Source organism: Primulina huaijiensis, chromosome 15 (assembly GCF_012295235.1).
Source record: "Primulina huaijiensis isolate GDHJ02 chromosome 15, ASM1229523v2, whole genome shotgun sequence".
Lineage (NCBI taxonomy): Eukaryota > Viridiplantae > Streptophyta > Magnoliopsida > Lamiales > Gesneriaceae > Primulina > Primulina huaijiensis.
Window position 1 is genome coordinate 259857 of NC_133320.1, and position 138303 is coordinate 398159.

Genomic DNA, 138303 nt, shown 5'->3' on the forward strand with positions numbered 1-138303 from the left:
GGATAGGGGTTTCCATGATGCAGAAATCAATGGTAAATGTTTTTTTTAGTAGTTCATTTAGGGCTTAAGGAGAAATTGGGCAAGTTTTATGAATTTGGAAAAGTCTGCGTCTGGAAAAAGCTTATGAGAGAATGAAATAATCCGTTGATTCCGGATGTATTTTGGATTGCCATAATGGTTTTTGATTTTATCTCAATCTGCAGGTTGTTGTATACACAGTATTTAATCCTTTCTTCAGATTTTGTTGGTGCATAGCCTGATGGCTAGGGGAGGAAAATTTGGATTGAAGCGGGAGGCCGGGAACAACATTCCATTGAGTAGAAAAGGGTCGGATGAGTCCGATGAAGATTACACTGTGGGTGAAGATGAGGATTTTTATGAGTCAGAGGATGAAGATTGTTCTCTTGCTGAGGATGAATCAGATGAAAGTTTAGGAGAATTTATGGCGGAGGAAGAGGAGGAGGATCCAGTTACAATAAAAAAGGTCAGGAAACCTGGAGGCGGAAAGTGTTTTCAAGGGAGAAAGAAGAACAGGTTTGCAAAGGGAAGAAAGAAAAAGGTAGTTTATAGTGAAGAAGAGGATTGTGATGATGATGATGACGACGACTTTTTTTTTGTCTCTAAGCCGAAAAGAAAACATAAGCTGTCTTGTCAAGAAGAGGAAGACGATGATATCGAAGATTTGTATCAACAGGAACCGAATGATTTTGATGTCAAAATACCAAGAAAAGTTATTGAAAAAAATAATGGCGGTTACACGGAGAAGCCTAGAAAGAGAACTAAAGTTTCATATCAAGAAGAAGAGAAAGAAAGCGATTATGATGATTCGTACGAAGACGATGACGAGGAATTTACACCAGATGAGATTGATGGCTTTGACGAGGAAGAGTTACCTGTCACTAAAAAGAATAGGGTTGGCAGGCTCAGGGTTCGGGAGACTCAGATTGCCAGAGGGAAAAGGGGAAAGAGGAGTACTGAGTTCTTGAAGAAGACTAAAAGGAAGGAACCTATGATAGAAAAAAGTTCAAGGAAAAGAAGTAGATCTGATCATGGTGAGTCTCCGGTTAAGAATCCTGTGTCGCTGAAGAAGAAAAAGCTCCCTAAACCAGTTCGAGGGAGGAGGAGAAAACCGAGTTTGGATTTTGATTCAGATTTTGTGAGTTCTGGGTCAATTGATTGTGAATACACAGTCTCTGAAGAAGAGAGAGAACAAGTTAGAGAGGCTAGTGAATTCTGTGGAAGCGTGGCCACTAGCTCTAGGAGTTCAAATGCTTTGAAGATGATTAAAGAAGTAGAATTTTTGCCTCTGCAAAGAAAATGCCCAGGAAGGAAGGGCAAGGAAAAGGTGGTAGACATGAATGTTGCAGTAGGAAAGCAGGTTTGTGGGATTTGTCTATCCGAAGAGGGGAAGAGAACTGTCCGGGGAATATTAAATTGTTGCAGTCATTACTTTTGTTTTACTTGCATCATGGAGTGGTCAAAGGTAGAGTCGCGATGCCCCCTCTGTAAACAAAGGTTTGCAACTGTTTGTAGAACTGCCCGAGATGATGGTGGGCATGATTTAAGGGATTCAGTTTTTCAGGTTCCTGAGAGGGATCAGGTATCGGAATGAAACCATCTTTTTTAAGTTTAGGATATTTATAATGGTTTAGCTGCCAAAATATATACTTATTTGTCCTAGTATCGATGACCCTTTTCAGGTGTATCAACCATCGGAGGAAGAGCTTAGGGGCTACCTTGATCCATATGAGAATGTTCTTTGTACTGAATGCTTGCAAGGTGGGGATGATGCTCTTATGCTTCTTTGTGACATCTGTGATTCGCCTGCGCATTCTTATTGTGTTGGTCTTGGACGTGAAGTACCTGAAGGAAATTGGTATTGCGATGGCTGTAGACCTACAGCTCTTGCTTCCTTGAATGCTCCACATTTGAATCCTACTCCTGATCTTGGAGCATGTAACAGTTTGCCTGTTATCTCATCACCTGTTGCCACTGTCCGTGAAACTTTTGATCTCAATGAATTATACGTGCCTGAAACCCCCCAGACTCAAGTAGCCATACCTTCTCCATCCCCAAGACATTCTAATGGAGATACTCAGGCTACATCACCTGGTTCTGGATCAGTTGCATTTACCTTGTTTGAAAGACGTCGAATTCAGAGACAGATCCATCAACTTCTTAATAACAGGAGTAACATGAGTAGACAATTAGACGGAAATGGTGTTGTTTCCCCTGTGACTGTGATTAACCTTTTTGGTTCTCAAATTACCCGTGATGGGGCATTAGCACATCAACACACGGTTACTCAATCAAGAATGGTACCACAAAACGCTCATCGTCAGGGAAGGTTACCGGACAATTCCATGCCTTTGTTGTATCGTAGGGAAGGTATTTCGCCAAGAGTAAGCAGTTTGAGGGGACATGTACTTCATAATCAAGCTTCTACATCCACGAATCAAACTTTTGATGGTTCGGCACATGATGAATTTGTTGGTATCGATGAAAGAATCGGTCGGGATACGTGTCATCAGCAACTTTATCCTTTCAGTGGTACATCGAACACTGGATCTGAAGCTAGCATATCACCCTTTCAATTTAGAGAGGTTCATCTCTCCCTTAGAAAAATAATGTTTGCATTAATAATAATTTTAATGTTCTATAATTTCCACGCGTCTCATTTCCTCTCGTTCCTGTCTCGTGTTTTTTAATTACTTCGAAACTTCATGGATGCAGACTCCAGTATCTTCAAGGACATTGCAGGGACCTCTGCGAACGCCATTTTAGCTGCACGTGTTCTTGAGGACCGAAGCAGTATAACAAATGCACACACAACCCTTACCTGTTATCATGTTCATCTATTATCGACTGGTTTATCAGAAAATGGGGTGTCCCAAGTTCATATTCTTTGCAGATAGCAGAGTTGATCCCATCTCACGCGATCATCTACAAACATGTTCCGAAGCCTGATCTGCGTTTCTGGACGGCTGATACATGTTAACTAAATCATTTTTAAATTTGTTTTACTGATTCAAGTCACTCATTTGCATACACGGAACAAGAGCGAAAAAATTATTTAGAACAAAAATTGGAACTGAAAGTTGCTATTTTCAGATAGAACTGGAGCTTTTTCCTTTCATGTTCATGATAGAGATAGCGAGTGTTTTAGAAGATAGCGAGTGTTTTAGAAGTGAAGGGCTGCTGGTACCATTAGTTGTTGATAGATGAAAACGCGGATGAGGCAGCCGGTTTCCATGCTATTTTATCAATATTCCTTCGTCACTTTTAAAATTGTTGTTATTTTTATATACAAACGGTTCATATTTCTCCATTTTTTACTATCAGAGGAATGTTTATTATTCATGTAGATAAAATCCAAATGCACACGTCTTCATGAAATCGACTGTTAGAAATTTGATTAAATTATAGATAAATTGAAAACTCGTCTTTTATAAATGCAGCGAAGGAGCTGAAATTGAAGCTGCGTTGAAGACAAAATTTAATCAATGGTAGAGTTCTACTTTCAGCTAAGCCCCTTTATAGATGTTTAAAGTACAACTACTTTTTTCTTGATAGGAAACAAACTTTATTATAATAATGGATTATGTTACAGTAGAGGCGGATGTGTAATCCACAAATTCATGTGATGCAATGTATTAGTATACGAACAAATTCATGTGGTCTCTTTACAACAATTGGATCAACTTTTAGGGTAATACCTCAAGAGTAGAGTCCCCCAACAATAGGGTCGAATAAATTGAGATTTGTGCTACAGACTCCAATGTTGGAAACTACTAAAATGTATTTGGATGAAATGATTTTATTTCAAATCCAGAAAAGAATTGCAGCACCGAGAAAAAGAAGCAACATCAAGGACGAAAAAAAGTAGCATCAAGAAAAATTGACTTGGGCTTCTCTCGTCTGCCAGTTACGTCCTCCCGCGAGTGACCTATATAAAAGGTGAGTTTATGAAACACAAAATCCTGCCAAGAAGGATGGACCCGAAATTCTTGAGGACCAGAGCTATGCCCGGAAGTATAACAAGAAGATTAACGAGACCGCGAGCGGGGAATGGTTGATGTTTGATGAAATTTCCATACTCTCCAAATCTCGTCGAAATGATGAAGAGCAAATATGGTGTTTTCGGAGAAAGAGTTTTCTTTTATTTAGCCAACATGATAAATAATCCAATAATCCAACAGGAAAAAAACTAGCATTTTGTCAGTTCTCTCTACTTCAATTTGAAAACCATTTCAAATTATCAATACATATATGATGTCTCTCACATGTCTGCCACTGTCCCACGTAAATAAAGTAAGAGTGATAATATATCAACCAATCACAAATCAGGTTCATATCTCCATCTCATGAAATTAAGCTGCTGGCCAAATTTTATTTTTTTTTAAAAAAACGCCTAAGCAACATCTAGGCGGTAGATAAATCTTCATATATCGCATACTGCTTTTTAGAACACCAAGTACAACCAACTTGGGTAGATTTCACTCCCAGCAATCGGCTCAGACCGTATCGATAACCCACTAATACAATTTCAATTGGGACATAATTCACTCAACCCCGTGTAAAACTAACACAGTTTCATGCAATGCTTTGAAAGAATCTAATTTTAGTCAGTATAATGATTTGAAAGAATCGGACCTACAAAAAGCGAGTGTATAGGTGGGAATTACTCATATTTCTTGAGAATATGAGATTGGGTATATCTGGTGGTGTTTGGTTGGTCTTCCTACTATTCCAACTCAAAATAAATCTCCACCAACAGCACCGAGAATGCTGTCTCCTACTTGAATGACCCCCAGATCAGGTCAGATATCGGCACTTTAAGGTCAGAAGTCAACCTTTGTAGAACTAATGCTAACGAGCGCACATCCGATAGAGCTCTATGGGCAGACCCAACCAATGGAATGTTATAGCATTCCCTTAGGGCTTGCAATGACGTCTTTGAAGGAACCTTCAATTCTGGCAGTAAAATGACATTTGACTTCAACATTTAATATGGTTCTCTATTAATTTTATGCACAAGAGAGGCAAGTGAAAAAGAAAAAAGGAAACCTTTGGACTCCATCAATGCACGAGCCAGTGGAAGAGTGTCAGCGAACAACCAATCTTTAGGAATCTCATATGAAGATCGTCTAAACTCATTTTTCAGAAAGGAACGTCAAAAGTGCGGCCATTATGAGCTATGAACAAAATGACTCCGCCAGGAACTTGGTGGCTTTTAACACACTGGAGTATGATAGGAATAAGGTCCTTCATCCTACAAAACCAAGACAGAATAAGACATACGCCGTACATTGATTGGACAAAAGCTTTACATTTCAGCGTTTCTATGCCAGAAGCATTTTTGGATTCAATTTTCTGGATATCGTTTTCATCTGAGGAAATTAAAGTAAATATCTTGTATCATTTTTGTTCTCTCCCAAAATATATTTTCATCCATTTTTGCATTTCCGACATAATTATTAAATTTAATTCAATTTTTCATCACACCCAAAAATAACTCTCTATATAATATTCTCCCCATACATCAGAGTAAAAGATGTCTTGTTTAGAAGAAAGAACCAAACAAAACCACATTTTGTAATACAATCCTTATAAACACATTTTTAGAGAATATTTTGCCGAGAATAGCAAAAATGAAAATCAACATCTGTGGCTTTTCAGAAAATGAGTTTGAACAAAAGTGGTAGAGACTGAATCATAAGGAGAAATTTCAGATCAGGTTAGATGCGGATTAAAACAAAAATGGTAACTATCAGTAAATTATGCATCCCGATAGAGAGACTGTCAAAATTCATTCAGCAGCATAATAATCTAGATTTGTATCCTCTATAGTGCACAACATGGTGCTGTGCACTGTAGAGCAGTTGGAAACACCAATACACTAGATCCAAATTCAATCCTATCTATGCTTAATAGTCAATTTCTTGGCCATAAATCACACAAGGAAACACCAACGTTTTATGCAAGTATAGAAGTGGTCGTTTTGTAAAGTACCTGGGTACATTTGATCTCTTCACCGAGTGGGTTGATTAGAAATGCCATGAAAATGTGTATTTGTCACTTCACGCTCTGGATTGACAAGAGTCTGAAAAGTGCTGTTTTCACCCCCTCGAAGATCTTGAAATGCTATGTCAATTACCAGATCAAACTCATTACTCAACCCCGTGGTTTCAATGTTGAAACAGATAGTAGTGACTTTCTTCGCCAAGTCATTGTAGTACTGATCTGTTTCTGATTTAATATTTTCTAGTTTACAAGTACTCAACTTGGTTCTGTTACTTTCGGAAATTATCTCGTTTCTTCTTGCGTGTTAACTTCTCCTTGCATCCACTTGTTTCTGTATTTATGGTTCATCCGGTCCATCTCTGCCCTCTTTCAAGCTCATATTTATCTGTGCAAAGAACTCTTGTGCCGCTGCCATTCCCACTTAATTTACAGAAGCCTGCCCACCAAGAATTAGCTAAAGTTTGAATTTTGCATCGGGGCAGTTGCAACAGAGAGAAACACAATGCAACAGTTCTGATCCAACAGTTACAGAATTAAAATGGTAAATAAATAAAATGGATTAGCCTGCAGAGGGCGGCACAATGAACATATCACAAGTGTGACTTTCTGCTTTCCTATAAGTGCTCGAACCATTTAATCTTAATGAGATACTTATTCATATTGGAAACTGATCTAACATGAACTGCAAATTTACAACACAAATTAGAACCTTTGCAGTGGAAAAGATAGTGCTTTCTGAGGGCATCCGATTAATTGAACAAACTTCAAGATGGATGTTCAATAGAAGTCAAAAAACTTCATGTTCAGATATAAGGAATTCCAGAAAAGAGGGGCATAAAATGTCTGACAAACATATACTGCATATGATACATAAAACAGAGCATCAATTGATGTCCAATCCTATACTATAAGTCTGAATCTTGGAATGCTTTTGTCATATTTTAATTAGCTTATTCTGAATTAGCTGTAAAAAATTTAAATGATAAAACGTACTAATTAGAAAAAAATAATCAGCCAAAACAAGAAATTGCCAATTCTATCCAACTCAGGGCAGTCAAACTTCCAGCAACAACCCACAATTTCAGTTTCATCAAAATCTGAAAACATGTATCTATAGTGAAATAAATTTTATTAGCAAGCATTGGAGAAAAAATAAAATAAAAATAAATCAATAAACATGATCAATTTTTTGACAAGATCATAAATTATGGGTACAACCATATGATTGTGATGAGTAATATCATATCACAATGGATAAATGAGAAAATATAATCGAATTATCTTGTTGAGCAAAAATCAATTCATCATATTCACAAGTCCTAGTTAGTGCTGATAATAAACTGTTCTACATATTATATGAATGAATAAATAACTATGCACTACATGCAATGCCAGTGTGCTAGGGGCTGACATAATTAAGTTGATCATGCCAATTATAACAGTACGAAGAGACAATTCTCAATGGAAACCCAACCCTTCACATTTTAATACATAACCTAAGCATAACAATTGCAGGACCCGAGCTCCACCAACAACTATGCATTTGAGGCGGCAAGCGATGGGACCCATAATCGATGTTAGATTATTAGAAATATATTTTCAATGATTTGTACCGATTTTCATCCGTGAAAAGACATGAGAGCCCAAATAGTGTGAAAAAAATTATGCGTGGAACAGAGAGTGCATAATCATTTCTAACATATTATTAGAAAATTATGACAGTTGATTAGATAATATATATAAACCAACATAAACTAGCAATAGGATTTAAAGACTTGTGTCATTTTCATCGGGCACAAATTTTTTTTTAATTTATCGCTACAAATAGTTGAGTTACCTATTTCTCGGCATAAAGATGCATCATGTAAGCGGGTCATTTTCCACTTGTGTTCTTCTAGAGTGACAAAATTACCATAAAAAAGAACTCGAGAGAGGATGCTATGTTTGTGGAAAGCAGAGAAAATATAAGCATGGTTCCGTGACTTCCGTCTCTCTTTATGATATTCAACAGTTGATGAATTAACATCAGAAATTATTAATATTACAAATCACAATACCTCAAGGATAAACTGTTTCAATCTCTCTCTTCAACTGAGGAATTCAGGAAGGAAAGATCGAACCACATTATCATTTAATTATTTTTATGTTGACGGGGTATGATGAGAACAGAGTTATATTATCAAGTCACAACCGTATGCCTCAAAATTCACATAAGTAGCCTCAGCTTATGGACGTAAAGTTCATACACCAGAAATTTTATCAGAAATGCCTTTCTCATCCTCATCTGAATAACCATCGCCACTGTTGTTCTGGTCAATTTGTTTGGATAGTCCAGACTCTTGCTGGTTGGAAGAATTTCCAGCTCCTCCGGTGACTGATTGCTGATAGAGAACCCCTCCAGCAAGAGTCAAGAGCAAGCACACCAAACCAATTGGGGTAGCGTGCTTATCCCAAATCAACACATTAATGGCAACCGTCAAAAACTTGTTCACCACACCGGTAACTGTGAATGCAGTAGCTGAGATAGCCTTTCTAGCTGCAAAGCCAAAGAAACTAATAAGCAACCCAAACACACAAGACAGGGAGACAGCAAAAAAGGCAACCGGATTGAACAAATCCCCACCACTCGACCTTCCTATAGCCATAAACACATCAACATACTCTCCGGTCACAATCCAAAAGACAGGTGCCATCATCAGGGACAACAAATTATTGTAAAACACAAATCCCCACGTATTCAAACCAAGATTCGTCACCATGTGCTTGATGTAAACCATCTCAGTGGTAATGGTCACAAGATATGCTAATGCCCAAGAATAGGCCGTCAATGTGAACCCGTTATCCGTTGCTACATACCCAACCGCAGCGCCTAATATGATCACCAAGGATAAAAACGTTAACTTGGAGGGACACGGCTGTCTCCTAGACACAGTATCTGCAAATGCCACCAAAAGGGGAGTGAGAGATCTAAAGACTATGAATGTATCCACATTAGCGTGGCGAAGGAGATTCGTGTTAGTGAATATAGCCAAGTAAAACACGAATGCCGCAGGAAAGAACTTCTTAGCAGTCTCCAACACGAATGTATCGTGTGCCAAGAACCCTAATTTCCCCAATATCCAGACCCCAAGAGCAGATGTGAGGTACTGCAAAGCAGTGAGTAGTCCCGGGTAATTAAACTTGGCGACCGAAAACTTGTTGATAACAGCAAGTAAGCTAGAGCAGAGAGCATAGCCTATGACAAGACTGCTGGTAGCGTAGTATGGCTTAGATGCCTCCAATCTAATAGAAGCCATTATGGTTTCTGAATCTGATACCCGCAACACTAGAATCTGATCTGGATTTGGGTAAATTGCGACCGTAATAGAAAAATCAAAGGCCGAAACCCATAATCATCGCTCAATGAGAAATTAACCTTGAATAATAATGAGAAATCGCGATGAAAATAGAGAGTAAAGCCTCGAAAGTTTGGTGAGATCAGATAATGGAACTGTTACACTTACAACATGGTGAGAGTGAAAATGACCTGTGGATCGACACAAGGTACAGCTGACATTGATGGAGAGGCAAGAAGATTGTCAGATTCTAATGGTGGGAGGAGTTCATTGATTCAGATAAATATTTACCTCCATTACTGAATTTTACCACAATTCCAATATCTAATTTTTATATTAAATACTTCATAATTAATTCCAAAAATATGGGGATTATACCTGAATGAGACAAACTTTTCAATATATAACTAAAATTTTACACTTAGTAACATTGAATTTAGGAAAAAAATACGTTAGATACTACTTAGAATTTGGAATTTAGAACTTCAACTTATAAAGATTTGGAATCGAGGGGATTTGGGACTCAACAAGTACACAGAGATTTATGGATCCAAATATTAACAGACTTTGCACAAACACCACATAATTGATGTGATGCAGAAACCAAGCAGTAGGAAGCTTAACATTTTCCTAGGCAGTTGATTCTTCACTGTCCGTACATGGAAAAAAGACACCCTTTCTTGCATTTTAAGCAAAGGGATCGCGACATCGACACAAGCCTATAATACACACTATGTTACAGAATCTTGACTAATTTACACGGAGGATTCAAAAGCCAACCTTGTGTTCTTGTAGATGATGTTCACATTCAGTTGTAGAAGCTTTCCAGTTTTCTAGCAGCTATGTTACGCCTAACCAGTATCCACCACTTGATCACTGCCAGAACCTTGCACCACCTAGTCTTGGGAGTATGAATTCCAGGATCATAAGAGATTGTGCCTATGTTGTGATTGCCGGAAACTTGCTCCACCTGAAGGTCTACCATCCTCCGGTAGATCTTGATGAAGCAGTTGTGTTCCGACATAGTGATCTTCTGAAGCCCATGTATGACCATTTCCCATTAAGAATTCATCAGGGGAATTGTCCACCCCGAAACAGTTTCCCAAAGCTAAATTGAACGTCCCTTGGTTCTGGTCTGCCACACTTTCCAAGGAGCTATTATATTGTTCTCCCCCTTTGTAAGGTTGTGAAAATGAAATAGTTGGATGGTTGACATTCATCTGCGTTTCCAGATAATCTGTGATAAAAATGATATTTCAGTTGCTTCCAAGTTCAAGAGAGAGATATGCCAGTCATAGAAGATTAACAAAGGGGTACTTCCTAAAGCTAGTAGATGTCTTGCGACCTTAATGTCGAAAGATTAACAAAGGGAGTTTTCCAAAATGTCTAAAGATCAGAGTTTTCTTATAATCACGAATTTAAACAGTTTCCATTAATAATATGCAGTAAATCATCATGTTTGTTAACCATTAAACCAGATACTGATGGAATTTTTTCAAGCCGAAGGTATAAAAATTGAAAAATGGTTGGGACCAAAAAGTAAATGGAAATTAGCATGTACGAGTAGGGCCATAGTTCAACCGTGTTCACCTTCCATGTTAGTGTGATCCAAGCTTGGATTGTTAAATGAACTTTCTCCAGCACTTGCCAATAGAATAGAGATAGAGCCAATAATCGATGGGTCGGCTATCAAAACCCAGTCCTCCGAGTTGTCATATGCGTGCTGCTTCAGATGTTCCACCACCTCCTGGCAACACAGAAGGCAAACTAAATCTTTTTCATATATCTTTTCCACGGGACAGAATTTTAAAGTCAAATTAGCCAGTTTTGTGCTCAAGTTAAAATAAGAAGTTCCAAAAGCAAGAAACCAACCACATGATATACGTCGAGTTTATCCAAAGAATGGTAATTCTGTCCATCAAAAGTTGCTCCTACGACCTTGTGGACAGAGTTGAACACTAGACTGGTCCCTTGCACAGTACTGAACACGTATAGCTTGTTATCGACTGGACAGGTTAAAGCATGTCCAACGATTGTTGCCCACATCTTATTGGAGATGTTATGCAGCAACTACACATCAAGCGAGTAGTGTTGGCAAGCATTTACGTCTTGTCAGGACAAGAAATTTGTACATAAACTTCGTATAAGTGTATCTTACGCTACGCAAGTACAGCGGGTTTTTGAAGTACAGTCGCAAGAAATCTTTGACAGAGTGTATCTTGCACTCCTCCAATTTTTTATGGGATGGCCCATCTTTAGCGATCTTCTCCAATCGCCAAACTTCATCATCCAAGGATGGCGGGTAAAGTTTCTCATATGCTACAGAACAAATGATTATATCAGCACGTCTTTTTCTACAAGTTAATCTTATCAGAAAATGAATGAACATCCATAAGACATTTATACAAACTATATGACCATTAAAGGAGAAAGAGGTCCAGAAATGACGCTTACACTTGCCACGATGGTCTTTAACCTTGAAGGCATCACTAATTCCTTCCCTGACCCTTATTCGATCAGACCTGGCATGAAGTTTAGCACCCAATCTAAATTTCCCACTTCTTATCCAGCTTGAATTGTCTGTGAAGATAATTTCATCGATGTATCCTACACCCTCCTGCAATTGAACAATCAACTCTCCGCTTACCAACGGCTTTTTCCCTTCTCTGTTCTGCACGGTTTTGCGATCAAACTGTTGTCCCATCTGATCGTCGTAATCATCAGGATTAAATTCGCCATCCAGGACTACAAGATCCACTTTGCTTGAAGATATGGAACCTGAAGTTATTATTCTCTGGGAAGTGGGATCATATAAGACCACTTTTACAGGGCTTTTGTCATCAGATAAAATTTTACTCCCTGTGTAAATGGTTCTGTGGATATTACTCTGAAATCGCAACTGCCAAGTCCTGGATACGGAGGATGGTTCTATTTGGTCGTGAGAGGAACTGAAAGAAATAGTTCGAGGATACATTTTTAGATTGACATCAAAAAACAAGGTGCATAGAAACCTAAACTACATCTAAATCAACCTGGCAGGTCAGTTAAAAAGACGAGTACAGACATTGAAATAGACTCTGTAATCCCATGAAATCAGATACATAGCAACATTACACTTGGAGATGAAAAAGCAAGTGATTCCAAAGGTGACAACATAATTTAGTAATATACCAACCTCAGTTTTTCAAACGAACTGTCCACCGCCTCGCGCACCTATCAGGCAGAAACACAACAGATCAAGAATAGAAAGATGCATTGCTAATATGACTTGAGAAAACCAATCTACCATACATATACATATACCACTTCAATTGTGAATTTCCTTATATATCTTTGTTCATTTAAGTTGGCCAATTAAATTATTAAGTTATCTTAAGGGTTTTTTTTTTTGTAATTCACCATCCATCTTAAATGAATTTGGACATTATTATACATTTATCTTTCTTTCCTAATTTTATGCCAAAAAAATTATTTATTTACTTTTCTTTATTCATTTAAGTTAGCAAATTAAATTAATGTTTTTTTAAGGATTTTTTTGTGATTCATTGTCATTTTAGATAGATTTGGACATTAATACACGTTCTTCTTTCTTTTCTAAATTTTAAGTAAAAAAAGTATTTATTTACATTTCTTAATCAATTTTTGTGATTCATTGTCCATCTTAGATATATTTCTTAGTCAATTTTTTTGGTTCATTGTCCATCTTACATATATTTGGACATTAATACACATTTTTTTATTCCTAAATTTATGTAAAAAAAATTATTTATTTACATTTCTTAGTCAATTTTTGTAATTTATTGTCCATCTTAAATTAGGGTTGGATAGGAAACATGTTTCACGAAAGTCTCATAGAAGTTTTTGTGCCAATTTTTATTTTTAACTTAAGTAAATTAACATCTATTAATAACGTAAATAATACACGACTAATAAATTTGAAAACTCTAATAAAATGGTGTGATTTCACATATATGTTCTATCTTCGTTAAATAATATTAATAAATACATGTGTTTTTTTTTGTTCATTTTCATGAATTAATGAATTTTATAATAATTGAAGAAAAATGAAATTTTATTTTTGGAAAGAAATTTATAGTCCATTTTTTTAAAAAAAAAAACTATATCTTTAATGGAATTTAAAATAAGCGACACAATGTTAGCAGTTTAACTCACGAGAAATTCTCAGGAGTTCATTCATCCCAATACTACCCTCACTCATGCACGCTTAACCCAACAAAACTAAATGATAGTGAAAGATTTATCTTTTCGTTCAAACGTTTCAGAATCTTCAAGTCAAAAGTTATATTTGTTACCCAAGACACGTTTTTATTTCTTATAATTGTGATTTACCGTGCAAAACCCTATACTAAGCTAATGGTGAACATAATGAGGATTGCACTGACGTGTCAATTTGTCAAATCGTAAAACCCTATGCATGACAAACACAAATAATTTTTTGGTACCATAAGAAGACACTTCATTAAATTTATGTCTAATAATTACTTTTATATGCATCAAAGGGATAGAAAAAAAAGAAATAAGAATGAATTCAAATAATTTTTATGTAAAACAAATTACTTTACATCTACAATTACTTAAAATGGTTTATAAGATTTAAAAATTTTTCTTATGTTTTTTAAATATTTTTTTCTCAAAAAATATAAGTTTTTAAAAATATTATAATTATCTTCATGTTTTATGTCCTGTTAAATTTTCATCAATGAATATTTGTAGAACTTGTAGCTAATGGAATCTATATATAACACGGGTTGATTTTTTTCATTAATTAATTTTAATGTATTTTAAAATAAATCAAATGAAGATGAAGTTTACACTTTTATTCAAAATTTTATGATCATCTAATTTTTGAATAGGTGAATCATTCTTGATCTTAATATTTTGCTATAAATACGCCTGCAAATATATATGTATATGTTTCATGTCACTTAGTTAGATCTAATTTCAAATATCTAAAAAAATGTGTTTGAATTATATCATACAGAAATAAGGGCACGACATTATTTTTTTTAACTTGTTTTTTTCATTTACTATGTTTGTCATAAATCTTTTGTTCAAAATTTGATACATTTCTTAACTACATGTATGAAGAACCAATAAATTATATAATTCACAGAAATCATATATTACCCTCTTCATAGAACATAAGACCCAAAATATGTGGCTTTGATTGGTGTACTCTCATACATATTTTCATATAAACAACAAGACAAATAATAAAATATCAGAAAAATCAATTGCCGCCAACAATACTAAACAAAATGAATTTAAAAAATTCATGACACAAACAACCTCCATAAAAAAATGATAACTCAAAGTTCAAAAATAATTTATTTAGTACAATAACAAAGAAATTGAAGTATATACGAGCAACAAAAAGCATAAATCACTCTCAAATTAAATAGTAACTCATATTATTCAAAATTTTTATAGNAATTAGAAAAAAATCGTATGCCAAAAATCTACTTGAAATTATCTCTTTTAACAATTTATCCATGTTTGTCGTCCACCAGAGGACTCATAGATCCACTAATTTTTTTAGTCCACTTATTAATTTCACAATAAATAATACTACAAAAATAATATAATCAAGCACATAAAAACTCAAATGCAAATACCTTCAATCAATTTAAATAAAAAATTTTGAATAGAGAATATAATAATGTTGTAAAAATTTTGAATACTGATTTATAGACAGAAGTCTGAAAATACATTTGTCCCAATAAATAAAAAAATATTATCTCTTTATATTCTGAGATATAAGCTAAAAACGAAAAAACATTTAATCATTTTTAATATTTTCTAAGTCGCTTCAAACTAAGTAATCTAAGTTAACAAAATATCTCAAGGAAAAAAAATTTAAAAATAATCATTTTTGTGGGATATATGGTTTTGTTTTATATTTTCTTTCGGTGAACAAACAAGTCACATAAAGGAATCCAAACACAACATGATCAATACAAACGACATATAACACCAAAACATGTAATGCTATGTTAAAAAATTCATCTCATTGCAAGAACACAAAATGATCAAATGAAGCATATTATTTAGTAATATATATTTATTTAGCAGCATATATAAAAAATTGACTAAATAGCTTAAAAACAGTGTTTGGAATAACTTACATACAAACATTTCTCTCAATCATGTATCTCTATTGACACATAAAAAGTTTGAAAATATCTTTATTCCAAATGAGAGAAAGAAATTTTATATAACCTTAATATTTATTAATAATTTATTTTTATTCAATCCGACTCATCTCTCTTCATCTGCCCATTATTACCTATCATCAATATGGTAGATATTTTTCGTGAATTTGACGGAAATGTATAAATTTAGTAATTAAAATTAAATTTAAAAATAAATTAAAACAATAATTAGTTTGATTGAGTTAAATACACTATTAATGATTTTATGAATAAATACCCATGTCTGGATGAGGGGTTCCAATTTGGGTACATATTCTTGCAGCAGCCGTCCAGCAGTCACCTCCCTGAAAATACTGCACAAACCCGATAGAGGAAAAACGCATGAAACATAGATAATCATACACATCCAATCAATATCAATAAACCAGAAAAATGAACAAGTCCAAGTCCAAGTCCAAGTCCACCCACTTGGAACTTAAGCGCCGGCGTTTATTCTCGCCAGCTTCAGAACCTCCCTCACTTCCCTCCCCGAGTAGCCGTTTAATGTTCATCTAAGAGCGGAAGTCACAAGCCGACGAGGTAACTAGTTGAAATGGCTAAAAAAATTATCGCAGCAAACTATCCAAAGCCGGTAACCAAGAAACTGCGCAGTAACTTCTAAAATAGAGAAACTGGTGACAGGGAACAACACAGGAAGCTTCATTTCTTAATTTTTAAAAAAGACCATATAAGTTAGCTGTCAACTGTAAAACCTTCCAAGGACCCACGAATCTTATGTGGGGGTGTGTAAGATAGAAGATTATTTTAGGTGCCGAACCTTGTGTAAAATCCAACTTACTGTGAGCACCACGTAGAAATGACCAAGAGAGGACAAATCAACCGCATGATATTTTACCATTTAGCATGATAACAGAATAAGATGACAAAATCACGTAACGCATAGATTATGAAGAAAACGCAAGCGTGGGACAGAAAGGGACTCGGCGCGTCTTGTTTTAACAAATGGTACTTGCCATTTCCTTCTTTGAAAACATGTCAACTTAACTCGTGTACGTGAACATCAAAAGCCAATTTATATGTATATTTGGAGTTATGGGTCATACTGATCATATCTTATTCTTGTGCACCATCAAAATATTCAATAACATAACTGATATAAATATTTATAATTCTATCATATAATTTATAGATCACATTTAAAATAAAAGAAAGATTGACTAGTTTGTTGTCTATTATAACAAAACAAATATTCAATTCATTTTAGCATGAGGGTCTTGAAAAGACTTTTATGGTCATACAAGAATTGTCACACCCAAGGCCGAAGACAGTGAGTCGATCGTAGGTGTCACGAGGTTGCAACAATGAGTGGCTCCTGGCAGGTTTCTAGATGAAAAGAAGATTAATAAACTGATTACACAACGGAATGAGAGGGGTTCCAAAAGTGTTCAGGTATGAGACTGTGCAATTGAGTCGTGCTTAAAAAATTAATATGTACTACTCATATCAAGAAGGTGTATCTTTATTTCGAGAGCTCTTGACTTGGGGCAATTCTAGGACGGGTGACCCCGAGACGTTTCTTAGGGTGCGTATGTGTAAGACATAAGCACGTTGGAAAGACTTGTCTAGGCACAGTGGGGACAATCGTCGAATCTTGGGCGGTTCAATTGGTATCATCTTCTTTTCGGGAACTCATCGCTTAAGAACTCCAAAGTTAAGTGTGCTTGACTTGGGACAATTATGGAATGGGTGACCCCCCGGTAAGATTTCAAGAATGCATGTGAGTGAGGACAAAAGCACGTTAGAAAGACTAGTTTTGGTACAGTGGGGACAGTCGTCGAATTTGAGACATTATAGTTGGTATCAAAGCCGATATCTCATAATATGGTGTGTGTAACGTTTGTGGCCGAAGAAGGCAGTGAGTGATCGTCGGTGCCATGAGGTTGCACAGACAATGAGCGGCTCCTGGCAGACTTCTAGGTGAAGAGAATATGAATAAACCGATTCCACACCAAAATGAGATGGATTACAAAACTGTTCATCTATGGGAATGTGCATTTGAGGAGTGCTCGAAAAATTTGATAGTTATTCCTCGTATCAAGAAGGTACATCTTCTTTTTAGAACCTCATCAGATAAGAACCACAAAGTTGAGCGTGCTTGATTTGAGACAATTCTGACATTGAAAACTTCCAAATGGTGCGTGTGACAATTCTAGGATGGATGACCTCCTGAGAAGTTTCTTAGAGTACGTGAGTAAGGACATAAGCACGCTGGGAAAACTCGTCTTGGTATAGTTGGGACAGTCGACGATCCTAGGACGTTATTTCCGACCAAAGACATTCATGGCGACCAAATGTTATTTTGGAAAAAATAAGAACTTTTATTTTTAAAAAAAAAAACATTTCATATAAATACACATGTATTCTACCACATAACTAGCCAACGCAGAAAAATGACTGTTTTATATGTTGAAATTAATAATACAAGTTGTCCTAACTTTTATTACCTGTGATGAAGCCAACACAGAATGTCTCAGCTTTGTTATGGCTTCCCCACACTTTCTTTCAACGTCTCTTGGACATTGCCCGGAAATAAAGGTTAGTTGGAAATTCGAGTTTGGTCATGTTGACACGTCACAAAATGGAAGTTTGAATCGACCAAAAATTCAATTTTGGAGAAATTATGTATGAAATTTAATGTTTTTCCAGTCACATGGGGTAGTTAAGTTTGTCAGAAAAGATTATGGACAAATCAAATAAAAAAGAACTTGGCTAAATTTGTTCGTATGTTTGATTTTCTGTGCAAGTGCTTCGAAATTATTGGGCACTTGAGATATTCAAGGAAGTTGTCTCTCTATGAAAATGGATAGTACCTGCATCAATCACCGTCTCTGCCTCTGTCTCGTCAAACAAGTCGATGGATCTTCCCCAATTTCAGAATTTTAATGAATTAAACAATCAATTCAATTTCAGTAACCATGCATTTTGATTAGTATTAACTTAACATATTGAAATACAAATAAAAATAGATCCCATATAGAATTTCAAAAAAATTTCATGACATTATCTCACTGGGAGTGAGATAATTTTGTAGATTTATGGCTTCAGTTTTTTTTTTTTTTTTTGGGGGGGGTTTTACAACTCATGTAAAATAAAATTTTGCTCTGGTTTTTAAAATAAAAGCACATAAGAATTGGTGGTTGATGAAAATAAGATAATGTTTTATTAAAATATAAATTTGGCCATGGAATCAGAATGTAATAATATTATATACCTAGTAAACTTGACCCGGTCCGATCAAATGATACATTAACTGAGATTAATATTGTATGTAGATAGAACATATGATTTGAATGCTGTAACTGATCTTTTTCTGGATACAGGAATTGGCCCGACTTTCCCCTCGTAATCTACAGAAACGGAGAAAGATACCAACCAAAAATGTTAATATTGGCAAAAATTCATTTAACTAGTTCTTTCCTTGAATACTGATTCTAAGAAAACACCTTTTTTTTATTGACTCTTGACTGGGTAGCAAGTAGTAGTCCAAAATCAACATAATTCCTCGAGATAGTGATGATCATTCTGTCGATCATATTCACACAAAGTTGTATATTTTGGTCATCATAGCAATCCTTCCCTTGCAAATTAAAGAAAAGAAAAAATATATATCAAGAATTAGCTAAATTTCTTAATCGGAAATCAAACAATGTTTTTCCGAATGCATGCCATGATTGAGTAAGGACTGTCACTTGTGAATAATAATGATAGAATACTTACACAGCTCATCAATAGAAATGTTACACACGCTTTGTCCCCCCTTTATCGAGTGAACTCGCCCTGCAACAATATCGGATTAAAACTATAAAGAGGCTGATAACAAAAGATGTACGACGTTGAGTAGTTATAGTTTGTATTTAGGTTAAAATTGAGTTTATATGTATGATATTTTCATCAGACACATCATGTATAATTCTTGTCATTTCATATTCACCATTCTTTATGCAAAACATACACCAAAACTATGTTCAAGTTCTGGAGATTGGTGAGGCTGAAACGCAACAGAGAAATGGTGTTAAAACAATTTTTAAAAAAAAGTTATCCCAAAAAAAAAAAAATTTGCTAGTGAAAGGTGGTAGCCTGATTTCAGGCTCCGTATCAATCCTTTTGATTTAAATGTACCTCAATATTAGTGGACCATCGTCAAACTATTCTCACTCAAAATTTCAGATATCAACAATAAATTGGACAAATGAATTAAATTAAATTCCAATCAATCGCAATGCAATGCAATGCAATGCTTCTGACTACTCACTGTGGCATCAGCCACAAATACAATACTTCAAATCAAGATGAAATTAATATATTGGCATAAAAAGAAGTATGGGAGAAAAAATAGGTTATTTTCTAAAATCACTAAATTATTAATGAAGATGAATCAAAGATAAATGAATAGGACTAGTATAAATGCCCTTAAGAACAGAGAAGGAGAAGTAAAATAACACAAAAGTCATGATTTATTAAGGTCATCACCACAACCTCAGAAAATAGAATCTTAAACTTAAATGCTTTATTTGTGAATAAATTGATAGATGAATATTAAGAATGAGGGGAAAAACATAACTATCAACAATGCAGTCATCAATGTCAAAATTGAGGACACGAGAGAGACAAAAAGAGCGACTCGATCAGATGACAAAACATATACAGTATAAGATTGCCATGCATTCGAATAAGATGGGGAAACTGAATATTCATCTGGTTTTCCCAAAATGATTGTGATAGAGCTCGTTGTTGGGGAAACTGTCAAGTTGAAACCAGCATCTTATGAGTTTCACCTGTTCTTACTTCAGTAACCACGATGGAATGGGTAAAAATAACAACTAAGCCACGATGATGTAAACCAGAATATCAAAGAACTGAACTGTGTTCGCTAAAATTCCAGAGCAAATAAATGTAGAAATGTTCTGTAACATTAAATAAAAAGTTTACCTATGGAAGATGAGTGTGCGATGTTGCAAGTAATTTTTAGTAACGAGCGACCGAAACAAGCGGGAGGCTTTAATAAGAGGTTGAAGTCTGGCTTGTATAGTCTTTTCTTTTTAAGGCATATTATTTGAATAAAACTGATTCTTCCGAATAAATAAATACTAATTTTCAAGTTATTAATTATCAAAGCCGATTCTTCCGTATCTATGCATACAAATTATTAAAAAAAATACGAAATTTAAGGGTGAAGAAGTGATCAAGAATGTTCAATGATACTAAGGATGTTGATGTGATAAAATCGATGCATAGAAATGTCAAACCATAATAACTTCATCTCATAGTTATACAAGAATGAAATAATGTTAATACAATTAATGTTAAAATATTAATTTTTTATTTTATTAAATATATGAACATTTAAATACAAAATAAAATTATATTATTAAAAAAATTAAAATCATACATAATTAATACATAAAAAAGTTTACACAAATTATTAATCCATAAAAAAGTTTACACAAAATAAATAAAATTTTGAAAAAAGAAAAAAATTACAAAATATTTCCCAACTCCTCCTTTACTTTTTTTAAATTTTTTTTATTAATTATTTTAATTTTTTATTAAAATTTTGTATTAAAAAAATTTTTAAAAAAAAAGAAAAAATATGCCGCGGCACTTCGACTCTCTATGCGCGGGTCCCGCATGCAACATCGTGCGGGCAATCCTCACACGACTTCCTCACCCCTTTATTGAAATGAGCGAAAAAGAAGCCCACTACATTGCTAGAGCTTCCTCGCCCATTGCACATGGCCTAAGTACAATATGAATGAAGCTGTCTGACAATGTCGAACTGTGACTACATATAGAGAGATACAAGGATGGGAGATCTAACAATGTACAGAGACAGATAATAATAATAATAATAATAATAATAATAATAATAATGAACAATAAAAAGAAAATAATTATTTCATCTTTGAGCCTGATCGGTTGCTTGGTTGCTAGCAGCAGTTGACGAACCAACCCTACCATTTAGGACTCCATTATCAGCGGGAGGTGAAGCTCCCCACTTGCTATCTGATTCCGAGGGTTCGATCACTTTGACACACCCGTCATTCAAGCCAATGGCGAACTGGTTCGGATCCTGTGGATGTGCTGCGATAACATTAGGCTGTACGGCTTGGCTTCTGGGACAAGAAACAAAATTCAGCTGTGAATCCATGACCTTGATGCATCAAATATAGAGATATGGGACCAAAACTTAGCCACCTTTACAAGTTTCAGAGCCAAAATACTCAGAGCATTATGTAGCACAATACCGACTAGCTCATTCAGATAAATAAACACTTTACCAGTTCATGCATCTAACCTCTGGAATTAAACCTAGTTGGAAATTTTGAGCATTGGGTAGATATTATATAAGAATGATGATAGCAAGCAATGAAAAAAAAATCACAAAGCATGAGTTGTGTTCTCACCCATTTAGTACAGTCTGGGACAAATATGCAGAAGGCGCAACACGACATCTTAATCTAAGGGTATCTGCATCGAAAACTCCAATATTTCCGTTGCAAAAGGAAGCATAAACAAGCTGACTGTTGCAGGAGTATGTTGCATACGATATAAGAGAGGAAAGGGCATCTTGTGGAACCCACTGCAAAAAATTGAATTCCTAAGCCGCTTGTCAGAAGAAAATAGTAGATAGACAAATAACCCGGATGTGTGATAAACCAACCTGGCGTGTACGCTCCATCTTGGAGGCGTCGTATATTGCCAACTGAGTTTCATGGGATACTAGCAAGCGAACTTGGTCTAAATGGAATTGAACCCTAGTGTCACCGTTAGGTGCTTTACCAGCAGGAAGTTGTATTGGAACCAATTTTCTCTTCTCCCATGAGTCAATGCTCCAAATGCAAAGCTACAAATAATGCCAATGGTCGAGATGGAACTAGATTTTCTCTCGTATGAAGTGTGATAGAAAAGAAATTATATATATATTACAACAAACGGTTAAGACAGCAGCATAATGCAATTTGTCAGTCCTCTTCCACAGATTTTAGGATGATAGAAGTGAAAACTTACTTGAGCATCAGCACCAGATGACACCAATATGTTGAGGTTGGAAGAAAATGCCAAGCCAGTGATGTGCCTCTGGTGGCCTTTCAGTTTTGATTTCACCTATTGAGTTCACCATTTAATAAAATTAGTTCTAATAAATGTAGGAGATGTTTTACGAGTAAAATATACGAAACCTTTTACGTGATATCAAGAAGGATGACAAAATCTACCTCATCTATCCGAACATTATATATGTGGATTGTTGAATCTTCCATTCCAATTGCTATGATGTTGTTATCTTGTGGGTGAAAAGCCAAGAAAGTAGATGCTGGTGGTGGTGGCATAAAGGTCGTCATCACCTGTCACAGTATAAAATTCTCAACAACAATGCAGCATAGATCCACAGACCCGTATTAAGGTTAAAGAGCGAGCCAACAAAATCAGAAGATTTACCTTAAATGTCATCATGTTGAACAATGAAACTTTTCCACCAGTAGCGGACATGACATAAGAGTCATTCTTTGACAGAGCTATGCATGGAACTGCTTCCTCAAGTTTGACACCCGAGATGTCATTAGTCATAAGAAGACCACTGTTTGGCTGCCAATGCTGTGGAATGACATTGGCAGTGGCCTTGGAACAACAAAACATTTCAGATATAGATTCTGACAAAAACCAAGCAGCAGCAAAAAAATAAAGGAGCAAAGGAAACATTCACAGAAAGCTAAATTTATCAATTTATTCTGCCACCTTTCCACTTGGGTTTTGCTCATTTCGTGCCCACTTCCACAGCTTCTGGATACCATTTGATCCAAGTGCCAACAAGCCAACACCAGAATTTGTGTAAAGAAGTTTAGCAACCTAGACAGAAAAGTATAAATCATCATCAACAAGAAAAATCAAGCAACAAAAATGATTATATAAACCTAAATACCTTGTGAACACAATCGGTGCTATCTGGCATAGTTATCACACGGCAATGAACGGGGTCAACAATTTCAGTCAACTGCCAGGGCTTTATCCTATCATTAATATCATCCAAAGTTCTAGGCTTTTCAATGCTTCTAGACATGGAATCAACACCATTCTGAAAGAAGAATGTAAATTTGAAGTTCTAGCTCAAGAGGTTAAAAAATATGATGTGCAATAAATTACAGAAATGTGCTCGAGAGGAAGAAAAAACAATTTATTCTAAATAACTGGAGAAAAATACTACAATATTAATGATTGACAGAGATTCGAAAGTATATTTATCACTACTGGCAAGGAAAAAATTTGTAATAAGTCCTTAAGAACTTGATCATACAGTAACTGCTGCAACCCCTAAGACTCCCTAAAAGCATGAAAGTTTGACATACAAGGATAGGAGATGGTCTAGCCGGAGAGCTTCTTTCTGCTTTGCAATTTACAGGTGCAACAGACGAACCAGAAACCTGTCCATTAGAACCGACAAAATTGACATCTATTGAGATGGTCAGTCAGAAAAAGGAAAAAAAGAAAATAAAAGAACAAGGAAAAATGGTAACCTTGATAGCAGCTGGTTCAATGGCGGGTTTTAATGCTTCAAAAGCTGGACCTTCAACTGATCTTAAGGATCGCATGCCAGCAACACTGGCTAATATCTTGATACCGTTGTCAATGGTGGTAACTGCGAGCAGATTTCCTTCCTTGTTAAATCTCAAACGTGGAAGACTCTGCATCAGGATATATTTAACACTAAGTTTTCTGTATAAAGTTTAAAGTTATCTAATTAAAGTTTAAAGGAATTGTCGAGATAGTGTGAGATGTTTGACAATATACTTGTTATTTTCAGTCTCACATCACAAAATACCACAGACAACTCACCGGCAGACCTCCCTCTGCTTCTGTACTGGTTAGTAAGTTAACGTTGTCCATGTCCCAAAATTTTATTTGGCTATCTTCACCTACAGCCAGGAAGTGATTTTGTGTCGTATCAAATTGCACCACACCAGCTGATTTCTTTCTAAACCCAGTATATGTTCTCTTTATTGCGCCTTCACTTTCGTTCCACTCCACCAGAAAAGAGTCCCCATCTTTGCCTGTTCCACACGAGAATAACCTGAAAGGGGAAATTCAACCATTGGCGCATAGTGTCAAAATGAAAAATCATAGGAACTCTAGATTACAAAACAAAAGCAATTGAACCAAACAAAGTTAATGCTTAAAACAGCAAACAAGTAGCAACAACATATTACCTGCTACCATCTGCACTATAGAGCATAGTGGTACACCAATGCCCAGGTGCATCATAGTCAACTCTAGATCCCATGTTATCATAAAGCCAAGCTTTAATTTTCCCATCCATAGCAGTTGAGAAAATAAACTGCAGATAAGAGAGCAGAACGATTGTATAATTTGTATTTGACGTGTTATTTACAAATGCAATTTAGTAATTCAAAAAGGTGTAATAATGTAATTTTGAGGTGCTACATTATAACATGTGTAAAATCAAGAAGTCCGCCAGAATGGAAAAGTTACAGCAGATCGATTACAGGGAAAATTCTAATCAACAATTGACTTGACGATGATAAAGTATTCCATGAAAACCGACCATATAAATCCCATGCACATGATACAAATGCATTATATAATTTTTTTTTTATAGGAAACGATACTTTATTAATAATAAAATAAAATGATTACATCAGTGGACTAGAAGTTCACTGTCGTAGGGTAGCAGATAATATTTAAACTAACTTAGTGGTACACATATTCCCAATGTCTCATCAAATCGAAAATTGAAACATTCTTGAATTCTTTATGAGTTCCGATCCACATAGCAATGTTAATCTTGATATTCTCCCAACATTTTTCTGTATTTACTTCAGTATCTTCGAAAATTCTTCGGTTTCTCTCCAACCAGACCGTCAAACAGATGCAATGAACGACGACTTGCCAAAAAATTCTTCCTCTATAACCGGTCGGCTGTCCCAAATCCATGTTGAATAAATCCTTTGTTGACTTAGGTATAACCCAAACCAACCGCAGCTCTTGCAACGCTCTAGCCCATAGTGATATCGAGAATGGACAATGGATAAGCATATGATCCTGAGTCTCTAATTCATTTCTCCACAGAACACACCAATTTGGACACAAAGCAGTTCCGGGACGTATTTTTTGAATCATCTCCGAGGTCGGTAGCTTACCCAGAGTAGTTGTCCAAGAAAAAAGCTGGATCTTGTTTGGAACTGGAACTTTCCAAATAGCATGGAACAGTTGGAACGGAGGAAAAAGATTATTTGGGAAAAAAGAGTCGTAGAATGAGCTGACTGAGAAAATACCCGAAGAATCCCCACTCCACTGAATAAAATCATCTACCCCTTCAACTAACTTAACCTGATCTAAGACTCCTAATAACTCTGTCAACTGATACAAATGCATTATAACATGTGTAAAATCAAGAAGTCCGCCAGAATGGAAAAGTTACAGCAGATCGATTACAGGGAAAATTTTAATCAACAATTGACTTGACGATGATAAAGTATTCCATGAAAAGCGACCATATAAATCCCATGCACATGATACAAATGCTGGTTACAGTAGTACTATGCACCAACCAAGGAAAACAGAGTGCAGGAAAAAATTATTTTATTTTGATAAAAATATTACTTGATATAAGCATGATTTCTAATTTGATTACTAGTGTCCCATATCTTTTGTGCCCTTTTAATTCATTAAGTATAAGGAGTAACATTATATTTGATCTAAAAGATCGTTTTCATCTTGGCAACAATCTGAAAAGGGTTTTGAGGAGTTGTAAAACGTCATATTTAGCAATGCAATGGAGCCAATTCTGAATAGGAGAGACACAATCAAAAATAGAAAAAATCCAAAAAAGGAATTCTTGTTTTCACTTTCCATTCAGTAAATCCTTTAGTTTTTTGATGGAGTTTTTTATTTTAATTTTAATGATTATAAAACTCGATCTAATGGAACAACTGACATGTCTTGAAGGAACCACAATATGTTGAAGCTCATGGGTTCTCGGACGATGTATGCACCTTTGCTTGGGTAAGTGCTTCAATTATCATCATCCAAATATTTATGTTTGTCTACACTTCAAGCAGAAAGCCATCTATGTTTCTACTTAAGGCCAGTATGGGAAAATATAATTCCTACTTTTTCGGAAGACCTAATTTAGTTGGGCTCAATTAATCACAAAATCCTGTTGTGAGATATATAAATTGGGCCTTTCTGATTACGTTTTCTACCAAAAGTCCTTGGGAGCCATTGAACTGCATTAGGCACTAAAAGACGAGCAAACACAGCATCTACTTTCCAGTCAATCTTCGAGTCAACAAGCCATTTAGAAAATTGTCAACAGTCGATATCACTAGCCCCGTTGTAATGACCACTTTTTTGCCCCTCCAGTGCATCTTAGCAACAAACAACACATACAGCATGAAGCCAATCTATAGTGGAAGAATCGCTACACAACTTCAGAAACACAATGTAGTGGTCTTTACTCAGAGAGAATAACGAATGAGACATGACACTATTGATCCACAATCCATGCAAGACAAGATATAACACCATTTTCTGCTTCAGAATACCTGAATATTCTCTTTCTGGTGAGGACATATAGAATAAACCGGTGCTTCATGCCCTTCGAAGTTAAATAGTTTTCTTCCAGTTAGATCCCATACCTGTTAAGTTACAATCTTCAATTATGATGTACTGGAAGCTGAACTTAGATTTCAAAACAAAGTTGAACTCTGTAAACTTACCTTTATCAGCTTGTCATCTCCACAAGTTACAAAACAAGGTTGCTTGTTTGGATGAGCAAAAGCAATGTCATTCACTGCTCCAACGTGAGCATCAATCTGAAACATTAAAATAAAATTTCAATTATTTTATTCAATTTTTCACTACGATGACTAAAAAACACTAGTATTACATACCTCCAGATGCTGGCGTAAATCGTTTGGTCCGGCATAGGCATACAAATGAATTAAATTCTTGGAAAATGCAGCTCCTGCAACATGGAGAAGTGTGTATACATTATGAAGAAAATCATTGGCGTGTTCTTAAATAGAGTATCTCAAAGTCAATTTATACCGCAAAAGGTCCCATCTGGGCTCCAAGTAACGCGGCTCACAGAAAATGGTGCATCTTTAGCAATAGAGGCCTGTTCAAACCTCAGTGTGTAAGAAAATATTAATGGCCACAAAAAGGTGAAAAGTGTTGAGGCTAACTATCTCGTGTTATTCAAATTATTTCCAAATATGAACGTGGAAATGAAGTGGAACAACAATTATGTTGTGTTTGATTTGGCTTTAGATCCAATTCAAAAATATGAAAAACATTTATGGGATTTTGTATCAAATGATAGATGATAAGAGGAACTAGATATAGGTGTGACTATATGAACCTGGAAAGGTAATGTGCAAGACTGTATATCCCAAATCTTGAATGACTTTGAATACAATTTATCCCGAACTCCAGCTTCCCAAAGAGTTATTTCACCATTATTGCAACCCACTGTAATAAAATCATTCATATCAAACCATCAAAAACTGCCAAGGGACTAGTTACAGTTACACCCAAGTCATTTTGAAAAATGTTGTGGCTTAGACTTGAAAAAAACACATTCTCACGTGTGTATTACCTAAAAGTAAGGTATTGTGTGAAGGATGAAAGTCCATGCTTGTTACAGCAGATCCTTGATGCAGTGTAAAAGCTACAGTTCTCGGCAAATCATCGAGAGAGCCAGGTGCCTGTTGACGAACTGTAGGATATGTTACCTAGAGACGTAAAAGAATCGTCAAGATAGGCTTGATAAGGTGAATCTCATTTTCATCAAATTAACCATTTCTCAGAAATGCAAAAATTACCTCCTCGACGGACTGAGTAGACCGCAAACGCTTCATCAATTGGTCATGATCGGGGTTCTGATATTCAACCATGCCAAGCGTGACTGGAGGAGTGATTGGTCGCTTCAAAAGTGAAACTGTTTGAAAAGTCAAGAGGTATAACAAATAGCATGAAAAAGACTCACATTCACACAATCTCATCCCACCATACGGTTGTTACCCATAAATGAGCAGATGGGAAAGTAAATCGTGTAAAACCCTTCTCTTTGTCAATCACTTCTCGCCAAAAAGTAGCAACTTAGTAAATTTGATTAAGGTAAAAAATTTACCTTGATTAGGTGGTAATGGTATTGATGATGCTGAAACAACACCTGCTTGCATAGATGAAGACGCAGCTGCATTCGCCATCCAACCAGCTAAAGCATTTGCGTTGCCAGCTGCCGCTGTAGGTGGGAAGGGCTGCCGGAATAAACATGAGTAAGCATAAAAAAAATTTAAAGAGCATCCAAGCGTAGCCATAGTAAATGTTCATGTGGGAAGATAAGAAAAATGTAATAATAGATAAGCGTTGATCATGATTAATATTATTATACCCCGTGTGCTCCAAGTGACGTGTAAACGGCAGGCTTTGCAACTGCTGCTATGGGAAGATTGACGGGAGTCGGTGCAAGAGGCCCGTTCGGAGGATTGCATGTGTGGTCCGTAAATAATGTTTTGATGTCTGGATTTGGTCTTGGATTCTTACAAAGCTGGTGTTGCCAGTTCAGACTGCAAGGATGACAGAACAAAATTTCACAGTTCATGAGAATAAGGGATCAATGATTCTACGACACGTGAACAAACCAACAAAGAGATATGGAGCACAGTGGAAAGAATCAGAAGGCAGGTGGCTAGAACAATTAAACATGACGACAAGCAATATCATGTCCAATAAAGATTAGAGAACCAACAATACCTTTGATTAATAAGGGTTCTCAATCTAGATGACTTCAAACCGGGGAAAACAAGTTTTTCACGGAAAAGAGGATTTGCTTCAATCAACTTTTTAAGCTCTATCAACATTATGCTGCGGGCTGTCTTAGTGTCGCCATATTTGGAAAGCTGCTCATTCTCCCTGTCATCAAAGAACATTTATAAGCTTTGACAAAACATTCACTTCTCCCAAACTGTTGCAGAACTGAACATTGAACACATTGTCAGCACACTAAATGTAACTGCAAGTTATGGACACTTTCACAGCAAAAGAGAGCTTTATTTGGGTTGCTGAACAAGAAGACGACCAGATTGCATACTTGAGACTGCACCTTGTGGTTCATCATGGTGCGTAAGATTCTATCTGTCTTGGTGTACTACATATGACAAAGATAAATTGGATATTCAATGAAATTACTCATCACTGTGATTCCTAAATCATAAATTCACTTTTAGGCATAGATCGAAAAGAGAGTTCTGCTCCTGGATTACAATGCATAGTTTCTCCATGATAGATTTACAATCTTTTCTGCCTCACTTTTCTCCTTCCAATGACATCCTATGAACTCTTCATCCAATCAAAAAAGATCTCGACCTTTTAAATCATGAAAGTGGGAATTTGCATCTTCCATTTTCTATCCCATCCGTGCAGACTGAGGCAAAATTTGTCTAAGAGAGTGAGCACCTCTAATGTTGCATATCATTCAAAAATTTTGTTTTCTATAACATTTTTCTGACAAAATTTATCTGTTGCTACAGTCAACAAAAAACTCAAAAGGAACACAAGGACATATGCCAGTACTCCTTCAACTTTATCAGTGATATGAAAACAAAGTTCGATTTCGAAGATTTTTTGTGAAACAACTGAGGAGAAACACTATGCATTGCTTTGGGTTGATATATTGATACGCCGTGTACCTGGCAAGAGGAACACATGTTACCTGAAATTGCCAAGCGTCAAGAGCTGGGTGATTTCTTTGTATAAATCTTCATTAAATGTTGAGAACACTTTCAGGTCATTAACAAGAATCTCGACTGCCTTGGCTTTGTCCTGCCTGTTGATGACAATTAAAATTACAAAAGAAAAAACAGAGTGCTTGAGTTAAACATTCATCGTTACAAAGAATATACAGAGATCAACATGTATTTTCTGTTTTTGTGTACCGGTCAAGAGCTTCAAGATACTTCTGCTTTCTTATTTCGAAAAATATCTTCATGGAGTATCTATTGTCATCAACTTTTGTAAAACCAGACAAGTACTTCTCAACTTCTTCCCATTCACCGGCATGTACTTTCTCCTCAAAGTATTTCAAGTTAAAGAAAAATCCAGATTCTTGCTCAAGCCTGTAAAAAAAAAGTTGAGCACACAAAACTTTAAGCCAAGGCATCCTCATGCAAGTACATTAGCAAATGTTCATCACATTTATTTCAATAAGATTATTTTAGTCAAAAGTCATAAAAAATGGAACAGTTAGATTCAGTCATTCAGCATCAATCAAGAGATTTCCCATGTAGGATGCCACTGCACTGTGTACTCAAATCCGCATAAATCGGTAATAACCTCTATAACTTCAACAGGATTCATGTGTTCCACTTTTCCATCTCATACACCAGTTCCACCGAGTATCAAAATTATTCATTAATTCGCAAATTGATCTATCTCTCTCTATTTTCTTACCCTCAATTTGGATTTCCATCCGACCTCCAGCAATTCAATCCCGTACATCATTTGAACTGAACTCGACATCACCAAAAATGAAATTGACTTTGAAATGGCCAAAAGCAGAACAGTCAAGTAGCCATAAATCTGAATGACAATTTTCTGAGGCCAGATTTATAGGCAAAAAACGATCACTAATAAAATCCCTGATGACTAATCATACCATAACAGACTACTGCTCGCAAAAACATTACACAGACTAGTGATCCTATCTTCTTATTGGCTTTTGGGCAATCAAATGCCAAAGACTTATAGTTAATCCAAAATCGGAAGCCCGATTCTATATCTGACCCACAGAAAAACTCAACAAATATGGCAAAATAAGCGAGCTAAGTTAATCAAAAGGAAAAACTAGAGACAAACTCGGAAAGCACGTTAGCGTAGACACCTGTGAACAGACTCCTTAAATTTCTCCTCCTCGAGGAACTGAAGTATGAGAAAAACCAATTCTCTGCTTAGCGACGACATTTTCCAAACAAAACGGCAGATCTAATCCCGACGAAGCCAGATGTTTTGTCTAGTTCTTTCTAGGGTTTCAGGACAGAAAAGGAAGGAAAGCTGCAGAGAGAGAATAAAATGCATATATAGAGATAAAGTAGAATTTGAGATGTTTGGCAGGAGCCTATTCATTTTCATTCTCTTATCGGTGATACGTGAACGTACTTATCTAATAAGCAAGTGATTTTCTCTTTCCTCCCACTTAGATTTCAAAACATTTGTTTTAATGTTATTATTATATTATATACACACCTACGGTTTTTTGTTCATAATATCTACATAGATAATGTATGTATCAACTCAACACACAATATGTGTGTTGAGTATATAAATCATGATCACTCATTTAACCATAATGTATAAATGAATCACATAGTCGTATCTGTGTTGAATGAGGCCTGAAACGAAAAATGAAAAATGAGCCCTCTTGTTGCAGTAATAAATATTTAAATCAAATCTGTGTAATCCAATTGTCAGACCATTTCTTAGATAACTATGTATAATAATAAATACATAAATATTTAAATCAAATCTATGTATAATAATAAATACATAAATATATCAAAACCAATATATTACATCAATAACAACTCAATAAATATTTAAAATAACTACATAAATACTACTCGTTTAATTTTTTAGAGACGAAAATATTTATCAAATATGTATAATCCAATTGTCAGACCATTTCTTTCTCAATCGACAACATAGTTAGCTCATTTAGTCTTTCTTACGACATTGTTGATCGAAGATAATTATCGTAGAAACTACACTTTTAGTCTCTATAATTGTAGAAACTACAAAAGTCGCACATAAAATTTATATAAAACTCATAATTCAATTATAACTCATTAAAAAATTTAAACTCGTATCCGCCTCCCAACGCTGCTTTTTTTAGTATTTTATTTTTTGTTTTTATTATTTATTAAATTTGCAAATATATCTTATTAGTAAAATAAGAAGACAACTTTCAAAAAAATGAGAATTGAAGCTCAAGTTCAAAAATTTTAAAATTTTTATTTTGATGATTAGTTAGTCAATCAACTTTTTTATAAATAAAAAAAACTTTTATTTGTAAAATATTAATTAATTTATTTTTTAAAATAATTAAACTAATTTTTATTTTTTAAAAACTTATTTATTTAAATATGTGTTGGATTAATTTCCGAAAAAAATATATATGAGTTTCCATCCACTTTTTTATTTTATTATTATTATTATTAATAAAAAATAAAACTGGTTAGAATATGACGTAAGTAAAATGTTTGAATTTGTTTTTTTTATATTTTTAAATAAAATATTTTATTTATTTAAATATATGTTGATTTAGGTTTAAAAAACGGTATATGTTCATCGATCATCTTATTTTTTATTTTTTAAAATTAATGAATTTGAGCTCCAACTTTTATTTTTCGAAAATGGGCTAATCTAAAAGATAAATAACTTTAAAATGATGAACCGATCGACGATTTTTAAAATATAATATTTTTAAAATATTAAAAATTTTATTTTCGAAAATTTTGAAAAAAAAATTGATTTATCTTTCGAATTATTATATAATCACTAAAAATGGAACTTAGGCTCAAATTCATTACTTATAAAAAAAAATAAATAATAAGTGGATCGACACACATATACAATTTTTTTTATTTTTAAAAAAAACTAAATTAACCTATATTTAAATAAATACAAGAATTTGTTTTAAAAAATAAAAAAAGCACAACTTCAAAATTTTTGTGTAGGAAATTTCCAGAATTTACATATTTCAACTATTATGATTACTTTTTATTAATCATATTGATAATAATAATAAAATAAAAAATAAGTTGACGAATATTGTAAGGCCCGAGATTATATCATTTTAATCTGAGAGTATTTAATTTAAGAATTTTGGAATGATGAATTAGATTCCACGGTTTTTGTAATTAATTAGGATTGAAATTGAATTAAAAGATTGAGCGGGGACCGATTTGCAAATAGTGAAAAGTTGAGGGACTAAAGTGCAATTCATGATAGTTAGTGGGACACTTGGCTTGCTATGTATTGAAGTATATATATAATTGCAATCTCTTTAACAATTCAGAAGCAAGAAACCGAGAGTTCTCCAGAGCAACTTCTCTCAAGCTTCAATTTTGCTTAGAATTTGATTTTGTACCATCCGTCTATCAGAATTTCAATCCGAGCACAGTACTGTACTCCTCTCATCGACAGCTACTACAGGACGTAAGTTTTATTGAGTTCTGTTATCATTTGAAATTATGATATTGATGGAATTGAATATAATACATATATGATGTTCTTGATATACGAGACACCGTAGAATCGAAGTCAGATCAGAAAACGGATTGCTTATGGAATTATTATGATTTTGTGATTATATTGATTGGGAATTGAATAGATTTGAGTTATGGCTTGGTTACAAAATGTAATGGATATGGGTTCTGATTTGTAATTGATATCTGGTGATATTGTATTGACGAGGTTATTGAGATTGTGCTGTTATGCCGTTGATTTGAATTAATTCAGATTAATCAGATTCAGTGTTGATTTGAGAATGAAATATTGATATTATGATTCTCGATATATCGTTTCAGATTTACAGAGACAGTTTTGAGTTCAGAACTAATATTGCTTCAGACCGAGCCTACGAACGAAAAGTATAAGTCAATGTGGATTGGGAGATCGACTCAAGTAGGATCTAATTGAGTTTCCCTAAATCACATACTTATTCTGATGTTTTATTATTGTGTTTATTGATTTGATTACAATGCCTGTTCTATGGATTTATAGGGGCATGCATTAGATGAGTAATCTTGTGACAGAAGTACCTGATAGTGGCGGGATCGCCACGGGCACATTGCACGATGTCACAAGATAGGGTATTGGCGAGAGGGCCACAGTCTGTGACGGATAGGTCAGGACACTGGATGTATGGTTATATCGACGTGGATAGAATTGGAGTTTCTTCTAGTCCTGTTGGTCGATATAGGAATACCAACATCTGGAAACCGGGATCCCTAGACTAGAATTGCATCTAGTCTGAGTCGTGGAGTCACGAGCATTGTCGACAGTTTGATATGGATTATGTTTCAGATTTTGATACATATTGCTGTTATCTGTTTATGCTTTTATGTTTATCATATGATTGCATGTTTCGTTGATTTATACTGGGATTATATTCTCACCGGAATTATCCGGCTGTTGTCGTGTTTTTATGTGTGCATGACAACATGTGGGGCAGGTGCAAGGTCGAGGAGATGAGGAGAGATCGTGATTAGAGTGGAGACCACAGACTTGATGTTACTATAGATAGGGTTCGAACACTTGATAAGTAGATGAACCTTAGTTTGTATTGAATGTATGCGGTACAGGACTTGTACCTTGTAATATACTGATATGTAAATTAGATTGATTCCATTACGTTCCGCACCGCATTTTAAAAAAAAATTGTAGACCCAGATTAATTACATTGATCCAATTATCCCAATGATGATTATGAACATGATTAGCGTCCGGGTCCCCACAAATATACACATACATTTTTTCTCGAAAACTAAACCAACACATTTCAACTCTATTTCTTGAATGTATACCTCATATTTTACTAAAAAAGACATATGTCCAAATTCAATAAATAATAAAAATATTATAAAAAAAATAGTGTGCCTTGTTGGAACCTGCCTTGTGCTGCACATGGCAGCTTGGACGCTGCAACTAGCAACGGACACTGCAAAATATATATCATAAAATTCCACCATCTACCTTATTTTTTAAAATAATTTTTGTAAAGAAAACATGAACTAATCAACTACTTAGAAGGAGACGGACGCTTGCAATTTAACATTATTACCTATGTGATCAACCTAATTCATAGAATATAAATTTATGATAAAGTCACCCAACAATAAATTGAACCATTTGATCGTCTAATTAATAAAAATGTGGAACACAAATGTAGTTATTAAAATATTTGAGTAGGATTCTGAATAATGTTGAATAAATAATAATGACTAAGTATTTTGTCGTGACCGACTATACCTATTGTGAAAATATGTACGTAATTTGTCACAAAAAAAAATATTTTTTTGTGAGTCCGATCTGATAATAGATCCGTATAACAAAATGAACTCATTAAACAATCTAATATAAGTTTTTGTGAATAATAAATAATAAGTTTGGTTTTGTTGATTAAATTTGAGATAAGATGATAAATTATGATTTTAACGTTTTAATTAATTAACTAATATAAATAAAAGAAATATATGGACAAATATATAATAAAAACTATTTTGACGGACAAGTGTTTTATAACCGATAATACAAATAATAAACTATATATATGGGCGGGTCCTACGAAATTGAGGTAAATCGCGAGATTTTGATAGAACAACTAACTACCTACTTACTTCCATTGTTTTCGTCGCTCATTTTGCTCTTTGAACTTGTTTGTGTACGTAGTAGAGGATATTATATGAATCGCTTGGCTACGGATCTTCTCAAATCGGGTGATCATTTTCCCCTTAATTAATAACAACAAGCTAAAGTGTTTTGATGTAAATTATTTTAATTTAAAACACAATGAAAACCTTTATTATAATCACAAAGAATAGTACTCACCACTCATATATATATATACTAGGAATGTACACGTGCGATGCACGTGGGTGACTTATAATAATAAAAAAGATAATCACGAGAATTAGATAATGTTTAAAATCGTTCGAATAACATCATGTTTATAAGTATTTATCAATCTAAATATATCAAAACACAATACATAAAAATACATCATGACAATAAATCATATATATTCACTTATTTATATGAAATTCTTCAATCCACGACATAATGATAGCTCTCTTAAATGATAAATCAGCAAAAATATTTTTCATCCAAATATCATTCAAAATGAAAAACAATAAAAATAAAATTAACAAAATAGTGAATTTTACCAAAATCGAAACTAAAAAGTACTTAAATGGAATACACATAGACAAACGTCAAATAAAATTCTCTTAAGTTACTAAATTATAATAATAATGTTAAAATAAAACCATTAAACTTGTTATTAAGTTAAATATCACTTTTGCTTTTGCTAAATTTTAAACCATTGCAAATTTTATTTAATTTCTATGTTTTTTTTAGAATACATATTGTAGATAATTAATTTTGTATCAGAATCAATCATTTATAAATTAATATTGGTGATTAATAATTTCAGCGAAATAAAATTTTAACACAATATCACTCAAATAAATATGTATAGTAAAACACAAATATAAATAAAATAATATATAATATTCAGTTAAAAGATATTGTATGTAAAATTATAATATATAACAAATGATAATAAATTATCAATATAATTCATATTTATTATAAGGATTATATTGATTAAATTTTTTTTAAGGATTATATCATAAATTTAGTTCAAAAGTATAAAGTAATTTTCATTCTTTTTAATTTATCCTTACTTTTTCTCTTTATGAATAAAATTGAAATAAATCAAACTAATCAAATTATATTGTAAATAAAATATAATTTTTTTTTGCAAAAAAATATATAGAATCCACATGCACGCAGTGTTAATTTTTATTGGAAAAGGATCATAAGAAAAATGACATTTACCGACACGATTTTAATGAAACTTGTAGAAAAGTGTAAGCTTGAGATATTAATTAAATATCATAATTTAAGAAATTAAAATAAAATAAAGTATCATATTAAGGTATTTTTGTAATATTTATCGTTAATTCAACCAAATAATAAAATAAGGTTACTATCATTTTCAATCTCAATCCTTAAATATATTTTTCTCAAATAATTTACAACACGTTATTAATTTAGTTAAATTAACATAATATTAATCGAATTATACCTGATTACAAATTAAATGATCTCATCCGAAAGCAAACCGATATACTATCCTAACCACACTTTATCCCAACGATTTCATCATGAAAAAATTTTGAGTGGAGGTGATAGTGACAATCATTTACCCACACATACGCTCCGTTGAGTTGCAATAATAATAATAATAATAATAATATACTTTTATTAGTAATCATGACTTAGTTAATGTGGTGTGGTACAACACTAATATTTAAACAATGAGGTTAAAAGTTCTTAATATAATAAAACTAAAATAAATATAGATTAATATATAATTCGGAAGAGGAGAACTTAAAATGACTATCAAAATAAATCTTTGGAAACTAATATAATCTCATAATTTTATGAAAAATGATAAATATATTTTATAGATTAACTGAACTATAAAAAAGATGAAGGAAAAGAAACGGTAACACGAACCATCGATAAATTAAACTAATTAAATCAAAGAAACTAACGTAACATCAAATAATTAAGTAAAAAACTCATAGAAAGAGGAAAATAGATAATCACTAAAATAAAATGAGACATTAAAAATCCAATGGATTAAACAAATTAATGTAATAAAAGTAAAATAAATATAGACTATATAATTTTTGGATAAGGGAGCTCAAAATAACCATCAAAATAAATCCTTAGAGACCAAGATATAATCTTCAAATTTTGTGAAAAGTGACAAGAATTATTAAATCAAAGAAACTAACGTAACATCAAATAATTAAGTAAAAAGAGTACTCATAGAAGGGAGAAAATAGATAATCACTAAAATAAAATGAAACAGTAAAAGATCCAGATAATCATTAAAATAAAATGAAACAGTAAAAGATCCAATGCATTAAACAAATTAATGTAATAAAAGTAAAATAAATATAGACTATATAGTTTGGATTGAAGATCTCAAAATAATCATCAAAATAAATCCTTAGAGACCAAGATATAATCTTCAAATCTCGTGAAAAGTGACAAGACTTAACCAAACTTTGGGGGAAAAAAACAAGAATAAGCCATGTAGAACCGCAAGGCAGAAAAATTAAGAATGAATTCAATGTTTTCAATGAATATTAATGCTCATATATTAATAATCAGTAATTAAAAATAAAATAAGTATAGACTATATAGTTTAGATAGAGGAATTCAAAATAACCATCAAAATAAATCCTTAGTGACCAAGATATAATCTTCAAATTTTGTGAAAAGTGACAAGAATTAGTCGAACTTTGGGAAAAAAACAAGAAGTCATGTAGAACCGCAAGGCGGAAAATGTAGGAATGAATTCAATGTTTTCAATGAATATTAATGCTCTTATATTAATAATAAGTAATTAGTTATAGTTATTTAAGATAAGCAAAGAAATTACAAGTTAACCTATATAAGAATATAACTTATTAAGCTAGATAAAGAATGGCATATAGGGAAATTTACAATTGGAAGTTGTATATTTATATGTAAGTAGATAATCATCAAAATAAATCCTTAGAGACCAAGATATAATCTTCAAATCTCGTGAAAAGTAAAGAGACTTAATCAAACTTTGGGAAAAAAAACAAGAATAAGCCGTGTAGAACCGCAAGGCGGAAAAATTAAGAATGAATTCAATGTTTTCAATGAATATTAATGCTCTTATATTAATAATAAGTAATTAGTTATAGTTATTTTAGATAAGCAAAGAAATTATAAGTTAACCCATATAAGAATACAACTTATTAAGCTAGATAAAGAAGGACATATAGGGAAATTCACAATTGGAAGTGGTATATTTATATGTAAGTAGATATATATATATATATCACATATACTAAAATTAAAAGCTAGCCTCACATCTCCAACTGAAATAACTACCTTCCAACAAGACCAATCCCCTATTAACCCTCTCCACGCCAAGAATCATTGTCTTTTGAATCAACAAGGAGAGGGGTCGACTATCTCTTCAGAAACAGCCCTTCTCCCAGCGGGATTAACCATGTTTAGCTCCAACATGGATAATAATCAGAAGAAAAAAATTGCTATAGTTAGTGTATGTTCTTTGGTCCTTGTGGCCATGGTAGTTGCTCTTACCATTGGCTCCTTGGATACCGAAAATTCGACCGCCAACGTCGACGTCTCCTCATCCCAGAAAGCCATCCAGAACATCTGTCAATCAACAGATTACCAGCAAACCTGTGTCGATAACCTCAAAGCCTCCGGAAATGACACCAGTGACCCCAGAGAGCTCATCGAGATTGCTTTCACTGCCGCCATCAAGTATGTCAATGAGGCTGTCAAGAACTCTTCCGTCATCGAAGAACTTCAGACCGATCCCCGGGCAAAATCTGCTCTCCAGAACTGCCGCGAGCTTGCTGACCGTGCTGTCAGTGATCTGTGGAGGTCTTTTGATAAATTTAACAGTTTCGATGCGAGCAATTTCGATGAGATGCTCACGGACCTCAAAATTTGGCTCAGCGGCGCGATTACCCACCAAGAAACGTGCCTGGACGGGTTCGAAGAGGTTCCTGGTGATGCTGGGGACAAGATGCGGCAGGCCTTAACAACAGCCATGCAGCTGACAAGCAACAGTCTTGCCATGGTGGCCGAAGTTTCGACAGTGATCGAATCTATGGGTGTAGAAGGTTTCAACAGTCGCCGTCTTTTGTTTGAAGATCTGCCTGTGTTGGGACATGGTGATGATCTCCCGGATTGGCTTGATGTCGAGAGGCGTGAGCTTCTTACTGCCACGCCGGTTCAGATCAGGCCGGATTTTATCGTGGCCAAGGACGGGAGTGGCAAGTACCGTACCATCAACGATGCTTTGAAAGACGTCCCGGAGCGAAGCAACAGGACCATTGTGATGTACATCAAAACGGGTATCTATGAAGAGAAGGTGCAGATCAATAGTAGTATTGTAAATTTGATGATTATTGGTGATGGCCCTACGCAGACGAAGATTACAGGAAGATTGAACTTCATTGATGGGACCAATACATATCAAACGGCCACAGTAGGTACGTCTAAAATTTTCGTGAACAATTAAGGATCCCCCCTCACTTCTCTTCAAAATTTGAACAATCATCTTTTTGTTTCTTTAACGATCAAGTTGTTCATTGCAGCTGTCCAAGGAGACAATTTCATAGCCAGGGATATCGGCTTTGAAAATTCTGCAGGTGCAGAAAAGCACCAGGCCGTAGCATTGCGCGTCAGTGCAGACAAGGCCATCTTCTACAATTGTCAAATGGATGGCTATCAGGACACCCTCTATGCCCACACGTATCGCCAATTTTATCGAGACTGCGTGATCTCGGGCACCATTGATTTCATATTTGGAGACAGCGCTGCCGTTTTCCAGGGCTGCACATTGCTAATCCGTAAGCCGATGGACAATCAGCAGAACATTGTGACAGCACAGGGCCGGAAAGATTTGCGGCAGCCAACAGGTCTGGTCCTCCAGAACTGTACATTTAAAGCCGATCCAACGTATTACCCTTTCAGGAACAAGCTCAAGTCATACCTTGGCAGGCCTTGGAAAGAGTACTCGAGAACCATTATCCTGGAATCATTCTTGGATGATTGTATCCAGCCACAGGGATGGCTTCCCTGGAACGCGACATTCGCCCTGGAAACTTTGTTTTACACTGAATTTAACAATCGGGGCCCTGCTGCACCCAAGAGTGAAAGAATCAAGTGGGCTGGAGTCAAAGAATTGCCATCTGATAGGATAGAAAGGTTCACGGCGTCCAAGTTTTTGGACGGAAATAGATGGGTACCTCCCACCGGGGTGCCTTATGCTGCCGGATTCGTCTTCCCGGTTCCTAAAGAAGACCCTAACATCAATTACTCACCAGTTGTTCCGGAAGAAAACAAAGATTTGGGAAAGCCTATCGATAAATCGGCGTTCATTGCTAAGCTTAAGTCGGCTGCCGAAAAGAAACCCGATTCTGGTGAGAAATCCGATGATGACAAAAAATCTGATTCCGAGAAGAAATCCTCTGATGATTCGAAATCTGATCATGATACTCCGGCTTCCTCCTCTTCCAGTGACAGCTCGAGCTCGGGTTCAATCCCTCAACCCGACACAGCTGTTACTAGCGCGGTTGGCTCGGTCGTCTTCCAACCTGACACAGCTGTTCCGAGCTCGGTTGGCTCGGTCTATACAGCTGTTCCAGTTACAATTCCTCAGTCAGGTATAGCGGCCCCTCCAACATCGTTTTCATACGCTAATGCTGATGCTCCTGCTCTTACCCCTGCCTCACAGCCCAAGGAAAATAAGTTCTCTCTTCTGAAGCTCTTCTTTAGAGAGTGATTGTTGCATTTGTATTTTATATATATTTGTTTGTATCTCTCATTACAATATATCTTAGTCACAGTTTGTGTTTTTGTTTTCATTAATTGACAAAATTATATATTTAGAAATCACTTATTTTTTTTTTGTGTGTGTGTGGGATTGAACGAAACGTGAAGTAGTGCACGTGTTCCTTCATGTGTTACATAATATTTCAACTTTACTATTTTAAATTATGATATATATCATAATTAAATAAAATTATTATTATTATTTAATGAAAATAATGATATACATGTAAATTCACAAATTAAAGTTATATATTTGTAGTAACTAGAAGATATGCACGTGCGTTGCACGTGTGGAACGTACAAAAATGATACGAGGATAACAATTCTCACATTACTCTCACTATCTTTTATTTTCAATAATTAATTCAATCTACGATACATCAATAAAGTTCAGAATTTATTTTTGCTTGAGTTCTTGAATATTAATATAATTGAGTTGTTTTAGGTTTGATATACATATAAGTATATAATGTTGCAATATTCTGTCAAAATATAAAAATATTTATTAATATGATCCATAATCAGAACCATACTCTTACTATCACTTTAACACCTATTTTAACTTCACAACCTTAAAATTTTAAAAATAATATAGTTAGACTATAAGTATTCAAAATAATAAAACAAAAAACAAATATATATTTTTTTAGAAGAACCATAATTTATAAATTTCTCATGATATATTTTGAAGTTATAAAGTTCTTTGCATAAATTATGTTCTAAAAAAGTATCTACAAGTTTTACAAGTATTATCGATGAAAATTTGACATGACATAAAATATGAAGATAAATGTAATTTTTTTAAAAAAAAATTTATTTTTCGAGAGGAAATATTTAAAAAACATAAGAAAATTTTAAAAATCTTATAATCATTTTAAGTAACTGTACATGTAAAATTTATTTGTTTTTACATAAAAACGATTTGAATTCATTCTTATTTCTCTTTTTCTATCCATTTGATGTATATAAGAGTAATTATTATACATAAAATCAATATAAACTAATTTTGATTCTTTTGAAGTGTTTACTTATGATACCAAACAAATATTTGTGTTTGTCATACATATGATTTTACGATTTGCCACATTGACACCCACATCAGTGCAATCTTCATTATGTTCATAATTAGCTTAGTATAGAGCTTTGCATTGTAGATCACAATTATAAGAAATAAAAACCGTATCTTAGGTAACAAATATAACTTTTGGCTTGACGATCAAGAAACGTTCGAACTAAAAGATAAATTTTTCACTATCATTTAATTTTGTTGGGTTATGCGTGCATCAGTGAGGATAGTACTGAGATTAGTGAACTTTTATGAAGTTCTCGTGAGTTAAGTTGCTGATATTGTGTCCTTTATTTTAAATTACATTAAAGATGTAGTTTTTTTTTTTAAAAAATGGACTGTAAATTTCATTCCAAAAATAAAATTTTATTTTTCTTCAATTATTGTAAAATTCATGAATACCTGAAAAACAAACAAAAAAATACATGTATTTATTAATATTATTGTTCTGAATTTCATTAAATTACATTAAATATATAGTTTTTTTAAAAAAAATGGATTGTAAATTTCATTCAAAAAATAAAATTTTATTTTTCTTCAATTATTGTAACATTAATACCTGAAAAACAAACAAAAAAATTACATGTATTTATTAATACTATTGTTCCAAATTTCATTAAAGATAAGCAATTTTTTTTAAAAAAATTGATTATAAATTTCATTCAAAAAAATAAAGATAAATTTAAATTTTTTTTCCGAAAAATGGTGGCTAAATTTCTTTTTTCTTAAATTTATTTTAGAAACCATTAATAGTTGGAAGGAAACAAACAAAAAAAATATTTATTATTATTGTTCCAAATTTCAATAAAGATTGTTGGGTGAAATAATTGTTTCTGTTTGGTAGAGCGATCGAACCGTAATGCTTGAGTTGCTGTGCAGTTTAAAAGATTTGAGTTGCACCATTACCACCAGCTATAGCTTTTGGTAAAGCGGTAAGCACTCGGTCCTACAATTGGTATCAGAGCCAATGTCACGGGGTCGATTCCCATTGATTGCAAGGAGTGCAATTATTGGGAGGGAGATTGTTGGGTGCAATAATTGTCCCAGTTTGGTAGAGCGATCGAACCGTGGTGATTGATTTGATGTTCAATTTAAAAGATTTGAGTTGCACCATTACCACCAGCTATAGCTTTTGGTAAAGCGGTAAGCACTCGGTCCTACAAAGATATTTTTTTTTATTAAAAAATGGAGTGCAAATTTCATCACAAAAAATGAAAGCTAAATTTCATTTTGGCTTCAATTTATTTTAAATTCCATTAATTAATAGATGAAAAAAAAACAAACATGTATTAATGATTATAAATAAGGACATACATGTAAATTAACAATTCAAACTCATATATTTATAATAAATAAATAATTAGATTATATTAGAAAAGTGTACGTGCGTTGGACGTGAGCAACTAAATTGCTGGAAATATAAGTTCGAAATTTTGATAATATTTAAATGAATTAAAATATGGCTAATAGCATTTATTAATTGAAACAAACTAAACCACAAAATAAAAAATCATGACCATAGACAGTATATGAATCGGTGAAGTTATCTAATCCACATAACATACTTTTCAATATACTTCTTGGTTGATTTTGATAACTCAACAACTATTTGTCGGAGTTTGTTATAATATATATATAACCATTTTGGTATACTTAGCTAGTATATGATCGTCTTTAACATCTATTATGTTATTTAAAATCCTCATCTGGGATCTGACATACTCGTAGTTTACTTCCCTATCAGAACGTTATTTCGGTTTTCTACATTGTTTTTATCCAGTAATCTTATTTTCCAAATATTTATTTTATTGTTGAATGATTTTTCAGTTTTTGAAAATTATCAACTATAACTCATAAGAATAAATGTTGTTTTTAGTCGTGATTGGCTTTTACTCGTGACTAAAAGTATGTATAACCTATATATTTTTCAACAACAAAACCAATGAATGGTGCTGTAATTTCTTCAAACATCGTGATATTTGTAATATAATTGTTATATATTTAGGATCAATATTATCAACATATAGCTATAAGTTTAATAAATTTTTAACAATTATTTCTCAATTAGTGTGAGAAAAAAACTTGAAAATCTTTTCAAATGACTATATCTTATAACTGTGTCATCGTTTAATTTGACGCAATTCAGGAAAGTCATTTCGTTCGTCATTTTTTAGAGGATTTGGAACAATGATTGTGTGCATCATATCATGGGGATGGTATAGTTTCAATCTCATAAACAAAACAAATTTTATTCTATCGAGTTTACATTTTGTTTTATAATATTTTATATATTGTGGAACGACATACAAAATTAATTATTTTTATTTAAAAATCTTGAGAAGGACACGGATAACGTAATTATGATATGTATATGAGATATCATTCAAATATCTCATCTAATAATACAACTGTTTAGATTTCATGAGCATCTTATAATAGACAAAATTAATTTGATGAAATATTGTATAATTCAATTTGAATTTCACTATTCGGCTAAATGAATTTATTTGGCGAATAATTCTCTATGTTACCATCATATATTTCATGAATTAGTTTGTTAGCCACTTTAACTAAAAAAATAGACAAAAACAACCTCTTAGTCACCTCGAAATCTATCGAGATAATATTGGAAGAAATAAAGTGCAACCGGCTCAATGTCCCAATTTATTAAAAATACACAAAATTGATCTATTGTGTTCACAGAGCTTTAGAATTGTTCTCATATCATTAAAAATAGAATGAGAATTATACACAATTTTTTTTCATGTATTTCTTTTTCTGAATGAAGAATTTTTTCTTTTTGTTTATTCTTTGAGAAATATTGATATTTTATATGGCATCAATATGTTGCAAACCATGAAGTAGCAACATAATCACTGTATAACCCTTAAATGTTTACACATACAATTTTCCAATTTCCTCTTCATTGTGCTGCGTTGAAATTTAAATATGAATCATTCTTGATCTTAATACGCAACATTATTTTTTTAACATGTTTTTTTCATCCACTATGTTTGTCATAAATTTTTTGTTCAAAATTTGATTCATTTCTTAACTACATGTATGAAGAACCAATAAATTATATAATTCACAGAAATCATATATTACCCTCTTCATAGAACATAAGACCCAAAATATGCGGCTTTGATTGGTGTGCTCTCATACATATTTTCATATAAACAACAAAAAAAATAATAGAATATCAGAAAAATCAAATGCCGCCAACAATACTAAACAAAATGAATTTAAAAAATTCGTGACACAAACAACCTCCATAAAAAAATGATAACTCAAAGTTCAAAAATAATTTATTTAGTACAATAACAAAGAAATTGAATTATATACGAGCAATAAAAAGCATAAATCACTCTCAAATTAAATACTAACTCATATTATTCAAAATTTTTATAAATTTTTCAATTTTTTTTTCAAATAAAGAGAAGGCGTCTTATTAACGTCATGGTTTCATAAAGATTTTATTTTTTAAAAAAACACACAAAGGAAAAAATGGTGCTTCAAAATCATCATGAAAAATCCTTTAATAAAACCTTAAGAAATAAAAATATAATACGAAGTCACACAATTTTCCTTAAATCAAAGAAATATATTAGACCGTCGACAAAATATATCTGACAACGACAAAACATACGTTAACTTGTGATACAATTAAAATTTAGAATCATGCATAATCATTTAATTATAACAAAATCGTATGCCAAAAATCTATTTAATATTATCTATTTTAACAATTTATCCATGTTTGTCGTCCACCAGAGGACTCATAGATCCACTAATTTTTTTAGTCCACCTATTAATTTCACAATAAATAATACTACAAAAATAATATAATCAAACACATAAAAACTCAAATCCAAATACCTTCAATCAATTTAAATAAAATATTTTGAATAGAGAATATAATAATGTTGTAAAAATTTTGAACACTGATTTATAGACAGAAATCTGGAAATACATTCGTCCCAATAAATAAAAAAATATTATCTCTTTATATTATGAGATATAAGCTAAAAACGAAGAAATACTTCATCGTTTTTAATATTTTTTAAGTCGTTTCAAACTAAGTAATCTAAGCAAACTGAAAACATGCATTATGTGTTTAAGAATTAACAAAATATCTCAAGGAAAAAAATTAAAAATAATCATTTTGTGAGATATATGATTTTGTTTTATATTTTTTTCGGTGAACAAACAAATCACATAAGGAATCCAAACACAACATGATCAATACAAACGACATATAACACCAAAATATGTAATGCTATCATGTTAAAAAACTCATCTCATTGCAAGAACACAAAATGATCAAATGAAGCATATTATTTATTAATATTTATTTAGCAGCACATATAAAAAATTGACTAAATAGCTTAAAAACAGTGTTTGGAATAACTTACATATAAACATTTCTCTCAATCATGTATATCTATTTACACATAAAGAGTTTGAAAATATCTTTATTCTAAATAGGAAAAAGAAGTTTTATATAACCTTAATATTTATTAATAATTTATTTTTATTCAATCCGACTCATCTCCCTTCATCTGCCCATTATTACCTCTCATCAATATGGTAGATATTTTTCATGAATTTGACTGAAATCATGTATAAATTTAGTAATTAAAATTAAATTTAAAAGTAAATTAAAACAATAATTAATTTGATTGAATTAAGTACACTATTAATGATCTTATTAAATTAATATAAAAAATGACTTAAATAACATAATGAACATGACAAATTGTAAAACAAAAAACAGTAAAATGGTAAGGTTAAAAATGAAAATCATATATCTAATAGATAATATTTATTTAACATCATATATAGAAAATTAACTAAATAGCTTAAATGTTTATATTGAAATCACTTACATACAAATATTTTCTATCAATCACATATATTTGTTGATACATAAGTAGTCTTAAAATATATCTATTGTAAATGGGAAGAAGATGTTTTATATTACCTTAATATTTTTTAATTATTTAATTTTTTCAATGTCACTCATCTTCATTCGTCTTCATATTATTACTTTAATGTTCTTAATATTAATAATTTTTTTAATGTATAACATTATGAGAGAGATTTTCTATTAATTTGATGTCATTGTATAAATTAAAGTAATTAAATTTAAATTTAAAAATAAAAGTAAAATTAAAATAATAAACAGCTTGATTGAGTTAAGTGCTCTATTAATAATCCTATTAAACTAACGTAGAAAATAACTTAAAGAACAACATGAATATTATACAAATTATAAAAAAAAAAAAAGTAAAATAGTAAGTTTACAAAGTAAAATCAAAATAATAATTAATTTGATTGAGTTAAGTACACTATTAATTATCATATTAAACTAATATGAAAAATGACAATAAACAAAACGGTAAAATAGTAAGTTTACAAATAAAAGTCACATATTTATAATAATAAAATAAAATAAAATAGATGTTAGTAATATTAGCAATTTTTTTAAATGTATAACATTATGATAAATTTATAAGTAAAATCAAAATAATAATTAATTTGATTGGGTTAAGTACACTATTAATTATCATAGTAAACTAACATGAAAAATGACTTAAAGAACCCCATGAACATGACAAAATATAAAACAAATGAAATGGTAAAAAAGAAAACTCACAAATGAAAGTTAAGTACACTATTAATTATCATATTAAACTAATATGAAAAATGACAATAAACAAAACGGTAAAATAGTAAGTTTACAAAGTAAAATCAAAATAATAATTAATTTGATTGAGTTAAGTGCTCTATTAATAATTCTATTAAACTAAAGTAGAAAATAACTTAAAGAACATCATGAATATTATACAAATTATAAAACAAATAAAAGGATAAAAAGGTAAGCTCACAATGCAAACTCATATATTTATAACTAAATAGCTTAAATGTTTATATTGAAATCACTTACATACAAATATTTTCTCTCAATCACATATATTTGTTGATACATAAGTAGTCTTAAAATATATATATTGTAAATGGGAATAAGATGTTTTATATTACCTTAATATTTTTTAATTATTTAATTTTTTTTCAATGTCACTCATCTTCATTCGTCTTCATATTATTGCTTTAATGTTCTTAATATTAATAATTTTTTTAATGTATAACATTATGAGAATGATTTTCTATTAATTTGATGTCCTTGTATAAATTAAAGTAATTAAATTTAAATTTAAAAATAAAAGTAAAATTAAAATAATAAACAGTTTGATTGAGTTAAATGCTCTATTAATAATCCTATTAAACTAACGTAGAAAATAACTTAAAGAACATCATGAATATTATACAAATTATAAAACAAAAAAAAAGTAAAATAGTAAGTTTACAAAGTAAATTCAAAATAATAATTAATTTGATTGAGTTAAGTACACTATTAATTATCATATTAAACTAATATGAAAAATGACAATAAACAAAACGGTAAAATAGTAAGTTTACAAATAAAAGTCACATATTTATAATAATAAAATAAAATAAAATAGATGTTAGTAATATTAGCAATTTTTTTAAATGTATAACATTATGATAAATTTATAAGTAAAATCAAAATAATAATTAATTTGATTGGGTTAAGTACACTATTAATTATTATAGTAAACTAACATGAAAAATGACTTAAAGAACCCCATGAACATGACAAAATATAAAACAAATGAAAGGATAAAAAAGAAAACTCACAAATGAAAGTTAAGTGTACTATTAATTAACATATTAAACTAACATAGGAAATTACTTAAAGAACCAAATGAACATGACAAATTATAAAATAAATAAAAGGGTAAAAAGGTAAGCTCACAATTCAAACTCATATATTTATAATAGTAATAGATATAGATATAGATATAAATATAAATTTTTTTTAGAATCCATTAATAGATTAAAAACAAACAAACAAAAAAAAATGTATTTATTATTATTATTATATTTTTAATGAAGATAAAAACATACATATAAGTTACCTTAAGACCAATCACTTTCCAAGATAATGTCCATGCTGTCGGGACGGATGAATAATATACATGCCAGGTTTAAATTTCAAATTTTGTTGAAGAAGGCTTTGGTTGAAGCAGTTCCCTTTTCAAGAATCCCAAAATCAAAAAATGGATCAGCTAAATTAGTACCGACGCGGCCATATATAGCTGGTTTCTTGATCATCTTTGTCTTCACTGCTACAACCCTTGTTTTGAATACTGTTACCCCGGCCCTCTGTCTTTCATTCTCCCTAAACCTAGCCAAATACCTTAACATCCCCTCTGAGTAGTGATGAAACCCTAGTTATGAACTCAGAGCCCGACAGATGTCATCGCCCTTCATCGGTTCTCTTTGCGACATTTATCAGACGCTTCACCGGTCACAAAACTTTTGAACTCTGATGCACATTCTTGCCGCCTTGTCTCCTTGGCTTCTTTAGTGAACTTTAAATATAGAATATGATTTACTTGTAATGAAGTTGTCTATGAGGATATATATATATATGTAAGAAGAAAGAAGTGAATAAAAAGGGCAGGCATAAGTTGGTGGTTTGAGCGTTATTGATACCCACATGTTTAATTTTAAGGGTCAAATCTGATACAAGAATATTATGGCTCCTAATCTGGCCAGGTTGCTGGTAATTTATGTGGCAGATTCATTAATGCAAGAATAATGTGTTGGATTCCATCGTACAATCTAATAACAAGAAACCCCCCCTTTTTTTTTTTTTATGGTAACCAAAAAACCCTACATAGCTAGCTTGAGTCCATAATAGTTGTGATTGTATTATATAGTAGCACACGCTCGCAGCACCAGAGGAATATGAACCACCGAAATCGGATAGTAAAATCCAAACTTACTTAAAAAAATAAATATAACATATCTTGAATTTGAGACAAAATTTAATGTTTTTAAATTTAAAATCATTTGTAACAAATTATTTTCCAAATTAATATATAACAAATTCAATATCTTAACTTCTAAAAACAAATTTTTTATATACATATATTTATATATCAGACATATTTTTTTGAAATAGATAAAATATTCTGTATACATTTTCAAAAATGAAATATGATTACTTTGGTAAAAAGAAAATGAAAATAATATCCATTCACCTGAACCTCTGGCGGACATGCGAATTCGATTCTCATCGCCGGATTCACATGGCCCAATCTTCCAACGACGGCGAAAGAAGCTTTCAGCCGCCGCCGGCTGACCAATTCAGGCCACTCCAATCGGTGTTCCGACGGCGGCTAATCTCTGGAGTTTCCGCCGCTTCTCTGCTGAGTGTCGGCGCCAATTTCGGCGGCATTACGAGTTTTTTTCTGAGCTTCTTTCCGGAGGAAGCTCGGCATCTAAAGCTCGACGCGCTCTATCCTGTTCGAGGCTACAGCCGATATATAGATACAAATCTGGGATTTGGTGAGTGAATTAAGCTATTCTTATTCTGGTTGCGGTGTAATCGTACTTACTTTTTGATCCTCTCTTCCCTTTTCTCAACTTACATTATGTATTTGAATTTTTTAAGCTTTTACGGCTAAAATCGAAAGTTGTAAGATATAAATCTTAAATTTGAATCTAACGAATCTACACTTCAGCTGTGAATTTGTTTGAGATTTTTCTGAACTTTTTTTTTTTTTTTTTTGAAAAATTGTTGTCAATAATAGTGAATTCCGATAAGATCAACCGACCTATAATATGAATGAGAAATGCTAAGGTTTCATCCGATGATGATAAAAGCTCTCATTGAGTCAATTTTGTGTTCTTTCTTTAAATATAAAAATATTAATAATATTTTTATATTTAAAGTATTATTTTTTAAATTTTAATATTTTTATATTTAAAGTATTATTTTTTAAATTGAGTCCATATATATAAACCTTGACAATAAATCTACTCTTTATATGATTTTCGTGTGGAGTTCATATTGATAGATAATCGTGCAGTCTATAATTAATTAAACTCGTGCCTAAGACTATTTATTACATTAGACATATTTCGTTTTATTAGCATTTAACCCATAACTATCCACTTATATTATAATTCGTGTTCCAACCAATTTGCCAACAACAAATAGGGTATTATTGAAACAGAATTCATCTATCCGGAGAGTTGGTTGGGTGATCAGACAGTAGCATATCGAGCTGCGGAGAAGGCAGAAAGATTAATGGATCCACCACCTCTAGGCAGTGTGGGGCGGCGGTCACGCTCTGTAAATGAGCCGGTTGTGGCGTTTGGACCACCTGGGTCCACAGGAGAGCTCAACATCAGCGTCATTGTTGCGCCGGTTTCACTCGACTTCTCGTGAGTACCGATTACTCATTGATAATTTGTTGTCATGCGTATATTTTGCTTCACTTAATTGTTTTATCGTTTTCTAAAAGAATGCTTGGCAAATTGTTTGGCAGAATCGAAACATTTGGAGGGGCGGAGGAGGTGGGAGAAGCCATAGTGGGGACGATTACAGGGCGGAACAGAGCAAGTGTGGTGAAGGGTACTTTGATAGCTTCGAGTTTGAGACAAGATTCAGTGGAAGGAGTGAATTTTTATGAGCTGGAATTTGAGGTTGAGAGTCCAACGTTTCATCGCCACAACGTTGCAGTTTGCTGTGTCCGAAAGGGAAGGTTGTTCACTTTGAATGCCCAGTCGCCAGAATCTGTTTGGCCCGAATTTAAATCACAATTTTACACTATTGCTGACTCTTTCAATTTAGTCTGACTGATGAAATCCTTGCCCACAATTTTATTTCATTTTTGGTTATACTTGAACATATTTGTGAATGTTATTTTAATTCAGTCATTTATAAAAGTAATTTCAGAAACTAATTGATTTACTCGGTGTTTTCAGTTTGTACTCTAATGCAGCAAAAACATAAAAAAGAGGTATGGTGTAAGAATTTAATATATGATACGAAGTGTTCATCAGTATGCTAGGAAATCTCTCTCTCTCTCTGTCTTTTGTTATCTACAAGGTAGCGAGATCATGCTAAAATCGTCCAGCCCATTTGTTCAAAATAAAAATATAGGGACTCTGATGCCCATTCTTGCCACAAGAAGAAAATAAAAATATTTCCATATTAGAAACGAAAACTGGATAAGATGACAAGTATGGTTCACATATCCGGATCAGCTTCTTCAGGAATGACGGTCAAAGTTGTAGTAGTATCATTCGCTCTCTTCACAACAGCAATAAATGGCTTTCCAACTTTGTCTCCCATTATCTCGATCACCTACACACACACAAAAAAGGAAGAGGACCTGATCAATTTGATTATAAAAAAAATATATATATATATTTGTTGCATCCATTCTCAAGGCACATTGACAGGCACCACACGACCATCTCCTCGTGAAGCTGTAAACTATTATAACTTATAGGCTCAATTTAAGCACAGAAAAATTCACGTATTTCAAAGAAAAATTTTCATATGATTGACACTCACGAGATATTATCAGATCAAGTACCATGGGTGCTACAAATCCCAAATTAACCCTGCTAACAGACCACTGGGTTCATTTTTAATGAAATCACTGATCTACTCAAAACACAAATACCTCCTTGATGCTTCCGACCGGCTTTCCCCCAAATTCGACAACAACATCCCCAGGACGAAATCCAGCACGATCAGCTGGAGAACCTGGTGATACCTGAAAAATAAATATTTCCATCATTCTTTCTTTTTCCAGAGAACTACTGAGTGAAACTGTGTCATTTCAGAAGGTGGAACCTTTACTCTGTGCCTCCATTGCAACAACTATCAGATGAATCAAACTGAACTATGTAACATCTACCTTAGCCAATGCAGAAACATTCTTAATGCAATCAGTTAAGCGAATATATGTGAAAGGATCTAAATTATTTATCAGTTTTTCGGAAAACGGATGACATTCCCCTTTACTATTGGTCGTCACCATAAAGCAAAATAATAAAAATATTAAAATAACAACAATTACATATCATGGTCTAGAATCAAAGGATAGAAAGTAAATCTCACATTTTTGACTCCATATATTACAGTTGCTGATGCAGCACGTAACAAAGGGAGAGGAACTGACACAAGTTGCAGGGAAAAGTAGAGCAAAAGTAAAGGATAATCTCGATCCAAAGGAACAGTTTGGTTTATCTCTATCTAAAAGTGCGGGTCTTAGCATGGTAGTTAACAAATACAAACGAGAGGACAGACGAAAATCTCACCAACATGAAAACACACTAATATTTAAACCCCAAGTCTCAGCTGTATATAATTTTAATATAGACAAATTGAATATTGTGCGTCTCAGATTGACAAATTACCAAGTTTTATATTTCTTCATCGATTAAAGATAATGAATATCACCAATATTAGAATTTCTCAAAGAAAATCATCCAACACATTGGTATTCGTTGATATTGTCTGTTAATTCCTTAGAAATCTGCTAAGGCATAATGAACTTACGTCCTCAAGCCCATCCTGAAGGGAAGAAAAATTGATCACTCCAGCCCTCACTCCACCACACCACCACAAAATAGAATTTCATACATCTGATTAAAATCTTACCACAGATACAAGAAGACCCTTATTTACATTTGGAAAAGCGGGATTGTTGTCCTTAAGTTGTGCCGTGATCATGTCATTGAGATCAATCATTTTCAGTCCCAGCCACGTTCGAACAACTCTCCTACATTTAACAAACAAATAAAAAATCAGAATCAGAACATTTTAACAAGTTCCTAAAGTGGTGGCGTAACAGAGTAAGTCAACGTTTAATGTTCCCCACACACCCAAGGGTAGGAGACCTACAGCCACAATCTTTTACTTGAAGCCAAATGAAATCAGTTTACTAGGGTAAAAGCAACACAAGTTAAAGGAATACACAAAGACCGTGTTTGTAAAAGTCTACTACCATACTGCAAGGAATGAGAAAAGGGAAAAAGGATGAGCTGGTATCTTTAAAAGTTCAATAACTATCCAATAGCATACGGTTAAGGAATCAAGAGAGGTTCCTTCAACCTAAAAAATTGAGGAATTTCCAAGAGAATCTAGAAAAGATCTTGATACAAGCTGAGGAAAGAGGATATTAGTGAGAGAACAAAGAGAACACAATGGATTCAGAATTTCTGTCAGTGCTTGTGTTCTTGGAGTGAGTTATAAACTGGAGATAAATGGAAGTATACTCACCCGTTTCTTTTGAAGTGCTTGATTATTGTGGAGACAGAGTCAATTGGTACAGCAAAATTCAATCCATCAGCCCCCAATACTTTCATGATATTGACACCAACAATTTCTCCATAAACATTAACTAGAGGTCCTCCAGAATTACCCTGCAGTCACACAAAAGAAAGGAAAGGGTCCTAGAATAACAAACCTCTTTATTCTAACAATAACGGGTGCAAAGAAGACAAGTGATTTATAGCAAGGTTTCTGCTAGCTGAATGGAGTAAGTTATGTGTGATCCATCTTGCCACAAAATTAAATATTGAGCATTAATGACACTAGTTCCCACGTTACAGGATGTTAAACCCAACAGAAAAATTATTCTTACAATAATTGAAGACATATAGAAGGAGATTTCATCAACAACCTCCACATAGAATATGCTCATACATGATAATACCATTTGGAAAATGCAATGACATTATGACTGTAACTTGTTCGGGAAAATACAACTTCACCCCATTGAAAAAACCACAGACAACACTTGCATTTTAAACCATCCTTCAGCACTCAGCACAAAGAGAAACCCAAACCTCCAAATTATAACCATGTAATTTTGCAAACTATATTGAGATGACAAACATTAGTGCCTATTAGTACACATTCACAGTAACAAAACTCTCCGATCATGGGCTCGCCTGACCAGAATGCTCCCAAATATGAAATATGGGATGAAAGGGAGATTAAAAACATTAATTTCTTTAAAGGAAGTGTAGGACAAAGAACTTTTTACCTCATTAATGGCACAGTCAGTCTGTAAGTATTCTCTTCGGAAGCCCCCTAGACCTAAGTCACTGCTCTTGCGATCAACACAACTAAATGCCATGGTAAATATAGCATCAGGCATAACGAAAGAAATTATACTTCCATATATATAGTCCACTTCATTAGTTAGTACATACATTTAAATAATTCAAAGCTTTGAATCCAATTTGATAGTGTTAAGTGGCATCTAAAACAAATAGCAGATGTTAGAGGTAATGAAAGTTCAAGCCCTTTAAGACCTAATTACCTTACAATACCTGCAGTTACAGTATTTTGAAGAGTAAGGGGACAACCCATAGCTACCACCAAGTCCCCAGGGCGAAGCTTACTTGAGGAGCCAAGTTTTGCAGTCGGAAGTAGAGTTTTAGATTTGATTTTCACCAACGCTATGTCTGAATGTAAATCAGCATTCACTACTGTGCCCTCAAATGTGCGACCATCTTGCAACGTTACCTCAACCTGCTAAAATGATTGATAAATTATATTATATATTCACCTGTATAACATTCCATGCATAACAGGGATGCACTGGCACAGACCTTTCCCTTGGATGAAGATCTTAATCCTTGGAAATCAACTACTACATGAGCACAAGTCAAGATAGTACCATCCTCATCAATTATAGTTCCTGATCCCACACTTTTACCCATAGTCATCCCACTAAAACCTGCCAAAAACTAATCTTTAACAATAGATTTTATGATACGCTGTGCTGTGGATTAAAATAATTCCATAAAAAAATAAGAAAGCATACCTTGTGGTACTGACAAATTCACAACAGCAGGACCAACCTTTGCCGCAGCATTAGGAATAGTATCTGCACTGAAACAGTTGCAAGATCGTCTGGGACAATCTCCAGCATTAGTGGCACTTTTGCTTATGTCAGCACCTGGAAATGCATTTGGAATGGAAAAAAATAGAGGAAGAAAACCTGCAAAGATGTGCTATTTATTCAGGAACTTAAGTGGTACTAATATACAAAAGAAACAGGAAACAAAAAAGATGGTGCACACGCTAATTACAGATCCCACAAAATAGACATTAAGAAAAATATGATTAAAATACAATGTCTACCATGTTGTGAAGGATTCAATGCCGTAAATTCGTGAAAGCTGTTCACTTGCATAGTTCTCCAAGGCCATGTTAAGGAGTCAGACGGCGGTACAAGTGAAACTGACAGTAATTTTTCTGCAATAGATTAAATAATACTCATAAATGATGAATAGAAGAGAATTAAAAAACACTTGGAAAATTCAGACAAATCCTACATAATACAGCAATATCTTCTGCATAGCACAAAACATCACGTTAATGTGCTGATAACAGTTTTGCAAGCAGCTTTACGATTTCCAAAAGGTAAAATTACAAAAAGATGTTTAAACATTTTTGTCACAGGGGAACAAGGTCAAAGACACTAAAAACGAGGTAAACAACGCACGGTTTAGGGGAACAAGCTTCCATTGTATCACTATTCATTATCATAACCAAACCTTAAGGTCCTACACAAAAATCACAGAGGAATTCCCGGAGATGGACATACAAACTTGACAGGAACCTTATTCACTCCCTTAAAGAAAAGGAACAACTGATTAGCACTAGCCATCCAAAAATGTTCCCCAAAAACCGGAGAAAAAAGAGCACTGTAATAATTCAAGTAAGAGATTACACGAGCACGTGCACCACCGGATATCCCAAATACAAAGGCATCTGCAAACCCAACTTAAAAGCCCAAATCTCAACTTAAGCACATGCCAAGTTGCAATAAAAATCAATACAGATGTTTCTAGAAAAACCCCATGGGCATTTACAGACAAATGGGTAAAATAAAATCTCAAAAATTTTAGTAAACTTGATGCTCGTCCACCTTATCGCAACGGACAAAATATCATCAACAACTGAGAGGCATAACAACGATTTATACAAGTCGAATGAATAAAAGGAGCCTCGCCAGAATTTGAGGAAGTAGTGAAAGAGAGAACCCCTGAGCTAGCAGCAGCCAAAGTTAGTGCACGCATGAAGGATAATTTCCCCTGCAGATAGAACAATGAGTTTAAAATCAAGCAAAACAGCACAAAAAATTGCATAGGCAATTAATCAAACACTTAGCAAGCAAGTTCCGTTCTCCCATTTTCACAAAAACAAAGTATCAAGCAAATGGGGATGTTCGAGAGTAATTTAAACGGAATATATTGCCGCGAAAAATACCATGGATAGCAATGCAAATTATTTGATCTCTTCCTCCGCTTCTGTTTCTCGAAGTTTTCTGTTCGAATCAAGATGGGTTTTAATTAAATAATAATACGAATAATTTAAAAATAATAATAATAATTTGTAATAAAGCGCAAATAACCCCGGCAAAAATGTTTTTGTTTGTTTGTTTGTTTTATTATTATTATTATTATTATTACCTAAACAGATTATAATTTAATTTTTACAATTTATACACGTAACAAATAGATCGATGATACTATAATTATTCCCACTTACTGAAATAATCGATCATAATTCTGTTTGATTGATTTGATTTTTGATTAAATAAGTACGTCGTCTGGTATGTTATTTTTTATTATGATCATTTCATAAAAGATTTATATTTTTATTCACTCAATACACATGTCATGTGTTGAGTGAATGAGGACATTACTATAGCATCTATCAAACTAATTTTTTTCACTGGACTCAAATAAACATCATAATTTTTATATCCAAGTCGTGTCAAATATGGAGGAGGTGAATGCAAAATCCATTATATTTTTAACATTGGACAAGACCATTATATTATATGATTATTATATTATATGTTATATTCTGTTCTGTTCTGTTCACTTGAAATGAAATTACCAAAACCCGTTATATAATTTTCATGTAATGCCCATTGATATTAAAAAAAAAAAATCCATCTAATCGGAAACGATGGAGCTGATTTTAACCGAACTTGTAGTAGGAGGCAGGGGCGAGTAAATCCAGCTTCCATACCATACCAAGCCAATAAATAGATATTTACTGGCATCCTCCGAAATCTCCGCGAAGCACTGCAAACATTTAAAATCACTCACCAATCCACACACTAGCGGCTAACATTAAATATGGTTGCAAATTCTAAACACGTACGTAAAGTTAAGATGATCGGGATAGCAGCTATAAATGTATTTGTCGGCTGATAAAATTCAAATACATATTTTTGAAGATGCTAACAATCATAGAATATATATGGCACACAAAATACTATGGACAAACCAAGCCATGATCTTCTTCTACTCTATCAGAATACAGATAAAGGGTTAGGACCTCGAGGTGTTTTCGAGCTCCTCAGTTCCTTGCACACATTATCTAACGTACACAAAAAATCTCTTACAATTACAAAAATACGAAGTGGGTTCAATTCGTCTTTGCTTACGTTTCCATGAAAATATTCGGTGATTTCTTTAACATGTAACGAGACTCTATTCTCATCTTGTTGCACTTCTTTCACCTTCGTTTTTGCATACTTCAAGAATGATCTCATCGAAATAACAAAGTTACCCTTTGTTTCTTCCATTATCATGTCCTTTTGAACCAACTGTTGCAGTTCACGCATTCTTTCAGATAAATTTGTGACCGAACTTGCAAGAACATCCAAGTCTATTGTTGCTGTTTTTTTGACATTGCATAGCTCGGTGCTTAAACCGGAGACAAGATCTAAGCCCATTTTCCTGTATTTTTCTTCCTTATCTTCGATGTTTGAAGTGTTGCTTCTCATATTGATTCTGCCCATTATGCTTTCTGATACTCGTAATCCCTCTGACCGCATGATTTCTTGGACGACAAAATGAAGTAGTGTAGTTTTTCCATCTGTTCCCTTTACATCAGCAAGTTTAAGAAGGGCGTCAAGCTTGAAAGCTTTGGCGCCTCCCCTTGTCGTTCCAATGTTCATTCTGTTTCCTGTTTTGAGAACAGCCTCAAGTAGTTTTAGGAAGAGTCGGCTCGATCTTAGTTCCTTGCACGCCTCCTAATATAGAACAAAATTTATAAATTCATAAAGATAATACTAATATGTTGGAGATTGGTTCTTTTGTATTACCTCGAGCATTGAGAAAGATTTTATGAGATGAAAGACCTCATCTTCAAAAGTCTCTCGGTATAGCATAGCCTCTATTCTTGCAAATGCAAATGGTATCTTGAGCATCTCCTTCACTAATTTCTCAGCTGATCCTAATTCAAGAACATCTCCTCTGTAGTTTGAGAGCTTAGCCTCTTCTTCCTTAGTTGGAACCATCTTTGAAAGTGTTTCTAAATCTTGCAACGACAGACCATCCCCTGTTGGGAATATAACCAAAGACCCACATTGGAAGATCAGGAGGAAAATCATGTGTTAATAAGATGAGATGATATCTCCATTGGTACGAGACCTTTTGGGTGATGTCCAAAAACAAAGCCATGAGAGCTTAAACTCAAAATGGACAATATCATCCATGTAATTTTCATGTTTCAACAAGTGGTATCAGACCCATGCGGGTGGAATCATCGGATACTTAAACGAAAGATGTAAGGGATCTCGGTAAAAATCCTTGATAAGTTCTCGAGGTAGGTGATGCTCCCGGTATTTAATGTAAGGTGTGCGCCCTAATGTGGTGAAGAGGAGTGACCTCGATAGGATGATGGACAAAGCTTGAGGAGAGGCCACATCATGAGAATAATGGTGGAAATGATATCTTAATTGGTACTTTACTTTTTTGAGTAAAGTCCAAAAACAAAGCCTTAGACTCAAAGTGGATAATATCTCATAATTGTGGAGATATGTGACTTCCATGTTTTAAATAAGATCCCAAATAAATTATGTTCTCTCCACTTATGTTACATATTTGTTGTTTCTCTTTCAATGTTTTTTCCCTCATATATGAATGAAAAAACTTAAATTTTCATACCTCGGATTAGCGCTCCGCATACTTGTGCTGCAGTGACGTTCAGTGCTTTAGAAAGTATAGTTATGTTATGTAATCTTTTAGGGTCGAGGACATGCTTGCTCGGTGATGGAGTTTTGCTTTTTGCTTCACCCATCTTGATGGTATTTTGGAGGTTGTACCCGAAAAGTGACTCAATCATTTCCTCATCAAATCTGTCATGTTTCATGATCATAAACAACTTAAGCAAAATCAGTGAAGTTATATAGAACTTTGACTTAGTTTCTAGAGTAGTGTCTTACTCAAACGAGCTTGACCGAAGCTTGTCCCACACCGTTGATCGATCTGGCGTAGCTCGAACTTTGTCCCAGTGGAGTGGTTTGAGCTTCGGTAATGGCGAGCCATATTTTCCTGACGGCATACGTTGATTGAGCTGGGAAGGTGGAGGAGGTGGAATTTTGAGAGGATTGTTAGTGTTCCCTTTCGAAAGGGATGGTGCCGATGGCGGTGGAGGACTTGTTTTTGGAGCTTTGGAGTACGAAAAATTCGTCAATGTGGACGATTTAATGTTGGATTTTGCTTTTAAGGAAGGAGATGAAGAAACGTGCATGAATGGCACTGAAGGTGGTGGCGGCGGGGGCGGTGGTGGCGGCTGCAGGGGGGAACATGGGGCTGATAAAATGGGATTAGAGTGCGAAATCTCTGAAGATATAAGAATGAGTGATTCTTTATTTTGGTCATCTTGAGAAGGAGCTTCAAAAAGTTCGGAAATGCTACAGGCTGATGTATTGGAATTTCTCACTTGTGGCGAACATGAATTGCAGAAAGAATGGAAAGATTCATCATCAGAAGAATCAGATTCTTCAATGATAATTTCATCATCAAATCCATGAATTTGTTCTTCAGTAATCAATCTTTCACCGTGTGAAAAGTGAAGGTCCTCATTTTTATACTCGACCGACTCAGAAATTTCATGCACAGTAGTAATTTCCACAACAGAACAAGAATGCACAACTCTGTTATCAGATTCTTCATTCTCGTCATGTGAACAATTTGACATGTTTCGAGCAAAAGCCGTTTTTCCCGGATCGAAATTTGGATTCATGCAACCATGTTTTTGGTTTAATGCAGTTTCTAAAGAATCGAGGTAAAAAAGGTCAGGGCCTGGATCTGAACTCACCTTTTTTACTGAGCTTTGGGATGTGGCAAACTTTGATTTGCCTTTGTTTCTTGCTTCGGTTGTGTTCATTGATACACTTCTTTTGGTCCTCCGTTTTTGCTGTTTCTTGAATTTCCTGCAGCAAAAGAAGAGCCCAATTGCACACAGTATAGAGGTAACCCCAACTGACGCTAATACTGCACTCAAGATTCTTCTATCTTTCATGCCTTTTCCTTTGTGTTCTTTCTGTATTTTATGACCTCTCGAGGACGAAGAGTGATAATGCAACGGCGGTTGCGCGTGTCGGTGAGTGTGCACCGCCGGAGCTGGAGTCCATGCGAGTGCCGGTGAAGGTGATGAGGATGGAGGAAGATATGCAAAATGGCCATTTCTTAATTTGTGAGATTGGAAGCTTTGAAGTCCCGATAGAACTCTGAACTTCTCCAAAAACAAGACAATTTTATCTTGTTTTTGAACAAATTCCTCCCTATTATTTCTTCCATAATGCACTTCACTGTTGAAGTAGTACTGTTGTGAATTGAACGAGGCCTTTGCAATCAAATTGTGGGTGCAATAGAAAGATGCAGTTACAAAGAAAAAAAAGATTAACAAAAACATGTGGAGAACTTGAGAACCACCAAAACCCATGTTCTCGAATTCAGAATCATGGAGAATTTAGACACTATTTTGGCCTATAAATCTACTTTAAAAAAGAAAATGGAGCCGTAGTTTGTTTCGGATGGGAAGACATATGTTATGGTAGTAGACTTGTAGAAGTGGAGAAGATGCAAAACCAGTGTCTTTAATGCTACTCCAAGGAAAGCCTGCAGTTGTAGGTGCTTTATTTCCCCTGTTTTCTAGCTCTCCTCCATTAATTCTCCCTTGACTAGTGTGTTGATATTTAGTACACCAGCTGCTCTTTTGTACATTTTTGTCTTGATTCTCTGTTTAGGACCTGACTGCATCTGTCACCTAATAAGCCATACCGAATTTTCTTCTCTTTAATACTTGAGTTTGTTTGGAGTTATTGGATTCAAAACTAGTACGTACCACTAACATTTTATCGAAATCTGCAACTTTTTTGTCCCATTCTTGAACTCGTCGTAAGAGATTGTAATAGTCAAGCTAGGCATCATCATAGTTAAATGGGGTTTTAGTTAAAACAAGATTCATGGGACTTTTAAGTTTTGAGTCAACTATTACATTTAGTTAAATCATGTCATGCTAAAAGTATATTTAGGTTGTTGGGTGGGGGTGATGGTGTAATCTCACCTACCAGTTAATGTAAATCTTTGAATGACACCGAATTGCTCACATCTTGATTTGGTTTGAACATATAAACATCACACTTTGTGAGATTTTGAGGTTGAACTATCCAAGATTCATTGTCTCTTTCATTTCAGTTAGCTCTGCATATATTTCGCAATCTAAATCACCATTAAAATAAAGTAAGCTAAATCTGGTCTCTTGTGCAATTGCGTGAGAGAGAAGTGAGGTGGTGGGGAATCAAACCGCCTAACAAGGTTGAGCTATGCATTCGCCACAAGGTAACTTGTCTTCTTCTGAATTACTTTGAATAACAAATTCATTTTTTATGATTCAAAGTTCTTTAGGAAGTTACTCAATCTACTCGACTGAGATTCAGAATTTAAAAATAAATTGATTTTGGTTCAAGCTCAATTTGAATAACGGAGTTTAAATCATGATTGCCTCCTACTTTTTGTTTCAAATTTAAGATTTTTGGTTAAGGTTTCTCTTATTTGTAGAATTCTCACACACACACAGACAAAACAACAACAACAACAACAACAACAACTAAAAATCCAAATGTGAAAACATTATGAAAGAAAAACACAAATCAAATAAGTAGCAAGCTTGGAGTCTTCACCGGTTCCTTGACAACCTTACTCATCGATATCCTTACGAGCATATTGTTCTCTGTGACATGACCACTCGATTCGTTCGATTGTAGCCAGATGACTGACCATATGGGATCACGAAGCTACAGTAAGCATTCAACACAGGAATATAACTAGGGGGGGCTAGGAAATTGGGTACCTGCAAAATTTGACGGAACACTACAACAAAAATGGCTTTTCGCAGCTCGCAAATTCGTTTTCCGCAGCGCACATTGCACGCTGCAAAGTTCAAAGCTGTTGAAAGTTCAAGATTATCCGCGGCGTATATGTGCGCGCTGTTAATCTTATTATCCGCGGCGTGCACATGCACGCCGTTAATACTATTATCTGCAGCGTGCAATGTACGCCGTTAATAATCAGTGCAAAATCTAATTTTAGCGACGGTTTTAAAATTGCCGTCGCTAATAGCGACGGTTTATAAACGGTCGCTAAATTAATAGGCGACAGTTTTTAAACTGCCGCCAAGTTTAGCGACGGTTTTAAAACTGTCGATACATTTAGCGACGGGATTCCATAATCCGTCGCTAATCTTTTCGTTAAAATAAAAAAAAATTACTTTTATAATTTAATAAAATTTTTAAAAAAACTTACAATCTAATGACAATACTCGTGATTTTTAATAATATTTATAAAGTAAGTAAAAATTGAAACAAAAAAGTACACTAAATCGAAATTAAAATCCTAAAATCGAAACTAAAATCTTAAAATCGTGAGAAAAATTCTGAGTGTTGTGAAGTAATGGGAAGGAAATGCGGATATTTATAGACTATTAGCGACGTTTGTATTAGCGACGGTTTTATAATAAACTGTCGCCGATGTAAAAATTTGCGACGGGTATAAGAAAACTGTCGCTAAATATAGCGACGATTAATGCTTAATTGTCGCTAAATTTGGCGACGGTTATTTTAAATCGTCGCTAGTTTTAAATCGGCGACGGTTTAGTAAAAACCGTCGCTAAATTTAAATCGGCGACGGTTAAATAAACCGTCGCTAAATGATGGCGCACCCATTTTCGACGGCGTGCTTATATATGCACGTCGTTAAAAAAAATTATTTTTTTAAAAAAAATGATTTACTATTAACAGCGCACATAAACATGCACGCCGTTAATAATATTATTAACAGCGTGCCTTTATTGTGCGCTGCGAAAATTGCATAAGGTATTAACAGCGTGCATTAAAAGCACGCTGCGGATATTACTATCCGCAGCGTGCTTTTAATGCACGCTGTTAATACTGTCAAGTGCAATAATATTAACAGCGCACATATGGATGCACGTCGTTAAAAGTAATATTCGCAGCGTACTTTTAATGCACGCTGTTGATGACGTGCTGCGGAAAATCATTTTTCTTGTAGTGGAACATGTATATGTGTATATATATGTATGTATTTTATACACACATATTATTAATTTATAGAAATCTTATTGTATATGTATGTTCGGTGCGCATCATTTCTCCACACGTGATGCACAAAAAAGTGTTTTTGAATATTAATTTTATGTTTCCATCTATGATCTAATCCATGAAAATCAGGAGACCTAAAAAGGCGAAAATAGGTTTTGTTTAATGTTATTATCCACTTGGAACGTGACATGTGTAATGAGTGGATATATTATATTGGATCCTTCAACTATAATATATGTATATGTATGTTTGGTGCGCTTCATTTCTCGACATGTGATGCACAAAAAGTGTACATGCACGTCGTTTTTTGAATAATAATTTTATGTTTCCATCTATGATCTCATCCATGAAAATCAAGAGGCTTAAAAAAACGAAAATAGGTTTTGTTAATGCTACTCACAAGGACAATATCATTATTCACTCAGTATATATTGCGATGAGTGGATAAATTATGTTCCATTTATAGATTGGGCCGATCTGGACCAAGTTGCAGCCCATCAGTATGTAATCAAATCAAATTTCAAAAGCTAGTTGAATTCGAGATGGATCATCCACCTCCTAAAAGTATAGGTATCTTTAAAATCTCGAACAGGAAAGAAATCATTTTATATAACTTAATTAAAATTTTTAAAATAAATAGATAGATAAGGTGGGAGTAGCTTTACCAAAGGAGTAATAGTCGGTTATGGGACGCGCAAACACCGACTTTCTTGTGAATACAACGTAGAATTCATAATTATTCCACAAATCATTTTTTATGGTTGTGTGTATTGTTATGATAAATGTTTACATTGTAGACGTGGACTTGGTTTAAAAATCACACAATCGTAAAACAATAAATTTTGTGGTACAATATAAACCAAAAAAAAAAAATCAATCTTTTTTCATAATGAGATAACATTGTCTTCACAATGCGTAAAATATAAAGTGAGGAAGCGTACGTACAACTTAAAATAAATTGCTGACATAATTTAAATCGATAATCTTGATCGAGTCGGGTTTCATCATCATCTCCAAAAAAATTCTTGCTATTATCATGCTATTTTTTCCTCGTTTTTATCTGAGAAATTAATATAAGAGGTGAGTATTATGTGAAATACTCACCAATTGGATGTCGTCCTAGACATAGAACAATAAATTGATGAAATATGCTTTGTACCAAGCGCCTTTGAATCCATTTACTTGACTATATGCTTCCATCCAAGTACCCGACTATCATAAATAACAAGTTTATCCAGTAAGCACAACATATATTTTCCCATGGATTATAAAATAGAGTAAAACAACAATAATTATAATAAACAATCTTACATAATATGCTAAGAATTATAACAAAATTGGAACCAAACAACTTACCATTCAACAAGAATGACCTTAACAAGCACAAAGGCTCAATTAATTAATTTCATTTTAAATGAATAATAAAACACAAACACATCATTAAATATTCGAATTATATTGTTCCCACAAAGGCTCAATTAATTCATTTCATAGTTCATAGAGCATCTCTATTTTTTAGTTATTTTTATTTTTATGTTTCGTAAAAAAAATAGACGAACAAAGCAAAAATCCGAGAAAATAGACTTGCAACGCTTCATAAGTCTTTCAATCAAACTTGGAGACGATGCAGAAACTTGAGTCGATTAAGGATTGTCTGCATATGAACATTGAGGAAGATTGGGGAAGAACGCGATTAAGGGTTCAATAGGTGAAAATGAGGGTGTGCATGGGGCTAAACAAGTTCCACATAAAGTATTCTGAATTTTAACGTTTAATTGTCACATGAAGACCAAATTGGAAAAACAACTGAAAAATAGAGTACCAAAATCGGGTCCATCGAAAAACGGGAGATAAAATCAAGAATGGGTGGGTGCATTTTCGGGTAGTTCGTCGGGTTTGGGTAGCAAATTTCTACCCGAACTACCTGATCGGGTATGCAAAAACTCGAATTGTTTTTTTAAAAATCATAGACTTGGTATTTAATGACACATAAAGATAGTCGGTCTATTTTTGTAAAAAAATCATAAGTGACATTACAAATCCATTAAACGCAGATGACAAATGTCTCATTCCTCCCCTCTCCCGCGAACTGTAATGGAATTGAAGAATTTATAAAATGACAAAACACACAAAGTTAAAGACAGTTTGAATCGAGATTCAAATGAAACATAACCGTATAAATATATATATGTTTCTAATTAGTTTGTTTGGTGTCTCAATTTAAATATTTTTTTGCTCTATTTACATACTGTACTAATTTTAAATGGTTTCAAATATAGATTTTCCCAGATTAATTTTGTGTAGAAATTATGGTGATTATTTCGATAAACATAATTTTTATTGATAGATTTTTTTGTAACCAAAAAATGAGAAAACTTGAGTTTTTTTTAAAAAAAATCGTGGATACACGAACTCGACACTATCGTTTATCCGACTAAATCAAGTAGTTATCGAAGTTGGGTCGAGTTCGAATACTGCTCGAAAAAATATGGTACACAACCCAAACTACCCGGAACCGAATTCGTGCCCGCCCTTAATAAAAGAGAGCTAGGACTTCAAATTAAAAAAAAAAATGGAGCGCCCATCAATAAATGCAATTTTAATTACAGTGGCATTATTGTAAAACTTTCAGACTCCCAAGTCAATTTATTAACCCACATATTCTCCACTATAAAATTTAGGCTCCTCTTCTCCACTAGCATAGCGTGATAGGCTCTCTCCACCCCCATCATCAAATCGCGAAGCCAAAAATTCAAAAAGAGAAGGATAATTTTGTAGAAATCAGAGCACAGATTTGGTCGGTAATTGGCGTTTCTCAATGGCATGCGGCTCGAAATTGCTGCGTTTTCTGTTCTTAATCTCCTCTCTGCTGCTTCTCCGAGTGTCGGTGGCGGGGACAATGGGTTCTGGGGATGCGTCTGTGTGGATGATGCCGGCGATGAGATCTGGCTGCAAGGGGACAGTCGCCGAGTGCCTCGTAGACGAAGATGAGGAATTCGAGCTGGATTCGGAGTCTAACCGGCGGATCTTAGTCACGCGCAAATACATCAGCTACGGTGCGCTGCAGAGGGACAGTGTACCCTGCTCTCGCCGCGGCGCATCTTACTACAACTGCCGCCCTGGCGCACAGGCTAACCCATACTCCCGCGGATGCAGCGCCATCACTCGTTGCCGGAGTTGAAACAATTATTAACAGCAGTATTGGTAATTTGATTGTTTAATTTTTTTGCTTGAATGTGTTTCTTTTTCTACCTTTTTTTTAAACGTGTATCGGTTTGTTTGTTTGTTTGGGGGAGGGTGTGTTTGGTATACCATAAATTTGTGGTCACACTTTAGTGATGTATGATAATGAAGATATTGTTATGTTATTTATTATTTCTGTTGGTTGAAATATATATATATATATATATATTTTCCATTTTGTGAAAATAATATTACGCATGATTTTCCAAAATTTTGATCATTAATTTTTTTTTTATGCCAAATTAATTTCCTTGTGGATGAAATTGGTCAGCCTGTGTGTTCTTTAACATGTTACCCTTTTTGTCTGGGCATCCACTATACTATCTTACATATCGAGTTTGAACAGGTTTATAGTATATCTTTGTATGTTTGGATTCAGAAATATAAATAAACTCGTATAAATAATAATAAAAAACTTTAAATTTTATTGTAGTTATTATTTTTGATATGTTGACAAATGGATAAGCAGATTTGAAGTCTTTAATTTATAGCCAGCCCGGATACAACCAAGAATACAGCTGGAGATGGGTATTATTAATAATCAGGCAGCTAACTACCCAATCCTTATTTATGATAAATATTTTTTTTATATTATCATATGAATATATATATATATTTTAAAAAAAAGGTACTTGATATTTTATCTTATTATTGGGAGCAGTTTTAAAGTAACGTACGTAAAAATATCGTCTATTTTATCTCCTCTATTTTATTTGTTTTTATTTTGATTTTTAGTCGTGCAATTTACTAAATAAAATAAAATTAGTTCTTCAATTGCCCTTGTTTTACAATTATCGTCTTTTATAATAATTAAATAACAAAAAAAAGTTATTTGATGAGTTAATTTTATGATATAAATTTAATATTTAGATCATTAATAAAATATATTATTTTTTATTATAAATATGAATTTTGAGGAATTGATACCAAATTATATATATATAAAAAGTAAACTATACGTTATCTCGGACCTTTTTGTCAGAATATCAAATCAAAATAATGAAAACGTGTACTCCAGAAGAAACTTTAAAAACTCTAGTAAATTTTGTATATATCTTTTTTATGTTTAAAAATTATTTATAGTCGAAGAGTCAATTTTTATATAGTTTTGATATGTTGTATATTTATCATACATATTTATATGAACATCGATGATGTATCACTCACTTATTGGATGCGTAATTTTTTTATATTTTATCACATATTGGATGCGTAATTTTTTTATATTTTATCACATTCAATATGTGAATGACATCTCATCGATGTTCACATAAATGTGCACGATAAGTGTGCAGCATGTCAAAACTTCATTTCTCTTTTGCCTAGATATTTATTGAGATTCCTTTTGGTTTCACATTGATTATTAGTGCATTTTCTGTACGATGGAATGAGTTGGGAATAAAACGATATTTTTAATTTCATTTCATTTTTTGCTTGATATAATTTTTGAAATGAGAAATACAATTCCAATGAAAATCCTTATTTTCATGAACATGAGAATAAACTACCATGTTGATTAATGGGGTTACCCACTTATTTTCTCAACTATATATATATATATATATATATATATATAAATATAAATATTTTGATAATAAATATTTAGAATAATAATAAATAATATCAATACAAATGTATAATTTTAATTATAGTAATGAATTAATATTAATAATAAAAAATATTAATTTTAAAATTACAATAAATATAATAATTATAAATAATACTATATAAATAAATAAATAATAATTACTATTTAATAACAACAACAATATTGGTAAAACAACGATAATAATAAATTAAATATGATTACTAATTAATTCAATAATAAAAATTAATATTGAATCATAGATAAATAAATATATATAATATTAATAATAATAGTAATAATACAATATATTTCATATATAATATGATTTAATTATTAAAAATAATTTTATTTCATTCTAATTTTTCTTATGTCAAACATAAAAATTGAATATAGATATATCCTTCTATTTTTCAATTCATTCCAAAATCGATTGTATTCATATTTTATTTTATTTAATTAAACCAAGCATGACCTTACAGCGACATGTCTTAAGTAGAAAGAAAAGAAAGCATAGAAAATAATGATGCGCCTTATCTTCATTATTATCTTGTAAAAAACGAGGCTCGTATTTATAAACAGAAGTAATTTACTACGATTTGTTCGATTATGTATAAAAATTTGTGCAAAACTATATCATATTGATTTCATAAAATTTTTATCCAAATCAATCATCGATTTTTTTTTTAATAACCAAATCAAGCCAAAAAATTAATTTCGGTTTGACTTTATTTAAATGATTTGATTTAAATTTTGAGCCTCAAAGTGAATCAATACATGAAATATTACAATTAAGAAAAATTAGTAATTGACCATAGAAGAAATTAAGTTGGTCGGATATTATATTTAATCATGAAATAGAATTTCTATAAGTAAAATATTATAAAGAAAAATAATTATACAATTATAGAAAAGCATAAAATTTTATAGATATTTGAGCTAAAATTTGCAATTAAGACATTGACAATATAATCATATTAATATAAAAAAAATATACAAAATTAACAAAAACTATTAATTTTAGCTCCATATAAATATATATGTGGAGGAACATACCTTAATTGTAGAGAATTCGACATGGGAATTAGGAAAGTTTCTGGAAGATGTCAACGCCCCGAATCACGCGTTCCCATTTTATTTATCTTCATAAATACCGCAACGGTTCCTCCTCCCAAGAGATCTCGATTTCAAATCTGTGGTTATGGAGCAACCAGATTCTAATTTCGTAAGAATTTTACACAATTTTGTCGTCTTATCATCATCATCATCATCATATGTTTTGCTGTATTATTTATGATCTGCCTTTCCTCTGTAATTGTGTCAACATGGACAAGGACAAGAGTCTGAAATACCTTGAATTCGTGCAAGTCGCGGCTCTCCATGCCCTTATTTGCGCTTCCAGGCTCTACAACTACGCAAAGGAAAAGTCTGGCCCTTTGAAGCCCGGAATCCACTCCGTCGAGGATACCGTCAAAAACGTCGTCTTCCCTGTTTACGACAGATATCATCATCTCCCTATCGAGGTCCTCATGTTTCTCGATCGCAAGGTCTATTTCTCTTCTTTTTTTTTTTTTGTTAATAACTGTCATTTGAATCGTCTTATTTTTTTTGGGTTCATTTAATATGGTTTCGTTTTCCAACGCATGGAAACACCGCTGGATTAGAAATTACAAATTTAGTAATACCAAATCATTATTGTCGTCGTCTCTCCTTTGGTCGCTTTAATTCTTTCTACTCGGGACCTGTTTTGATGGGAATTATATATGTAATTCCAAAGTGCACTTGCATATGGATAGCTCGCAATTGTTCTCCGAGGCTGCAGACAGGGGCTACTCAAGCACTGATGTGAGCAAGGCTGGAGGGCGGGGGGAGATAATATCATGCTTTCATATTTTTAGCAAAAGTGTGCTTAAATTTTAATTTGTGGATTCATCCGATAGAGCACCATGTGGTAGAGGTTGATATTGTTTTTTTGCTGATGAAGGACTTGTACGATGTTCGTTCTTATCTCAGGTTGACGAATCTGTGAACAAGGTGCAGAGTAGTGTACCCCCAACTCTGAAGCAAGTATCAACCCAAGCCATGGATACAGCTCAGAAAGCTCCACAGGCTGCTCGTTCAGTCCTGGCAGATGTCAAGAATACGGGCATGGTGGAGACGGCCTCGGGGCTTGCAACAACTGTGTACACAAAGTGTGAGCCTACTGCCAAGTACATGTACACCAAATATGAACCCGTGGCCGAGTCCGCCTGGCAATCCCTGAATAAGATGCCACTCTTCCCTCGAGTGGCTCAAGCTGTTGCTCCGACAGCCAGTTATTGTTCGGAGAAGTATAATCAAGCCGTTCAAGTTTCATCTGAGAAAGGGTTCAAGGTTGCTTCGTATCTCCCATTGGTACCCACCGAAAAAATCGCTAAGATGCTTAACACTGGAAACATGGCGGAGCCTTTGGTTTCTGGTGTCCATTGATGATGTTCTTTTACTATGACCGGTGATACTATCCGTGCTAGCGATTTGTTATTGTATTCTTTGTTTTTGTATGTTTGGAAAGTCGGTCCATTCTTGTTACTAAATATAAGAAAATATTAAATATCACCCTTCATTCTGTTATCAACAACACATATTATTTAGATTTCAAAAGAAAAATAATTTACGATTACTAGCGAATTCAACTTCTATGGGCCTAATAGTCACATGAATTGTAGTTCATATCACGTTTACTTGAGACGACGTCCCATTTACAACAAACATCTCTCCAACTCAAAAATATACTATATTGTTATTAAACCAATAAGAATTCAAAGATAAGCTTGTTTTGTAAGTTTAATTTTTAAAGTAGAGAATTCTTCATGGCGATGCTGAATGAAAGAAAAATATAATATTTTATTTTCACGTTAGCTATGAGAAATAGACAATCAATAAATGACAATATATATGAAGAATTGTCATCGTAATGGCCCTTTGTCTGTTTGGAAATTCAATAAAAAAATTTCCAAAAAAAAATGAATGAGGCTAGGAACCCAATCTTAAAGCCCATGGAAAACTACACATTTAGGATCAAATAAGCCCAGACCATTACTGTGCTCCAAGCTAATGGACCTTTAATGGTGCTTGGAGGGAAAGTAGATATCGCAAATAAACCCTAGCATGCGACTCCGCCGTTGCCTACGTCCTCCATAAATCTTACCTCTACATCTCACTGCTACTCTTGTCTGCTTTGCTCGATCTCTTTCGATTTTTTCCCCTTCATTCTCTAAAATCTAATCTTCACCTAAGCTTGACGATTTATTAGTGTATGTGTTGTTGCTATGTGCGATTGGTTGATTTTCTTGGTGAAAATCGTTGATAAAAGTGTGAAAGAGTGTTTCTTGGCTGAGAAAAAGTGCCAAGTTGTGGCGATTTACTATGCGAATTGGACGCCTCTTTGAGTAGCCATATGAAGAGTTAATTCTAATCTCATAGCCGGCTTAGTTACGAGGCGGACAGAAACTCTCAGATCCTTTGGGGACTTGAGAGGGAAGGTTTTTTGAGTGGACTTTTTTGTTCTTCCTCAATTGTCCTTCAAGAAGCCCTAAACATGTCCGTATGTGTGATTGTTCTTGTCGCGTCATTGATTTACTAGAACTTGGTTTTCTACCCATTTGAGAAAATTTTATTTAGAAAATTGAAATTTGATTTAATTTTATTTTTCTCCAAAACTGTAACTTTTAGTCCACACCTTTACTCTATTTCTTGGTCATTCTCTGCTGATAAAATTGTTTGTGACTTCGGAAAGTGATACGGTCACTGTCGTTAATGTGGCTTTTTGGCGTGAGCAAATACTGAATTGTGAATTCAGGTGCCTAGATTCGGCCAGGATGGCTGTTTGTGGAGAGATTAATAACTTTGAGCAATTTTTCCAAAAGAGTAGTTTGGATATGGGCTCTTGTCAAATGCTTATGGCCTGACACAAAGCTTCTACTTTTCGAAAAAGTTTTTAATAAAATGCGGAATGTTTGTCAATGCCTCTTGAATAACTGAATTGGCTCATTCGAGGATTTGCCATTTTGGTTCAGACGGGGGCGTAAATCAACACGAATCTGTTTTGAGGGCGAGAAACTATTTTCATGGTTTCCAGTTCTCTTAGTTTCACTTCAGACATCTGAATCGGTTGAACACGTTTTGACTTTTTTGGCTTTAAATCTCTCTTGATGCGGCACATCTCTTTTTTTGTTTTACTATCTTCATCACTGGAAATAATTTTCAATATTCAATTTGTGGGGCAGATGATGAGCAGTTTATACTTTTGCTGAATAAACCATGTAGCTTCATAATTCGAGCTTTTTAAAACTGATGCCCATTCATTTGTGTCATTTTAGCTCTTATGAAAATTTGAGCTTTTGAATTATTTATTTGTTTTGAGGTTTAGGAGCTTGTTATAGCCATTGGCTTGTTTTCGATGCTATCCTAAATTCGAATAGCGTGAATTTCAACGATCTACACTGGCCTCAATGTGAGCCATCCAACGACACACATTAACATAGTTTAATAATCTCGTTTCTCTAGTGTTATTTCATGCCTTGAACAATTTGATTTATGTGCGTGTCTTCTCTGGTGTTATCTCACTCCTTTGATTGACTCTCTCATCCTAAGCTTGAGCTCGTGGCCTCATAAAACAATTTCTTATGCAGGAAAGATTGAACAAATCCGCTCGGACCTCGGTCCTCGGAAGGGTGAAATATTTTTTGGCTCTATGTATTAACACTTCCCTTTGGTATCTTTCGCAAACTTTATAGCATTTGCAGGTCTTTTGTTTGGAACTCGAAGCATCCATCCTGTTGCATGCTTCTCTCTGTCAACATAAAGAATCATGTGGTACAAGCCTCAGGTACTTGAAGGCATGGAACAAAGCATTACTTGCCAAAGTTCTTTGGGACATCCACTCTGTGGATAAAATGGATTAACCATGAAAAATTGAACCTTTGGTAGTGGAATGCAAGGTCCTCCGACTCTCCCTTGATAAAAAAAAGTACCGGCCATAAAAAATGAGACGATTCAAACTACAGGATCCATTTCCCAGTCGTCGGAGTTGCTAAGTGGTTCTCGAGTGTTTCTCCTTCCAAACGGGCCGACCGACTCCCTTTCTTTTATGTTAGCAACTTGAGGAAAATGTTTCTCTTGTTTTAGTGTTCGTTCTTTCAGTAGCAGTCCGTCTTTGGTCGAAAGTGAAGAGTTTTCAATGTCCTTTACTATGTCAACCATTACAAGCACCTTTAGATGGTTTAAAAGATTAATTCTTCATGTAAAACCGCAATTGTTTTTTCAAAATACTAATCGACCGCATATGACAATTCGGTTTTAATTTTTTTTTAAAAAAAAACCACAAAACTGCACTTTGATCACCCCTACAAAATACGAATAAAATTATGGGTGGTCGTTGATTAATTTCATTTATTTTCAAAATCAAGTTTAATTGGGGAAACTGCGATGATAAATGTTACTTGGATATATGGCAAGTAATTGTACAGCTGACTATAATTTATTTGGAGCAGATGTTCTCGAGATTTGGGATGAAGTATTCTGTAAAGCAGCTCCAGATTATACCGAATTAAGATATGGCATTAAACAATAAGGGATGTGCTTCATCACTTGTTTCATTACAAGAGACGGTTTTGTGGGAAGTTCACCTCCATCTCCAAACTAATACTATTTGATGAAACAAAGAAACTGCTTGCATTAAACTCTGTCAATTGGCCCACAATTTTTGTCGTCTGTCTGTCTAGGGTAGTCGATTGAAACACAAAAACCTGAAATATGGTTGGATCTGATGAATCTTTACCAGATCAATGATTAATGCATGCGTTTTTACTATTGCTCCAAAAGGTGAAATCGCTCACCTTAGGCGCCTCTCACCCCGACCCGACAGAAATGTGAGAGGAGGTAAATAATGGTGACTCAGCCAACCAACAGTAGCTAGACCTTATGCTACGCCGCGCACAAGGAGCTCCCCCACATTGGAGGGAATTTAACTCCCACACTGCCGTTTGCGAGACTCGATCCCTGATTATTGCTCCAAGATTCACTGCTGCTGACCAACTGAGCTAAGCCCATGCGGGCATGCGTTTTTACTATTGACTAACATCCTGGTTATACTGATAGTTCGGCGGATTTTTCGCACTTGGATAACCCCGTCTGATGATGATACCTCGTCATTAATAACGTCTCCCGGCCTTACCTTAAATTGAGTGGGTTTCAACTTTCAAAAAAAAGGGAGCGGATTTAGATTTCAAAAAACCCAAATCGTCAGCTCCAAGGATTAGTGAAAGTGGAATTCTTACCCACATATACCGAAAATTGCAGCTCAGTCTATGTCCACAACTAACTTGTTGCCTTCACAAGTCCAGTCCTCGTTCCATCATTGCAACTTTTATTCGATCCATGTCCTCGTAACGACCCACATTTCGATAAATCTTCATCAAGAGTTCAAAATTATGCTCCCCATCTGGCTCCAACTCAAACATATGTTTTGCAGCTATCTCTCCTATATTAATGTTACCATGGACATAACAAGCATAAAGCAACGCACCCCATACAGTCGGCCCAGCCTCGAACTCCATTTTACTGGATATAAACTTGTATGCTTCGTCGATCAATCCCGCCTTTCCATAAAGATTCACCATACACCCATAGTGCTCCATACTCGGGCTCAAACAAATCCCCTCGGTCATCAAAACAAACAACTCTTCCCCATCTTTCACCAATCCCAAATGAGCACAAGCAGATAACAATGAAACAAATGTGATTGAATCTGGCGAGGCCTCACCAGATTCCATCATGCGTTTGAAGTACTCAAGAGCTTGGGGATCCTTCGAGTGGGCTGAAATTATTGAGTTCCATGAGACTGTATCCCTCTCGGGCATACACTCGAATAACCATCTTGCTTGGTTTAACTTATCCTGGTTCGAGTAAAAAAGGATCAAAGAGTTACCTACGGATAAATTCCACTCCATCCCTCTTCGAATAATCCATCCATGTACTTGTGCCCCGATCATGTAAGGTGAAATGCTACTCAAAACGGATGACATGGTAACAGAGTCAGGTTCACAGCTTCTGGATATCATCCACCGAAAGATCTCAAATGCTTCGGTTTCAAGATTGTGCATGAAGTACCCAATAATCATAGTATTCCAAGAAATCAAGTCCTTATCGTTAATTCGATCAAACACGTGCCGAGCCTTGACAATGTCGCCACATTTGGCATACATATCAACAAGAGAATTCAGCACAAACGTGTCATTGCCAAGCCCGAACCTGATCACATGCCGATGAATCTCTTCACCAACTTGAATCATACCAATTCCTCCACAAGCCTTCAACACCCGCGGAAAAGTGTACTCGTCAGGCTCCATGTCCTCTTCCACCATCTGAAAGTACAATGCCAGCGCATCTTCATACAAACCCATCTCTACATAGCCAGAAATAAGCGAATTCCACGGAAAAGCGGACGAATTTCGGCCACTCATTCGATCAAACATTTCGTGTGCTTTCTCCACGTACCCATTACTAGCATACAAACGGATAAGCTTTGATGAAATTCCGACATTCTTACCCAAAAGCTTAAGAGGAATGAGATTATGAACTTTAATACCTAGATCAATAGCTTTCAATTGGGCACAGGTTTCAAGAAGCGACGCAAAGATTTGAGGATCCTCGATTATAATGCCAGTCTTCACAGAGGCTTCTAGTTTTTCGATGACAGTTTCCAGGGCCTGGATTTTGGACCGGGGAATGATATTTTGGTGGATTAAGAGTGGGGTTGGCGCTGATTTTGGGAAATGAAGTTTTGGTTTAGGATTTTGGTAGATTTGAATTCGTAACTGTCGTTTCTTCTTTCTTGCGCTGCAAGAGAAGCTTGGGTATGAAAATGGCAGCTGCAAGCAAAGCTTCATACTTTGTCACAGTACTCCGACAACAGGCACTCCTGAATTGTCCCTAAATTCATGTCAATTTTCTGTAAACCGAAAGTGGACTGAAATTCCTTCTATTTCTTTATCTCTCTCTCTCTCTCGTATTTTTACCTCTGTTTTTATGTACAAAAACAACCACGAAGAGCTTGTCACACAGAGGTAGGAAGAAGATAAGCCAATAATTTTGGGCTGTGTTTGGCCCAATTTACTGGTTTTTGTGTGGTGGTCCAATGCCAGTGCACTAATTTGTTTTGAGCTGTCCCACACTTATTATTATCACTATCTAAAAAAATATTAGTTATCATTAAAAATATTTCAACATCAAATTAATAAAACTGTATAATATATCTGGTAAAGTACGTCTGATACAGATTTTGTTTACTTTTGTGGACTCATTTGCGTTAGCCAGTCTGTGAGTAAATGACCTAACATTTGATCCAATATATAAGCAAAGGAGCCATTTTTCTTATGTGATGCTAAGTATTGAACAACACACGTAGTTTCTTTAAAATTATTGAATTAAATATTTGGGTATTATTTTGGGTAGGTGAAATAAATCTTTCTTGAAAATGTCAAGACATATTGAGTGTCTCTCTCTGATTTTCTAATCTCTTTTATCGCACTTCCCTCTAATAAATTAAAGACGACTCCTAACTTATAACAACTGAAATCAAATCTTGACAAAATTAGGAGCAAATCTTCTTTGCTTGATCCAAGTCTAACGATAGATGTAGCATTTGTTCAGCCATACGAAAACCAGGTGCAACAAAAAGACATTTTTGGAGCATTTTGCTTGCTCATTGTAGACTAAACCTAAGCTCGATAAAGTCTGCAAATTTTAACTAGGTACTTTCAAATACATCAAGAAATGTCAAATATGAATAGATTTTACAGATTCTGAACCTACTATCATTTCCATGACAAAAACACGGTTCACAGCGACACTTACATATATCGTCGACTCGACTTGCAATCATAATTACAGCGCCAAAAATCAAGAAACAACTTTTTCTTTGTAATGTAGTGATGAAAGAAAATATTATATAAATTCAAGGCTTAAACTTCCAAAAACCATGATGATTGGCAATAATAAAGACAGAAACGAAAGATTAGATAACTTAAAGAATAAAATAAGACCTGAAACGGAAAGTAGATCGGATCCCGGAAAACCGTTCAACCAAATTTGAAGCCGCCGGTAGGAATATTTGGCTGATTATTGCCGAAGTTGAAATCTTGATGATTTCCATCTACGTGATTAACAAGATTTTGATCCTCATCTTCTTCAGCCCAGTACTTCTCCAAAATTTTCACGGCCTTTTCATATATTTCCGTGTTGTCATGGCTCTGGAGATTTTCTATTTTGTCTAGCCCTTCACAATCATCGATCATTTGCGCATATATATTGATTCCATCATTCAAACCATTTTCTTTATCTGTCTCACCTACCTTCAAAATGTTTTCAAGGCCCTCCAGGCACACGGTGATGATCCTTGGGTCCGGACATATTAAGAGATCGCATAGTGGCTTGATGCAACCTTGGCTCACCAAGAATCTGCAACAATAGTCATCATGTGAGAATACATTTTGTTCAAACATGTTTATAAGCTATAATTACAACTTCGTGGTAAGCAAGCAAACTCCTATAATTTCTGGCAGGTATCAACTACACTTGTATAAGACACATCACTCAACCAACAATTTGGCCTTCCAGTGTGCTAGTTTCTATAACTCGTGAAAATTTTAAAAATTACTGTCACGAATGTCATCGACCAATCCCTCCTATGAGAATACCCATGGAAACCCATAGTACAAAGAAATGGCGCAAAAGGGCCTGTTAGGTACTTGAGTAAAGAGGGGGGTTATAATCATGGGCCTAGATAAATTGGGCCTCTCCACTTAACATGATAATTCTAGAAAGGATAACTTGAAGAAGAGGAAAGGGATCAAGAGGGGGAGAAGATAAATTAGGCGGGATAAAAAGTAAGGGACATTCATTCATATTTATCGTGCTTTGTTCATACTAGCTTGCGCTAGGGGCAAGGAGAGCGAGTGTATGTCTTGTAAAAAGATTCTATCCGTGGCTGAGATATGTCTGAGATTATAGTCCAGTTAAATCAATTTATTTTTCTTTTCTATTAGTGAAGATTTGCAGAATTAATTGTGTTAGGAGATCAAGATCCTAACAAGGCCATGCACAACCTGATAGGTAGAAAATAAATATCGATAAAAAGTGTTCAATAAGTTGTTAGTGACTATAGAATTCAAATCAGTATCCGACTTGATTGGATTTGATATCAAGAGCAAATTACAACGTAATATAGACCTTACCAGATCTTTTTGATTTTTTTTTGGGTGAAAAATCTGGCAGCTATCATTTCCGTTTTCTCAAGACATTGAAGAAATGACGATTCAAATTTTATTCAACTTCCGCTTGAATTGAATTATAAGAGATAAAATTAATTTTTGTACTACTGACATCACATAGAGATAAGAGGAATCACCACAATACCTAATCTGCTCGTAAGATCCACCAGAGGTGGCATTTGATATTGCCCATGCAGCCTCTTTCTTAATTTCAAACTCTGCATGTTGGAGAAGTTGCACCAGGGGAAGAAGGATATTAGCCTCAATGACGGCCTGCTCCAAATAAATTCAAAAAAATCATGAAAGAAATGCTCCCAAACAAACACACCAAAAGTATCTCCTCACAACTTATAGCTCTCAAGAAGAAAGACACCATGGACATCATCTGCTTCTACCTTTTTCTAGACATTTGCTGACTTATTCAGCTTACCTGTCCAGTCTTAACAAAAAATGTTCAGCCACCACTTAAACCAGTAAACTACTGGCTAAGCTTGTAACCTTTTGAATAATGTGAAACTGAGGCCTTCAAATTTTTTAGTTGAATTCAGAATGACAGTCTATTACAACGACAATTACCATAAGCTGTCAGTCTGACAGCAGCTATGATGCTAGCCTTGAAGGGCAAATAAAGATCCTAAATGGGTCAATACGGAGTATGGATCTCCAGTGACAAAGCACACAAAAAACAGCATTAAAAAATGCGTCCTTGGAGTCGATCATGTATATATCCAATTTGTTAACGATTAAAAAAGTTCACCCGAACCAAAAATCTTGGATAACTTAACTTTCATATTCTTTTTCGGAAGAGGGCTGTGACAAATGGATGGAGTTGAAGAAAGAAAATCCTATTCAAGACAGGTTTTAACAAAATAATTTCAACAGCAGAGAGACCTCTTAAAAGAAAGATTTATCTCACATTCTACTCTGAACTATTAAGGTTGTCATAAAAACTTGAACAATAGAGATCCCAGTCCTCCCAATTACTTTCTTACATCGGATTTAGCTACCTCTGCTTTAGGGAGATTAATGATTTTCCCTAGGTTTGCCGTTACATTCAGTACCATATAGCATCTTATTCTAATTAAAACCTCTGCTCAGGAATACACTTGAGAAATATATGCATTGGTCGCTATGTGTCTTCTAGTTTACAATAATTCATCCAACATTCAGCATATCAGCCACACCATTTTAGGATAAAACTTCCAACACTTGCTGTCTTGCTCCATATAACACGGCAGCAAGACTAACAGAAGTCTTGTAGACATTCCATCTAACCTTAAAAAGAATAAGTCAACCACAAACTCTAAGAACTAAAAATAAAAGGAAAAAAAAAGAAAGAAAAAATAAATGAAGATAGAATGATAGATGCATGCTAAAATTAATGACCATCCATTTTATGTTTATTTGTTCAAACTAGTTGATTCCACAAGTTATTGTTTGCATCATAAACAGATATCAATGAAGTGAGGAACAATTCACTTTAAGTATTCAGCAATATCTAATACACCAAAACAAGAGAGAGAAACTTAGTCTACCTGTATTTGAGCTTTATTTCCAGCAGTGATATTAGAAATTGTCCAGCAAGCTTCTTTTTTAATGCTTTTCTTGTGATTTTGTGTGAGAAGTTGATAGAGGATGGGGAGAACTTGGTTGTCAATTACAAACTGTAGCAATAAAAAAACAATTTGAAGTAATTAAGAAAAACAAAATGGTGGTGACGAGAAGTTTTTATGCTCCATCAGCCACAATTGATTCACAGAAATTATCTCCATCGGATGTATACGTGTGTGTGTGTACAGTGTACACGCTTCTGTGCATGTGTTTTTGTCCAGTTCCTACTTCCAGACTTCATCATCATCACATAAAAGAGTAAAGAAAATAATAATGCATATCAGATTCCAGAGATGGACATCTTACATAAAACATTTAGTGCCTAAACAAACCACATCAAATTGATTTTTCAGATGGATTAACATTACAAATCGTTCACATTTTTTCAACATCAATCCCTTGGATGGAAACTAACAAGAAGGATAAGTCAATTAAAGCCAATAAACATATAACTCTGCCATGAGAATCTTGAAGGAAAACTATTTACCATATAAGAAAATTCATTTTCAAACAGATGTCCAAATATCCGTGCATCGATAAAGGGAACATCACCAAAGAAAAGGACAATATGTATCATAATACCTGTGTCTGACCATCATCACCGGTGACAATATTCCCCACAGTTCGAAGTGCAGGTACAAGAACAGTAGGTGATGGATGGCTTCATTAAAAACAAAAATTCATCAGCAGCATAAGATGCAAAAATTTTAACATTCCTTTGGCATTAGTAGGGAGGAAATCTGAATGGAATCTAGAGAGGGAAAAGGGACAAGAAGACAGGGAAGGAAAGGAAGAAATGTAAATATTAAAATTCCAGTTATGAGAATGGTAACATACAGCAAAAGCTCCACAAGTCGGGGACAGACACCTGCCTCAAGCACAGCTTGAATTTTATCGTTTGTTCCATCAGAAAGATAAGAAAGAGCCCAGCAGGCATCAGTCAACACCTCCTCATCGTTCAAGTGAATAAGATGTCTAAGAACAGGCAAGGCAGGCTTCACCTGATCAAGTTTTCAAAGAGCAAACCATTTGTCACACTAAACTAACCACTAAAACAAATTAAGAACATAGCATAATCGATCTTAGCATTTTTCAGTAGCTTGATGCCAAAACAATTGAGAAGAGGAGACATCACACGGCGTGAATTTGTCTCATACCTGCTCAAACGGTGTGGGTGGCTTCCCCCGACAGAAATTAGACAATGTCCATGTAGCATTTCTCAGCATGGAAAGCTTTGAATCATCATTCAACTGAGCTAGCAAAGGTGTAAGGGCACCATATCCAAGGACAAGATCCCTGAAGGTTGGAGAATCACCAGCAACATTACCCAGAGCCCAGACCGCCTGCTCAATAAATATCATTTGAGGCAAATACATCAGCCATGCCGATGATAAGTGATAGCTGACAGATATCAATATAATCACAAATGCCACAAGATTGAAGGTTTTTGAAAATCAAACATTAAAACGCCACCAGAATACAGTACAAAAGTCCCAAGGCAGAAAAGTCCCTAGGTGAGGGCCAAGAAACTACCTGCTCACGGACATCATCACTGATAGAACCAAGAAGGTGCACAAACTTAGGAACAGCACCATGTTCAATAACAACCCTTGTATGCTCAGACGTCCCAGAAGCAACATTTGTCAAAGCCCATGCAGCTTCAAACTGCATGTGGAAAAAAGTTCTTTATAACCTACAAAAGAAAAGTACTATGTAGAAAACATTAAATGAGGAATCCTCATGGAGAACTTACTTGAAGCTGAGGCAGGTCATTCCTATCAAGGAAGTCGACAAACCTAGGGATAACCCCAGATTTGATCACCTCATCAATTGGAGGGCTTCGCTCTGCAAAGTTAGGAAGTTAAATACAATACAATAAAAAGATACACCAAATTCTTCAAATTTTAAACTTTTGTGAAACAATAATACCAATTGATAAAAGCTTTCTAAATTGTGTGGTTGCCTCCACTTGAGCAGAAGGATCATCAGACCATACTCCTTGGACCATCAGAGGAATACTTTCTAACTGTCAAAATAAATTGATTGTGAACACCACAAAAGTAGTGCTAGCAGCTTTTATCCGAGATTAAAGGTAAACGGAAAAATCTAACTAAAACAAAACGTGGGATGCAGACCCAGTTGTACACTCCCTTCATTCTAGGGGAACGCCACTGAATTGAGATTACAAGATCTGTGACAAGACAATATGCAAATAGAATATGGCAACCAGAGGCAAACAATATTCAGACCCTCATCTGAGAAGCATAACTCCTATTTTGCACAGAAAATTATTGTCAGAAACCAAAAAGTGGAAGTCTGCTTAAGTAACATTCAATCGAATAATGAGAATAAGCGGGCTATGAAGTATCAAATATCAATGACATTTTCAGATTGAAACAAAAAAAAAATCCTCTGACACCATTCAGCAATGACAAAAATCATCTTCACATGGCACTAACAATTTTGTAACCCACAAAGAGTGAGACTCCAAAAATAAACACTAAAAATTATACATACAGAACAAGATTAACTTCCAAAAATGTAGGAAAAAGATGAATAAATTATAAAGTTTGACATGAACCATTCCCAAATACATTTCTACTCAAATAAATATCAGACTAGATCCCTAAATGGAACCTATTAATGCCTTCTCATTAACAGTTCAGCTTATCCTGCATCAATTTCCAACATTTAAAAAACGACAAACAAAATTCCCTTCTCAGATATTTATAGCACTTGGGAAGTAAGTCATAAGTGTCTCAGCATTTATGTGAAACCAACTTCAAGTAAAGCAAAATCATAACTTCCAAAGATCTATCACACTATTCGCCTAAGTCCGCTTCAATTAAATCACAATCAGTATCCAAGTTACCAGAGGGGAAAAAGAAAGAAATTATAATACCTACTTCTACATTATCTTGGCAGCACAAATTCATCAATAAAGTAACGGATTAATTCATTGTGGATTAACAACCTCCCAAATCAGAGATCACAGCTTTTTCAGCCAATAATCCCCATATCCAACTCAATCCAATGAAATTTAGACGAACACTCATGATTGTTCTGAAAATAAACTAAAATATATTTCTGGCAAGCACAACTGAAAATAAGAAAGCATGCTCTCGAACCCGATCTCTATCCCTGCCGGTAAATGAAACAAAGATAGATAGATCGGGAACCACCGAATCAATACATAACTAAAGTACAACTATTTACAAACGCAGTGACTAAAATGAAGCGAAAGTAGTCACCTTTTTCTCGATGGCCGCAGGCGATTGGGAAGGATCGAGAGGAAAAAGCTGTTGGGGGAGACTTCCATTGGGAAGACCCTCTCGCCGCTTCTTGAGAAGATTATCTTCCCGCTTGCTCTTCCTGATCTCCACCAGATTATCCTCCCTCCGCCGCCGAGCCTCCTCCGCGTCGACTCCAATTTTGTAGCTCTTCTTCCGCACATCTGACCTGCTGCCCGGCCGCAGAGACATTATCACTTATTTCTAGCGGAATCGCACTCCTCCTATTGTTCGAGGAAGCAGAGGGAACTTGACGGAGTGAGATTGTGAGAAATGGAGAGAATGATAAAAGGTGACGGTGTGGGGACCGTACGATGGGCGGCGGGCTCTGGACTCTGACTTCAATTACCCGAACCAAAACCGGGTCGAGTGTGACCCGGATTATATCCCATTAATTCACGAGTTAAAAATTAAATTTGTAGAATGAGCAAAAATCGANTCATTGATGACCCGGGATATTAAATGGATTCCCAAATTAGGGTCAATTGGCAGGATGGATTCTTCTGAAGCCGGGCCGGTGCAAGCCCGGGCTCTACTCCCCGGGCAACCAGACGCCCGAGCTCTTGTATAAATCTCCAGGGAGGAATTCTACCTGGGAACCTCGAAAAGCGTGATGCACTTGAGTATATTGATATGGACAATCTTATCTGTCAGAGCAACTTGACTTTGGCGTGTCATATAAGTCATCAGGAGGTATGGACGGCCGACTTGACATATTTAGTAGGTAGGCGCGGGAAACGAGGTACCTACCCCATTTTCTCCTATAAATAGCAGGTATCCTTCTCATTTACTGATTCTGAAATCTTTGTACTCTTAAGCATTATACATATTTTCTCCCAAATATTGCTTGTGTTCATCTTCAACCTGCTGACTTAAGCATCGGAGTGGCCACGCCGGACACCCCTCCGACGCCCATTCACGAGTTCTTTTCATTGTTTGCAGGTGCTATTGAAGCCATTATCTTCACTCAAATTCCCTAAAAACTATAAATTATTGATTTGACCCGTTGGAGCTCCTTACCCGGCTCATCCATTTCAACGAAGTCACTTCATAACTGAAGACCCTATTTTCTCAAGCTGGACCCTTTGATGTTATTATGGGATTTTCACAAGGCCGGGGCAGCAATTAGTCAGCGCAAATCAAGGGATGTTAACTGGTGAGATAGGTTATAGATTTGTGATCTTATGCTCCGGATTTGCTGTTTATATGGGGCGACTGTGCTGAGGGATCGACTTGTCCATCACTTCATATTTTTGGTAGCAAAGAGTGCAACGACAGGCAGGATAGATTGCCAAGCTAGTAAGCATCTGGCTTCCTTGTTTGACAATAGCTATTATACCATCATCGAAATTCGAACATGACCTTGGTCATATAATTCCCACCAGATCATCTCCATACATTGATGACATCAAAGATTTTCTTCAACGATTTCTTTAATTTTACCAATTTTATGAGACCAGCATCTCATGAGATGCTGGTGTGATCAGCTTCATGATGTAACTCTCTTTCTTTAGAAGTCTCATGGCTATGTGTGACCACTTTGGAATGCTCAGAATCAATATATTTGATTTTTTTAAAATTTCTCTAGAAACAATAAATATGTAAATAATTCTATTGTAGACAATTTTTTGGCAAAAAAAAAAAAAAAATCAGCAGAAGCAACTCAAAAACAAAATCAAGCTTTTGACAAACTTATGTACATTTTAGGTCAAGGTCTCATTCAACATAAGTAGCTTGACAAACACATATAAATAGAGATGCCGGATTTGACGTGTTTCAACCAAACTCGCAAAAGTTTTTAAATGTGAAAATGGCATGTACTTGTATTTTCGGTTAGGCTACAGGATTTAGGTTAGTTAATATGAAAGGGAAAATAGAAATCTTGATTAGCCACTAAAGTGCAAATAGGGATAAGAAATGTGGTCAATATCATGAAGAATAAAGAGATATCATCTATACCCAAATCAAAATTGGTGTTTTCATAAGGAAATCATCTAAGACTTTTCACAAATTCATATTTTGCCGTAGAAGCCAGAAGGATCGAATTGGATCCGACAAACGGAGATACAAAAAAGTAATAAGAGAGATGCGCATATCAATCAAAGTATCGGTCGTATTAGGCTTATAACTACTTGTTGACTTGGGGTGATTTAAGGGAAAAAATAATTGGTGGTTATTTATTGTGTGATATGGTCCCAATCTAGAAGAAATCAAATTAGTAATAAAAGAATACACAATCCTATATTGGTTAGCAATGATTGATTTCTATGTTTACCAAATATACTAGTAGAAATTATTATATTTGCAAATATTATTCAATTTATATGTTAGGTAACGACCTAAATTTTTCCATGTGTATAATGAAGAGTGGTTCATCAACGTCCATGCATTTAAATTTTGCGTGAACATATTTTATATTATATATTCGATATAATCACATATATCTTATAATAGAATGATAAAACTGATATTCAAATTTAGGCAAAAACTTGTGTGAGACGGTCTCATGGGTCGTATTTGTGAGACGGGTCTCTTATTTGGGTTATCCATGAAAAAGTATTACTTTTTATTATGAATATGAGTAGGGTTGATCCGTCTCACAGATCAAGATCCGTGATATCAAGGAAATATATATGTAAACTAGGTTTTAAAAAAATCAATTTCCAAAAAAGAGAAAATAGAAATATAATTATGTTTACTATTTTCATGCACTTTTGAAATCACACGTACATCCATTCATTTACATATCAAAATTCTCAATTCATGAATTATATAAACCCCATTTCCCCGAATCCCTGAAACCAACCAGAATCATTATTAATACTCAAAAAAAGGTGAATTTAAGTATATAATTTACAAGAATGTCTCTAATAACAGACGAAATCCGAGCAAGTGCATCGAAGTTGTACACCGGAGATGAAATCTGTCAAGTCGAATCCAAACACCTTCTCAAAGAAATGGGTTTCCCGAACGGGATCTTGCCCTTAAAAGACATGGTGGAATGCGGCTACGTGGAGAAGACAGGGTTCATGTGGCTCATACAGAAGAAGAAAACCGAGCAGAAGTTCGAGAAGATCGGAAGAAATGTGCAGTATGCCACAGAGGTGACGGCTTATGTGGAGAACAAGAAGGTCAAGAGATTGACGGGTGTGAAGGCTAAAGAGCTTCTGATTTGGCTCAATGTATGTGAGATTTATGTGGACGATCCACCCACAGGAAAGATCACGTTTAAGTCTCCGACTGGGCTGACGCGTACGTTCCCGGTGTCGGCGTTTGAGCTCGAGGAGGAGCCGACAGCTGTGAAGGGTAAAGAGGTGAACGTGGAGATTGTGAAAGGAGGAGGCGTAGNGATTATTGATTATATCTGCAACTGCATGGTTTGATCTAAACTTCTAAATCATATTTATCGAGATTATGATCTATTGTACAACTGAATATTATCAATAAAGCTTTATGTTTGTGTAGTTTTCATAAATTCAAGAGCAAAGATTAAAATAACATCATTAAGATATAAAAAATTTAAATTTGAGAAAGTTTAAAATAGTTAGTTTTAATATACATATAATAAAAAAAATACTATTTTTAACTTCAAAATTATTACAAAAATTGAGAGTTTTTGAACGTAAAAGTATTGAAAGTTGAGAGGTAAGGTAACCACAAATTGAATAACTAGCAATTTTGGAGCATAGGCGCGTTTAATTATAATCTGTAGTATTTTTTGAATTTATTAATTATTATTTTTGGAATGAAAACTTCATGCGAATCTCAAACCATGTCCAAGTTTACGACTTGTCCTTTAATCATCATGTGATAAAAAACGAAAAGAGGGAACTTTCTTTGCTAGAGAGAGAGATTTATTTTGTTTATATTACATCACATCTAATGTACGGGTGACACCTCATCGGTGCTCAAATAAATGTACACGGTAGGTGTGCAGCATATCAAATCTTTATATATATATATATATATATAACCGATGATCTTCCTTGAAGTCGCATTTCAATTATTGACGCTTCTATCTATGCGTACCACAACCATCTTCTTCACCCATATGGTTCCTCGATTCCCACACTCAAAAAATGGCCACTCTTCTTGCGATCTCGTACTCTCCGAAGCTGAACACACCCCACTCGCGTCGATTAACGATAAATTCGACCCCTTCACCTTCCGTTTCTTGCATGCTAAATGAGGTGAGTGAGTCTCATTAATACTGGGCTCATGAGTAGAATACCTTTATCTTGTCTTATCATGTTTCTTCTTGTTGATTAAATTATTTCTTTCCCTGTTAATTTCTTCTGTTTTTCGCTTATTTCTTTTGAGTGGGAGTTTAGTGATATGATTTTGAAATACACGGTATTGATTAACATTGCAAATGATTGTATTCGCATAACAATGTTGTTGATAAACAGTGATAAGCAAGTCAAGAACTTTTTATAAAAAAACATAAAATAAACTTGGCCGTTCATTTTAGCTCGAATGGGAGTTCTTGGTTGGTGGGCGAGGGGGCATTAGCAGCAGTCACACAAAAAAATAATTTAATAAAAGAAAAGATTGCGGTGAATAATGTGGAAAGAAAGACAATTGCTACAAGAACCTCATCACATTGCATTGAGGTGAGTTGCGATTATTCTTAGATGGATTAATTCCAGACAGGCTTTATAATCTGGATAGTTGCCATTCTATCCATTGGTAAAAATGTTCAGGATATTACAATGACGCAAGGCAAGATTTAGGCCAGAAGGTCTGTCATGTCCCATATCTTAGTAAAGCAATCTGTAGTTTGGTCATTCTACTAATCTAAGAAATTATATGACCTGGAAAGAAGTTGGAATAATATTTTTCCCAAGGAATTATGACACGCCTCCTGTCTCTACTGTATTCCTCAAATTGAGAAACGACAAAGTAAAGTGAATTCACTTTCAAAATCATAGCTTTATAGTTGTACAGCTTCTCACAAGACATTTTCTAATATATATAACCAGAGTAAAGGTTTTGCAGTTCCAAGAAGAAATGCTATGGCATTGATCCTCTCAGGTTACATCCTCTCAATTTCCAATACCCAAAATACTACTTTTGCACAGTCTGTAGTATACAGGGAATACATAGATTCATTTGATGGATACTCATTCAAGTACCCGGGCAACTGGATTCAAGTACGTGGTGCTGGTGCTGATATATTCTTCAGGGACCCTTTTGTTCTCGATGAAAATATTTCGGTAGAGATATCATCTCCTTCGTCCTCCAGATATAAGAGCGTAGAAGATTTGGGTTCACCAGAAGAAGCAGGGAAGAAAGTACTTAGGCAGTATTTGACCGAGTTCATGTCTACTCGACTTGGTGTAAGGCGTGAATCAAGAATAATTTCTACGTCTTCGAGAGTGGCCAATGATGGGAAGCTGTACTATCAAGTTGAGGTGAGAGTTTTTCCCTTTTTGGGTTGTTGAGCTAAATTTTTTTTTTTTGGAGAATTTGATCGAACTATTTGTTACATGGTGAATTCGTAAATTCTGTGCGAAAGATAATGGTGGCTCCCTCGTCTATGTGTTTAAATATTCATAAATACAACCCGGTGATAGCTTAGAAGCTGTAAAGACATACATTTGTTAGATAATTTAAATTGTAAAACTATTAAGTGAAATAAGCTATGAAAAGAAGCCATAGAAGTGGATGATATTGGTCACTGGGAAGGATGATAGAGTGTCAAAAAGTGCACATGAATGCTACATTCTACGAACCGTTTTCTCCCCTTTAGTTCCTTCCTATCCGCACTACCATTTGATGAAATTTCAGTGTCTTTCATTGGTACGTAGATATATGAAAAGAAAAGAGGTTTATCTTCATGATCAGTAGGATGCTAGAAAGAAAATCCTGACTCCTTACCTAATAGCCATTTTCTTTAACCAATAGATTCTATTATGTTATCGATGATTTCACACATGTCAGGACATTTTATCAGCTCTCTTTCATTGACAAAGACTTCTATTTGCATTTATTTCTTCATACATGACACCTACTGACCTACATATCATAGATGAGAAATAGCTGTTCACTCTTCTTTTTTCTCATACATTTTTTATGGTTGTTACTTGAGAATTTATGATCATATCATGTTTATTTTCGCGTCACTGTTATGAAGAATGTGGAATTTATTGAACTGTGTGACATTCTATGTATAACAGGCAAACATTAAGTCATACGCGAGCAACAATGAATTGGCAGTCATGCCACAGGACAGGGTGGTTTGTATGGAATGGGATCGGAGATACCTTTCGGTTCTTGGAGTTGAGAATAATCAACTATATGAATTACGATTACAGACTCCGGAAAAGACATTCATCGAAGAGGAAAATGATCTTCGCACTATTATGGATTCCTTCAGGGTGAATAAAGTGGTTGCTTGATGCTGATCTTTTTGGAGGCTATTTTCCAGTTTTTTCGTTTTGTTAAAACAATCAAAGTTTCTGTATTATTTGGTTAGTCCTNTTGTTTTTTTTTTTTTTTTTTTTTTTTTTTTTTTTTTGTCATTGTCTGAATTTTGAAATATGACATTTTCTCTATTTTTTTTTTACATACATTTTCTCTATTTGAGAACAATAGTTTTTTAAGGTTTTTATTTATGTCTTGTCTTGTCTTGTTTCTACTCGACTTTTATTTGAGAGAAATGTAAATAATGATTTTGTATTATTACAGTGACTGGAAAGTACTTTTTTTAGCAAGATTAAATAAGAATAATGATAGATTTTTGTAGTTGATAATTTTTTATTGGTTTTTATAAATAAATAAAAAAAAACAAAACAGAGAAAAGAATTCCAATTTGTATCTATTTTCTTTTTCTTAATTTCAAGGAATAAAGCAATACACGATGCACATACATTAGCATAGGAGAAGCCTCTTTTCTGCTCGCCCAAACTTCGTATTGATCATATTTTCAAGTGAATATTGATTATTGACTTTTTATGCAATTTATTTATACATGTGCTTTGGAAACGTAATATTCTGAAGAGGAATAATTACTGTACTATTTTCAGAATCACTTGATTTGACGATTGGAACACCAGCCTGGCCTTGTTTAGGTACTGGAAATTAACTTAAACGTTTCCATTAATTTTAATACGAAAAATATACATAAGTTTTAAGTAATTTATTTATTCAAATATAATATTAGCGAGCTTTCACATTCGATTATAAAATTTTAGAATGATTATATACATATACATATACATACACACACATGTAAATAATTTTTTTGATAGTTAATACATAAAATTTAAAAAAAAAAAAAACTTAACGATAAATTAAATATCATCAAGGAAATAGAAAATGTTGAGCTCTGCTTTAAAGATAAAATGGCCATCAAATTTTTTAGTAATTTTTATATATATCATGGGAGTATATTTTTTATATGGATTTCAAAGCCGAGATATCCGACATATGAAACCCATTGGCCAATGAGAAATATACATAATATGATGTTATACTTTTTGTAAAAAAATAATAATAAAACACTTTGTACTCAGACACGATCTATTGTAGATAGGTGTTAGTCTTGGTGGATAGTTGGTTCAAATGAGAACTTAAGAAAAAGAGACAACGTTCCGGTTCTGCTCAATGAGAAAGCAGGACACCTTGTGAGAAATAAGGTTTCCCCTCAACATAGAAAAACAACTAGAGCAAAGCAAGTATCCGTTCTAAAGCTCTTGAACTAAAAGAAGAGTTTAGCATAAATTGCGGTTTTTAGTCTTTTTTTTATATCATTTATCTATCATATATACAGGTGAAATGTTTGATTTTTTTATTTATTTATTCCTATATAGCTCTTTTCTAAGATAGTCTCAAATATTTATATACATAATATGGTTCGATTCAACAGTATTCATAATAAATTAAAAAAATGATATTTTTTCATATATGAGGTTGAATAGAGATCCGTCTTACAAAATTAATTCGTCAGACCGTCTTATATGAATTTTTCTGCTCATGGATATATATGTGAGACGAGTAGACTCGAATCATATTTGAAAATTTCACCAATAAACGAAAACCGAAAAATCTTTAATGTGATTTGAAACGTGCGAGAATATCTCGTACAATTGGTTTTTGATGTTACCTGGTGCAACCTGGACATAGGAGGCTATCAAAATCAATATTTTGAACATTTAAAATAATATTTTCTACAAATTGAATGGGATTATAAATTCATCTCACAAAATGAATTATCTCAAATGAAGTTTGTGAATATATTATGATTAGTTTGGTATCAGAAGAAGCCATATACAAGTTCTTATTTATTGTTCCTTTTTTGAAAACGAGTCAACGACCCCCACTGTACCACCGATCTTTATCCGATTTTCTTTTGTTTCCCATCTTCTTTTGCTCCCTTCTCTTCTCTAATAATAATAAAATATCAAGAATTATTGCTAATCAAATAACTATTCCTGATCAATTGTGTAGATAAGGTAGTGTGTGAGCGTTTCGGTATCTTTTTGCATCTTCGTTTTGGCTATTCGGTGAGTATATTCATTTAAAGCATCGTTTTTTCGCTTCATTCTTCCTGGTTTTAGATTTAAAGTTGGCTTCTCTAACTTAATTGTCAACGGGACGCTGTAGATCGGTGCGTTTTTCACTATCTACTCGAAGTCTCGATAATCTTTGCTGAATTTCAAGTGGGTTTATTGCGGTATGTTTGATTCTGGATTTGGAGTTCTAATTTTCAGTGGCGTTTAAGATTTAAGATTATCAAAATTTTGGGCTTGATTGATTTGATCGTGGTTTTGGAGGTACGGGTTTATTTCGTCGCACTGAAATGTTTATCATGTCTCGAGTCTTTTATAGAGTTCTTCACTCTCTGTGTTTCTGTTCTGCCTTTTGTGTTTGCAAATATTTTGTTTATAGTTTTGAGATTTTTGGTTTTAATACTTTAGTTTGAACTCGATGCAAGGTTCCATGACAGAATGGAAATCATGAAATTGTCAGACGAGTTCAAAGTTTTTAAATAAATGATCTCATCTTCAAACAAATTACTTTCTTTTCACTAATTTAAATTTTTTTTGATAGCCAGGTTTTGGTTATAAGGCATTTGGTTTCTGTGGATCAAGGACTTCACAAAATATTGTTCAATTTCATCACTTGTTCTGTCATAATCTTTGTTTTTTCATGGGACGTGGATCGAGTTAGAGAATTTCATGCTTTAACATTGATTTATTACCTGGATTCTCAGTAGATGGGATCTGAAGGACCTACTTCACCAATAACAATTCATGTGACGGGATTTAAAAAGTTTCATGGGGTGGCAGAAAATCCAACCGAAACAATTGTTAACAATCTCCAAGGTTATCTGAACAAGAGGGTTGTACCGAATGGGCTGATCATCGGTAGTTGCACAATTCTCGAAACTGCAGGGCAAGGAGCTGTTGTTTCTTTGTACCAAACGTTGCAATCCTCGGTGAGCAAGGATAACACAGTGTCCAGTTCTAGCAGGGTTATCTGGGTATGCTGCTCTTTTGCATCGCATTCTTAACTCGAAGTTGGTCTTGTTTTTCAGACAAATGCTATGAGACATACTGATATTGAACCCAACTATTCTTTGTATTAATGGATCTCTTTCTTTACATTCGAGATACTTAACCCTGATAACATATTTCTATGGTCATGTATAACATCATGTAGAACATCAAATTATAAATTGGCACTGTCAAATTCTATCAAATCTATTGCTTATAATATAGTTTTGCTAATTCTAAGGGCAACTCTCTAAGTCTTTTGTCAATTTAAATCTAGTTGTTCACTATCAAAACATCTATAATTTACAAATATGCTAGTTGTTGTATGATTAAAATTTTTCACATTGCAGGAATAGAATGTAACCTGTTATCATTTTTAATAGTGTTGTCTGATTTCTCTTCCTTGTGTCGATAATTTAGGTCCATTTTGGAGTAAACAGTGGAGCCACAAAATTTGCTCTAGAGCATCAAGCCGTCAATGAAGCCACCTTCCGCTGTCCAGATGAGATGGGATGGAAGCCTCAGGTCGGCTTGGCCTATCAGTTGTCTCCAATCATATCTCAACATAACTAGTTTTATATAACGATGATCTTATTTATTGCAGAAAGTTCCCATTGTTCCTGCAGATGGTGGGGTTTCACGGATACGAAAGGTATGTATATACATATGATGCTTATGTTAGTTTTTACCTTAGGCTCAGTTGTTGAATATGGAAATGGATAAGGCGAAGCTGGTTCATAGGTTGGATACATTGATGAACTCTGTGTACACAATCATGTGTTTATACGCATAGAAAAAGGAAAATTAGTTGAAAATATAGAGAAGTACAATCGGAAGATAAGACATCATTTGAGATGAAATTACAAATAACACAAACAGCTTTTACCGCAATCGGAAATTTTCCTTCTCTATTTCCCTAGTTCCCATTTGGTTATGCTAGTGTAAAAACTTAATTTATATCACAAAGCCTCGAATGTTAAAATGCAGACTTCACTTCCCATTGAGGATATTACGAAGACCTTGGCGAAGATGGGTTATGAAGTGATGACTTCGGATGATGCTGGTCGGTTTGTTTGCAACTATGTATACTATCATTCGTTGCGTTTTGCGGATCTGAATGGAATTAAATCGATATTTGTGCACGTTCCTCTCTTCTTGACCATTGACGAAGAGACCCAGATGCAATTTGCTGCTTCGTTGTTCGAGGTAATTGCATCATTGGAGTAATCTGAGCATCGTGGTGTTCTATCATTGTGACGGTGATGGATATATATCGATGTATACATATTTATGGCAATGTGGTGGTTTAATATTTGATCAAGTTATAAATAATATATACTCTATTTTGTTGACGTTTTTCAAGTTTGATGAATTATTTTTTATATCTTTTGGTTTGTGTGAAACGCTGCATCTTTCCAAAATTACTGAGAAGGGGTTAAAATCCACTTTGCGTGTGTATGAATGGTATCTAATATAAATATTTGTATTCACTGAAAAATGAAAAGTATGTGCTCGTCATTATTATTTATATATTGTATTAAAGATAAAAATAAGATCCTCGAGGGAATTCTGACTGAAAATAATGTAGAACTATAAAAGAAGAGGCGAAAGTGGAGAAGATTTTACAGTTTACGCCAAAGCCAAACCATTAACTTCCCAATGTTCATTCAATTGGGTTGTTTTTACTGTCCTCACTAAAGAAATGAGCGATCAAACCCAAAATTTCTGAATCTATAGAATTAAACTATCCACAGCAGAAGACACAATGCGGTGGAAAGGAAGAAGTTTTGTTTTATTTACTTTGCATAGTATTTTGGTCGCACCATCTCTCTCTCTTTTTTTTTTTTGGAAGAAACACTATGTCGCATTTTAAATCAATGACTACAAATATTTAAATCAACGAGTTGGCGAAAAGCAGTGTACAATTCCCTTAAGTTTCATTCAACACATATAATATAATGATAACAAAAGGAGTAGATTTTTTATTTAAATTAGGGATTTCTGGTCTAAATGACTCTTAACTTTGTATGCATCTGTTTTGTGAGTTTGTGTTTTTTTGTGTGTGTGTGTGTGTGTGTAAAGCTAACTTTGCAACAAACAGTATCCCATTATAGATAACACGCACAATTCTGAAAGTTCACCATGTGCTGGTGGTAAGCTATCCCCAGTCGATGAAAGGCAGCGGCGGATATCCACCCTCAGGAGGTGGACACAATGATGGAGGCAGGCTTCCAAGGGTAGTTCCAAGTTGAGTTCCAATTACACCTAAAGTGGCGAATGGCATATCAGCATATCATATAGAAATGGCTCACCATGTTAACTCGAAGAGACAAATAAAAGGGAGGAAGAAGTAAACTTTCCAGTATATGACTGCACATTAGTAACAATATTTGTTCCTGAAAATTGGAAATGAATTCACAATGTGAAGCTCTAGTAGTATCGGTTTGAAAAGGAAAAGAAAACTAAAGAAGTGCATCACCTGCTATTCCTTGAATGTTTGTGCCCGCCACGTCCTTGGGATGATAGTATTTGCAAGAATCTCCATATTGGCACGAACCCTTGAACCCCGAGGAAACAAAAAACCATAAAGATTCAAAATAACGAATGTACAGTTTGTAGCCTCAAAAACATTATTCCAACTAATGCTCTTATCTTCCAGAACCCAAGAATTTGATTAACTCCATTATGTTAATTGAGTAACTTTTCTCAGAATATACAAGCCGTGAATCCCAGAGAGGAAACTATTCTGAACATCATCCAACCTTTTTTTCTGGTGTATAATAACTGGATGTTATTCCCTCGAAATATTCCAAATAAGATGAATCTTCAAATAATATCCATCTTAGACCATGCTCGAGGTTCATATATCAGCCATAAATCTGTATGGTTTCCATATGATACTACCACTAGATACAGACAAATGAATATATGTGCATAGTTAATGATTTAATGTGGCCTGCAGTATGAAAATTAGCCTTCTCCAATTCAATCTTTTCGCAACAAAATCCATCAGCCAAACATAAGCTCTCCCGCTGCATTTTCCTCATTAATATACGAAGTCCAAAAACAGTGCAAAGAAAACATTTTTTATCAAATAAATTTCCTAAATTCTAAGATAATAAAGGGGATTGATAAAACACCCACCGTACAAACAAATCGATTGCAGATTCCTTTACCAAAAGACTCAGGCTCATGAATTCGATTCAAATCTGATGACAAGAACACGAAATACAAAAGAAAAAACAAATATCATAAGCTCGTGTTTGGATATTGAATGATAGAGCAGAAACAGAGAAAACGTACTTTGGGGGGAGTACCAGGCAGCTTTGGCTCTCTGGTGCTGAATACCCTGGAGGTGGCGCCGCCGTGCCGCAGGGGTGTCCTGGAACTCCTTATCGCAGTAATCGCAGTAGTACTTGCCCAACGGCATCCTGATTCTTGAACAGCTCTCCAAATTTGATTCCTACGGTGTTTGTTCTAAAGGGTAGCTTAGATGTTACCTGGAGTACTTGTGTTTGGATGGACAAAATTAACATACACTTGATTTAATAAAATTAGTAGATCTTACGTAAGTGTGACTAAATTTAAGATATTGATTCTATCATTAAGCAGTACTTTACTTATAGATTACCTTACTTATAGAATGGAATCAACCGTTCTAAAGAAGCCTCAGTCATATGCTTCGTAATTTGTGTTTTTAACTGTGAAATTATCCATTTAATTAGGAAATATTTATTTTTTTTAAATTACCCTTCTCCAAATGCATGCATTTGAACCTTTTCAGATACTAAGATTAGTTTTTTAAAAAAGTTTGATCAAGATTATATTTTGCCAATTATCCCTGTCACGCGCAAGCGCAGGCATGTGTGACTGCACAATGGACATCTATAATAACTACTTCGTATTCGTCATCGCTTTACGAAAATGATTAACCAAAGATTTTTTTTATAAAAGTCTATTGTAAGTTAATTATAAACTTATTTTAAATCTTTAATTTTTATCAATCACTCGTCATTCAAAATGCGACGTCCTCGTCGCGGCCTGACCACTCTATCCACCAGCGCCAAGAATCTAGAGGTGGCTCATACAGGTTCAAGAGGTGGCTCCCGTCATGTAGCACTTTACCATTCATGTTCAAGAGATGGCTTCCATGCACGTAGCACTTTGTCCCGCATACCACTTATTTCTCGATTTTTCATGCCGGTGATCGGCTCTGATACCAATTCTGTCACGTCCCGAGCTCGAGTCCGGGCTCGCGTAACTGCACAATGAGCCCCTATAGTAACTACTTCGTATTTGTCTTCGTTTTACGAAAATGATTAACCCAAATTGCTATAAAAGTCCATTGTAAGCCAATCATAAACTTATTTTAAATATTTAATTTTTAAAATGTGGGACAAGAGGTATTACAATCTCGTTAAGATTATGTCTATGTGTTGACATATATACTCAAGTAAAAACTGAAAAAGTAATACTTTGAGATAAAAAAAAATAAGTTTTTTTTTTTAAAAAAATAGTTGACTAGTCTATTTTACAAGTTTTCTATTTGTTTAGTTAAAACGAATATTTATTTCACAAAATTAATTTGTAAAGCGATCTTACAAAATTAACATGTGATTGTCTCGAGCTTGGCCAGAAATGCCTGGCCATCTGTGTGCGTGTTTACTAAACCTGATTCCAAATCAATTTTATGGAATGAGAATTTATTAGTTGAGGGATGCATGCCTATTTGCTTGTTATCCAGCATTGAATTTTCGTTTGGTGGCCTAACGAGATGTTTTTGTGTTCTATCATATAAATCAAATAATAAATGGTTGAATTTATATTATTATGATATTGATAATTCCTACTCCATTTTGCTATAGATTAATCGAAATTCTAAGATAATAAAATTTGTCCCACCTTTAGCAATCAATTGGTCTATGTTTTATTTTTCACAGTAGCACCTAACTTACCTATGCAATTGCTGTAATTATTATTGATAATAAAATAGAGAAAATGGTGCTAAGACATGCATGTGCCATGAATGCTTACGTACTTTTTTGTTAACAGGGGATAGGTCCAAACTCATGCTTATTTGAAATAATTTTGATTTCAAATTTCTATCAAATTTTAATGTATTTTAAGTAATTTATTTGTGTGACAATAATATCTATTAAATTATATATAATAAAAAAACAGTTACAATTTTATATATTAAATACCCTTGGTAATTTTGACTATTTTCAATTTTATTTATATATTTTTACTATTTCTAATTATTATGTATAGCAAAAATAAAATCATAGGCTAACCATAATTTAAACTTTTCAATTTTTTGAGGATATAGTAGAATTTCTCATTTTTTGTTATATTTTGTAGACCCCTACAAAGTTGAATACCGAACAAGTTAATTTTGTTTAATTAGAGGCCGAGCTAGCATGATCTAAACTTTATTTTTTTTATTGCACTCACGGACCAAAAAACTCATTCTCGTCCATCGTGATATTCCATGCAGGGGCATGATTTAAATGATGTAAAAAATATTTTGAGAGAGCTATATTCCATTTTTAAATTGTTTTCCTATAATAATAATAATAATAATAATAATAATAATAATAATGACGCGGATTTTGCGATAAAAAAAAATAGAGTATAATACCAGCGCATTTTTGTGGGTGGGAATGTGATTTTGCATTTGGGATCTGGTTCACCAACCCACGATTTGGTCATATCTAACTCTACTCGATTCGTTGGTTGATGTTTCCCTTTTCAAATTCAAGGTTGGTGGCATATATCTTGGCTTGATGCTGCTCGGCTAGTTTCGATGTTGTACTCGTATTTGTCTTATCAATATTTTCTTGAGCGAGGCTGTTACATATAATTTGTTTAATGTAATTCACATCACTAGCGTGACTTACAGACTATTACATTAATCCGAAGATTCACTCATTACGCATCAAATGGTAGTAACGGTGAGATCCATATAAAGTCATAGCTCAATTTATGTGTGCATATATGTTTCAAATGGTTAGTTTTGCCTGTTAAATTTTCAAATTCAAACATAAATTTGGATTCAGTTCTTATCAGAAAAATATGTATTTTCATTATCTGATCTACAAAAAAATGTTTTTGTACTCATGGCCGCACATATTTTTTATGGAATTAAAATCGATTCAAAATATTGAAAATATGGTACTAATATATAATATAATTTAAATATGATACTAATATATGATTTTTGAGTATTTAAATTGCCAAACATGTGTTGTAAGTGTTGATATTAATAAATTTCAAATTTTATATTCAAAATCCATATCTAAACCAAATAATGCTCGAATATCATATACTAATATCATATTTTAAATGTTTTGTAGTGATTTCGCTAGTGAAAAAACATATAGGCCCAATGAGTGCAAAAATATTTTCTATTTGGATTAAGAAAAACAAAAACATATTTTTTCTATAGTGACTCCATTAAATGTAAATTTTAATATGAGGATTTAAAGAAAATTTGCTCTTGTATGTTTAATCTGAGAATATTAAATTCTCATATTCAAAGTTAATTACTTGGCATTCAGTTCCTATAAAAAAAACATGTGTTTTCACTCTTTGATCTACAAAAAAATGTTTTTGTATTCTTGGCCCCACATATTTTTTATCGAGTTAAAATCAATACAAGATATTGAAAATACGATATTGATATATGATATTTGATTACAAAATATTTCAAAAATAATATTAATTTATGATTTTTGAGTACGCAAATATGTATGCAAGTATTAGTATTAACGACACATTTGTCTATTTTTTTTTTTATAAAAATCAGTACAAAAAATTGAAAATATGGTATTGATATAAAATATAATTTAAATATGATATTAATATATGATTTTTTGTAAAATTAGAGAGTAATTAGGATAAATATAATGATTTTTTTGTAAAATTAAAGAGTAATTAGGATAAATATAATGAATTTTTTTATTTTTGATTAATTCCTTCCATATGATTCATGCCAAGTATAAAAATAAAATAGAATTTAAGCACTTGAATTGTAATTACTTAGTCTAAACCTTCCACCAAACAAACCAATGTCACTCTCTCAACAACTACGATCAGTCTCTAGCGTTGGATCACATATCGGACGGTCCAGAATCTCCATGTTACAACCACCCTCCTCAATCTAGTCCACCACCATAACCGTAAAGTCCACCATCTCATCCATCTATAAATACCCCACTTGCTTGCATCTTTGAGACTCGCAAGCATTTGGTGTAGTAAGCACCCCATAGCCGAAGGATATACTAACCTTTTGTCGGCAGCAGCTCTCATTTGCGAAGGTATTCGATTTTAGCAAATCTTGGGCTTCTGCGTTTAGGTTTTTTTTTTTTTTTTTTTTTTTTTAACATCTATCAAGCTTTTTGTTCATGGGTGTGTGTGGTGGGATGTAATGCTGCTGTTCTGAAGTTTAGAAAATATTTGGTTTTAGCATTTGATATTGGTTTTTGTTCATGAGTTTTTTTTCCTTCTTTGCGCTACTGAACTTGTTTCCCAGACTGATTAAATTGTTTGTCCGAGTCTGTTTTGGGAGGTTTTAAGCTGATAACAGTTACTTTTTTCGATTGTATAACCGATAATTGACTTTCTTACATGACAGTCTTAGACTTCGTTTTGACTGTTTTACTTGCAGCGGGTGAAATGGGCGAGTTAATAAATAAGTTAATGTGTGTGTTCTGAGTATATTTTTGGATCTTCTTAACCCAGATCTGCTACAAAACTTGGGATCCGTTCACGATCTTTGGGATCTGGATAATGTCTTTTCGTTTCTCAAGATTTGGGGTTAAGATTTTGTCGTAATGAGAAATACTAAAGATCTGAATTGGTTTTTGCTGCTCAAATATAGCAGCTTTGGTTGTTGCTTGTTGCTTGTTCTAGGTGAATTTCCTCATGTTTTTAGTTGGCATGATCTTTTTTCATTTTATTTTTATAACTATGTCGAAGATTTTGTTTCTTTCAATTCGAATATATTCTTGGTGTGCTCTGTTTAATGGTTTTCGTGAAGAATTATCCCTTCACTACGAGTAGATTCTTTTTTCTTAATCACTGTATTCTTGCTGTCATTCGGAATTTGAATTTCTTCATTATGCTTCACTTGGTGAAAAGAAAATATTCTTGTATTCTTCTTGCTTAAAAACTTGTTAAAGAAGGTTCTTATATTCGATGCAACAGCCTACAAGATAAAAAGTGTCCCTTTGTTTAAGGGATTCCTTTTATTCTTGAATGTGTTCATTGTAATGTAGAGTTCTTTGGATTTTTGGTTCATAGTGACGTTTTTTGTCTTATCTGCGTTTGTATCTTATTAATGGAAGAACTGTACCATTTATATGTGTTTTATAATTGAAGGTCGGGGAAATGGACACCTTCCTATTTACATCCGAATCCGTGAATGAGGGCCACCCCGACAAGCTCTGCGATCAGATATCTGATGCAGTATTGGATGCCTGCCTAGAACAGGATCCGGACAGCAAAGTTGCTTGTGAAACCTGTACCAAGACAAACATGGTGATGGTCTTTGGTGAGATCACGACAAAGGGCAATATAGACTACGAGAAGATCGTTCGTACCACGTGCCGCAACATCGGATTCACATCTGATGATGTTGGTCTCGATGCTGACAAGTGTAAGGTCCTAGTCAATATCGAGCAACAAAGCCCAGATATTGCTCAAGGTGTCCATGGACACCTGACTAAATGCCCTGAAGAGATTGGTGCCGGTGACCAGGGACATATGTTTGGCTATGCAACTGATGAAACCCCCGAGTACATGCCTCTCAGCCATGTGCTTGCTACAAAATTAGGTGCTCGACTCACGGAAGTTCGAAAAGATGGCACTTGTCCGTGGTTGCGGCCTGATGGCAAGACTCAAGTAACTGTTGAGTACTACAATGAAAATGGTGCCATGGTTCCGATCAGGGTACACACAGTTCTCATCTCAACTCAACACGATGAGACTGTCACAAATGATGAGATTGCCAAGGATCTCAAGGAGCATGTTATCAAGCCTGTCATCCCCGAGAAGTACCTGGACGAGAAGACAATTTTCCACCTCAACCCTTCAGGTCGGTTCGTCATTGGTGGGCCTCATGGAGATGCTGGTCTCACTGGTCGCAAAATCATTATTGACACCTATGGTGGCTGGGGAGCACACGGTGGAGGTGCCTTCTCTGGAAAGGATCCAACTAAGGTTGACCGAAGTGGTGCATATATAGTTCGACAGGCTGCCAAAAGTATCGTGGCCAATGGCCTGGCACGTAGATGCATCGTACAGGTCTCATATGCCATTGGTGTGCCTGAGCCATTGTCTGTTTTTGTGGACAGTTACGGTACGGGTAAGATCCCGGATAAGGAAATCTTGCAGATTGTGAAAGAAAGCTTTGATTTCAGGCCTGGCATGATCTCCATTAACTTGGATTTGAAGAGAGGCAGTGGCGGAAGGTTCTTGAAAACAGCAGCATATGGCCACTTTGGAAGAGATGAACCGGACTTTACTTGGGAAGTTGTTAAGCCCCTCAAATGGGACAAGAGTCAAAACTGAATCTTTGATATGTTTGTTGCAAGTGCTGAAAAATGTCTAATGTTGTCTGCTGCACCAAAAGTATTGTTGTATTGTTGTACTGTTGTATTTTGCTTTACATGTTTTTTGGTTCACCCGTGGTCAGTAGTTGCTTGGTTTGGAGATTCTGATAAAATATGAAAACTAGGATATATATATAACATACCATTTAAGTTCTGTGTGTTGTCATGTATGAATAATGATAGCATTTAGTTGATCAACGAATTGTTATGATTATTTGCTCCACATCTAGCATGAATCCCATACCACCATTTTTATTCTATCCCCTCTTGTGCACTTTAGAGTGGACCTATAAAAATGTGTTGAGGGATGGACCAACCCACAACTCATATCAACCCACCGTTTGGTGGGGTGGGTAAATCCAAACTACCTGTTTGGTGGGACGGAGCGGCCAACCCGAAAGTCTCGTTATTTTTTAGTTATATCAAGTGAGTCGAGTTGGCCAGCAACCAACACAACCCACCACTTGGTGGGTCGTCTATTTGGTGGAATGAGACGGCCGATCCGACCAACTAATTTTGACAAATATACTTTTAGTTTGAAAACGAATTGGATCCAATCCATTTGAAGAACACTTGTTATCGAGATTCTGAGTATCTCTATATCAACACTTGCCTCACACACACGACCCGCATAATAAAGTAATCATGAATCACGTACGGTTTTCGCTCATATTTAGGCGGAGTGCAAGCCAATTCCACTATTATTCGAAAACGAATTATATTTTACTCAAAATATGACTATGTTGTATTCATTATTAAAACATGTGAACAAATAATTCGGGAAAAATGTTGGAAGATGTTAGCTTTCGGCTCGAATCCGCTTAAAAATCAAATCTTTTTCGAGGTTTCGGGGCCTGTCAATCTAATGTAAAATTAAGTAGCCAGTTTATTTAAAACCCTTTTAAAATTTGATTTACAATATCATAATATATTAATGTCATTTGCTGGAGTTTCCAACGCGCTTCATTCTCTCATTCATCCCCTGAACTTTCTGTATAAAAAAGACGTAAAAAAATAAGAAAGAATGATCATCGGAAGAAACCTATTTCTTCTTGTGTCGTCTGGACAGTGCTGATTTATTTTTTAAAGTCATTTTGTCAATCTTTGCATTGTCCTGTGAGATTTTTGTTCCGTCTTTGTTTCAATGTGGTATAAAGCTTTTTTTTTTATACCCTGACTCGTTGATATGTATTGATATTTTTTGCTTATGATTATTCGGCGTAATTCCCAGAATTTACATGCATTAGAAATCGATTTTAATGATTGCACAATTAGGAGGGACAATTTCAGCTGTTTTTTTTATAAGTTCAATTTCAGCTGTTTGATTTGATGCAATTATGCAACTTTTTAATTTTTGGGTAAATTCTGGATTTTGTATCTTAGGTAATGTTGAAATTGGAGATTGCACGGCAATAAGGCGAAAAGTAATTTACTTTCTTCATAGAGTTTTAGGGGCTGTAATTTAACGAGGTTTTAGGATGGACAAGAATAGAGTGGATGACTGCCTCGCAGGACCCGTGCTGCTTCCTAAAGTTGACAGGTTTGGATTTTTGAAGCAGGAAAGTAACTCCCCTGATGGTTTAACGAGAAGCAGATCAGCTTTTGAGCATGAGAGGTGTGCATTTTTTTAGGAAGTTAGTAATTTAGCGTATTGATTTTCTTACTTTAATATAATGTATTCATGTTGCTTTAGCTTTTATGCTTTTAGTGCCATGATACATGTTATCCTGCATTTGATTGCTTTCAGGATTTTGATGACTAATACCATGATTTATTGGCTGCTGGTGTTTTTCCACATCTGTACAGAAGATTCAATTTTAGCTCTTCAATTCTCACCACAAATTTATGTTTGCTGTTTCTGCTAGAGAATAGAGTATTTCATCTTCCTTATTTTACATGCTAAAACTTTCCTCTAAATTTTAGTTCAGTTTAGGGAGATGTAGCAGAGTGATGGAAAAGCTAAAAATCATGATTGGTTGGATACCAAACACTATTTTAAATGTTTTGGGAGTCACAATCATGCTAGAGTTTGAACTGATAGATGTTTAGTTTTGGCATGATCAAATCAGTTTTAGACATGTGATTCATCATAGATTACTTTTTATGTATTTAACTGTAATTCCTGATGAAGTATATCGAATCCAAACACACAACATATTTTTTTGAAATAAATTATCCCAAAGTCCATTTCTGAAGTGCTATGCTTCCTCTCCCTTATGAGGACATAATCTAGTTTGTATTTTCTAGGTTACTTATTACCCTTGTCTGCAAAGCACAACCACAGAGATTCCTTCTTAATATCCAATGTAAGTTTCAACTATGGCAGCAGAAAAAGAGAACTTTTAACCTTTGCTTTCTATTTCAGAGGCTGAACTGAAAAAAACCAGCAAACAAGGATTTTTTTTTTGATGAATTTGAGTGATTTAGGTTGAGGGTTCTGCTTAGACTTTGCCTTGTACCCTGATAAATGTGAGATTAGGCTTTGGTTATTTGAGTTTCATAGAGATAGTTGCTTGCTACGAAATTGAGATCAAAATTTAAACAATACTTTATTGGGTGATATCGTGTTGTATGTTTACATTGAAGGTTCTCATACTCGAGCGCTAAATTAATAAATATATATATCTAACACTTAAGCAGTTTTGGCCCACTTAAAGTTTGCAAAAGCTTACCTAAAATATATTCAACTATGAAACCGGAAAATTATGTGAATTACAGGATGCCAAACAATTCAGGAATACCTCCATTATCTGGAAACACTGAAAAACAAGTAAACCGAAATAAATTCTATCATGACTTAATATATCCGTCTTGAACTGCACAATATTTTAAAGAAGTCTCTTCTATGTCTTAACATTTTTGTACCCTTGCTTTAGATCACAGGCATGTCTGTATGATCGTTTCAGAAGTAATTTGTTGAGGTTTTTGTTCCAAAATATTTTTTCTTGTTAACATGAGGGGTATGCTTTCCATATAATGTTATCACATCAATATGGGATTCTCAGGGATGAAAGAAGAATTAGAAAATGGAGAAAAATGATTGGGGTTGGAGGAAGTGATTGGAAGCATTATGTTAGGAGAAAACCTCATGTTGTGAAAAGGAGAATAAGGAAAGGTATTCCCGATTGTCTAAGAGGACTTGTCTGGCAGTTAATCTCTGGCAGTCGTGACCTCTTGCTCATGAATCCAGGAGTCTATGAGGTAACCATTTTTTTTTATATCAAATATGCATGGGAATCCACCCCCACCCTGGTGCACATGTATTGAAACATTTTGTGTTGTTGTGCCTTCAGAAATTTAATCTCATGGAACTGATATTAGCAACTGTTTTGATTTCATCTCAAAATAAAGTAATTTGTTTAATTGTTGTAGTTTTGTCTGTTAAGAACCTTCTTTGTACTTGTTTGAGTTGGTTTACTCTACTCTGAAATCTCATTAGTTTGAGAATATGACACCTTTTTGTTCAATTGTTGCATCACATGTACTTCTCAAATTTTGGTATTTGAGTTATTATTCTTTGGGTGGCGCTTTAACCATGACTTGAGGGGAAATATATCTGCATGTGAAGTTTTGGTTCTCCTTACAAGTATTGTCTATTTACCTACTAATTACCATCATCTTGTATCCAGTTTTTTGATAATTATATTTATGTTAAAATTTTCAGTTGCCTCGTGAGTCCAGGGTGCATGTAGGCTCTATTTAGCATGACAAGATAATATTTCAGTTGCTGATAAATCTTTTTATGCTTAACCTGTTGATCAGTCTGAAGAAATTGAGTTAGCATCTGTCCAAATGTAATTTACTAGAGCTTTGATCTTGAAATCCATTTATCTATCTCTGAGGATCAATATGTCTTGTGTAATTTACTAGAGCTTTGATCTTGAAATCCATTTATCTATCTCTGAGGATCAATATGTCTTGTGGCTTTCATTTATAGTGACAATCTTGGGCGAGATCAATTCAGATGATTCTGGAATTGTTGGATTTGAAATTTTTTGCGTTGTTTCTACTCATTATAACTAATTACCTGTAATTTTGAAAGGTCACGTGTAGGAATGAATTTCTTTGTAGGTGTTGATTCAACTTAAAAAACGTGTTACCACATTTTTTTATTTGTTCTCTCATGGTAGTTCTTATGTTTCTCTGCAGCAACTAGTCATCTATGAGACATCTGCTTCAGAGCTGGATATTATTCGAGATATTTCTCGTACATTCCCTTCACATGTTTTTTTCCAGCAAAGACATGGTCCAGGTCAAAGATCTCTTTATAATGTTCTGAAGGCGTATTCTGTGTATGACAGAGATGTTGGATATGTGCAGGTTTATTATATATATAAATCGTTATTTATTTGCCAATTTTCTAGTTTTCTACCACCTATTCATATTAAAATTCTGTTGGTTTCAGGGCATGGGATTTGTGGCAGGTTTATTGCTCCTTTATATGAGTGAAGAAGATGCATTTTGGTTGCTGGTTGCTCTCTTGAAAGGAGCTGTTCATGCTCCGATGGAAGGATTGTACTTGGTGCAGTTTTAATCAATGATTTTCTGCAATTTGATTTAGAGTGTGATTAGTTTCATCATTATTGCCACTTGATGACGTGCGAAACATTCTACGCTAAATATGATGATGAGATCATGTAAATCCATATAGAGTGGCATTCAAACTTATCACTTTGAATCCTGTACTAACTTTAGATGTTCTGTTGTGAGACTAGTTTGCTTTAAACCACTTCATATATATGGGAGTCCATCATGGCAACAAACATTTATATGATTTGTGCCTAGCACATATAGTTTCCAGTCTTGTATATTATACTTGAGCATTTGGTGATAAAATACCACCAGATGATTTTAAAAACCTTTTCAATAATTTGCTGTGCACAAAGAAAATTGCCTCCTTATTACTGTCATCAGTCTTGGAGTACCTTGTGTGAAAGGATGTATGTTTAGTGACGCTTGTCCCACCATGGTTTTACTTAAAGTATCACCTGATAACTCTCAGTTGAATTTAGTAATGCCATGTATCTGGAAATATCAGCAAAATAAGGCCGCTAGCTGTCTATCTTTCTGTTGACCTGTCAACGTATTTTTAATCTCGACTAAAGTCACACTTTAGGTGCTAGTAACATTTTATATTGGGAGTTGAAAGTCCAAGGTTTACCATTGATGCATTATTTCACGATTTAACAGCTTTTGTAAAATTATGATACTTGATTTTTGTTGAATTTCTTACACATCTCATGTGACTGTCTTGGCACGGTTTTATTACGTTCATATGACAGTTGTGAATACTATTGCATCTATGCTTCATTGCTTTTGCATTTTATCTAACTCGAAACTATAAGGAAGATCTTGAAATGTTCAGGTGGGGTTGCCTCTTGTACAGCAATATCTATTTCAGTTAGACAATTTGGTGAAAGAACACTTACCAAAGTTGGGAGAGCATTTTGCTCACGAAATGATAAATCCGAGTATGTATGCAAGCCAGTGGTTCATAACTGTTTTTTCATACTCATTTCCTTTCCATCTGGCTCTTAGGATTTGGGATGTCTTTCTCTCTGAGGTTAGTTGTTAGCCATGTGCTGTCATTTTTTATTTTCATCCTTGACACATTCTAAATTTGTTCTTTTCCCTCGTGTCAGGGTGTAGTCATTGTCTTTAAAGTTGGTTTAGCTCTGCTGAAATACTGCCACGACGATTTGGTGACATCACTCTGCCATCATGTTGAATTCTTCTAGTTCCGATGCTTTTTGGTGGCTCTCAAAGAATTTTCTTGTTCCAACAGGTGAAGTTGCCTTTTGAAAAACTGATACATGCATTACGCAACTTTCCCGAGGATGCCATGAATCCTGATATGTTACTTCCAATGGCCTTCTCAATTAAGGTTCGTTTTCTCCTTTGCAAAAGTGAAAAGAATTTGTCGTGTTATACGTCCCACAACGAGTTCATAAAAAATTTTGAGCAGACTTAATGAGCTCGAAATGCTTTGCACTTGATAGGTTAATTTGTAGGAGTTTGAGCCCTCGTGTTAAATTTATGATTTAACATTGGTGATTTTTGCTAAGAACTTGATGATATGAAAAACGCTATGATCGCGTCGGTGTCAGTAACACGACCAAGTTAGCATGATAGGTTAGATCAAAGTGCATGCGCCCATGGGTAAATGAAGTCACCCAGTGAGGTTGTCATGAGCATTATTCGACCATGGTTATTGCCTCATACTCTTACACACAATAACCCAAAACTGCGCGCACACACATGCGCTTGAAACAATTTATTTTGTTCTTTTGTGTTGATTGGTCATCTGCAACTGTCGAATCTATTACTTTGTTTACATTCACAATCGAATGATATTTAGGTGTCAAAGAGCTTGGCAGAGTTGAAAGAGGAATATGAGAAACAAAATGTGAAGCTATCAGATCGTATTAAGCAGAAACTGCAGTCATCTTAAATACTTTCCTTTGCACCCTGCTTCAATTGAGCAGAGCAAATATGTGAATATTCTTTTATCGTTGTATATTTACTTGCCTTATTCGGTCCGTTTGTGACTATGTATATGATAGATGTTTTTCCCATTCAGCCAAATGGGAGTTTTCAGAGAAAGAAATCAAGAATTCGATCTCTTTGGCAACAAGTCAAAGAATACGGGGTGAAGCTTGAATTATCGTTGAAACGTGAAAGTAATCAGTTAGAGTCACTTGATTGTGGGTTGATCCGATCCTACCCTTTTTTTTTTTTTGTTTTTTTGTTTTCACGTGAGGCTATGTAGTGGACAACGTGAAAAATAAGATGTGACCGATTGCATGTCACAATGTCTTATGAGGATCACAATCTTGATTGTCCGATTGCGCCAACAAGTCAGAATAAATTCAAGGTCATATTATGGTTGTAAAGTATTATTTGTTCATTTTTGTTGGTTTAACATTGAAGGATCTACAACTAACTGTCTTGTATAGTATGGAACCAGGCTGCCCAATAAGTTATATGATTCGATCCAAAAACTCACATGACTCGTCTCTTATGATTTTGAACACATTGTCAACGTTATTATGTCCAAAAACTCCGATAACCAAACCATTGCATGTTTCAATATAATCACATAAATCCCTTTTACTTTGACTGCAAAGAAGCAAAACTCATTTCTTCCAACAATGATGAATAGCTAAAAACTTACTAGTATCGCATCAGTCAACCCCCTTCAAGAACAAGAATACTGGGAGATATGGAACAACAATACCGACAAAAGATAAAAAAAAAAAAGAAAAAAAAAGTGAAATATGATATGATAGAATCTCCTCTCACCCATACATAGCCATACACTGTTTTTCCTTCTTCTAGACAGCTATTTCTTGACCATATCATGCATTGCGAGAATTCCGGCACAAAATGAGATCCTTTCAAAAAATTCATGGAGGCCAAAGCAAGTGAATCTTTAGTGGTCCTCAATATTTACTTCGGCTCTCCGACCTAATAGTGTGGTTGTCTCTTCTTTTTATCGCTGCATATTTTTCTCCGGCTGAGAATCAATTTCTACGCCACTTTCTCTAGTTCTTCGATGCCTTCGATCCTATAGCATTTATGTTATCATAAGAATCAAAACCCATGAAATCTTTACTAAAAGACACTTTGGAACACTGACCTCTCTTGGTATAGGATATTCCTCTGATTCGAGCATTCGGACAACCTGGCTCATCCTAGGTCTCTTGTCAGAATCTGGATCTACACATCTCAAAGCAGTCAAGAGTGCCCTTTTGAGGGCTCGAGTTGGTGGCCTCATGTCAACTTTTGAATCTACCACTTCCTCTGAGCGCCTACTTCCAACCATCATTTTCAACCAGTCGACCATATTAACCTGTGAATATCCACAGTTTCTCACACTCGCAGTTACATCGGATGCGTGAGACAAAACAAAACTAGACTGCAGCAATAAGAGTTGTTGAAGAGTAAATACTTGAGTATCCAAGGGGAGTCGAGTCAAAAACATTGGTTAACATGTAAAAGGGGGAATCGTTTGGTTCACATGTTTAGAGGATCATACTTGATTTTGTCAAGATTCTAATAACTCGATGATTAGAGAACAAAAATATGAAAATATATATTCTGCTCTTTTATTTCTAACTCCATAAGTAGTACCTCTGGAGCAGGACGTCCATAGTCTATGGGATCCTTTCCAGTTATCGCTTCTAATAGTACAACGCCAAAGCTATAAACATCACTCTTTTCATTTAGAAGTCCAGTGTTGGCATATTCAGGAGCCACATATCTGAATGGTAATAGACAAGTTGATGAATGAGGACGCTTCTTACATCAATCTCCATTTTAAGTACAATCTATAAGTATTTAAGCTGATATCACCAAGAAAATGGAAAAAGAACTAACCCAAAGGTACCCATGACTCGAGTTGTGATGTGACTTTTACCATCACCAAGTAGTTTAGCCAGACCAAAATCAGATACCTTGGCATTAAAGCCTTCATCAATTAGTATATTGCTTGACTTTATATCTCGATGAACAACTTTTGGCTCAATTGCTTCATGCAAGTATGCAAGACTGCAGCATATGTATCATGTGCCATGAGACCTAATATATGATTGAAAAGGAAAAGACTGAAAGATCCAAATAAAGTAATATAGCTTGGCCAACTTACGCTTTAGCTGTGCCGAGGAGAATCTTCATCCTCGCCTCCCAAGTAAGAAATCCATGGTGACACATAGCTCCATGAAGCCATTGCTCTAAATTGCCGTTGTTTACATACTCGTAAACTAGCATCCTTGAAGATAAGATTAAGTTTAAAATTTCAAAGTAGAAAGGAACTATTCTATTGGCTATGTAATCCAAATTACACCCACACAAACTTAACAAGATTATATACCACTGAGTGATACCTATGAGTTCCTTCAATACAGTATCCCAAAAGTCGAACCAAGTTTTTGTGACGCACATTACCAATAGCCTCAACCTCTACTCTAAATTCTTTTTCTGCTTGACCCCTGCGCATGAAAAACATAAACATATTAACGTTCACAGTTACTGTACTCAAACGCCATGTTTAGATCACTGCACGAGATAGACAGCCACACAAGACAACCGGACTGGAAATTGTTCTGCAAAACTGCCCACTAAATATATCTTAATTTAGAATAGAGTCAATTTTAACTCACAGATTATTCAGGAGCTTTTTGACAGCCACCGGAATGCCGTTTATAAGCTGTCCTCTGTATACTACTCCATATCCACCCTCTCCAATAACGTTTTCCTTTGAAAATTTGTTTGTTGCAAGTTCCAGATCTCGTAAAGTAAACCAATGCCCCCAACCCAAATGAGAAAACTCAGGGAGACCACTTAAAGGTGAAGGAGCAGTAATTGGATTTGATGAAGAAGGTTTGAATGTCCCCGAATTCCCTTCTTCTCCCGACTCGGATCCACGATAATCTCTATCCATGTTATGGAATGAATCAGATTGACTGCTGTTATCTACATTTTTCACTTTTGGCATCCCTGAGTGGACGAAAACCGATTCAGATTCTTTATTGGTTGACTTGTTATGAATGGTGAGAAGAATCCCATCACGTGGAACAAATGCATCAGCCGACACTTGTTCTACTTGCACTTCTTTAATTTCTTTCGAAACGGTAGGTATTTGGCTTAGAGGGAGGTTGTCTTGAGCTCTTCTTGATTTCTTTCTTTTGGTAAGATAAAGCGTCAACACTAGGAGGATAACCACAATAAATACACCGACTATAATTCCGATAATTTGCCACACCTTGAGACCGAAAAGGCTAGAGTTCTTGGAGAGTTCTGCATTAAGACCGGAAGTCATCCTGTAGGATGTCAAACATACCAGTAGAGTTAGCACAAGAAACACGAAAAATTGACAAATCTTGTACAAAATTTGCATATTTGAATATTGTGAAATCTGAATGATCTCCCATTCCTTTCACAATCCATGACTCCTTTAAACAACAGAGAACGAAAAACCAATTTTAATTTGCCAAGTACATCCCGTAAAAACATAAAAGTTCGCGAGTTTCTTGTGAAGATAACAAAATGCTCATAAGATCCAAGAAAATATATACCATCATTCACTCATGATTGTCACGGAAAAATATGATAACATAATAATTCACGACACTTGAATATACACAGGTAAAGTATCTTTAAAAAATGAAAATAATAACTAAAAAGTGCACATTTCAAGATGTTACCTTTCTTGGAACTGTATGCGCAATAGAAGCCTTCAAAGCCAGGATCTTGAAAACTTCATCACCATAACATTGCCTCGGACTTGAAAAAGAAAAAAAAAGCCTTTAGAAAGAGATTCAACTCTAGGTAAGCCCAAGAATCCACTCCCAACAAATATGCCCACATTTCACAAACTCCCAAAAATCTAAACTTTGCCAAGAATTGAAACGCCTCTCAAATGGCAAATCCAAGAAAAAACAGAAGCTTGGAGAATGCTAAATGGTGACGATAATGATCAATGTGCCATTAATGGATTCATAATTGCTGTTAGTGGTGGTTTCCTGTAAGGAGCATGGATATAAATTATTTTGTGTGTGTGTGTGTGTTTATATACATATAACAATGGGAAATCAAGATTGGAATCATCAGTGGTGGGTCATGAGAAATGTCATCAAAATTATATCATCATATCATAAAAATTAAAGACAGCAGTCAAATCCAAGCTTCTATCCTTCCCACTTTTGGTCACACATGATTTTATTTTTAAAATATAAATGTAAGTAAACAAATAAATATAATTACATAATTAATTTGGATCGGTTTCATTTCTTAGAGTGACAATAAAATATTAACTGAGGTCAAACATGGGTAAAGGGCAAATCACAGTTTCAGTGAGAGATGCTGACTGCATTTTTGTCACACATAACCGGACTTTAACTGTGCGGAAAGGGATTGTTAACAGACATATATTATTCTTAAACATGATTAAAAAAATAATTAAATTTCATATTTTTGTTCAGGCCCACCAAAATCGATTCCTTCCCAACTTTCTTGGCTTGTATAAATGGAGATGGCTATTTATTTCATTGAGTACATGGTCAGCATTATTATAAGATTCACGATATTCATACTCCAATTGTTAATGGATAGGCCTCTAAAATTCAACACCGTATAATAAATATATTTCAACTAGTAAAAAATAAAAGACAGACTTCAAAAGGTTTGAGGCCCGCCAGCTGTGATTGTGGATTTAGTATTGAGCCGGCCTACAGCAGCAAACTCACACATGTTATTCCATTGCAAGCTCACTCCAGTTGGGTTGTAGGCCATCTTACACTACAATTATGCAACAACGTCAAAAAAGATTAGCAGGACGAGTACGAGCAGGTCGACTCAAAATTTTGGTTGGTCGGAAAATTAACAACTTAAGAGGTCTATTTTATACGACGCAACGGGGTCGGCTCTCGGACTTAGAAAAAAGTTGTCTTCTATAATATATAGGACAAGCAGACAACTATTGTTTGTCCAGATGGGCTTCTGGATTTAGATTAGACATATTGTTTTTATGAAGAATAATCTGAGTTTATTAATTCATTTTATTTTTTAAAATATATTGTTGATGACAACCATATAATTGAATAATTCGTACTATGTAAATACATATGACATGCATGTCTACGTATGCAAATTTGTCGATTTTTTTTTAGTCTGAATTCTTTTGAATGCAATTCTATTTTTTAAGATTAAACTATTTATGAGGTCATATTAAGTGACCCTGTTGAATTATTTTGTCACTAAAATATTATCCAATATTATCTCTATAACATAATTTACTGTACTTCTTTATTTGCACTTGATCATTTTGAAGCCGATTAGTTTAATGATCATTTGAGATTGAGCACGGAAACTTGTGAGGGTGAAGAATTCTAAAAGCTTGGCTTATTTACATTCAAAGATGCAATTAATTCTCTTGGAAACATTATATAATGTCAATATTGTATGTGTTTGTATTTATTTTACCTCTAAATTATTTTAATTTATATAAAAAATTTATTTTGTAATATTTCTATATTATATTTAAGCTCAAAATAAAATATTAATCACAACATAAAAATATAATATTAATATATTATACAAATAATTATTAATGATTGCTTGCTTCCTTCACTATTGGCCTTCTCATTTTTATAAATTGATTTATTTAATAAATCTATTAATACTAATAAACCCATTATATATAATTATATGTTTTACAATTAATTTTTTTTTTATGAAATATGTGTTTATATAAATTTTGAGAGAATTCGAAATGAGTCTTTCTAAAATATCCTTTTGACCAATTGATTTTATGTACGTTTTCTTGGAACAATAATTTAAAAATAAAAAATATTTTTCAATTCTTTCATATCTCTCATATTTTTAATCCTATCATATTTTTAAAATGAAACAATAAATATTTTTTCAATCCTCTCATATTTTTAAAACGAAACAATAAATATTTTTTCAATCATCTCTAATTTTTCAATCACTCAACCAAATAATACAAAATATTTAATAATTAACATATATTATAAATATTTATATTTTAAATTTTTCATTTGAATTAAATTAAATATTAAAAATTAACTATTTTATTTAAAGATTGGGTTTTGGATTCTTTTTCCTACGCCCGACTTGTCGAGTGTCTATGCCAGAGGGAAAAAAACTCGAGAGGATGCTCAAGTGTTTTCATATGTGTCTAGTAATGGTTGTGCTCTTCAATCCACCTCATTCAATATGTTGATTGAAAAAATATGCGTACACGGAAAGGTTCACATAGCAATAATGCTATTATAATTGGCTCATGTCACTGCATGTACGGCCTCGTCTGTTGCCACTTACAATATATTCTGCGTGGTTTATCTAAGTCGCATCAGAAACATTATCTGCTGGTGATATTTTCACACTTGATTGTAGTTGGCTGCACCTTTAATTTGGTAAGAAAACTTATTGCAATTTGATTCAGAGCATATGGCTACTCTAAACCGAATAGGAGATTGCATTACTATTTTCAACTTAATGCTCCTGGAGGACTTGTTGCTAGATTCAGAAACATTCGCTTGCTTATTGTGTTATTTAGCAAGCCATTTGCAAATACATTCAATCTATCCTTCAATTAATAAGGTCTTCTCCAAGGGGGGTGTTCTTGATTCTGCAACGTATGATACGCTGGTCGATGGCCTGTGGAGAGAGGGATGGAGACGTGAGGCGGGACACATGGTGGACTTAATGTTGGAAAAGGGTTGCGTCTCAAATGCCTCTGCTCACGCATTGTTAATGGGAGGTTCTTTTGGAAGAAAAGAGATAGTAGTTAAAGATAATGTGAGTATCATACTTTAAGAGGGCTTGAGAAAACGTGATAAATTACGCGCATAATTCCTTTCGGTCTGACATGGGGATGTTATTAGAATCCCAGAGTAATTCCTGTTCACGAAATGGTACTCAACTTGATCTGATCCGGGCTGGTTAAATCGAACCATTTTGCTTTAGCTCGAGCGACGACTGAACTAGGAGTTGTCTGCATATTTTGCTTCGATTACGTTTTGTGTGGTGCAAGCATTTCAAGAAGATAAGACTGCATTTTCGTTGAACCTTCGTGGCATTCTACGCAGTAGGTGAACATGCTTTGGTATTCTCCGCTCATAAACAACAAATTCTGTAACAGAACCTACCGACTGTGTTTGAAAATAATAATGTTTTTGCTTTTTTTTTTTTTTATCATAGAAATTTTTACTTCTCAAGAAATTAGTAAAGTCAAAAAAGGTTTTTTTTTATAAAAGTTCATAGAAAGTGTTAATTTTTTTTTAAAAATAAAATGGTAAACTCATTTTTTCGAACGATTAAAAATTACATTAGGAACAACACCAGTTTTATTGGTTTCTACATTAAATAAATATCAGTTACGATATATTTGATAATTAAAACACATATTAATAAATAATTAGTAAGAGAAAAGGGACAGCCGTGGCTCGGATTTAGGAAAATGCCATTGGTTGAACAAGAATTCCTTTTTCTATCATTGGTAATTTAATAAACAAATTTAGACAGTAAACCCCAAATATGTGTTCCATTGTGCCTATCAAAATTTGAAATTCGCAAGTTGGGTCGACAAAAATGATAGCTTATTCCAAGTGCTAAAGGTCATACAAAGTCTATAACAAGCCAAGACGCTTCTTTCACTCGATGTGAAAATGATTCCATCCTTTTTCGAAAAACATAGGAAAAAATTCGATCCCCCGGATTCTCCATATAAATCAATGTACATATCAACAAAATTGAAAAACTAAAACTACCATTTACGGGCCTTTGTGATGACAGCAGATACGGTTCCAGTAGCTTCAGTCCCCAAAACCATAAGAATATTTCATCAGTAGTAGCACTTGAGGCCGGAGAGCTTCATATCATTCTTTATAAAAACAAGAGGATTGATTACACATTTAAAATACTAGCCCATTGAAGGAGATATACCCATTTGGTAGCATGAGTTCAGAAACAAAGTTAAGACGTGAAATATAAAAAACAAAGCCCAGTACACAATCAGTATTGCAAGTTCTTGAAAATCTGTACATGTAAAAAAGGATAAGCCTCACCAGCTATATTTACAAAAAAACAGAGAGACAGCACTCACATGGTCATCAATCACCACGTGATCACAAATGCAAGGCTAGCACAACTAGCCTTTCAACAAAACCAAAAACCTGAAACCAAGAAAAGTAAGTAGTGCGCCTTCAGATAAAGAATAGCTCAACCAGCAAGTTCAATCCTAGAACTTCAAAATCTCACTACGACATCCTGCACAATTTTGAAAACATTCCTAAGAAAAAATGAACTATAGTGAAGTCCCACTGTCATGTTGCTGGTCACAATTACCATTCTCCATAGACTTCATTTGATCTGCAATAGATTGAACCAAAACATCCCCCTTGTTCACTTCCTCTTGTTCATCTCCCTTCACATTGTGATCCTCTTCATCACCCCCCAAATGTGCAAATATCGCGGTCTCAATGTCACAGTTGTCCCCCTCCAACATCAATTCTGCAACGTTTTCTCCTGCAACCCCTCTTGTTCTAGCCTTTTCGTCCACATCCATCACCACATGATCATGATTTACAGGAGCACCCAATTCAACTTGTGCCGATATTCCACTTATCTTCTCGTTTTCCTTCAGTTCAACCGCATTTAATGCATCCAAAACCTGAGTTGAGTTATCTATTTCATCTATATTCCTTTTAGTATCAACAATCCTCTTCAACGTAATCACCAAAGAATCCACAGCAACACCCACATTCCCATCTCTATCACTAAGAATAAGATTCCTATTATTTTCTCTCTTCACTTTAGCACCATCAATACCCAAAGAAGATACACCAACTCCACGAGCTCCCGATCCAGATAGACCACCAGATACCGACAGTGCCGCTTCTTTCTTGCTCAACTTCTCTTTGACGACCAAATACGCCACATGTTCCAATGCCTCCTTGGCCCTCTTTCTGGCAAAAGCTGCCTCCTTGGTCCTTCTCTCCGCCTCTGACTTAGCGGCCACAACTGCCTTATTCATTGATGTGGATGCAATCTTAGCAGCAGCCAGTAATTTCTTCGCTGCGTCTCTATCAATCACCTGAAAACCCCCATTCCCTTCGTTAAATTCAACATTCACCTCCTTGACCGTTTTCAATTTAAAAATCGGGGTGTTGAGGTTGATGCAAAGGGGGCAAACGTACAGGGTGGGAGGGGGCGTGGATCCCGCTGAGNGTACGAAGCCTAAGGTTGATCTCTCCCTCTTCAATCCCCGAGGTGAAGGGTTGACTTGAGGACTCGAGATAAGGATCTGGAGTCTCAATTTTTGTTTCAGCCGACTCATCTGGAGATGATCCCGACTTAACACTTGTGCTAGGGGTACTTGAATCCCCTGCTCCAAGTATAAAGTCATGTACTCGAAAACTCTCCATTTTGGAAACCAATGGTTTCTCAATGCCTTGGAGGATAGGCCTTTGCATTACAGACCATAACTGAGTATATGCCTGTAAACATCCTGTGATTCAATCAGAGACAATTCTCTTATCAGCTTGTTGAAGCCTTCCCGCAACTTCTGCATTCAGTGCTAACTTGTTAAACTCGGTTTGAAGCATTTCAAGGTGTTCCCTCAAATGCCTCTGCATCTTGATAATAGCATCAATGTCAATGTTGTCCATCTCTTGTTAAAAAATCTGCAAGAATATTCTCATGAGATTTAATAATCACAATATCAAAAATATAATTTTCACATAATGCTTGCCATCTTAATAATCTGGCCTTCTCAGGTTTAGACTCAATTCTATTCCTTAAGAAAGCTTTCACCTGTGTGTTATCAACTTTCAAAGTGAATTTCTTTGCAAGTAAAAATAATGGCCATTTTGTCAAAAGCCCTTTTTACTGCATAAAATTTCTTCTCGTTTATATGCCATCTTATGGCTTCTGCATATGAGAATAAACAACTACAATACCTGCATGGTTGTTCTCCATCTGGTGTGAGCTTAATAAGAATTGCTGCCCACCAATGATCACTGACATCGGTATACAATACCAGATCATCCTCATCTTGAGAAATGGCCATCTTGGGAAGATTCTTACAAATCTCCTTTAATTGGCATAGTCCCTTTGTGTGTTCATCCGTCCATATAAATCTAGCAACTTTTTTCAATAATGGACTAAACACTTTCCTGTGTTTTGCTAGATTCTTGATAAACATCCCAGCAAAATTAACAACTCCTAAGAAACTTTGAAGTTGCTTCTTGTCTTTGAGACTTTCTAGAAAATTCTGCACTTTTTCCACTATGTGTTCTTGCAGAATAATTCCTGACTCATCGATTTCAATTCCAAGGAATTCAATCTTTCTTGTAGCAATGATTGCTTTCTTTTCAGATAAAACCAGTCTTTCTTTTTTACAAACATTAGAGAAAATCTCCAAATGCTTAACATGTTCATTTATATCTTTAGACGCTATTAAAATACCGTCAATATAAACAAACATAAATTTAAATAATCTTTAAAAAGATTATCCATCTTTATTTGAAATATCTGGGGTGAATTAGCCAATCTCATTGGTAATACTTCCCAAATATAATGTCCCTGAGATGTGGAGAAAGCTGTGAATCTCTTGCTTTCTTCTTGCATCCGAATCTGATAAAATCCGGACTTACAATCGAACTTAGAGAATATCTTAGCATTGCGTATGTAACTTATTAGATGTTCTCTACTAGGTCTAAAATACTCATCAAACTCCAGAATCTTATTAATTTCTTGATAATTAATAACTAATTTGGGTTTTCCTCGTTTTATCTCACCATGATTTCTTACCAGAAAACCTGGACTACTATATGGTGACATTCCTGCTTTGATTAAACCAAGGTTCAAATGTTCTTTGATTATAATCTGCATATCCCTTTGATCAATAATATTTATTGGGATAGGCTTGCAACGGACAAATTCATACTCTTTGCCTTCTTTAATTTTAAGGCAAGCTTTGAGTTGATTTATGTCCCACCATACCAAAGGATCTTCATTATAATTTTCTTTGATCCTTTTCTTGACATCTTCTAAGGATACCTTAGATTCAAACTCTACTTCATTCTGATGTAGAATTATCTTCAAGTATTCCATATCTTCTGGTTGGAGCGTTTTATCTGTTCTCAACTGGAGCATTGTTTCTTCAAACCTTGTAGAATATTTCATTTTTGGGTTCAGAAGTTGTCCTGAATTACCACGCTTGCTGCGAAACTGGATCGGCAATTTTCTGTAAAATGCATCTCTTAGTCTCTGGGCTATAATTTTGTGGTTACAAGGAGTTGTAAACACTAATTTTCTAGTCTCATTTTCTTGAGTATAAGATTTGAACATTTGTAGGAAATTGTTTCCTAGTAAAATGTCAGCTCCTGTATCATGACAATAAATTGGTGGTGTCTTTACCTTGTACCAAGGTGTTTGCCCAGCACCGCCAATCATGATTTCAGTCCTCTTAATCCCTTTACATAAGATTAAGATTCTTCTGGAAAAATCTCTTCCAGCAATCTTGGGTAGTTCTTCTTCCAAATTATTTGGAAAAACTCCTTGTTTTGCTGTACAAATTCCAGCACCTGAATCAATATAAGCCGCAAAATATTCTGCCTTATATTGTTCATATAACATTCCACATCTTATCTTCTGCCATAAACTCCATTCCATACTATAGACGTTTCCAAGGTTTATGTTCCTCGAGAAACTCTAGTCCAAGAATCAGTTGATCTGATTCTTTTTCTGGAATTCCTGTGATATGAACTTCCAATTCTCCAACTTGGATCATTCCTTGATAAGTTCCTATCATAGGTTGTTCTAAATAGTAGATGGTATTACAAGGAAATTGATTCCTTTGTTTTGTAATATCAAATACTATTTCGACTTCCTTCCACCCTTCTGGGTATCTAAGCTTTCCTATTGTTGAAAAACTTTTTTGCTCATGTTGGGTTTCTTGGACAAGGGTTTTTCCCCATCTGTAGATTGTAATTTTATATCCTTGAAAAGATAGTCTTCTTGATTCCAATCTAAGACTCTGATTCATTTGTAGAATTGGTTTGTCTTGTATTTAGATATCTGTTTCGTGTATTACAGGAAATTCAATTCTTGCTGGATAAATTGCCTGAGCAACTTTTCCAAATATCTCAGGTATTTCAATGAACTCATTTCTAATAAACAATTCTGAATGATGTGTATTAGATAGAGCATATGAAATCTGATAAGTGATAGAATATGGTCTATTACCTTCCTTTATCAGCCTTTTTTCCTTGAAATTTTGATGTAGTGTCAAGGCTCGACTGAAATCTCGATCTGCCAGGTTGTAGGCTATCCTTGGATAGATAACTCCTACAATTTTTCCTGCACAGAGATTTCCTGAGATAGTTCCCAGCACTGAATCTTGAAGGTTCCTCATTCTTTTATCGCATATAGCAATGTCAATGGGTGTATCTATACCTTCTTTGAAAGTAGCTTTTATCATAATCTGGATTGCTCCAATATGAATCCAGGACATAGTCCTTGCTACTTCGATCTTGAGTTTTTGTAATTCCTCATTAATTTCTTCAGAAGGAATTAATTGCATCTCCATTCTATTTCTAGTAAGTTCCATTGGGATTGCCATTTCCCTTCTGAAAACTTTATAGATCAGATGATGCTTTCTGTTTCTTAGGCCAAGATTTCCTAAGAACTTTTCTACATGTCCTGCAGAGAATCCTTGATATCTTTGTAGACTAGGATTTTCTTTCATGATCCTTTGGACCATGTTATCAGATATGGTTGTCTGGCTAAAGAAACCAGACAAATCCTCATGTGTTTCGTGTCGAAACGCCTCTCCTTCAGTCATATTCCGATTCAGTTCTATATGATTATCCTTGACTTAGGAACTCTTCTTCANTGATATCTTTGTAGACTAGGATTTTCTTTCATGATCCTTTGGACCATGTTATCAGATATTGTTGTCTGGCTAAAGAAACCAGACAAATCCTCATGTGTTTCGTGTCGAAACACCTCTCCTTCAGTCATGTTCCGATTCAGTTCCATATGATTATCCTTGACTTAGGAACTCTTCTTCTTCATATATACTCTCATCTGAGGCAATGTCCTCAAATTGGTATACCTGAATAAGATCTTGGTAATAAACTGCTTCTTCAATATCCGGAGTTGGATCGAAACGTTTAATACCTCTTTTTTCATTTTCTGGACAGTTATTTGAGATATGTCTTCTTGCTCCACATGTCCAGCAATTACAGTCATTAAAGCTTTCATTAGCTCGTGTATGAGCTCTTCTGAAAGTTTTCTTTGTAGGTGTTCTTCCTGTGCTTCGAGATGTACTCGATGCTTGGGAGGATGTCCTACTCCTTGATGGTCCGTTTTNGAGATATGTCTTCTTGCTCCACATGTCCAGCAATTACAGTCATTAAAGCTTTCATTAGCTCGTGTATGAGCTCTTCTGAAAGTTTTCTTTGTAGGTGTTCTTCCTGTGCTTCGAGATGTACTCGATGCTTGGGAGGATGTCCTACTCCTTGATGGTCCGCTTTTTTGTCCAGATTTATAAGATCTGGCTTTTTGTCTAGACCATATTGCTCTTGGTTTCCAAGAACTTCTTCCACTTCTAGCATAAAGATGAGTCCTAAAACTTTTCCTTTTATGCTTTTGTGGTTTACTTCCAATAATTGTTGGAAGATCATTTTCTTTACAACACAAAGGAGTACATTTGTTAATACCCCTTAATCGTTTGTAATTCTTTTGTAATGCTGCCAAATGGCACAATTCCGCCAATTTTCCTTTAAGAAAAGAAGCTCTTCGTGCCAATGTATCTGGATTTCCAGGTACATATTCNGGTGAAGGGTTGACTTGAGGACTCGAGATAAGGATCTGGAGTCTCAATTTTTGTTTCAGCCGACTCATCTGGAGATGATCCCGACTTAACACTTGTGCTAGGGGTACTTGAATCCCCTGCTCCAAGTATAAAGTCATGTACTCGNAGATGTCATGTAATTCAAGACTATACAGAGCTTGAGTATATTTCTTCTTCTTCTCTGTATCTTGACTGTTAAAATAGTCTACCCCTATAAATTGTGCTTTAAATAGGGTAGCCATTCTTCCGGCTATCTCGCTTAGAGATTCTCCGGCTAGGACTGATTCTTTGGTTTCCACCGAATTCATGTCCCAAGCAATTTTCACTGATCCCATAAGACTCATTTCTAGGAGTTTAATAAATCCTTCTCTGTTGAGATCAAGTGTTCCTGCTGCAATTCTCATAGCAGATGTCCAATCGTCTATGAGTTCTTCTCTGTTTTTGAAATCTAATACATCAAGGTTAAGCATAACCCCGTGAGGATGTATAGGATCTAAAACAGTTTTCCCATAGGGTGTTTGGTGCAAGGGAATTTGATTTCTCCTTGTCCTTGTTCCCGCAGGGTGTGATCCTCCACCAGTATGGAAATCAGTTTGAGATTCTCTCATGTGTATATTCTGAGATCCCACACTTTCTCTTGGTGGTTCCTGAGAAGATGACCAAGTTATTACAGATGTTTCACCTCCTGCTGTGTTCATCTTTAGATCTATAACTTTGAGATTTACGAAATATTCTGCAAGCTCTTGTAGATCCTCTAGACCAATCCTTTCTAAAGTTGTCATCAGATTAATTTCTTTTCTGAGACAGACTTAATTAGATTGATCATCTTTTCTTCTTCAGTCAAAGGTTTTGACACCACTCTGGCTTTCCCTTGTTGCTGTAACAGAGGTTCAGTACCAAATGATGGTGGTAACAATCCTCCTGAAGTTCTTTTACTAGAACCGGGTTGTTGTTCTAGTTTCTGAATTCTTGTTTGAACATCCTTTAATATTCCAAGAATTTCTTCCTGGTTTTCAAGGATTTTCTCTACTCGTTGCGGTACAAAGTATAGCATGTTGCCATAATTTTGTACTGTCTTCTGAATTTCTCTAAGATCTAAAGATAGCTTAGAGGAATCTGGTAATATCTCCATAAACTTATTAGATTGAATCATAAGTTTACCTGAGTGTGCTGAGGATTCTCTTTTTGCTCTGGATATCTAACAATAGTTAGATGTTCTTGTGTATATTCCAAAATATTGGAATAATCCTTGTAAATTATTTTTCTCGAACCTAAGTTCGGATTCATAATTTTTCGAAATTCTCCTCCTCAAACATTTCGTTTCTTTATAATAATAAATTTTGTGTTTGAAATAAATTAACCTACGGCTCTGATACCATTTTCGGAAAGCGCGGGGATCAATTAAAATAAAATATGGAATAAAGGGGTATTTCTGTCTTTTTTAAACTTTTANAGTCTGTAATGTAACAAGTGATCGACCTACATTGAGTTTTCTTAAATCTTCTCATCCCCTCGTTGAATAGCGACGGTTTGATGCGTAATATATAGATAATAAAATTAATAAAAATAAATCGTTTTTATAGTATTATTTAATATTGAAATAAATTGTGTGACAGCCGCATTGCAATTTAGAGATTTCACAATAATCTTGCATACATGCAAGATACAAGTCTAGCATGCATGTCGATCCAAGACATATAAGAAGAATGGTATATAATACCTAGTTTGTTTACACTGTATATATCAGTATTATTTAGAGCTTTTGACTTGGCAACATTCATGTTATTCAAATCTCTGTGAGTCAGGAAAGTCTTGTTCGATTAGCTACGGTTCTGGGGTCAGTTTCTGGACTTTTAAGCCAAGATAATGTCGAAGTTGGTGAAAGATCAAGTTACTTCTTTTTGGCTTTGAAATTTTAAGTCCTGCGTTGATTTTCTTGTTCCTTTTCAATTGTTATTATATATACCACGCTGCTTTGTTATACATTCAGGTTTTTATGGCGAGATCAAGTACTTACTAGGCCGCCTTACCTAGCTTGTTTGGTGGGTAAGTTTGATGGGATACTTGGGCTTGTTTTCCAATAAATTTCGGTTGGCAATGTCTCTGCCTGCATCTTCGAAATTGAGGTAGTTTTTCTAGTATATTCTTCAATACTTTTTATCGCGAAATGGCAGGTATAATATGTTGGATCAAGATCTCGTCCAGGAGAAGGTATTTTCATTTTGGCTTAATCGTGACACGCACGGATGCGGACTCTGGAGGTGAGATAGTATTTGGAGGAATCGACAGCAACCACTATAAAATAAAATCGATCTCTTGTCGTTTTACCAAAAATTATAACTAATAGTAATAGACAGTATAACTCAAATATTTTAAGCCGTACAACAGATCAAACGATACAGTTCATTCATTCTCTCGTATACAAACAATTATCGAGTTGAGGTAATCACAAGTTAAATTTAATTGTACGTACTCCCAGTAGGGTATTAATTAATGGAAAAATTGATTATTTTAATGAATGTGAAGACAGCAAGAGCACGGTCTCTCTCTTTTCCTTTTTTCTTTTTTTTTTTTTAAATAAAAAAGCGAAAATATTCGGAAAACCCGATTCTATTTCGTGAATCCATCTCAAAACGATACGTCATATAAAGGTTTCTTTTGACTCTTTTATTCTGCTTTTGATTATTATTATTTCTTATAATATAATTTAATAATTTCTTATCAAATCCTCATTTCTCGTACGTTTAGTCTCAAGTCTTTGTAGGGAGGAGGTAAATAACAGTGACCGAACGACCTCTTGAATGAAAAATTCATTTAGTCCAAAATAAATGAACTTCATGAGAATCGAATCTTGATCATTGACCTAAATTTATCGCCCTTGCGGGGCAGATTTATATATATTAGATGCATGGTAATTAGTGGAACTGAACTGTCTCCTCCATCAGATCAAACTCAACGGGCGGTGATAGGAAGGCGAGTCCACTTATACTTCTTTATTACTAATATTATTGTTATAAGATACCTTACTTTAATAATCAATATCGAAACATTCTCGCAAAGAGTGTAAATAAATGAACATCTTACTTTATTAAAAATATCTATTTATATTATTCGTCTACACTCATAAAAATAAAAAAAATGTTTTAATTAGACAATCATTTTAGAGGTCCATAAACCCAATTAATTAAGCTAGTGATAATATATACTTTAACTAAACAACTTAACTAGCATTTTGTATTATATCATCTCTTAATCATATCGTGTTAAATTGGCGGTCTATTAAGAGAGGAGATTAGTGTGACTTCTTGCACTTTTTTCAAACAATTTTTAGTGATAAGTCAGCATTTTTTAACATTACGTTACACTCTAATAAAAAACGACTAAAATGGAAAAAAAAAAATACAAAGTAGTAGACTAAGATCGTAAATTTACCGATAACAAAACAAAAAAATAGAAAACCTGCAAGTTATAGTTTTTCGAACTAACATAATAACTTATAAATTACGTTAATTAACAGATAAATCACGCTAGACAAAGAAAAGTAACGTGTCTTTATATATTTACAAAACTAGGTCCAAATCTCAAAAGGAAAGGAATCTTCACCAATCATTGAATTCTAGGGTTGGTAGCAGGGTTTTTAATATGCATATATAATGGGGAATAAAGGATTGCACCACATGCACAAAAACAATTTATGAAACGTACATCACCACACACATATAAATACACATCTAAGCATGCAACTTTAGAGGCTGTGGTCCACAATCCATGTTCTTTGCCTACCACAAATCACAAGCATCAATCAGAATAAAAACAACGGCCTCTGAATTAACTCTCAGTTGATCCCTCACCCTTGGATCATCCTCCATTTTCTGCTATAAATTCCAAACTACTTCACCATCAATATTGCAAACCCAAGAAATTAAAATAAACACAACATATATTGTTTGCCAGTCTTCTGCCACCAAAAAATCACACACACACACACATATATATGGCAGGAAGCAACAGGCAGAAGAAATCACCTGCTGCGTCTTCCCTATTCAGTTTCTTTAAAGCCAAAAACCAGAGGCCAAGAAATCTGATCCACGACTACGTGAAAGATGATAATTTGAAGGCATACAAAGTGTATCCAAGCGACGAGGACCGAGGGCGGTGGGTGGCCGAGCCCGGGATCGACAAGAAAGCTTCTGCTTACATCTCTTTGACTACTGATAAATGGAAAAACACCGGAGTTGCTAACTAGTTTAATTAACGTAACGGAGGCTCTTATTTCTTTGTTCGTTCGTTCGTTGATTAAAATAAATTCATCAGCAGCAAACTTGTACATTTGGTTCATGTATGTGTATCGATTGCAAGTTGTCTCTCTTGGCACCAAGTTTTTTTGTAGATTGTGAATTAATGTGGAAAAGATAATGAATAAAGTGGACATGATCCTTTCACGCTCCTGCCAATGTTCTTAATTTGCTTCCAAATGCATTCACACACACACACACATATACACCCACTTATCAGTTAAAATAGTATTTTTCATTTATAAAGCGCTTCAATTATTGACCGGAACGTGATCCAATGAAATTTAGCACCCACAATTCATTATACTTTAATATATCACACTTAATCTTACCTAATTAATTCATTATTAGACAATATTTTCCTCATTGTATAATAAAATTTTTATTTACCTTCAAAAGTTCAAATACATTATTTTTGTTTTTGTGTGTCAAGAACTAATATTTTATCATATATATATATAAATATTTATCTTAAAAATACTCTTCAAAATTTTCACAAAAATATATAAAATATTTGAATGAAAAAAAAATCTTGATCTACCAAAATGTTATTAACGTTTAGGATAAAATACAATATATCTTAAAATTTATGATTAATATCAAGTTTTTCGTTATTTTTTATGATATATATCATCTTGTAATTAACAACATAATTTTTATCAAAAGATCTTATTTTATCTCTATTTATATTATATAAAAAAAATATGTTAAATTTCATTTCTTTTTTTGTTGTTGGAGAATTAGTTACACATGTTCCTACTCGGCTGATCATTTTTTGCTTTCTAGATCAGTACAAATGCAAAGAGAAAAAAATTATATCAATAAACTTATGTGTAATGCAATCTTGCTTCAAGCTAGTGAATTAAATAAGGTGGCACGGTTTCTTCAAAATCTTTTCTTGCAGGATTTGTTCTTACATCAAATACCATTTGTAATTTACATGCCATGTATAAAACAGTATTGTTTACATATTTAACAGAACTGTATATAAAATAATTAATAAATTGTATACCCTCTTGCACAAATACACAAACCACAATCCCATGGAACAATATATCACAAAGAAAATCTTCCTAGTTTGCAAAATATTCACCACAACAGTAGTATAACAAGCAATCCGACAAAAGAATCACACCTTTGATAAAAACAAGTCAAGCAGAAAATTAATTGAAACCATATTATACTTCTGATACTTGCAGAATTCATCCTCTTTGAGAAGTTATTTACTAACCTCGTCCCCATTCATCTCAGAAACCGGTGTTTTCGAATTTGCTGATTTGCCGATGATGGCTTTCTTTGCCTTGACTAATGAATGTTTAACCATCTTCATGATGTTGTTTGATTGCTTTTGAGAAGTCTTCACCAAAACTTCTTCTTTACAAGAATCTTCTGCTGATTTTGTATCCTCTGATTCATTGGTAGCTTCTGTCTGAACGTCAGTTTTGGTTGTTTCATCATCTCGTTTCTCTTGCTCCAACTTCTCTTTGAGTGAGCGACTGATCTTTTCAATTTGTGTTGCAGGCTCACATTTCTCAGCTTCTTTTGTCGCTTCTTCATTTCCATTCCCCTCAACTTCCGCTTCATTTTTCGTTTTTCCATTTTCGGCCAACAGTTCAATGTCTCCGGAAGTGACTTCCTCTTTCACTAGTTTTTCAGTAGCTTCACTCTCAGTAGGCTTTGCTTCACATGGAATCATCTCTCGGGTAGTAACACTTTTATCTTCTTGGGCTTCAGTTTCTAATTCATTTTTTCCTGAGTCGACGACTTTTTCTTCAGGCTGGGGATCAATCTCCACAATGTTCTTTACAGATTCCTTCTGTTGATCATTTGGTGCATCAGCCTTTTCTGAGATTTCTTCCACTCGGGTTTCAAGTATATTCGGTTCCTCCGTATTTGATAACTTGGTTTCGTCCAACTTTTCTGCTAAAGCCTCCACCTTACCTTGTTCCATTGGCTCAGAAGCTGGAAGCTCTTTCACACTTTGTTCTGTAACTTCAGATTGTTTTACCAGTTTCTCCTTCGGTGTGGATTCGGAAATTTCTTCAGGTTTAAGCTCAGCTTCGAAAACGTTCGCTTCATTCTCCACAGGCTCAGCAGTTGGAGGCGGTTTGTCTCTTTGTTCTGTAACTTCAGATTGTTCTATCAGTTTCTCCTCCAGTGTGGATTCAGAAATTTTTTCAGGTTTAAGCTCAGCTTCTAAAACTTTCGATTCTTTCTCAAAAGGCTCAGCAGCCAGAGGTTCTTTCTCATGTTGTTCTGTTACTTCAGATTGTTCAACCAGTTTCTCCTCTGGTGTGGATTCGTAAATTTCTTCAGGTTTAAGCTCAGCTACTAAAACTTTCACTTCTTTATCTGACGGCTCAGCAGCTGGAGGCTCTTTCTCATGTTGTTCTGTAACTTCCGATTGTTCAGCCAGTTTCTCCTGTGTGGATTCAGTAATTTCTTCAGGTTTAAGCTCAACTTCTAAAACTTTTACTTCTTTTTCCGATGGCTCAGCAGCTGGAGGCTCTTTCTCACGTTGTTCTGTAACTTCAGATTGTTCGACCAGTTTCTCCTCCGGTGTGAATTCAGAAATTTCTTCAGGTTTAACCTCTTTTACTTCTTTCTCCAACGGCTCAGCAGCTGTAGGATCTTTCTCATGTCTTTCTGTAACTTCAGTTTGTTCAACCAGTTTCTCCTCTGGTGTCGATTCAGAAATTTCTTCAGGTTTAAGCTCAGCTTCTAAAATTTTTGCTTCTTTCTCCACAGGAGCTTCCACCTCTTTGGAAGGAAATTGTTCTACCTTTTCCTCAACTGATAATTTCTCTGCAACATCCACTATTTTTTTGGGCTCAACCGACTTTTCTTCAATCGTCTCAACAGGCTTGGTTTCATTGATTTCTTCAGGTATATTCTCATCTTCTGAAACTTTCACTGAATCCTCTGCAGTTACATCCACCTCTTTGGCAGGTGATTCCTCGATTCTTCCCACCTTTTCCTCAACCACGACTTTTACAGATTGCTCTGGAACATCGACTATTTTTGTGGGTTCGTTTAAATTTTCTTCGACCAATTCGAGTTTTGATTCGTCTTGTTTTTCAGCAGGCTCGGTTTCTGAAATTTCTTCATGTTTGAACTCAGCTTCTGGAACTTCATTTTCTTTCTCTGACATTACCTCCAACTCTTTGGTAGGCAATTCTACCCCTTTCTCAATCTTGTCCTTATCAATCTGAGGTGATGATTGTTCTTGCACATCAAATATTTTTATAGATTCATCTAGTTTTTCTTTAGCTGAGGCAACTTCCGATCCCTCCAATTGTTCAGCCGGCTCGGTCTCTGGAATTTCTTCCGGTTCTTTGTTATCACTTGCTTCCATCTCTTTAGCAGGCAATTCTTCTGCTTCTCCTAGCTTTTTGAGAAATGATGTCTGTACTGGAACATCAACTATTTTTTCCGGTTGGACTGACTTCTTTTCAACTGATTCAATGGGCTTCGTTTCTGAAATTTCCTCAGGTTTAGATTCAACTACTGAAACCTTGGGTTCTTTGTCTTCAGCTTCCTGAATTTTTTCCACCACATTAGAAGGTAGTTCCTCACCTTTCTCAATACTTTTATCCTCTTCCTCAACAGCATTGACTATTTCTTTCGGTTTGTCTGGCTTTTCCTCAGGTAACTCAACTTTTGATTCCTCTAGTTTTTCAGTTTCTTCAGGTTTAATCTCGGTTTCTGAAACATCTACTTCTTTCACCGCAGTTTCTTCCACTTCTTTAGCAGGTAATGTTTTCTCCACAATTTCCCCAATAGCCTTGACAGAAGATTGTTCAGCTGTTTTTGTTGGTTCGTCTACCTTTTCATCAACAGGCTTGACTTCAAATTCCTCCTGTTTTTCAGCAGGCTCAGCTTCTGAAACCGTCCCCTCTTTCTCTACATTCACTTCTACTTCTTTAACAGGCAATTCCTCCAAAACTTCAACCTTTTCCTCCACAGGATCCACGGAAGATCGTAGCGGCACTAGCACTGTTTCACCTGGTTCTTCTTGCTTTTCTTCAATCGATTCAACTGTGGATTGCTCTAGTTTTTCAACAGGCTCGGTTTCTGAAATTTCTTCAGGTTTACTCTCAGCGCCTCTCTCTTCTTTCTCTTCAATTGTTTCCACCTGCTCACCAGGATTTTTGTCTACATTTTCCACTTTTTCCTCAACGGCCTCAACTGAAGATTGCTCCCCAGCAATGATTATTTTTTCTAGTTCATCTTTCTTTTCTTCAGCCTTCTCAACTTTAGCAATCTCAGCCTCTGCCTCCTCCATTTCTTTATCTGGCATTACCTCAACATTACTAGCAGCTCTCTTAGCTGGTAATTGTTTCGAGACTTCAACTTCTTTTTCTGGTTCACCGAGTTTTTCCTCCACAGACGTCTCAACTTTCGGTTCTTTCTGTTTTTCAACAGTTTCGGTATCTAATTTATCTTCTATTTCGCCTTCAACCGAAGATTGCTCCCCAGCATTGATTATTTTTTCTAGTTCATCTTTCTTTTCTTCAGCCGTCTCAACTTTAGCATGTTCAGCCTCTGATTCTTCCATTTCTTTATCTGACAATACCTCGACATTACCTATGTATTCTCTAGCAGCTTTCTCAGCTGGTAATTGTTTCGAGACAACTTGAACATGTTCCATTATTTTCACCTCCGGTTCTAATTCCTTCTCAACTTCCTGCAGTAAAATAAATTATAGAAGATCCTGGCAATAAATACAAATATCATTTCTATATATCTAGTGCTATTCCTAAATTTTTACATAGACGTATGAAGTACTCCAATCTTATACATTTAATATACCTAAATTTATTCATTATTTTACTGGACTAATTCAACTTTACCAACTTTTTGCCATCAGAAAAATTGGCACAATTTTTCGTTTCTTGATGAGATTTCTTCCGTTGGAACTGGAAAACTTGACCTCAAAATTCAAGAATTGACAAATTCAGAAAACTGGACTTCTATCTTTAGTTTTTCACGTTTCCGTGCGGTGAAAAAAAAGGGGGGAAAAACAGTTTCAGTTATGCTATGAACTTCGTGAACATATATGATTAGAGCTCCATAACTTCAATTTTTTTTACTATATGCTTTGCTACTTGAATCATTCATCCCAAAGACCAAGTAGATACCGGATATATCCAAAAAAGTAAATCAAGGAAGTCGGACACATTCACTTCAGAATGAACAGCAGACTCAAGAAATCAACAAGCAACGGAAGAACATACCTCAGAAGAATGATTCGTAGCAGCAGTCTCACTAACCATGGTTGAGTTATTTGTGATTGACAAACAAGAAAAGAAAAGATCCCTCCAAATTTATGCTTACCAAAAATGAAAAAATCACACCCTTTCCTCAAGGAAAAAAAGGAAACAAATAGTGAAGAATGATATATTTCACATCAGTGATTATCTGTCAGCAGTGAGTGGAAGTCCTTGAACAAAAATCCAGAAATACCAAAATAACAACAATCTATCCAATAAACGAGAGCCCATTCATTTTTTCTTGAATAAAACATGAATAAAGTTGGAAATGTGGTGCTGTCAATGGGAAAGTGGCAACCTTTATTATGGGGCCATATGAGTTTAAATAGCCAAATATTATTTTGCCAACAGTTGTCGGCTTTTGTCGGATTATGCGAAATCCATAATTGACATGGAGATTTTTTGCAAAATTATATTGGATCTCGATAAATTATGACTCACTTTATTTTTGAATCTGGCAATCCAGCATCCTAGAAATCAACAACTTTTTCGGAAAAATTTTATTTTAAATGCAATAAAAATATAAATATATCTGAAATATTGGTTTGTAGTGTAGTTTCTATGTAACAACACTGGTATGTTTATTTTTAAAGATAAACATTTTATATACTGTTTCAAGTTGTTTTTCAATTCGATACTCTGCCTGAAAAAAACTAAACAAAACAATTTATTTTTTACATGTTAAAATTTTCTATGTACTTTTGTCTATTTTTTGTCATGTTATCGCATAATTTACAATTTCAGTCAACTAAATGCACTTTTTGATCAATTTTAGTAATTTTTCATCGAAATGATGATAAGACATGAGACACATTAACAATATCAGGTGTACCATGAGCAATTTTCAGTGTCACGTTATGTCACTAATTTCACAAATCTGACCATATGAACCAGATTAAAAGTCATGTTTGGAAGATGGAAAAAGGTATGGGCGCATAATGTGATAGAAAATAACGCAAATTCGTCACATATGACCAAAAAAATTTCTTTTCCTCCAAATTTTTGCTTGCAATCTTATTGTGGGCAAGTACAATCCTAAGACACAATTTGGCTTTGATAATGTTCTCATTTCAACATCATTTCGTGATCCATGCATGAGTTTCCAACAACTTCGTCAGTTTCCCTCATTGGTTACCTCCACCGGTTCAGGGGTGGCGCCACCACCTTTTTCGCTGGCCTTAGACACATCTTCCCCAGCAGCAGCGGCTTTGAGGAATGGTATGCTACTCATCGACTGTGGTGCCACTCCTCCCTCCGCTGTGGTGGCTTTGATAAGCTTATCATCTATTTTATACTTTTACCAATTTGACCAAAATGGCAATACAGATAGTTGAAAAAGTTGAGCACACTCAAGATTGACAAAAAACAGTAGAATAGATTCAAGAAGTTGTAATCCAAAAGCTTTCCATGGCAACCACCCTCGTCTACTCGGAGTAATTTTCTCTGTCTTCGAGTTGAAAACGCCCACAAAGATACTGCTCAAAAGAAAAAAAATACCAGAACACAGAAATCCACATAAAAGAAGTCGAGAGACCTTCATCCCTGCCGGGGTTCTTTATAGAAGATTCAAAAGCAATCCCACAATTGTAAACATGTCAGCAATCCCAAAGATTCCATGCTGGAAAGAGAGCCAAGAAAGACTTATGGATTTTGAAGGATTATTCAAAGAATAATTCTTTCTCTTAACTTCGACCAATATTGCTGCGGCCATTGACAGGGCGGATAGAACCATGCCAACCCCCGACTCGTTGAAGCTGAGTGATCCCATTATATGGATGCCCAGTGAATTTCAGCATGAAGGGCACGAAAACACGGTGGTAGATTGGGATGAGAACGATCATGAAAAGTAAGGGGATGGCTGGGATCGATGTGGCGGGGACTTTGAATTTTCCGAGATAAGGGTTCATGATGTAGCCTTGTTCTACAGAGAAGGTTTGAAGCTGTGACGTGCATGTGTTCATTATGATGGTGCTGGCTATGATTGGTCGCATTCTAGTTAGAACTTTTAACTTCTTCTGCTTGTGTCACTGTGCAAACTTTCCATGGTAGAGGGTCTGTTTTTTTCCCGAAGAATTGCAGCTTTGTCCAGCCACCCAGTTCAGACAATCTACCATATTTACATATAAATATACCACTTCAATAGTGAATTTCCTTATATATCCTTGTCCATTTAAGTTGGTCAATTAAATTATTAAGTTATCTTAAGGGTTTTTTTTGTAATTCACCGTCCATCTTAAATGAATTTGGACATTATTATACATTTATCTTTCTTTCCTAATTTTATGCCAAAAAAATTATTTATTTACTTTTCTTTATTCATTTAAGTTATCAAATTAAATTAACGTCTTTTTAAGGGTTTTTTTGTGATTCATTGTCATTTTAGATAGATTTGGACATTAATACACGTTCTTCTTTCTTTTCTAAATTTTAAGTAAATAAAAGTATTTATTTACATTTCTTAATCAATTTTTGTGATTCATTGTCCATCTTAGATATATTTCTTAGTCAATTTTTTTGGTTCATTGTCCATCTTACATATATTTGGACATTAATACATATTTTTTTATTCCTAAATTTTATGTAAAAAAAATTATTTATTTACATTTCTTAGTCAATTTTTTCACAAGTTGATTTGTAAATATGAACTAATAAAATCATATATTTCTAATATACCACTTCAATTGTTAATTTTCTTACATATAAATATACCACTTCAATTGTGAATTTTCTTATATGTCCTTGTTCATTTAAGTTGGCCAATTAAATTATTAAGTTATATTAAAGTTTTTTTTTTGTAATTCATTGTCCATCTTAAATGAATTTGGACATTATTACACAATCCTCTTTATTTCTTAAATTTATGCCAAAAAATTTATTTTTTTACATTTCCTTGTTCATTTAAGTTAGCAAATTAAATTAATATGTCTTTTTAAGGGTTTTTTTTGTGATTCATTGTCCATCTTAGATAGATTTGGACATTAATTCACATTCTTCTTTATTTTCTAAATTTTATGTATAAAATTATTTATTTACATTTCTTAGTCAATTTTTGTAATTTATTGTCCATCTTAAATATATTTGGACATTAATACACATTCTTCTTCTTTTTTTCTCTAAATTTTAAACTAAATTTATGATATAATCTTTAAAAAAAATTTAATCAATGTAATCCTTATAATAAATATGAATTATATTGATAGTTTATTATCATTTGTTATATATTACAATTTTACATATAAAATTTTTTAACTGAGTATTACATATTATTTTATTTATATATGTTTTTTACTATATATATTTATTTGGGTGATATTATGTTAAAATTTTATTTCTATTAAATTATTAATCACCAATATTAATTTATAAATGATTGATTCTGATATAAAATTAATTATATATAATATGTATTCTAAAAAAACGTAGAAATTAAATAAAATCCGCAATGTATTAAAAGTTAACAAAAACAAAAGTGATATTTACCTTAGTAACAAGTTTAATGTTTTTATTTTAACATTATTATGATAATTTAGTAAATTAAGAGAATTTTATTTGACGTTTGTCTATGTGTACTCTATTTAAGTAAATTTTAGTTTCTAAATTTTATGTAAAAAAAAGTATTTATTTATATTTCTTAATCAATTTTTGTGATTCATTGTCCATCTTAGATATATTTTTTAGTCAATTTTTTTGATTCATTGTCCATCTTAGATATATTTGGACATTAATACACATTTTTTTTATTCTTAAATTTTATGTAAAAAAAAAATTATTTATTTACATTTCTTAGTCAATTTTTTCACAAGTTGATTTGTAAATATGAACTAATAAAATCATATATTTCTAATATACCACTTCAATTGTTAATTTTCTTACATATAAATATACCACTTCAATTGTGAATTTTCTTATATGTCCTTGTACATTTAAGTTGGCCAATTAAATTATTAGGTTATATTAAAGTTTTTTTTTTTT

The 138303-nt window shown here is 34.3% G+C and overlaps 21 protein-coding genes, 2 long non-coding RNA genes, 3 other non-coding genes and 1 pseudogene across 48 annotated transcripts in view; 13 read left to right on the plus strand and 14 right to left on the minus strand.

Annotated features, from left to right (window-relative positions):
- The window catches only part of LOC140959107 (uncharacterized), a 3628-nt gene extending 638 nt beyond the window's left edge, over positions 1 to 2990 (plus strand). For 2 of the 3 annotated variants that reach the window (XM_073416867.1, XM_073416868.1), the window contains exons 2-4: positions 256 to 1600; positions 1701 to 2603; positions 2734 to 2990. In XM_073416867.1, the coding sequence (XP_073272968.1) occupies positions 260 to 1600; positions 1701 to 2603; positions 2734 to 2784 (2295 nt within the window). In that variant the 5' untranslated portion in view covers positions 256 to 259 and the 3' untranslated portion in view covers positions 2785 to 2990. Of the gene's footprint in view, positions 1 to 238; positions 1601 to 1700; positions 2604 to 2733 lie in introns of all 3 variants that reach the window. The other variant, XM_073416866.1, reaches the window with a different exon arrangement.
- Positions 2991 to 3014: 24 nt separating this feature from the next.
- On the minus strand, positions 3015 to 6328 carry LOC140958746 (exonuclease DPD1, chloroplastic/mitochondrial-like; the record flags this gene model as incomplete). Its single annotated transcript, XM_073416310.1, is given in 5 exon segments — positions 3015 to 4974; positions 5068 to 5163; positions 5166 to 5272; positions 6013 to 6038; positions 6041 to 6328. Coding segments are annotated over 5 exon segments (696 nt in total), but the record flags the coding sequence as incomplete, so codon positions are not given.
- Positions 6329 to 6866: 538 nt separating this feature from the next.
- Positions 6867 to 9656, minus strand: LOC140959110 (GDP-fucose transporter 1-like). Of its 2 annotated transcripts, XM_073416873.1 has the most exons (2): positions 8648 to 9656; positions 6867 to 8560 (listed from the first exon to the last, which is right to left on the minus strand). In XM_073416873.1, exons 1-2 carry the CDS (start codon positions 9318 to 9320, stop codon positions 8265 to 8267), a joined length of 969 nt encoding a protein of 322 aa, XP_073272974.1. In that variant the 5' UTR covers positions 9321 to 9656; the 3' UTR covers positions 6867 to 8264. The 2 variants fall into 2 exon arrangements, with proteins under 2 accessions (XP_073272974.1, XP_073272973.1); XM_073416872.1 differs by having other exon boundaries at positions 6867 to 9656.
- A 578-nt stretch (positions 9657 to 10234) lies between these two features.
- LOC140959108 (calmodulin-binding protein 60 B-like) lies at positions 10235 to 19352 on the minus strand. Of its 3 annotated transcripts, none has more exons than XM_073416870.1 (8): positions 16001 to 17490; positions 15810 to 15885; positions 12535 to 12572; positions 11814 to 12307; positions 11518 to 11678; positions 11232 to 11429; positions 10950 to 11106; positions 10235 to 10596 (listed from the first exon to the last, which is right to left on the minus strand). In XM_073416870.1, the coding sequence occupies exons 1-8, from the start codon at positions 16081 to 16083 to the stop codon at positions 10283 to 10285; spliced, it is 1521 nt and encodes a 506-aa protein (XP_073272971.1). In that variant the 5' UTR covers positions 16084 to 17490; the 3' UTR covers positions 10235 to 10282. The 3 variants fall into 3 exon arrangements, with proteins under 3 accessions (XP_073272971.1, XP_073272970.1, XP_073272972.1); XM_073416869.1 differs by having other exon boundaries at positions 10941 to 11106; positions 16001 to 17489; XM_073416871.1 differs by lacking the exon at positions 16001 to 17490 and adding an exon at positions 19310 to 19352 and having other exon boundaries at positions 10941 to 11106; positions 11814 to 12572.
- A 2005-nt stretch (positions 19353 to 21357) lies between these two features.
- On the minus strand, positions 21358 to 31692 carry LOC140958978 (topless-related protein 3-like). The gene is made up of 25 exons (XM_073416639.1): positions 31491 to 31692; positions 30547 to 30726; positions 30324 to 30437; positions 29366 to 29524; positions 29004 to 29178; positions 28740 to 28869; positions 28432 to 28547; positions 28206 to 28341; positions 27969 to 28078; positions 27656 to 27725; positions 27499 to 27572; positions 27325 to 27420; positions 27151 to 27243; positions 24793 to 24920; positions 24422 to 24656; positions 24103 to 24270; positions 23935 to 24009; positions 23511 to 23663; positions 23327 to 23437; positions 23030 to 23209; positions 22807 to 22935; positions 22601 to 22696; positions 22254 to 22436; positions 21997 to 22172; positions 21358 to 21705 (listed from the first exon to the last, which is right to left on the minus strand). Exons 1-25 carry the CDS (start codon positions 31568 to 31570, stop codon positions 21489 to 21491), a joined length of 3384 nt encoding a protein of 1127 aa, XP_073272740.1. The 5' UTR covers positions 31571 to 31692; the 3' UTR covers positions 21358 to 21488.
- A 7681-nt stretch (positions 31693 to 39373) lies between these two features.
- LOC140958698 (probable pectinesterase/pectinesterase inhibitor 58) lies at positions 39374 to 41862 on the plus strand. Its single transcript, XM_073416242.1, has 2 exons — positions 39374 to 40470; positions 40576 to 41862. The coding sequence occupies exons 1-2, from the start codon at positions 39453 to 39455 to the stop codon at positions 41763 to 41765; spliced, it is 2208 nt and encodes a 735-aa protein (XP_073272343.1). The 5' UTR covers positions 39374 to 39452; the 3' UTR covers positions 41766 to 41862.
- Positions 41863 to 50968: 9106 nt separating this feature from the next.
- On the plus strand, positions 50969 to 52651 carry LOC140959221 (psbP domain-containing protein 7, chloroplastic-like). Its single transcript, XM_073417079.1, has 3 exons — positions 50969 to 51323; positions 51995 to 52205; positions 52310 to 52651. Exons 1-3 carry the CDS (start codon positions 50996 to 50998, stop codon positions 52617 to 52619), a joined length of 849 nt encoding a protein of 282 aa, XP_073273180.1. The 5' UTR covers positions 50969 to 50995; the 3' UTR covers positions 52620 to 52651.
- A 164-nt stretch (positions 52652 to 52815) lies between these two features.
- LOC140959222 (putative protease Do-like 14) lies at positions 52816 to 58196 on the minus strand. Of its 7 annotated transcripts, none has more exons than XM_073417084.1 (11): positions 58066 to 58196; positions 57809 to 57890; positions 56935 to 57033; positions 56615 to 56791; positions 56400 to 56527; positions 56108 to 56322; positions 55829 to 55910; positions 55060 to 55202; positions 54439 to 54559; positions 53456 to 53548; positions 52816 to 53130 (listed from the first exon to the last, which is right to left on the minus strand). In XM_073417084.1, the coding sequence occupies exons 1-11, from the start codon at positions 58066 to 58068 to the stop codon at positions 53014 to 53016; spliced, it is 1260 nt and encodes a 419-aa protein (XP_073273185.1). In that variant the 5' UTR covers positions 58069 to 58196; the 3' UTR covers positions 52816 to 53013. The 7 variants fall into 7 exon arrangements, 6 of the variants coding, with proteins under 6 accessions (XP_073273185.1, XP_073273181.1, XP_073273183.1 ...); XM_073417080.1 differs by having other exon boundaries at positions 57782 to 57890; XM_073417082.1 differs by having other exon boundaries at positions 52817 to 53130; positions 56935 to 57048.
- A 784-nt stretch (positions 58197 to 58980) lies between these two features.
- Positions 58981 to 62919, minus strand: LOC140960316 (formin-like protein 11). The gene is made up of 4 exons (XM_073418545.1): positions 61043 to 62919; positions 60765 to 60955; positions 59921 to 60156; positions 58981 to 59848 (listed from the first exon to the last, which is right to left on the minus strand). Exons 1-4 carry the CDS (start codon positions 62545 to 62547, stop codon positions 59123 to 59125), a joined length of 2658 nt encoding a protein of 885 aa, XP_073274646.1. The 5' UTR covers positions 62548 to 62919; the 3' UTR covers positions 58981 to 59122.
- An 8180-nt stretch (positions 62920 to 71099) lies between these two features.
- LOC140958549 (stress-related protein-like) lies at positions 71100 to 72642 on the plus strand. 2 transcript variants are annotated; one of them, XM_073416037.1, is made up of 3 exons: positions 71100 to 71277; positions 71387 to 71599; positions 72066 to 72642. In XM_073416037.1, exons 1-3 carry the CDS (start codon positions 71254 to 71256, stop codon positions 72519 to 72521), a joined length of 693 nt encoding a protein of 230 aa, XP_073272138.1. In that variant the 5' UTR covers positions 71100 to 71253; the 3' UTR covers positions 72522 to 72642. The 2 variants fall into 2 exon arrangements, with proteins under 2 accessions (XP_073272138.1, XP_073272137.1); XM_073416036.1 differs by lacking the exon at positions 71100 to 71277 and having other exon boundaries at positions 71325 to 71599.
- Positions 72643 to 73078: 436 nt separating this feature from the next.
- On the plus strand, positions 73079 to 75275 carry LOC140960325 (uncharacterized). Its single transcript, XR_012172149.1, has 2 exons — positions 73079 to 73343; positions 73430 to 75275. It is a non-coding gene; the product is annotated as an uncharacterized lncRNA (long non-coding RNA).
- LOC140960597 (small nucleolar RNA U19) lies at positions 73513 to 73633 on the plus strand. The gene has a single exon (XR_012172201.1). It is a non-coding gene; the product is annotated as a small nucleolar RNA U19 (small nucleolar RNA).
- Positions 74053 to 74208, plus strand: LOC140960603 (small nucleolar RNA snoR138). Its single transcript, XR_012172207.1, has one exon. It is a non-coding gene; the product is annotated as a small nucleolar RNA snoR138 (small nucleolar RNA).
- Positions 74312 to 74391, plus strand: LOC140960610 (small nucleolar RNA SNORD36). The gene has a single exon (XR_012172211.1). It is a non-coding gene; the product is annotated as a small nucleolar RNA SNORD36 (small nucleolar RNA).
- LOC140960324 (uncharacterized) lies at positions 74802 to 75380 on the minus strand. The gene is made up of 2 exons (XR_012172148.1): positions 75012 to 75380; positions 74802 to 74959 (listed from the first exon to the last, which is right to left on the minus strand). It is a non-coding gene; the product is annotated as an uncharacterized lncRNA (long non-coding RNA).
- Positions 75381 to 75537: 157 nt separating this feature from the next.
- Positions 75538 to 78181, minus strand: LOC140960415 (pentatricopeptide repeat-containing protein At4g25270, chloroplastic). 2 transcript variants are annotated; one of them, XM_073418669.1, is made up of 2 exons: positions 76185 to 78181; positions 75538 to 75923 (listed from the first exon to the last, which is right to left on the minus strand). In XM_073418669.1, exon 1 carries the CDS (start codon positions 77978 to 77980, stop codon positions 76424 to 76426), a length of 1557 nt encoding a protein of 518 aa, XP_073274770.1. In that variant the 5' UTR covers positions 77981 to 78181; the 3' UTR covers positions 75538 to 75923; positions 76185 to 76423. The 2 variants fall into 2 exon arrangements, with proteins under 2 accessions (XP_073274770.1, XP_073274771.1); XM_073418670.1 differs by having other exon boundaries at positions 75538 to 75899; positions 76161 to 78181.
- Positions 78182 to 78831: 650 nt separating this feature from the next.
- Positions 78832 to 85562, minus strand: LOC140958906 (importin subunit alpha-4-like). The gene is made up of 10 exons (XM_073416496.1): positions 85225 to 85562; positions 83903 to 83999; positions 83727 to 83818; positions 83507 to 83638; positions 83131 to 83316; positions 82811 to 82974; positions 82556 to 82634; positions 81898 to 82026; positions 80508 to 80635; positions 78832 to 79550 (listed from the first exon to the last, which is right to left on the minus strand). Exons 1-10 carry the CDS (start codon positions 85453 to 85455, stop codon positions 79172 to 79174), a joined length of 1617 nt encoding a protein of 538 aa, XP_073272597.1. The 5' UTR covers positions 85456 to 85562; the 3' UTR covers positions 78832 to 79171.
- A 2658-nt stretch (positions 85563 to 88220) lies between these two features.
- Positions 88221 to 88646, plus strand: LOC140958748 (uncharacterized). Its single transcript, XM_073416313.1, has one exon. It carries the CDS (start codon positions 88221 to 88223, stop codon positions 88644 to 88646), a length of 426 nt encoding a protein of 141 aa, XP_073272414.1.
- A 650-nt stretch (positions 88647 to 89296) lies between these two features.
- Positions 89297 to 91741, plus strand: LOC140958240 (psbP domain-containing protein 1, chloroplastic). Of its 2 annotated transcripts, none has more exons than XM_073415620.1 (3): positions 89297 to 89453; positions 90246 to 90677; positions 91443 to 91741. In XM_073415620.1, exons 1-3 carry the CDS (start codon positions 89343 to 89345, stop codon positions 91662 to 91664), a joined length of 765 nt encoding a protein of 254 aa, XP_073271721.1. In that variant the 5' UTR covers positions 89297 to 89342; the 3' UTR covers positions 91665 to 91741. The 2 variants fall into 2 exon arrangements, with proteins under 2 accessions (XP_073271721.1, XP_073271722.1); XM_073415621.1 differs by having other exon boundaries at positions 89314 to 89453; positions 90262 to 90677.
- Positions 91742 to 93575: 1834 nt separating this feature from the next.
- LOC140960301 (uncharacterized) lies at positions 93576 to 96121 on the plus strand. 5 transcript variants are annotated; one of them, XM_073418522.1, is made up of 6 exons: positions 93576 to 93770; positions 93871 to 94040; positions 94481 to 94750; positions 95184 to 95288; positions 95368 to 95415; positions 95751 to 96121. In XM_073418522.1, exons 3-6 carry the CDS (start codon positions 94484 to 94486, stop codon positions 95988 to 95990), a joined length of 660 nt encoding a protein of 219 aa, XP_073274623.1. In that variant the 5' UTR covers positions 93576 to 93770; positions 93871 to 94040; positions 94481 to 94483; the 3' UTR covers positions 95991 to 96121. The 5 variants fall into 5 exon arrangements, with proteins under 5 accessions (XP_073274623.1, XP_073274621.1, XP_073274622.1 ...); XM_073418520.1 differs by having other exon boundaries at positions 93871 to 93940; XM_073418521.1 differs by having other exon boundaries at positions 93871 to 93940; positions 94484 to 94750.
- Positions 96122 to 96719: 598 nt separating this feature from the next.
- LOC140959719 (zinc finger CCCH domain-containing protein 3) lies at positions 96720 to 98276 on the minus strand. Of its 2 annotated transcripts, XM_073417706.1 has the most exons (5): positions 98067 to 98276; positions 97908 to 97972; positions 97243 to 97321; positions 97123 to 97159; positions 96720 to 97027 (listed from the first exon to the last, which is right to left on the minus strand). In XM_073417706.1, exons 1-5 carry the CDS (start codon positions 98191 to 98193, stop codon positions 96922 to 96924), a joined length of 414 nt encoding a protein of 137 aa, XP_073273807.1. In that variant the 5' UTR covers positions 98194 to 98276; the 3' UTR covers positions 96720 to 96921. The 2 variants fall into 2 exon arrangements, with proteins under 2 accessions (XP_073273807.1, XP_073273808.1); XM_073417707.1 differs by lacking the exon at positions 97123 to 97159 and having other exon boundaries at positions 96720 to 97028.
- A 3644-nt stretch (positions 98277 to 101920) lies between these two features.
- Positions 101921 to 104531, plus strand: LOC140959161 (S-adenosylmethionine synthase 3-like). Its single transcript, XM_073416956.1, has 2 exons — positions 101921 to 102082; positions 103146 to 104531. The coding sequence occupies exon 2, from the start codon at positions 103155 to 103157 to the stop codon at positions 104334 to 104336; it is 1182 nt and encodes a 393-aa protein (XP_073273057.1). The 5' UTR covers positions 101921 to 102082; positions 103146 to 103154; the 3' UTR covers positions 104337 to 104531.
- Positions 104532 to 105289: 758 nt separating this feature from the next.
- Positions 105290 to 111088, plus strand: LOC140958769 (uncharacterized). 4 transcript variants are annotated; one of them, XM_073416335.1, is made up of 10 exons: positions 105290 to 105526; positions 105761 to 105992; positions 107383 to 107578; positions 108527 to 108697; positions 108783 to 108899; positions 109743 to 109940; positions 110020 to 110079; positions 110163 to 110261; positions 110736 to 110863; positions 110958 to 111088. In XM_073416335.1, the coding sequence occupies exons 2-9, from the start codon at positions 105856 to 105858 to the stop codon at positions 110826 to 110828; spliced, it is 1071 nt and encodes a 356-aa protein (XP_073272436.1). In that variant the 5' UTR covers positions 105290 to 105526; positions 105761 to 105855; the 3' UTR covers positions 110829 to 110863; positions 110958 to 111088. The 4 variants fall into 4 exon arrangements, with proteins under 4 accessions (XP_073272436.1, XP_073272434.1, XP_073272435.1 ...); XM_073416333.1 differs by having other exon boundaries at positions 110736 to 111088; XM_073416334.1 differs by having other exon boundaries at positions 105290 to 105493; positions 110736 to 111088.
- A 539-nt stretch (positions 111089 to 111627) lies between these two features.
- Positions 111628 to 114997, minus strand: LOC140958768 (probable receptor-like protein kinase At2g42960). The gene is made up of 8 exons (XM_073416332.1): positions 114583 to 114997; positions 113539 to 114198; positions 113263 to 113367; positions 113025 to 113147; positions 112757 to 112927; positions 112511 to 112640; positions 112017 to 112229; positions 111628 to 111944 (listed from the first exon to the last, which is right to left on the minus strand). Exons 2-8 carry the CDS (start codon positions 114195 to 114197, stop codon positions 111870 to 111872), a joined length of 1476 nt encoding a protein of 491 aa, XP_073272433.1. The 5' UTR covers position 114198; positions 114583 to 114997; the 3' UTR covers positions 111628 to 111869.
- A 3622-nt stretch (positions 114998 to 118619) lies between these two features.
- On the minus strand, positions 118620 to 120928 carry LOC140958749 (uncharacterized). Its single transcript, XM_073416315.1, has 3 exons — positions 120862 to 120928; positions 119007 to 120184; positions 118620 to 118784 (listed from the first exon to the last, which is right to left on the minus strand). Exons 1-2 carry the CDS (start codon positions 120926 to 120928, stop codon positions 119208 to 119210), a joined length of 1044 nt encoding a protein of 347 aa, XP_073272416.1. The 3' UTR covers positions 118620 to 118784; positions 119007 to 119207.
- A 9161-nt stretch (positions 120929 to 130089) lies between these two features.
- Positions 130090 to 134607, minus strand: LOC140960072 (uncharacterized). Its single transcript, XM_073418190.1, has 2 exons — positions 134296 to 134607; positions 130090 to 133745 (listed from the first exon to the last, which is right to left on the minus strand). Exons 1-2 carry the CDS (start codon positions 134332 to 134334, stop codon positions 130278 to 130280), a joined length of 3507 nt encoding a protein of 1168 aa, XP_073274291.1. The 5' UTR covers positions 134335 to 134607; the 3' UTR covers positions 130090 to 130277.
- A 1008-nt stretch (positions 134608 to 135615) lies between these two features.
- LOC140958750 (protein NRT1/ PTR FAMILY 4.3-like) overlaps positions 135616 to 138303 on the minus strand; it is a 4204-nt pseudogene continuing 1516 nt past the window's right edge.

What these genes read in the sequence shown, in the direction of transcription:
- LOC140959110 (XM_073416872.1), bottom strand. Translation starts at nt 9,320, where the DNA reads ATGGCTTCTATTAGATTGGAGGCATCTAAGCCATACTACGCTACCAGC.
- LOC140959108 (XM_073416869.1), bottom strand. Translation starts at nt 16,083, where the DNA reads ATGAACATTAAACGGCTACTCGGGGAGGGAAGTGAGGGAGGTTCTGAA. An exon ending in AACCCCTCATCCAGACATGG is followed by an intron (nt 12,573 to 15,809) that starts GTATTTATTCAT and finishes TCTGCCTGATAG; the next exon opens with GTGCGCGAGGCGGTGGACAG. An exon ending in AACTCGACGTATATCATGTG is followed by an intron (nt 11,107 to 11,231) that starts GTTGGTTTCTTG and finishes CTGTGTTGCCAG; the next exon opens with GAGGTGGTGGAACATCTGAA.
- LOC140958978 (XM_073416639.1), bottom strand. Translation starts at nt 31,570, where the DNA reads ATGTCGTCGCTAAGCAGAGAATTGGTTTTTCTCATACTTCAGTTCCTC. An exon ending in TTGACGCTTGGCAATTTCAG is followed by an intron (nt 29,525 to 30,323) that starts GTAACATGTGTT and finishes CTTTGATGACAG; the next exon opens with GGAGAATGAGCAGCTTTCCA. An exon ending in TCCCAGACTGTACTAAATGG is followed by an intron (nt 21,706 to 21,996) that starts GTGAGAACACAA and finishes TTCTTGTCCCAG; the next exon opens with AAGCCAAGCCGTACAGCCTA.
- LOC140958698 (XM_073416242.1), top strand. Translation starts at nt 39,453, where the DNA reads ATGTTTAGCTCCAACATGGATAATAATCAGAAGAAAAAAATTGCTATA. An exon ending in ATATCAAACGGCCACAGTAG is followed by an intron (nt 40,471 to 40,575) that starts GTACGTCTAAAA and finishes TGTTCATTGCAG; the next exon opens with CTGTCCAAGGAGACAATTTC.
- LOC140959221 (XM_073417079.1), top strand. Translation starts at nt 50,996, where the DNA reads ATGAAAATAATATCCATTCACCTGAACCTCTGGCGGACATGCGAATTC. An exon ending in AGATACAAATCTGGGATTTG is followed by an intron (nt 51,324 to 51,994) that starts GTGAGTGAATTA and finishes TTATTGAAACAG; the next exon opens with AATTCATCTATCCGGAGAGT. An exon ending in CCGGTTTCACTCGACTTCTC is followed by an intron (nt 52,206 to 52,309) that starts GTGAGTACCGAT and finishes ATTGTTTGGCAG; the next exon opens with AATCGAAACATTTGGAGGGG.
- LOC140959222 (XM_073417080.1), bottom strand. An exon ending in GAATTTGTCAGTACCACAAG is followed by an intron (nt 56,528 to 56,614) that starts GTATGCTTTCTT and finishes AGTTTTTGGCAG; the next exon opens with GTTTTAGTGGGATGACTATG. An exon ending in AGGGTCTTCTTGTATCTGTG is followed by an intron (nt 53,549 to 54,438) that starts GTAAGATTTTAA and finishes TTTATTTTTCAG; the next exon opens with GTATCACCAGGTTCTCCAGC.
- LOC140960316 (XM_073418545.1), bottom strand. Translation starts at nt 62,547, where the DNA reads ATGGGTTTTGGTGGTTCTCAAGTTCTCCACATGTTTTTGTTAATCTTT. An exon ending in CTTCGGTCAAGCTCGTTTGA is followed by an intron (nt 60,956 to 61,042) that starts GTAAGACACTAC and finishes GAAACATGACAG; the next exon opens with ATTTGATGAGGAAATGATTG. An exon ending in ATGCGGAGCGCTAATCCGAG is followed by an intron (nt 60,157 to 60,764) that starts GTATGAAAATTT and finishes TATTCCCAACAG; the next exon opens with GGGATGGTCTGTCGTTGCAA.
- LOC140958549 (XM_073416036.1), top strand. Translation starts at nt 71,327, where the DNA reads ATGTTTTGCTGTATTATTTATGATCTGCCTTTCCTCTGTAATTGTGTC. An exon ending in TCATGTTTCTCGATCGCAAG is followed by an intron (nt 71,600 to 72,065) that starts GTCTATTTCTCT and finishes TTCTTATCTCAG; the next exon opens with GTTGACGAATCTGTGAACAA.
- LOC140960415 (XM_073418669.1), bottom strand. Translation starts at nt 77,980, where the DNA reads ATGAAGCTTTGCTTGCAGCTGCCATTTTCATACCCAAGCTTCTCTTGC.
- LOC140958906 (XM_073416496.1), bottom strand. Translation starts at nt 85,455, where the DNA reads ATGTCTCTGCGGCCGGGCAGCAGGTCAGATGTGCGGAAGAAGAGCTAC. An exon ending in TAGAAAGCTTTTATCAATTG is followed by an intron (nt 83,819 to 83,902) that starts GTATTATTGTTT and finishes CTAACTTTGCAG; the next exon opens with AGCGAAGCCCTCCAATTGAT. An exon ending in CACCCACACCGTTTGAGCAG is followed by an intron (nt 82,975 to 83,130) that starts GTATGAGACAAA and finishes AAACTTGATCAG; the next exon opens with GTGAAGCCTGCCTTGCCTGT.
- LOC140958240 (XM_073415620.1), top strand. Translation starts at nt 89,343, where the DNA reads ATGGCCACTCTTCTTGCGATCTCGTACTCTCCGAAGCTGAACACACCC. An exon ending in TTTCTTGCATGCTAAATGAG is followed by an intron (nt 89,454 to 90,245) that starts GTGAGTGAGTCT and finishes ATATATAACCAG; the next exon opens with AGTAAAGGTTTTGCAGTTCC. An exon ending in AGCTGTACTATCAAGTTGAG is followed by an intron (nt 90,678 to 91,442) that starts GTGAGAGTTTTT and finishes TATGTATAACAG; the next exon opens with GCAAACATTAAGTCATACGC.
- LOC140960301 (XM_073418522.1), top strand. Translation starts at nt 94,484, where the DNA reads ATGGGATCTGAAGGACCTACTTCACCAATAACAATTCATGTGACGGGA. An exon ending in GTTCTAGCAGGGTTATCTGG is followed by an intron (nt 94,751 to 95,183) that starts GTATGCTGCTCT and finishes TCGATAATTTAG; the next exon opens with GTCCATTTTGGAGTAAACAG. An exon ending in AGATGGGATGGAAGCCTCAG is followed by an intron (nt 95,289 to 95,367) that starts GTCGGCTTGGCC and finishes TATTTATTGCAG; the next exon opens with AAAGTTCCCATTGTTCCTGC.
- LOC140959719 (XM_073417706.1), bottom strand. Translation starts at nt 98,193, where the DNA reads ATGCCGTTGGGCAAGTACTACTGCGATTACTGCGATAAGGAGTTCCAG. An exon ending in TGCCTGGTACTCCCCCCAAA is followed by an intron (nt 97,973 to 98,066) that starts GTACGTTTTCTC and finishes TCTTGTCATCAG; the next exon opens with ATTTGAATCGAATTCATGAG. An exon ending in GCAATCGATTTGTTTGTACG is followed by an intron (nt 97,322 to 97,907) that starts GTGGGTGTTTTA and finishes TCGGGGTTCAAG; the next exon opens with GGTTCGTGCCAATATGGAGA.
- LOC140959161 (XM_073416956.1), top strand. Translation starts at nt 103,155, where the DNA reads ATGGACACCTTCCTATTTACATCCGAATCCGTGAATGAGGGCCACCCC.
- LOC140958769 (XM_073416333.1), top strand. Translation starts at nt 105,856, where the DNA reads ATGGACAAGAATAGAGTGGATGACTGCCTCGCAGGACCCGTGCTGCTT. An exon ending in GAGATGTTGGATATGTGCAG is followed by an intron (nt 108,698 to 108,782) that starts GTTTATTATATA and finishes TGTTGGTTTCAG; the next exon opens with GGCATGGGATTTGTGGCAGG. An exon ending in AATACTGCCACGACGATTTG is followed by an intron (nt 110,080 to 110,162) that starts GTGACATCACTC and finishes TTGTTCCAACAG; the next exon opens with GTGAAGTTGCCTTTTGAAAA.
- LOC140958768 (XM_073416332.1), bottom strand. Translation starts at nt 114,197, where the DNA reads ATGACTTCCGGTCTTAATGCAGAACTCTCCAAGAACTCTAGCCTTTTC. An exon ending in TGTATTGAAGGAACTCATAG is followed by an intron (nt 113,148 to 113,262) that starts GTATCACTCAGT and finishes CTTATCTTCAAG; the next exon opens with GATGCTAGTTTACGAGTATG. An exon ending in AATATCCTATACCAAGAGAG is followed by an intron (nt 111,945 to 112,016) that starts GTCAGTGTTCCA and finishes TAAATGCTATAG; the next exon opens with GATCGAAGGCATCGAAGAAC.
- LOC140960072 (XM_073418190.1), bottom strand. Translation starts at nt 134,334, where the DNA reads ATGGTTAGTGAGACTGCTGCTACGAATCATTCTTCTGAG. An exon ending in CTACGAATCATTCTTCTGAG is followed by an intron (nt 133,746 to 134,295) that starts GTATGTTCTTCC and finishes ATTTTACTGCAG; the next exon opens with GAAGTTGAGAAGGAATTAGA.